A 144,179-nucleotide genomic window follows, 5' to 3' on the forward strand; every position below is an offset into this window, starting at 1 on the left:
TGATAAGATTTTAGGCTTAGTTGGAAGTGAGGATTAAGGTCAGGGTGAGGGTTATGTTTCTGGGTTATGAGGGTTATGTTTCTTTTATGTTTGACTTAGCGTGCAGATATTTCATGGGAACAATTGTCGCAGGAGCAAATGTCATGGAATCCTTCTTTTCTCAGCCTACCGGAGCTGGTACACCATCCAGCGCTCTACCACCATGCGCTGATACGATGACTCCAGCGACCCCGGCGTCGGACGCCTCACGAGCCGCCTCGCCTGCATCAGAAAAAAGCAATACAAGACGTTAGTATATAAGAAGCATGGTCCCTGTTTCAGAATGCACTGCATTAACAATTGTAACATGCTGGAAATTAGGCAAAATAAATCTTTAACATGAAGACTCTGATGAGGTATAGTAAATGAGATGTGCAGCAACATTACGAAGATTTCAAACCTCTTTTAGCACGAACAAACATGACAAAACGGATACTTTGCGATTGATACTAGGTATTATTGAGTCTATGTTACGTCTCTTTCAATACACTGTCATCATGGAAGACATCGGACACGTTTTCAGTCTGCCAAGAAAAAAAACACATGCACACACACCCACACAGAAATAACAGAGGCAAAGACCAATAAAAAGGAAACAACTTTAATGGCATAACTTTCCTTGTATGTCATCTTGACCTCATCGAAACAAAAAAGAGAACCCGAACTCAGAGACCAGGTTCATTCTACCGTAAATGAATTGCATAGCTTTTGTTGAGATGGGGATTCAGGTTTTAACTTTTTGAAAGATAATTAGAAACCACGTATATGAAATACTTAAGAGCATATACATAGAGGAAATCAAAGTTAATCTATTGAGTTTATCTATTTTGATGAAAACTGGTTTTGAAACGACTGACATCAAAAAAAAAAGAGTAAAACAAAGTGGTCCTAACAATAGGAGAGACCCCAGCCTTTTCTTGGGACATCTTTGTTTTTGGATATCACAGCTATTTCATAAACGATTTTAATCAAATAAACTTTGAATTCATCTTAGAATTGTATGCTCTTTTATGTTTCATTAAGTGGTTTCTAATTAGGCCTTTTTGCAGAATTTTAAATCTTGAATCCCCAGCTCAACCAAAGCTAGACCATCCCCTTGAAATATGTGCGCGCTCACTCATATGCCAAACATCTATCCATAATTTATATAACCCTCGCCCTAATTCTAATCCTCACATCAAACTAAACCCAAATCCTATCACAGTCCTATCCCCTATAACCCTGAGTCTTTCTCTTGGAGAAAATAAACCTAGCAAATGTCACAGAAGCAAAAGTCGTGCCATCTTCCAAAACACATTTCCAGCCCTGGAATTAATACAATGTCTTTGCGTCATTGTCATAGAAGCATGGTTTTCGGGGATAGAAGACTCACCGGTAAGAATACCTTTCAACACGATGGGAAGTGACGTAACTGATTTCAGCCACTTAATGTCATTCCAGGACATGGGTCGATGCCATTGGGTATCCAGATAAAGTCGAAGGTTTGTGTCGCCCGATCGAATAGCCTTGTTCACTTCCGGCAGGTCAATGGCAAGATTGACCGGTCTAAAGAACAAATAAAACAAAAAGCCGCCTTTATAGGGCCACTTAACGTCCTATAAAGAAAGTGATTGCTCAGAAGTTTGTAAAAAGCGGTAATTTGAATAGCACTTATTCTTACTCATCAGAATCAGTACTTTGAATAAACACACAGTACCCGCTGCTACAAGGGATCAGAAACATAATTGGCTACTGGCTATATGAGCAATGCCTATAATGTCACTGTGGAGTTACGGTGGAGTTTGGATACATGGAAAGTGAATATCTAATTACATAACCTTACTTACGTTGTCTTGATTGTCATAATCATCCTAACAGTCTTCATTTTTCCCCTGTCTTTGTTTAGCAGAGCCCCTAAGTGGTAATAGATCACCTATACTCTGTAATGGCATCGAAATAGAGAATGACAAAAGTCATGACAAAAGTCATGACAGATATCCTGCTGGAAAGAACACGTACAGTGTCCCACAGCCAGGTGACAGTGTGAGAAACATAGTGTGAACACAATATGAGTGATCGGTAAATATAGATAAAGAGCTCCTCGTTAGCAGAAGGATACCTCAACAATGGATCATTGTAATATCTGGATGTCACGCTATCGTCGGTAACGGGGAAGGAGTAGTCTGAGATCACAGGTAGATCCACGGTCAAGACAAGGGCTTGGAAACCAGCCTTCTCCGCCTCTCTCACTATGTGCATGGTGTGTTCCTGGTTCTTCATCAGGTAGAGCTGCATCCATTTCAACCCGGAACCGGAACTCCGACCGACTTCAGCGATGCTAACGTTGGCCAACGACGAGAGTGTGTAGAGCGTATCAGCATCTGTAGCTCCTGTGGAATCAGTCGAATGGAAAGGTTGTATACGAGAACTCGTTTCGATCAACAATGTTCAGCGTCAACCATGCAGAGGACAAGAACCATCAACATAAAAATATACTAGTAATCAGCATATTTCCTTTCCATTGTCATTGCTTCGAAGTGCACCTTTTTAGATCGCAGCTCCCCGCTAGATTAGATGTCCGATCGTGTTAAGTATTAATCTTGTGTCCTGTTTCGAATTGCATCTTTAAAGGACATGTCCACCTTCAAAGACATGTGGATTGAGTGAATGCAGCAATATTAGTAGAACACATCAGTAAAAGTTTGGGGAAAACCCGACAGCAAAATATTATCCTCGCCTCGTTATGATATTCAAAGTATTAGCAAACAAACGAACAAGCAAGGAAGTGAACAAGCCAACAGAATAAATAAACCCCCGTATTTTTTTTTAGAACTAGTACCTCTCGCTGTAGCTACCTCAGCCTCTGGATGCGCGTAGCGGTGGTTCGCTGAAGGCGCGATACAGATGGGCATGCTAATTGGCTGACCAAGGATCGTGGTGGAAAGAGAACGCTTTGTGACGTCACGAAGAATGCGAGGTCGGATCACATAGCTGATGCAAAAACAAACAGGTACAAAGACGTGGGCAGGAAGGTTAAGGGACTATAATTATCTTGTTGTCCATTCAAACACCAGTCATGAATAAAGTGATCATAATTATGATAGGTATTATGATAATGAACAATTTGAAATTTTTCTCCCGTAAGCAGATCATGAATTCTAGGATGTACTAGATCGCCCTTAATGCTAGTCCACCTCCTCAGCCTACTCATAGTACTATTAAACTGTCCTCTCCTCGTTCGTAGGAGTATGTATGCACATGTAGACCTACTGTACAAACATGGCTTCTATGCACTGCACGATATTTAAAGTGGTGACACTATTCATTTAGTTTTGTCCGATTCAAAGTGGCGGTGACACTATTCATTTAGTTTTGTCCGATCATGCGATCACAATGCAAACGTCTTTGGCAGCGCAGACGACAAGTTGTTCACAGATACTATAGTCTGTGAATTGGTTTGGCCAGCGCGATCGCAATTGATTTTCAAAACTTTGTTTGATTTTATTCAGATTTTTTACCGAGACATTGCCTTTTTCGTGGTGTATACTGACATCCCCGTGGAAGTTGTATTTTCATCAAGATATCATTATTTTCCCGAAGGGAGCAAGGCTGCGGGAAAATATTGTCTCAAGGGGAAAGCATATAACTCCCATGGGACTGTCAAGTCTTCAATTACACCAACAGACAAGCCCATTGTACGTGTGTTATGGTCTACATGACTGCCCTCCACGGCAATTCCATTCTCGCCCCGTCGGCAGCCGGTCAAATTCCTGAATTATATTTACCTGACGTGCCGTTACTGCTCGCAATAAATAACGATTTTAATCATCGATACATAATCGCGTGATTGCATTGTGACCAATCACCAGCATCTATGCAGACCACTTGATATGAGGAAGAAAAGGAGAGACTCGAGGTTTGCGGCAACACCATGCGTATGCAGTCCATGATTCAGGCAACAGAGCTGTCCCGAAATTGAGCAAAGATGGATACATGCACAAAAAAGGAAATGTTCACATTCGGCTCAGATTGTATAAACTGTAGGCACAGTAGGGCTCATTCGTAAAGGTATTTTATGCCATCGTGCATGATCGCCTGTTGAGTTTCTCAGGATCCGGCAGCAACTTCGTGAGCAACGGCATTATCTTCGGCAACCCCCCCCCGGAAAAAAAAAGAGAAAAAGAAAGAAAAATTAACAGCCTGAAAGATCTTGCGATGGTTCATTTTACGATATAGATTCAATATGTAACCCCTTTAGTGTAGTTCGGATGTCGGCTGACCTTCTGTAGGCATCGTATTTGCTTCGACTGTTGATTGGCTTGTATTAACCAAGTTCGAGGCGATGATGGTTCGTGAGAAACTGAAACTTCCATATTCTTGTGTCCATTTCGGGATAGTATGACCCTACCTTAGAAGAACTGTTGTTAAGAAAAAGAAGACTCTTAGGACGAGAAGGGGGGAGCCCGGGGAGAAGGGAAGGCGGTTAGCGACATAGACATGGTATAATTATGTGTGTGTAGTAAGGCAGCTGCGGTGAGCTAGAAGTTGAGGTTGCAATGAGGGGCACGAAGGATAGCATTATCATGGAGTAGCTCCATGTGGTATTATAGAGAATATTGTCATTTGTAGGTGTTATGCAACGTTTGTTACTCCTGTGGCGTTTGATTTCCCACAAACAGTGCAGCACTGAGGAAAAGCAATAGAAATACCAACTCCCAGTGACTCTGCAAGTGTTATAACATACTTACGAAAGATAAGGCTAAATGTTAGGTGGTAGAAGGCTTAACGGTGCACCACGTATTCTTTCTAGGGTATATGTTTGGCCCTGAAAAGGGCCTATACAGAGAAAGCATATACGTGGAGCACCGTTAAGCCTTCTACCACCCAACGTTCTACCGCCACGGAAGCCTTCAAAGATTTCATAAAGGCGAAATGTGTTTTACCTTAATAGTCTTGTCTACGCAAATGCATATCATTTCATTCTCGCCTCGTGTCAGCATCCACTCAAATTGCCTGACATGATATTGTCTTCGTTTTATTAGTCTCTCCTACGTATTTGCAAGGTTTTCCACAGCAATGGGTCTTAAAATGGCAGTGTTTCCCTCCTTCCTGCGCTTAAGTCGAAGACGCAGTGTTCCAACCAGTAGGTAGTGATCTGATCCCACATCACCACCTCTCCTTACTTTCACATCGGATAAAGATGACCTCCATCTACTGTTGATGCATATGTAATCAATTTCATTTAGAGTTTTTCCTCCTGGCGCCCGCCAAGTCTTCTTGTGGATGAGTTTGTGCTGGAAGTATGTGTTTCCAATGCTGAGGCCATTTGTAGTGCAGAATGATATGAAGCGTATACCATTGTCACTGTGGGTAGATGCTGTTCCATGTGGACCGATGGTTTGTTCCAAGCCCTTCCTCTCCTTGCTGATTTGAGCATTAAAATCTCCGATAAGGAGTTTTACATCATAACTGGGGGTGTTGTCTATAACATCTTGAAGTTTTCCATAAAATTCATCTTTTTCATCATCCTCAGAATTCTCTGTTGGTGCATATGCTTGTATGATGGTAGCTTTCCCATGTCTGCTACATAACCTTGCAGTAATGATTCTATGGTCTACTAGAGTCCATTCTATTAGGGCTCTACTAGCTTCTTTCCCCTAATATAATGCCTACTCCATGCGTATGGATATTCTCATTCCCAGAATAGAGGACTGTTTTGTTTCCCTTAGCCATCTTCCCCTTTCCTGTCCATCTCATTTCACTAATGCCTAGTATTTCAAGTCCATAATTGTCCATTTCATTTAAGACTTGATCTACTTTGCCACACTGGAAGAGTGTTCTTACGTTCCATGTGCCAATCTTAGTAGATGTTTTGGCAGAGAGAATCAAACTTCTCGAGGAGTTGACTTCCTTTCGGCTTTGGTCATGCAGCTTCCGTCATTGACACTCCTGAGAGTGAGTTATCATCTCTTCGCCGGGTTTTCAATGAAGTTCCTTTTGCTGTTACCGTTTCTGTAGCGTCTTGGTTTTTTTTTTACGAGGTTGGGTTGCTAGCCCAACGCTCAACCCTCCTCCTTTCTCATTGGGCTTGGGACCAGACAATGGCGGAGGTTGCTACAAAGTTCAAACTAGAACTCACCAACCGTTTTGCAGTACTTCAACACTCCGAAGATGTTGAGGAAGAGTGGCACCAGACAAAGACTTGCATTAACGAGGCTGCTGAAAAGATTATTGGTAAAAGAAGGGGGACAAGAAGACAACAATGGATCAGCCAGGACACCTGGAAACTCATAGATGAAAGAAAGCAAGTTAAAAGCCAAAGAGACCAGTCAAAGACAGAGCAAGAAAGGAACCAACAAGCACAAATATACTCAGATCTAGATGTTAAGGTGAAAAAACAGTGCAAGAGGGACAAAAAAAAAGCATGGTTACAGAGAAAAGCACAAGAGGCCCAAAGAGCAGCCAACAGAAATGACTCAAGATCTTTGTACAGAATTGTGAAAGAGCTGAGCGGCACTGGTAACGCCAACTCAATCCCAATCACGAACAAAGAGGGAAAAATCCTTGCTTCAGAAGAAGAGCAGAATGCCAGATGGGTGGAACATTTCCAAGAGGTCCTCAACCAACCAGACCCACCATCACTCATAGACTTCAGTGAGGAGGATGTCATGGAGCCATTAGACCTAGACACTGGTCAGATAACAGAAGCCGAAGTATTTAGAGCTATTAAAGCACTTAAGAATGGCAAAGCTGCAGGAATAGACAATATCTCCCCCGAGCTGCTGAAATATAGCCAGCAAGATACAACAAAACAGCTCACCCACCTATTCAGTAAAATTTGGACTACAGAACAAATGCCCGAGGACTGGAGTGAAGGGGTAATAGTCAGGCTACCAAAAAAGGTGACTTAAGCAATTGCAATAATTGGAGAGGTGTCACACTTTTATCAGTCCCAGGCAAAGTCTTCTGCTCAGTATTATTAAACAGGCTAAAAGACTCTGTAGACTCATGGCTGAGGGAGGAACAAGCAGGCTTTCGAAATGGGAGATCATGTTCTGAGCAGATTTTAACCCTGAGAAACATCATTGAGCAGAGCCTTGAATTTAACATGGAGTTATATATAAATTTTTGTGGATTTTAAGAAGGCTTTTGATAGCGTACACAGAGAGACAGTCTGGAATATTGCAAGAATATATGGAATCCCACAGAAATTCATCAACATCTTCAAAAGTTTGTATGCCAACTCTTGCTGTTGCATCAGAACAAACAACAGTTACACTGATCATTTCAACATCTTCTCAGGAGTTCGACAGGGCTGTATTCTATCGCCACTGCTTTTTCTTCTCACTGTCGACTTTGTGATGCGGAAAGTCATGAACAAAGCAACCTTTGGAGTCAAGTGGAATGACAATCGCCTAACAGACTTGGACTTTGCAGATGACTTGGCTCTTCTGGGAGATACAGCCCAATCCCTACAAGAGATGACAGATAGCCTCACAGAGACCGCAGCCAAGGTGGGTCTCAGAGTTAGCTCAGAAAAAACCAAGGTCATGTCAATCCATGATGAAGGTCCTATGAATCTGCAGGTGAACCATCAAACCGCAGAAGAGGTTTCCAGCTTCACCTACCTAGGCAGCATCATATCCAAGAATGGGGATACAGAACTGGACATCACATGTAGGCTGGGCAAAGCAAGATCTGTTTTCCAGAGGCTCAAGAAGGTGTGGGGATCAAAACATATCACATTGGACAGCAAAATCACACCTTATAGCTCCCTTGTTACTCCAGTGGCAGTCTATGCAAGTGAAACATGGAAAATAACAGCAAAGCAAGCCAAGAAATTAGATGTGTTCCACCAAAGATGTCTGAGAAAAATTCTGAACATCACAATGGAAGGACAAAATCACAAATGAAGAAGTATTGTGGAGATGTAATCAAAAAGACCTCAGCACTATTATAAGGGAAAAAAGACTGAAGATGCTAGGTCACACCCTGAGAATGAAGGATGAAAGACACGCCAAAACTTCATTAGAATGGACGCCTGCAAGCAGAAAAAGGAGAAGGGGAAGGCCCACAAACACCTGGAAAAGAACAGTACTTAAGGATCTACAAACAATGGGAGTAAGCTGGGATGAAGCAAAGGATATTGCAACAAACCGGGCAGAATGGAGGACCACTGTTACCGCCCAATGCTCCACAAGGAACAGGAGGAACTAAGTCTAAGTCTAAGTTTATTAGTCACGTGATTGCATTGTGACCAATCCCCGACCAGTTTTTATGTCCACTACTAATAGAACAGATAGGGACTACTGCTACTTAGTCTTAATTATGCCTGGGTTGGGATTAGAATTCTATGCTATGACACAGCTTGGAGATGAGATTCCTTGGGGCAATGATATCAACAACGCCCCCAAAAGCAGTCGTTTACTTCGTTCGTTCCTCACGTCCTCAATCAGCTCTACGTTATGCCAGGGAGGTGGGCTCTGCATTTGTATAACCAACAATTATGTCTGCACACTTCCGCCAGCTTATTGTCTCTGCATTTGTATAACCAACAATTATGTCTGCACATTACCGCCAGCTTATTGTCTCTCAACTTCATCCGCCCTTTCATATTATTTTCTATTCGTCGATCATGTTTGAATTTATCGTAAATGTTGCGTTCAAATCATGTCCACTCCAGTTATGCTACATTCATGTAGAAAGCTCCTTCAACAACAACGACAACCCAAAATAGAACCACAAAAGAAAAACATTAGGCTTGTGATATATATATATATATATATATATATATATATATATATGTTTGTTTGTTTTTTAAATCACAGATCACACCTATTCTATCAAGGATGACAACAGCCTACGGGAAAATACTATTATTTGACTGCAAGTCTATATGTTGTGTGTTTTAAAGGAAGACTTAAAGGGAACGCAAACCCAAAGAGTAATGTGGATTGAGTAAAAGCATTAACATTAGTAGAACACATCAGTGAAAGTTTGAGGAAAATCGGGCAATCGATGCAAAAGTTATGAATTTTTAAAGTTTTGGTGTTGGAAACGCTGGATGAGGAGACTACAAGAGGTTATGACGTATGAGTGGACAACAATTTACAGAAAAAGGAATTCCACAAAAATTTACTTTTCTAGCAAAATGAAAGAATATTTGACTAACCGCTTACAGAAAGCAGGGGAAATGAGTGTTACCCCTAACATATGTCGGTATCAACTTGATGGAATGTGTAATTTTCATGAAAAATGAATTTTTATTGAATTCCCTTTATATTTTCTTTATATTGTAGTCCACTCATACGTCATAACCTCTAGTAGTCTCCTTACCCAGCAGTTCCAACGCCAAAACTTTAAAAATTCATAACTTTTGCATCGATTGCCCGATTTTCCTCAAAACTTTCACTGATGTGTTCTACTAACGTTACTGCTTTCACTCAATCCACATTGCTCTTTGGGTTTGCGTTCCCTTTAAAAAAAACACACTTTATGTATCCAAGCTATGGCACGGTTCTTGAATAGGCGACGCTTACCTGTCGAAGGCTGCCGAGCTGGCCCGATAGGTAACTTTTCGTCCAGTCGCATCGTCATAGTATGCCCAAGCTTCTGGAGATAAAACTTCCTTGGCACGAAGCCTAAAGTCTTCGAGAGTTAGTAAGGACTTTTCGGCGCCATTGGCCATTTTACACTGTCGTTGGTGATTTACTACAGCCACGTCCAAACGGTAATACACTCGTAAACACATTTCAAGCTAGCACAATTTGTTGAGAGATTATAAAGGTCATGCACTAGGGGTTTTTTTTTCTTAAGCAAGACGACATACATGATGAACGTAGATAATAGATAATAACTTGCTTTTGAATGCCTGAAAGTTCAGTTTTCATTTGGCCCCAGGGTATAATCAACCACGACGGAGTCTAGTCTGGTTTCCAGACCCTTTGCCTTATAATTTTATAGTCATAAGTTATAAGAAAAACTGGTGTGTGTGTGTGTGGGGGGGGGGGGGGGGGAGGAAAGCAAAAATAATGTTAAAATTGTTCGTGCGCAGCTTCGCTGTATAGCACTCCCCTGTGCTGATGCTGGCCTGGGACTCTTGCGGGAATGGCTGCCGCGGAATTCATGCTACCATTAATTTCTAAAACAAATAATGCAAAATTTACAATGTCCAATTTCCAATTTCCAAAATGTTCCAAAGTTAATATAGGGAGGATAGTCAGTACTTAAACTTATCCCCTGCAACGTGTATCTACGTGTCTAATACTGGACTTAATGGCATAACTATAGATTATCCACCCTCGGTAACTTTTGAATAGTCCAAGGTTTCTGTCTGGTGATTAATTCTTATTATAAAATGGGTTCAAGAATGTAGCCAATAGGAAGCGCTGAAATGAGTCACGTGTTCTTTGGTTATTTTAGTCCCATTGCACTGCGTGTTAAATCCTATTGCCGATCGTCTGTGCGCGCGGCGGCTCGATCATTTGAATTGCATGCATACGCGCTGTCAATCCTGTAAACAACTTCTAGTTCGGGCTGCCGGCCGGCCGGCCTTTCTTCCCTTACGTGGTGCATAATTATGTGTGGCGTATGTACACTCTTATACGTACAGTAGACCAAGCGTTGTGGGACCGGACGCGTACATGGAGTCACATCGGACATCTTGACCCACAAAGGTACGTAAAAAATGATGTTACTCAGTTAGTTTTCGACCCATTTTATAAAACAAATGATGCACAGGATTATTTCGTGGCGTTAGTGGAGATGCAGCTCACTCTGGCATTTACAATGTAGTGCATGTTTCACAATTGTAAATACCCTCGAGTGCGCTACATCTCCACTAACGCACTCTATCCTGTGCATCATATAACGTCTTGTGTAATGTACTTATGTTAGAGTAGGAATAAAGCATGCGGTAGAACTGAATTCTACATTGTATATATGTATATATATATATATATATATATATATATATATATATATATATGTAATATTATACATAAACAGTTACTTTCAATGTATGCTGCATAACCCTATAGAGTATAGATATCGATCCTTTTCATTTGCACTCGTCAATCCACAGTAAATTATATCAGCAACAGGCAGATAGGCCTACAGATTTTTCTTCCGTATTTGAATTTCATTCTCACATGTCCTTGTTTTTGTCTTAAAGTAAAGGCCTTGTTGATATTTTTTCCATTTTTTTCCATTGTGTCTTAAAACAAGCTTACCAAGGTGTTCATATTTCATACTGTATGTATAATGCTGGCTTGATTTATAAACCTGTGTGGATCCCTTTGAAAAACCAGCCTTTGGCTGACGAGGGTGTTCAATCCCATGAGTGGAAAACAAAAACTGAATTGAGTTGTCAGGCGAAGTCTATAACGGATTCCGTATATGATACAGAATTCCGTAAAGGCAAACTTGTTTTGGTGTTGTTAAGTGTAATAGATGAAAGAAGTGTTTTGCGCGCTGGCTATCTCCCACAGCTTTACACATGGGTCATATGAAAATGTATTTGTGACTTCACGGTAACTGCTTTCACATGCTTGATGTGATATATTTTCGTCATGGGAGGGGTACGGAGTGGGTTGTCATTCCTCCCCGCGGCCACAAAGATTGAAAACATCTCAGTAAACTGCAGAATTAATTTTCATAAATACATGTATGATAAACTTACGAGGTGACTGAATCCGAGAGGGGGAAGACATCGCAATGTTTTCGTGTAATGAACTAACGAATCGCAATGCAGCTCCATGAGATGATGGAAAAAGTGGTAACGAAATCGTTGCAATTCGTTATTTCGAAGGTTCACCATGCCGAAGGATTGTTATTCCAATTAGGTACGTTCCGTTAGTACGAAATGAAATAAGTTCACTCGTTTTCCTGGAGGTTTGTTAATAATCCGGAAATAAAATGAGGTTCGTTGTTCCGAAGGTTCGTTAGTCCGAAGATTTTCTTGTTAAGTCGCATATTATTGGAAGAGTCTTTAATCCGATAACGAAATAAACTTCGTAACTCTGAAGGTTATTCCGAAGATCTTCGGAATACTGACGAACCCCACAAAATATTCGGATTAACAAACCGTATTTCATTTTCGGATCAACGAACATCTAAAGGTACACGAAATCAGTGAATTTCGAGATTAAGAATCTTCGGCAAAGCGATCAAACTTTATTTCATTTTCGGATTTTAAAAAAAAGTAAGAATAACGAACAACACCCGTCACAAACACATACATGCCTTGAAACTGCGTAAACAAACTATATATGGGCCTTTAGAAAGGATCGAGGCGTGATTATTTAGACAAAATTATATCACTGTCACCACGCAGGGTGTGTTTTAGACTGTGCTTAGAAAGCATTAGTATACAGTAACAATTGCATGAACTTTTCAACGACCACACACCAAACATAAATCTCGATTTTTTTTTTTTATAATTCAAGATCAATTTTCCGTGACCATGGTTACAGCGTCTCCGGTGCAACAAACAAAGATGCCTCAATGGACCATGGAGCTTTAGCGCTGTGTTTGCGCCATGCATAATAGTACTGTAAGACACCTACGATATACGATGAACGATATACACAAGTGATACACATACGCACACACACACACACACACACACACATACACACACACACACACACATACACACACACACACACTCTCTCTCTCTCTCTCTCTCACTCTCTCTCTCTCTCTCTCTCACCTCTCTCTCTCTCTCTCTCTCTCTCGCTCTCTCTCAGAGGGAGAAAGAAAAAACTTCTGTAGTATTCGTGTGTATTGCCCATCATTCGGGCATACAAGTTAATCACAGCGCCACCCGCGCCTCATACTGCTTCGAATCGAAGCGTGAGAATAATTCTTTTTCAGATTAAGGCCTATGGTGATAAGAATTTGAGCAAAGAATTATGTTGACTTTGAGAACTTACATATTATTTCAAGTCAGTTGGCACTGAGAAATCATGTCGACTTGTAAATGTAAAGTAGGCCTACATGGCCGGCGGAACCAGGGGTGGGGGTGGGTTGCCCACCCCCCCTCTCTTTTACAGGGTGTCACCACCTCGCTCCCCCCCCCCCCCCCCCCCACACACACAATTTTTGTTTACCCCGGAAGTGGCACTAGAGATAGAATGAAACCCGGAAGTGGGCCCCCACTTCTGCGCGGCGGTGGAGTAAGGAAAGGAGATTCTTAAGGAATAACTAAAAAGTGGGACTTTTCGGCCGTGTCGACTTGCGGCCACCGAACACTACACGACTTTGCCATGATTAATCGGTCGTATACCTTACAACCGGAAGTGTGACGTCATCAGCCTTGCCAGTTTCCAGTCGTGCGACTGGGTCACGGCCGTTCGTGGGTTTTCAGCCAATCAGGCTACATTATTAATATCGAAGCCACTAGAAAGATTTTATAAAGCCTAATAACCGGGGGGCCAAAAGCTAAAAACAGAGGTCGAGTTGCACTCTCTCTACAAACTAAGTAGACCATGCTTATTTTCAAGTTTTTATTGTAACACACAACATTCCACTGGTCTACCTCAAAAAAATTGTTGCGAAAGCCTCCAAATCCAAGATGGCGTCCAAGATGGCCGCCATATTTACTGAATTTGTTATTTAAATGATAGAATTAGATAGAAACATCAGATTTCAACAAATGTGATGTCATATGAAAGAGAATAAAATTTTCTACAAGTTGATACCATTTTTGTGGGTTATTGTGATAATTGGATTGAGATTTTAAGGGAAAAACACTCATTTTTTGATATTTTTCTGAAAAAAGGAAAATCATGAAAATGCCTGATTCAGCATAAATCAGAGAAAGACTGAAGGATTATCTTGAAACATTTCAAGAATTTTGTTCGACATATAATTAATATTTGGAGAAAATTAGGGGTCAGTACCGTTTTCGGTTGAGGAGTTATAATGTCTCAAACTTGAAAACTCACTACGTAAAAATGGCCACTTTAGTTGTGATCAAGACCTTGTTGGTCGTAAAAAAGTCTGCGCGCGCCAAGACTAATACACGCACCACTGCCACTGGCGCTGGTAGCAGTGCCAGTGGTGCGTGTAGTAGTCTTGACAAATGCAGACTTTTTCTTTGACAAACAAGGGTTTGTGCCTGCAAACTAACTTTTCATACCAAGTGGTAGCTCAGGTGATACTGATCGCTATTATTTCAAAGTAGATTGTTCTGAAGCAGATGAGATGAAGCAAAAAAAATTCAAATAGAGGTAGTAGCTTGAAACTTGGCACCAATCTTGTTATAGATAGTTTAAGACAGAATTTAGATCAACCGCTCAAAAAAAAAATCAAGATGACAGCCATCAAAGTTGACATAGTGTATTGCGCCAAATGAAATGCATTATTTCGTTTTTGATACAAATTTGTCTGTTGTGCTATCTTAAACCATTTTAAGTTTTTATGAACACATTTTTTAAACCAGTGATATTCTACTCTCCGAAAAAGAAAAAACAAATCGAGTGGAAGTTTTTACTTTTGATGTGAGGAGTGAATAACAGAAAATGGTGAATTTAGAGTGAAATTGGAGTGACTTTTGAGTGAAAATGTTCATTTTCACTCATTTTAGAGTGACCTTAGGCAGAGCTCCACACTAACTTTCATTTTTGGTGGCCCAAAGGCAAATATCCGACCTTTTTTGGTGGCCCGATCAGGCCACCAAATTCTTCATTTCTGACATTTTGGTGGCCCGAGGTGCGTTTTTTTTTTTTTTGTGGACCCGGGCCACCGGACCACCGTTAGTGTCGAGCCCTGCCTTAGGGATCAGTCGTCACTCTTCGAGTGATCCCCGAGGTCACTCTAAAATGAATGAAAATGAACATTTTCACTCTCGAGTGATCCTGATATCTAATATAGGAAAACGTCTACCAATGGCGTAAGTTCAGATCAATTGTGACACTATAACCCACATGAAATCAGCCTAAAAACAATGTAAGAAAAATATGATAACGGAAAATACAGTTTCAGCATGCTTATTTGTAAATGTGAATATACAGCACGAATAATCAATTTGGACAATTTTATTCGAACAATATACTGAAAAGTAATTTCGCACAACACATTTAAGAGCAAAGTTGAGAAATTGCCGCCATGTTGGATTTTTTTTTTTTTTTTGGGGGGGGGGGGGTTCGGATCAGAAGCTCTTTCAAGGACATCTACGGATCAGACATTATTACACATATACCATCATCATTCACGTTTCTACCACAGCAGAGTAACATACAAGTAAAAAAACACATCTTTGATACAGAAGCATTTCTTTTTTTATCAAAGATTGGGCCTTACCCAAACACTGGAATGAGCTCCACCCCCCCCCCCCCCCCAAAAAAAAGACCCTCAATATGGTTTACACTAGTACAATATCGTTCGGATGTATAGAAACATGTAATAGACAGCAATATAAGCAGATTAAAAAAAACATATCAAATTATAAGTTATAAGTTGAGATAACTTTGACGCAACACACTAAAGGTATTGTTTACCATTGGGAGAGATATCACATTCGATTTGTATGTGCAGGTTAGTTGTATTACAAAACATTCTACCATGTAAAAAAAAATTATAATAAAGCCTAAAACATACGGAGATATCACCATTTCTGTTCAAGAAACCATAACCATGATAACTGTTGACATAGAAAAAGCATTCTTATCAGATCTATTTAGTATATCTAACAATATTTAGCATTAATTATACTGATTTAAGTTTGTACATTAATCCCTAACTCACAGTTTAGAACTAGTTTGAGGAATTAAGTAAAGCTGGGTTTTTATTTTACATGCACTAATGGCAAATAATGCCTTGAACGACAACCTCGATTAATTACCGCCATCTTGAATTTTGTGTGGATACTATTTTTATCGCTAAATATTACACATTGGCAAAATTTGTGCCAAATTTTAAGCTCCTATCTCTTTTTGGAAAATACTTTCTGTTCAATCTTGTCTGCCTCAGAACAATCTACTATGATGAAATGCTACAGTATAGCGACCAGCGCCACCTACCACTTGGCATGAAAAGTTAGTTTGCAGGTACTTGCAAGTCACCAGACCATTACAGTATTACATGTGTGACCATGTAAACACATTGTAAGCAACATTTATAATGCATAGATATAATTTTTCAAGTTTTAGATGTTAACTTGTCAGCAGTGTATGATATTGCCTGTAATTCCAGAAATATGAATTATGTCTCAATCTCTGTAAATCTCAATCTCAATCGCAGGTTTCAAAATAATTCTTCAGTTCTTCTTTGATAAATAGTAAATCATGCATTTTTACATTTCTTCCTTTTTTCAAAACAATATAAAATATGGATCCCCCCCCCAAAAAAAAAGAGAAGCAAACAATCCCCCCCAATATATCACAATACACAATTAAAGTGGTATCAACTTTTAGAAAGTTTTACTCTCCTTCATATGACATCAAATTTGTTGCAATCCAATGTCTCTATCAAATTTTAGGTTTGAAATGTTAATTTCAATAAAATGGCGGCCCTGTTGGACTGTATCTGTACTTTGCAACAAATCTACTGAGGTGTACTTACGGAACATTGCTTAGTATGCTTAATATTATGTATGGTCTTGATTATAGAGAGAGTGGAACTCGAAAAGTAAGCACGATCTTGAATTTGACCCTCTGTTACGTCTTTGGGAACAGATGCGTGTAAATAACATATTATGTAAAATGGGATTTCAAGTTTGAGACATTATAACTCCTGAACCAAATACAATACTGACCTCTAATTTTCTCCAAATATTGATTATATGGGAAAGATGTTAATTTCTGCATGGTTTTAATAAACATTTTTAATTTTATTTTTGTAAACTTTTTAGAGAAATATTCATGGTGCATTCGGAAAAATGTCTCCATAAAAACCTAAGATGGTTTGAAATGGCATTAAAATGTTCAGAATATATAAAAACCATATAAATAGACAGCAATACAGACAAGATTGTATCAAAATTGAAATGATACATTTACTTTGGCGCAATACACTATGTCAGCTTTGATGGCCTGCAATCTTGAATTTTTTGAGTGATTGATCCAAATTTTGTTTTAAACTTTCTATAGCAAGGTTGTTTCAAGCTTCTACCTCTATTTGAAAGATATTTTTTGCTTCATCTCATCTGCTTCAGAACAATCTACTTTGAAATACATTGTAATAGCAATCAGCGTTACCTGAGCTACCACTTGGTATATGAAAAGTTAGTTTGCAGGCACAAACCCTTGTTTTTCAAAGAAAAGTCTGCGTTTGCCAAGACTACTACACGCACCACTGGCACTGCTACAAGCTCCAGTGGCAGTGGTGCTTGTAGTAGTCTTGGCGCGCACAGGCTTTTTTTTACAACCAACAAGGTCTTGTCACAACTAAAGTGGCCATTTTTACATAGTGAGTTTTCAAGTTTGAGACATTATAACTCCTCAACCGAAAACGGTACTGACCCCTAATTTTCTTCAAATATTAATTATATGTCAAACAAAATTCTTGAAACGTTTCAAGATAATCCTTCAGTCTTTCTTTGATTTATGCTGAATCAAACAATTTCATGATTTTCCTTTTTTCAGAAAAATATCAAAAAATGAGTGTTTTTTCCTTAAAATCTCAATCCAATTATCACAATAACCCACAAAAATGGTATCAACTTGTAGAAAATTTTATTCTCTTTCACATGACATCAAATTTGTTGAAATATGATTTTTCAATCAAATTCTATCTTTCAAATAACAAATTCAGTAAATATGGCGGCCATCTTGGACGCCATCTTGGATTTGGAGGCTTTCGCAACAAATTTTTTGAGGTAGACCAGTGGAATGTTGTTTGTTACAATAAAAACTTGAAAATAAGCATGGTCTACTTAGTTTGTAGAGAGAGTGCAACTCACTCGTTAAGTAAGCGACTTTTTGGGGTTTGGCCCTCCGGTTATAAGTGTGTAGCCTGATCGTAAAGTATGCGGTGTCGAGTCGTGCGACTGGTCGTATGACCCGCTCTGATCATGTAGTGTGTGGTGGACTTTAGACGAGTTGTCGACCTAGGTGATGTCGACTTATGGTTGAAATCTTATTATACAAAGAGTTTCTTGCAATTTCTGCAATTTGATGTGATTTGATAAAAGAAAAGCTAACGGAGCCAGCAAACTAACAAAATTATGTTATTATTACACCTTTGAGAGTAATATTTTTACGGTTTGAAACTTCTGAATCATGCATAAGCATGTAGGTCGATATTACTATTACAAGCAAGCAAAGTGAGCATGCGCTCGAGAATTCATGTATTCAAAGCCTCAAAATAGAATAAGCTCTATTCATAGCTTTCCCGAGGAGGGCGTGCGGACGTCAGGCATTACGCTGACATTAATAGAATCCCATTTCTTTTTGTCTCTTCTTCCATCTTTCAATCTTTTTTTAATATGGGGGGGGGGGGGTATTTGTACAGGTCACCCCCTCCCCCCTCCTTCAAGAGTGGGGGCAGGGGTGCATCCATAACCCACCCCCCCCCCCCCCCCCCCCCCCCTTTACCCGTAGAAAATAATCAATGTGGATGATAGGACAGAGATGTGAACATAAGTAATAAAAAAGCAGGGTACATAGTAACTTTGATAAAATATAAAGAAGTGAAAGATTTGAGTTTTAACTAATTTGGGGGATGGAGATATGGGACTCACTAAAGAGCAAAGCTTGTACATTGTGGGCCCTACCTGACCAGAATTACAATGCTCTTACAAAAAGCAAAGTAAATGTGTGGTCACCAAATGCAGTACTACATATATTAGTTACTTAATCATCGATCAAGATAAACATATATTCGTATTTATGCCTATATTAAACTGCTTAGGAGGTTGATTGAACTATTTTATGAAACATATCAGTAATGAAGGCCGATAAGATCTGTTGTTGTTGTTGTTGTTATTATTTTCTGCACACACAAACTGACCTATTTCAAAGTAATATTTAAAATCTATTTTTAGCAGTCTATCCTCAAAAGAATAGTGGGTCTGCATGATATGGTATACAAAAGTTAGATATGATGTGAAGTGCTCTTTCTTTTCTTTTCTTTTTTTTTTGGGGGGGGGGGGGGCAAGTAGGGCACTCTGTCTAGCAACATTTAATGAGTGTTGTGCCAACCAACAAGCCATAATATAAACAGGATTTTTGCAGAGAAGCTGTTTTGCCTTTGCGAACTTGGTCCTAATGTCTAATCCATGTTCAAACTTATTATAAAGAAATATTAGACACATAGAGTAGTACTGTTTTCATCACAAAAACAATGCAACAAAGGAAAAAGTGTCATATTAATGGTTCAGATCCTGGGAGGGGGGGGGGGGGGGGAGTGAAATGGGCCACTATCACTTATGATATGTAGTGATAATATGAGCTGATTATGTAAAGAGTATGATAATATCCTTCTCATCTCTACTACCAAACAACAAACACAGAAACAAACAAACCAGCAACATGCAGCTAAACATGACCCTACAGACTTGTTATGTAACATCTATTTCAATTTATTGAACTCTTCAGCAAGTTGAATTAGACACATTTGTATAGGCGCAATATGTACTTAACTACAAAATTTGGCTTCTGTGTAATGCTACAAGGATAACATAATACAAGGGTAAAGTTGTATCTGCTTGCTTCTTAAATACATATTTATATTTTTTACACTTATAAACATTATAATTTTGATTATAGACTCTTGCTCTTATACCTCTTATCATCCAAGTGTTTTGGTGTAATAAGCCGTAAACAATTCTTGTTAGCTATACACTGAGAAAATGCAAAACATGTTTCATTCATGTGTTAATCTCAAGTTTTCCTTGTATCTACCAGAAGCACACATCTTTAAAATCTGTAAAGAGAGAGAGAAAAAAAAAGAAAACTACACATTTACATCTGAATGAGGTGCTTAAAAGCTACATCTTGTGCAATTAAATCTGAACTTTTCATTTCAGCATAATCATCTTAATGTTGTGAGGAAAATTGGTGAAATAATGAAAATGAAGCCCTTCTATGGATTCTTGGGAAATATATATTTTGAAGCAAAATTATCAAGGTGCACTGCTTTTACTATGTGAGTTGCAAAACAAAACAAAACAAAACAAAAAAGATAAAGCACTCTATGAGAACTGTACATTATAACGTACACATGTTCAAATTATGTAAATTAAGAAGGGAAAAAAAAATGATCTGACCTTTCAATGCTCTTTTGGGAGGAATTAACTCCAACACATGTCTACCAGCACCTCTCTTAAGTACTCAAAATTTTCTCCCACTGCTATTAATTTACTCTTAACTCTTAGCATTTTCAGCAGACCTGGGCAAATATATTTAAGACACAACACCTCACCACCACCCCCCCCCCCCAAAAAAAAAAAAAAATGCAAAGCTAGACTAAAACAAATTCTATGCAAGTATAGAGAAAAGTTAAAATGCACTAACATCACTTTCGCAAAATACGGATAGCTAGAAGTTACAAGTACATGACATATGCAAAGAAAAAAAGAATAGACTTTGAACCTTATCAAAAATAAAGAAAATCTTACATCAATCAATTTGTGAAATCTTCCAGTCTACAAGTTTTTGACAGTTTATCATATGATACCTTGTTTGACGTGAATGCACACTTCAGAGTCTAGAAATGATGTGGTCACATGACGTCTACGGTCACATGACATTTTTTCTTCTTCTTTTGCCTCCGACTGAGCAATTCGAAGTCCTGGTTTTGAGAAGGTGATTTATTTGTTCACCTTTTTTTAATTTGGTGTTTGCTGCGGAATCAGTAGTCGGCAATCTTTGGATGACAATGCTACATATGCCACATGTCATGTCCCTAGCTCAATAAGATCATAGATGGTTTATTGAATTGCCACTTGGTCTACTATCAGATGATCTACTTCCCAGTTTGTCCAACACCACTACGGTAAAACTCACTTGGTCTACTATCAATTTCGTCTAATGCATGTTTGGTCTACTTCTCACTTGGTCTAATGCCCGGTTTGGCTTTGTATCGTTTCGTCTAATGGCCAAATGGTCTAATTGCATTTTTGTCTCCTTGGACTTTTTCCCATTTTGTCTAATAAACTGTGGGTATTAGACGAAGTGGGCATAGCCCATCTGGAAGTAGACCAACTGGTAATGAGGCTAAGTGACAATTGGACTAAATGGTGATTAGACAAACTGGTTGTAGATGAAATGGGATGAGACCATGTGGGTTGAGACTAAATGGTTATTAGACGAAGTGGGAGTAGACCAAGTAATAGATCACCAATAAGACTACATAACCTTGAGTAATAGATATTCAGCCACATGTAGTTATCAATAGTCATAGCTACGTATGACAGGACGGTGGAGCAGAGAATGCAGACACAATAACTTTGTTTTTCCTATGTGCAACACGCTAATGTAGTAATAATAATGTACTAAGCTCTTGAGCAACCCAACAGCCCTGGAGCAACCTAGCAGAAACATCGCAAGGAATATTGAAGGTGTGTTTAAAGTTTTAAAAAAAAAAAGTTTCCTATAGGGGGGTTACAAATTCTCATAAGCACCCAGCTGCTGGCCAGCAGCATGCAAAATGTCTTCTTGCTGATTGGTCCCGCTGTTTTTTTTTTTGTAGTTTCCCTCAAGATGCACTGTCCAAGACAGGTGACCTACCTTTCACAATGAAATTATCAAGAGATGAAGAGTTTGTTCGCAAAAACCAATGAGTCCATATTTGCCAAATGGAGATATTTGCGATTAAAGGTCAAGACAAATAAAGAGAATAATAAGAAAATTTTTGCTTCTTTTGACCATAACTTCAAAAATGTACCTTTATATGTAGTGACCAATAACGTATATCATTTCAAAGGTATTATTTTGTACTTTATGACAGAGACCGAACTTCAAAATCCTCAAAAATGGACTTACCGGTTTTTGCAAACAAACTCTTCAGATATCCCTGCTGCACGGGGTAAAACAGTTCTTCTCAACCTTTTCTAACCCGAGGCCCACTTTGGCTAATGCATTTTTTTTTTTTTTTTAAGGCCCAGTTACATTGAATACAGCTCTATTTCAATTCATTTTTGGCCGACATTGGTGCCCACCTGAGAGTGTGCCATGGCCTACTAGTTGAGAAGAACCTGGTGTTAACTGCTTTACGAGTCATGTAACAGCTACAAAGACCTCTATTCAGTAGGCCCTAAACGTTCGACCAATACTGTTTTGTTTTTATTTTTATCTTTTGTGAGAGCATGCCGCTCCAAGTCAAGGACTGTATGCACAAATATGCTCAGCTATACACGCAACGCAAAATTATCATTTCGGCCATGGTGGGTCAGTGTGGATCGGTCCCGCTCAATCAGAATCTTAGCTATCCACCATGATCGACATGAGCACCGACACCGTGACCATCGTCCGGGTGAAATACGTGCATGTGCTCGGCAAACCTTGAGGTTAACAGGAGAAAAGAGAGAAAGACAGAAAGTAGAATGACGGAGTTGGTACAGGAAAGCAAAATTTTGGTTCATCGTTTTTTAATCTTTGAAGGGAATTTATGGGCCAGTTTTTTGGCCATTGCGGACAGAGATGAGAGAGAAGAGTCTCAGTACTCTTCAGGCATGTGATAATAACAATTAGTTTCCTGGGGAACTGTCCACTAAGCTGTAAAATCAAACCTAAGTTCAATTCAACTGATCTCTAAGACAATTCTGGGATAGATCAGCCCAAAAAGTTAGGAACTTTTTCACTAACCAATTTGAATTTGAATGCTATCTGCTCCCATCTTGACACACTCTAGAATACATCCTGTATGTCAATGTACATGTATCCTTCCAAACTAGATTTGTTCTGAATCTGTCCCCTACTTTGGGTTCATTGTTTGGCTTGATAGAGTTCCCATGTTAGCGAAACGGGGTCTAGGTACACTGACTAAATTTTGCACAAAACAGCTGTTTCTATAATTCGCATACACATATCTTATTGTATAAACAGTAAAACAAGCATTAATGATGTACGTAAATAAGCAAATGATCACACATGCAAAGTATGAATATATACTGTATGCATGGGTATTTGAGATGTTATGCCTATTCTCTTTTTGAAATAACCAGCTTTACCAGTATAAAACATTTTTATAGCCTAAGCTAATCTTCTTGTCCAAGGTTTTGATATAAAGTATGGACACTGATGGGGTCTTCATATGTTCAGAAAAAAAAAATATGATACTCAGAAATGGTTGTGTCAAAATAACATTTTTTTTAGGCAGACGGGGAGGGACGGGGTTATGCTAAAGTATTATTCTAATGTCCACTTACTTCTGTACACATTCGGAGGCGACGTCTCTCTTGCAGGACTCGGTGTGTGCCATCTTGTAGAGCACGAGGAAGACAAGGAGGTGGAGGATGATGATGTACATGAGGAAGATGGTGCGGGCAATCTTGCTGGACAGGATCAGCCGACCCTAGAGACGAGATGAGAAGAGGAAGAAATGCAGCTCCACGACAGTAACCATCGCATCCTTATCACTGCTCACACCTTGCAGTCAGCATCTGATTTCATTCTTATTCATTGTCATCATCATTCCATTCATTTATTTTGGCAAAATATAAAACAATATACAACTTACAAGTCATTATGAAGAAACCAATACATGCCAGGACTCTCCTAAGAAGCCATTGTGTGCTCGTAGCTGGAGCCCTCAAACAAAAAAGGTAAAATACAATCAACCAACACTTGTTGCGACATGGACCAATGCATACGCAAGATTAGTCCAAATTGAAATAACACATAAATGTGTACATAATTCATCAATTAACAAAAACAAATACTTTTCTGTTATTACTTGCTAAATAGTCTTTGCCATTACCTCCGTAAGTATCATTATCATCATCATCCATCTTTTTTTTTTTATCCAGGTTTGTTCCCGATAATGGGGGTGGCTGGATTTACCTCACTCTTGCAGCAACCACTCTCACACCTTCTCTCCATCTTGCCCGATTTAGGGTGTCCTCCTTTCTAAAGCAAACTTTCCCAAGCTCCTCCTCAACTTGTCTTCTTCCACATCTTCTGTGGTCATCCTCCCTTTCATCTGCTTGGTTATCATCATCAAACACATGTTGTCATTGCTACCATCATCATCATCATCACCATTACTACCACCGTCATCACTGTTATCATCTGCTCCCCTACCACAATGATGGTCATCACTCCACCACTTCCCACATCATCACCAGCACTTGCATTTGGTATGATAATCCTCATTCTACCCAATGTTATCACTTCATTTTGTTACCGTTACTACAATTATCAGTATTACTACCTTTGTCATTATCCCAATCTTCATCATAACATTTTCTCCCATTTAAAAAGAAAGATAGCCATCACTTCAGCACCTAACCTCATCATCACCTGAACCTGCTCTATCATTCTCGCTGTACTTGATGTTTATAACCCAAGCATATTTCATTTCATTTCATATCATTTATTGTCTCTGCATCATTGTACCCATCACTGTTTTCATTAAGGTCTTTTTCTCCTCCTTTAACACAATGATTATTCATCATTTCAGCACATAGTCTCCTCGAAATCAGTGTTCATACCAGCACTGTCTCATTACCATTATAACCATTATCATCATCATCATCTTACTGTCATTACGTAACAGCCTGTCACAGCTTTCATCACAATTATCCTCATCATTATCATTATCATCATCTTCAACAGCATTACCCCATCCATTTGGCCATCAATCATCATCATTCTAGCATTAATGATGTAGCCATCATCAAAATTATATAATAGCCTTCCGCATGCTGTCCGTGACTGCACGTCACTGAAGGATTTTAAACGGTCCCTTCTTGAATTAGTTTAATCTCATCTGTGTAAATTCATCTATATTTTTTTTCTGATACACAAGAAATGTATTTACACATCTCAAGAAAGTGTATTTTGAATTGAGATTTTGAATAATATTGTAATATAAAAGCAATATTTCATGAGACTATTATAATTTTGTATTGATATAATATGTAATCTTCTACTCTTTTTTCTTTCTTACCTCTTTATAACTGGTCCCCATGGAAGACCAGCGGCACCAGAAAAGTGCAGGTGATTATGGGCTATCCAGCCGTTATCTTTCTCTAATCCTACATTCTATTCTTTTTCGTATATCGATGATGTGTCACACTATTCATTTGCTATGTATGTATGTTTCATTTCATGCATGATGTATTACTTTCCTTGTACCTTACGTTGTCTTTTACATCTGTGTGTATGTTTCTGACGGAAATAAAACCAAAAAATAAATAAAACATCATCACTGGTATTGTCTGCAACATCATATCATCATCGTCGTCGTCGTCATCATCATCATCATCATCACCATGATCATTGTCGTCATCGTTATCATCCTCATCATCATCATCATCTAACACACTGGTATCACATACTACCCAGGATCCAAAAAAATTTTGCCAGCAGCCGTACCGTGTTTAGCGTGGCCTTGTCAAAGGGGCTGAGCCCCATGTATTTCCTCATCCGCTCCTTCCGGCTGAATGAGTTGAAGGGGTCCAGCCTCTCCTCGTACTGACTCTGGTATCGGCTCTCCGTGTCGTCCAGCTTGTTGGTACCCTGCCAATGCCAGTACAACAATGTCAGAGATGTGCACAAAGCCAAAATCGTTTGGGACACGGACATGTGCAAGTGAATAACACCACCACATATAGGATGGGCTAGTAAGGAAAGTGTATTACAATGCGAAGTTGAAACCCTGATAATGGATGGAGCTAAGCTGACGATGATGAAAAGTTACAATTTAAACTGATATCCTGCCCTTCGCATTCAAGTTGCAAAGTACTCTGTGTCTGATAGTGTAAAATTTTCGCTATGAAATGATAATTTTATTTGAGCCTTGCCCATTTTTTTTTTTTTTTTTTACAGTGACATCATGCTGCATTGTTTGGGCAGACATACATTTGTACCTTACTTGTTTCAGGATATTAGTTTTGATAAAAGCCCATTGTCCTGCAATTTTCTGAGGGCATCTAATATCAGAAAGCGTCTACAGGGTGGCGCACATAAGTATGCATACCTCATGGCATTAACCTGACTAAAGTGTTCATAACTTCCATATTTTTTACAAAAACTTCATAGTTTTTTTTCTTACTGCAAAGATCAGACAATACAGAATTGTATTCATGCCTATAAGATTTACCAGTTATGAGCTGCTCTCCCCCTGATTAACAAAAGCAGTAATAAATTTTTTTGGTAGGACAGTCAATTTGCTCTTCTTAACCTTCCGCTTCCTGTCTGAGAGATATTATTCCTCCTTAGCCCAGGTGGCTGTAACAAATCTTTTACTTTTTGTCTTTTCTGTTTAGTATCTGTGCAACTTCTCTAATGATTTTAGCTGCTTGCCATAGTTCAATTACCCTCTTTCTTTCTGAAACAGATGCATTTTCCCCTTGTTTCTTGCCATTTTGTTGATCCAGCAGATTGACAATGAAAATTCCAATCCTTCAAGGACAACCTCAAAGATATAGTCCAAATAAAAACAGCTGTAAATCCGTGAAAAATTATCAAAAATTCAGCAAATTTTCACATCATGTAGGCTGACATCTTGGAAGAAATAGTCTGTAATTTTAGACTGATTGAACCTACAGCTACCGAGAGAGGGCAGCATTGCACAATGAGGAGGGTATGCATACTTACGTGCGTCACCCTATACTATATGGTGACTTTCAATATGGAAAGTGAGATCTATAGTGGGCCCATGGAGAGACTATGTACACACCTGAGGCCCATAATTACTCACCAATTATTCAAGAGATGGTTTGTATAATTCCAGAGGTTGTATAGATACTATACATAACTTCTGACAAATATATCAAGAGATTAATTTTTCGCGCTGAGCGGCTCAAAAACATATTCGCAGGGTTCTTCAGTTCGTGCTGTGCAATTGTCAACTCATTCAAAACGTGCAGAGAAAACTGTGAAGGGATTTTCGCGGGTTTTAGAATTTGCGCTAGCAAGAAGTAGTGCGAAATGCGTGAAAATTAATGTACCGCGAAAATTGCCACATTTACAGTAATATATTGACTAAGTAGAGCAGAGAATGTGGTTACCCGTGACGATGGGTAGCTCTGCAGGAAACGGATCTTCTCGTAGAGTTTGACGTTGTCCTGTCTCAGCTTGTCCAGTTCTGTCTGCAGGACCAGGTTGTGCTGCTGATGCTGACGGTTCTCCTGAATAGATTTGATCGAGAATTGACGATGGTCATACAGGCTCGCAATAGAACTCGTTGATATGAAATTCTGATTCCAAGCAGTGTGTCAAAAACAGAAGAACTTCCTTCACATGAATTTTATTAATTCTTCTTCTTTTTCTTGGGCTAGCTTGGAACTTTGAAAATAATGTTTCATCTCACAAACCTTGTAATGAATGCAACATTCAGCCTACGACATGAAAATGTCACATTAAAAAAGGCTTTCAACCCCTTGAAAAAAGAAAATCCAAGATTTAGAACTTGCTAATGGGCAGTAAAATATTCCTGAAGAGACTTTCTAATCATTATATAGACACAGGTTCTATTAGACATTACATAAATTATTTGGTTTAGGTGAATATGTTTTAACTGAGCAATCTCTTTGAAATTTGCTTTGTTGATGTTACAATAAATGGTGATGTATTCACTTCAGATGATAATCTTATATAGATCCATTTCATTTCACTTGCTGTTCTCTACAACTTTGTCATGGACAAAATTGTACAATGAAACTACATTTATAAAATATGATGAAACTATATTTACCTCCGCCAAGGGAGGGGGTTATGTTTTCATTACTGTTGGTTTGTTGGTTTGTTGGTTTATTTGTTTGTCCGTGTGCAAAATAACTCAAAAAGTTGTGCGCAGATTTGGATGAAACTTGCAGGAAAGGTTGACAATGACACAAGGAACAGGTTATCAAATTTTGGTAGTGATCCAGACATTTTTATGGATTTTATAAAGGACTTTCGATATTTTGGCAGGTAGGGTCAATGACCTTGGGAATCCAAGCTGCGCATATTTTAGGTTTTCATACGCGCACTAAAGTGCGTGCTCTAGTTTCTGCTAGAGCAAGGTGCGCTGCGCAGCTGAGTGTTTATGTCGTAACAAAGGCTTCGGGCGATTTTTCAGCATGCAAGTACATTTGTATGTACGGGTGGAAATCACTGATCTCTATGGAAAAGCAAGATCATCAGTGGAAAGTTGCTGCTTGGCGGAGGTCTGTGCTCTCAGAGTGCTTTTCTAGTTTGATTTTGTGACACAAATTAGTCCTCCTCCTTGATTTTAGTCCTATGGCAGGATGAGGGAGAGAACAAGGACACAGGTGGAAGAACAAACTCACAACTTCCAGCTCCTGGTTCCTCATGCGGAACCGCTCCCGCTGGCTCGACACGATTGGGAGCAGTGACTCCGCCGCTCCAGCATTGGCGGCTGTCTCTACGGGGGCTGTGAAGAGAAAACAAAAAAGGGGAAAAGAAAGAAAAAAAAAGAGAGGATGTGAATGGGTTAAGACAACTTGCGTGTGAGTTTGGTAGATATTCTCAATTAAGAAAAGATGCATACACAGTCACACCCCCCCCCATATATCAAAATCTAACCACGTAAAAGACAAGATGTCTTTGACATAATTATTGTGATAACTGGTAGAGTTAATATCTGATATTAGATTTTTCATGCCTTGTACCCTGATATTCATGATTATTTCTTTTTTAATTACTGATCTGTTGTGTACTTACCATTATCTCTCATGCTTCCTTAGTGTCGGGCATATCTTTTGCTCAAATTTAGACATTTTCATACTACTAACCCATTTAATTGTGTGTGTCTTATACTTGATATTTATGATAATGTCTTTATTGTTTTTAATTACTATCTGTTGTATACCTACTGTAATCATTCACATTCCTTTTTGAGTCAGGTATATCAATTTGGAAGAGTTTAGAAGCTTTCATGTTCACAACCGTTGAACATTTTTACTTTTAATGTACCATTCCAGTGTAAAGTCATCGATGCAAGAATTTAATGAAACTTGTGAAACTTCCTTTCACAGTGGCAGATCCAGAGGGGGGCGCAACCGGCGCACGCCCCCCCCTTTATTTTTCATTAAAAACAAAAGAAATAAAAAGAAAACAATGAAATGAAACCCGGACGTATCACCAGAAATATTAGTTGCGCCCCCCCCCCCCCTTACAGAATTCCTGGATCCGCCCCTGCTTTCATGACAAACTTTCAATTTCAAGATTACTGAAGTGTGGTATATAGATAGCAGAGAAAGAATAAAATACTGTAAAAGTGGTTTCTTTCGCGGTGGTTTTATTTTTGCGCTTTTTGCGCTTTGAGGTTGAACCGCGAATTTAGCATCACGCGAAAATGTTTTGAACTCGTCGCTTGTTACAACGCTATCATTACCGACCGCGAATTTAAACACACGCGAAAAAGTCGGCACTGATGGAAACCGCGAAAGTTTCTGTACGCGAAAGAAACCACTTTTACAGTACAGTGTAATCCTATAATCTCTGATGTTGCCAAAAACACTCAAGACTGCCGAAGAAAGAGAACTCATATCATCAGAGATGGTAAAGATTATTTTGGGTCACTCTCTCAGTATTACATTCTCATTAAAATACAAAAATTACTCATCTGGAATTCATGATCTTCTTTTTTAGTTTTCTGCCCACTTCTTTTTCATTTTTCTCCTTCAACAAACTGACCTGCACTTCTCGTCTCACCAACTGCCTTGGCAACCAGTTCAGCCTCTGTGTTTGACGGGGTGGCTTGGCCCTATGCAACAAAGAACGTGGCAAAATAGAGAATAGGAGCGAATTTCCACTTCAAACAACATGGCCGGCAGAACCGTGGGGGCCATGGGGGCTCGGGCCCCCACACTTTTTGTGCACCATACAAAGGAATACGTAAGGTGTCATTACTTTGGGCCCCCACACTTTTTTTAACCGGGAGGTACGTAAGTGGCACTAAATAGAAATAGAATGTTTTTCCACTGAAGACCTTTTTTTTTTTCGCTTGTCAGCTGAAAAAACCCGGAAATGGAAGGAGAGATGAGCCGAGGACTTTTTTTTTTGCTTGTTAGCTGAAGAAACCCGGAAATGGAAGGGGAGAGATGAGCTGCATGAGGACATTTTTTTTTTTTTTTTGGCTTGTTAGCTCATGAAACCCGGAAGTGGGCCCCCGCCTCCCCCCCCCCCCCCCCCTTCACCCCCACCACTTTTGAAAACGCTCCACCGGCCCTGAACAATGACAACATCTCATTTTGAATGGATACATACAGCAGCAGGCAAAGCCACGCCCATTGGACAATATCATATTCTTGCTCGATCTCTTCATTAAACCCTTAAAGGTAGGGAATCCCATTTGCATGCCTTAAATGAAGAGTTGTATAAATACAGTGGTATGTTGAAGAAAGTATCATTTTAGAAACTCCCATAAAGTATTGAAAGTGGAAGGTAACATTTAGTACATTTTTTGACCGTTAGATTTTGAATTGAATCTTTTTCGGGGCTCACCGTAAATTCCAGTACATTACTAGGCTACCTTTGCAGACCCATGCACTGCATGTGTGTCCATCATGTATATTTTGTGAAGAAAGTTCATCAACACTTACAAACATTTCTATATACATTCTTGCCACACACTCTATATGTTATTACATCAGCTCTTGTACTTTTAAATTTGTGTTTATAGATAACAAATACAGAAGACTGCAACAAAAAGGCTTAAGTGTGGCTGACACACAGAACTACTGAGTAGTTGAGTTTTGTGCATTATTCAAATTTTAGATAACTGTTAACTTCCAAATTTCTAAGCAGTGGCCTAAGCAAGTCCCCTGAGGTTCATATTTAATGTTTTGCTGCATTTTGGGAGGTCTGTAAAAGGTATCCCCTACCTTTAAAGAAGGTATTGGGGCAACCATTTTCAGCAGTAAAAACAACATTCTTGCCATTACATTAAATCTATGCTGCATCATCTACACTTAGGAAACAGTTGGATGACATGTTCACATTTATGCATACATTCATGAAACAGTTTAGTTATGGCGACTGCAACTCTTACCCATGCCTCGCCAGACCTAGCAAAAATGTAGATATAAGCAAAATAAATTCCTTAAAGAAATACAGAATGGAAGGATGATACCCTAACATTGCTTTTAATATTCACGTCCTGAAACACTGATCAATTTGAAGTCGCCAATGAACTGGTCAACTGCACAGTGACAACTGAATGCTTAGCATTCCACTGGCTTTGATGTTCCATGCTCCATGCTGCTCTTACATTGAGTTTTGATATGGAGACCAAAGAAGATGTTTAAGTTATATTTTAGAGGAACTTTGTGGTATTTATAGGTTATGAAAAAAAATCCTTACAGTTTTTCTTTAAATCTTCATTTTATCAATACCCCAGGACTAAAAAAACAAGAGACCCGCGGGTCTAGCGCTCACCTGAGTATCGCAAGTTCACCTTTCACGCAGTCACTAATCTAAATTATTCACAGCTCTACCAAAATTTGATGAGGCATTCTCAAGTGGAAGATGAAAATGTACAATAAGGGCCCAATTTTTTCAAGATTCCTTAATTTGGGGGAATTGGGGCCCCCTGGGGCCCTCTGGGTGGGGCATGGTGCCCAGTTTGATAAATTGAGATCCTGACCACCTAGGGATGCTACCTGCCAAGTTTGACAAAAATCCATCATGAGGTTTTCAGGAAGAAGATGAAAATGTACAATTCAGGCCCCCATTTGGACCCTTCCAACCACCCCCCCCCCCCCCCCCCACCCCCAAGAGGGGCACCCCTGGATCTCCTATGAACAAACTTGAAACTACAGTCATTAATGTACTCACTCATAGTATTATCTCAGCTCTATAACTTCTGATTCTAGAGAAGATTTTTAAAGATTCCTTCATTTGGGGGGTTTGGGCCCCCTGGGGGCCCCCTGGGCGGGGCATGGTGCCCATTTTAACAAATTGAGATCCTAACCCCCTAGGGATGCTACCTGCCAAGTTTGGTGAAAATGGGTCATGGGGTTCTCAAGAAGAAGATAAAAATGTACAATTTAGGCCCCATTAGGACCCCTCCTCACCCCCCCCCCCCCCCCCCTGGGTCCCAAGGGGGGCACCCCTGATTCTGCCATGAACAAACTTGAAACTACAGTCATCAATGTGCTAACTCATAGTATTAACCTAGCTCTATCACTTCTGGTTCTAGAGAAGAAGATTTTTGCGGATTCCTTAATTTTGGGGGGTTTGGGCCCCCTGGGGGCCCCCTGGGTGGGTCATGGTGCCCATTTTAACAAATGGAGTTCCTAACCCCCTAGGGATGCTACCTGCCAAGTTTGGTGAAAATGGGTCATGGAGTTCTCAAGAAGAAGATGAAAATGTACAATTTAGGCCCCATTAGAACCCTTCCCCACCCCCCTCCCCTGGATCCCAAGGGGGGCACCCCTGATTCTGCCATGAACAAACTTGAAACTACAGTCATCAATGTACTAACTCATAGTATTAACTTAGCTCTATCACTTCTGGTTCTAGAGAAGAAGATTTTTACAGATTCCTTAATTTTGGGGGGTTTGGGCCCCCCTGGGGGCCCCCTGGGTGGGGCATGGTGCCCATTTTAACAAATTGAGTTCCTAACCCCCTAGGGATGCTACCTGCCAAGTTTGATGAAAATCGGTCATGGGGTTTTCAAGAAGAAGATGAAAATGTAAAAAGTTTACGCACGACGCACGACGGACGACGGACGACGGACGACGGACGACGGACGACGGACGACGGACGACGGACGACGCACGACGCACGACGCACGACGCACGACGGACGCCGGACGAAGGGCGATCGCAATAGCTCACTTGAGCCTTTGGCTCAGGTGAGCTAAAAAAAGGTTAACAATTTAACATCTCGTGCACATTTGTGTATAATCTTACTCACTGGGATTAGTACCTGAATGTGAAATCATTAAGGATCGCCCCCGACACTGTACAGGCATGCTAACCTGAAAACATTCAACTGCACATTACTTGAATATGAGACCATTCTGGCAGTTTTCTTTCATTATATCGAAATTTTGTTGTAACCGAACAAATAAACAATAAAAATACGTAGACCGGATAATGTTGCAGCCTGAATTTTTACTTCATTGTAACCGGAATTTTGTTACAACCGTGTGAACAGGAGTTCACTGTATCTGCCTGCACTTGCCTCTCCTTCTCCCCTGTACTTGGACGAGAGTGCGTTCACACTCAGCAGATCCTTCTCCAGCTGGCTGATGAGTTCCTTCTGCTCGGCGACCGTTAAGCTCTGCTGTGTGAACTGCCCCTGGAGCTCCACATATCGGCCTGTTGTGCATGAAAGGAGAAAATTGTGTGTTCACTACCTGGAAAAGAAAAGCTTTAACATCTCCAGCACATACAGCAGCTGTAACTGTGATGAAAAGCTTATCATAAAGGCATTATTCAGAGTGCTTCCCAATTGAAAAGCTGAGCTGCATGGCACTATAGGCCTATGCTGTCAAAGTCTATGATACTATGTAAATTTAAAGGTATGAAAACACACACACACACACTGAATGCATTAAAAGAATGGGACTTTGTGAGTGACGACAGATTGGTTATAGTCAGTATTTTCTGTCAACAGTAGTGTCCACATATTCAACATTCAGTAAATAGTCTACAAGCATGGTGATAATTGTTCATAGATCCCTTGATATCGACAGCATAACTCTAAAAAGAAAAAATTATCAGGCTGGAGTGTTGTTTCATGCATCTGAACATCATCATACATATCATTCAGCTCAGTCAGGAAAGTTTAATAATTTTTCTTTTTCAAATGGAGCCGCCACATCGATAGTGTCTTCAAAAGCCTGCCAACAATAACTACATGTAATGACCCTTGTCTTTGATTTACTCCAACACCTCCGCTCGGCCGTCAGATGGTAAAACGGTCTATCTCGAAAATTGCTGTTCTGAGAAAAATGACTTTAAAGTTTAGAGGTTTGAGCTTTTTTAGGAGATGGGTATAATGCATTTTTAGCAATGGGACAAGAAGAAGCACATTAAACACTGATAACTGAAGAATTTTGTGCTTATTTGGGGTTTTAATTATAAAACAAATGAGATTTTTGTGCAGATAGACTGTTAAACCACAGCACATGTATACACTCCCGCTACACATCATAAGATGGTAAAATGGTCTATCTTCTAGATAGACCACAAACACCATGTAAACTGGTCTAACTCGAAGATAGACCATTTTACAATCTGACAGTGATGATTTAAAAAATCTCAGTTAAGAAGGTTATATGGTTTATGTAAAAGATAGCTCGTTTTACCTCCAAACGATATTACCGACAATGGGCTAACTCAAAGATAGACTGTTTTACCATCAAATCTGAAGGAAAAATACAAAAAAGTACCAAGATAGCGGAAATTATCTCTAAAACAAGACATGATGGGATTTTCTCGATAGCACCATTGGAAAGAGCACCCTCACATGTCCCGGAAAGTGAATTTACCTCAAAAAGTCAAATTTTCGAGTTAGACCGTTTTACCATCTGACGGCCGCACTGAAACATCGCACCTATCTATGACACTAGACCTGACAAACAATCGTCCTCATCATCATTTCCTTTCATGTCTCTGCACATTTTCCTCGCCTCATCACCATCACTCTGGCCCCAACCAGAAACAGATAGCACTCTCTTCCCACACGTACATATTCACCTCCAGTAACAGACGTCCAACACGCTTTTCAACCTACTGCTTCCCAACTCTGGAATCAACTGCCCTCAAACATCCATATTGCCACCTCATTAGATACAAGCTGATAATGCCCCTGCTTCACAACTCACTCATTTCTATATGTACAAAAAAAATAAAACAGAAATCACTTTTTGATCACACACACTTGACCACTGCAATCCTGTTCATGTTCAAAATTCATCATTAAAAACTCCAGCCAGCCTACAATACTATAATTGCTAGGATGCTATTGACAAAAGTTATTTGTTTAATGCAAATGGCACGCATTATTTGTTTTGTTCATAAGAAGGAAAATCTAGCTAAGATTTGTGTGCAAGTCACATAGAGACTAAATATCTGAAATTATAAAATTCCAAACTTCTCCCCTCGAAGGTTGTACTTGTATCATCCAAATTATATGAGTTTGCTCTATTTAAGTAAGCTTGAAGATTTTTTTGAGTCCTCATGTAAAATCAAGGGGTGCGACTTTTTGTTTGTTTTGTGATGCACGGTCACAATTCATCTTCTGACCTCTTTTTCAGGGATGTAATGCCTCTCTCCTTTCTCTCCCTCCCTCTCTCTCTCTCTTTCTCCCTCTCTACAGTATGCAATGTCCAGGAATGCATCACTTACAGGTATCCATGGTAACACGCCATAATGCTGACAAGATGACGAGGCAAAGTGTAAAACTGTCTGAGACAATGTCCTTTATTTGCATGTTTAATTAAATGACTGAGCTTCAACCAACCTTGAATTGTAGAGGGCAAGCTTTCGTCCTCTCCTGAGGACTTTCTCAAGCCTAATTAGGCTTGAGAAAGTCCTCAGGAGAGGACGAAAGCTTGCCCTCTACAATTCAAGGTTGGTTGAAGCTCAGTCATTTAATTATTCATCATCCCCAGCCGATGAAAGTTTTTAGTATTATTTGCATGTTCTAGGGGAAAAAAAACATGGCATCCTGTCATCTCCTCCCATTTCTTTCTTCCTCCCGACGAACATATTCGTAGAAAACAAAAGGAAAAACATGCGAGACATGATTCGCTTTCAACTTGTTGCGGCATTGCTTGGAAGTCAATTTGTAGGTTTACATCATTCTGTTTGCCTGTTAACTTTCTTGGAGACAAAATTCTTGAACAATGCTTACGATAAATGGCAAGATAAATATGAACACATATATATATATATATACGACGCAACGCAACAACACATACTATGACCTAGGATAACTTTAGAGTCATGTAAGAACCTGATGAGCTGTACTGTGTTCACTAAAGTCTGGATGAAGGCTAGTAAATTCGTCCCTCTCTTCTGTATTATCTCCAAACAATGCAAAACAAAGTGGATCTTAGCATACATTTGTACACTACCATCATATTGACTGACCAACATAATAATCTTAGAGAATGATTCTCGGTATCAGTTTTCAGTTATTAAAAACAACTTAATAAGTACTTTAATGTGCTTTAAAGTATTGCAGCAAGCAGTGTGATAAGCACTGAGAACTTTAAAAAGACAACAAAAGACAACAATACTACAAACTTCTCCCCCCCCCCCCTCCCATTAGCATAGTTCAGAAGACTTTATCTAGACAGCATCATTGCATTCATGAATGAGACACTTTTTAAGAGTTGAAGATGCCTCGACTAAGAAAACCTTTCCATTATAATCATCAAAGTTTTAAAAGAAGAAAGTCAACTGTAAGGATGTGCTTTAAAAGCGGATGAGCCTACAGACATTGGCTCTAAGGTGTCCAGCATTTGTGGAAACCAATTTTCCTTTCATTCACTATCTTCTTACAGGAGACAGAAAAAAAAATATACATATACATGTACATGTACATATGACGGAAGGATACAATGGTTTTAAAGCAATGCCGCTTTGAGCAAAATTGAAGTGCTCACAACAACAAAAGTGACATCTCTGATAAAGAACAAAAATTATTAAAATATGCTCTGTTGGCCAGCACTCAGAAATATATCCGCATTACTAGTTTGGGGAATACACAATGAGTAGTCTAGTCTCCTGCAATGTTTTCTTTCAGTTGGTCCATCTTACATTTTGGGCCGATATCCAGTTTGTGCATTAACGAACATTTAAAGAATTAATGTTGTTCTTCTCCAAATATGGGTATGCACTTGGGATTGTGCACATAGTTCTGCCCACAAAATAAAACTGCGTCTTCAACATAGATGTTTTTGTCAACACAGTACAGCTCCTTGGTTGAAAACTCATACAACTACATATTAACATAGTGAATACATTCAGCCTGTTGTTTTGTTTAATAAATATATTTGCCTCTAAGCCCAGAATGTTGTTTTCTTTCTTTTTTTTCCTCATTAAATATGCTAAAAAATATAAGTAGCTTAATGCACCAACAACTTGTGTTCCTTTGGCTCTGTTAATTGGTCATGATACATTACATTATGATACAAGAATATGAAGAACACTTACATGAAACAATATATACCGGAAAAACTTTGAAGCACCCAAGCACTGGAATTTCTCAATAAGCAGTGGAGCAAAAAAAAATCTGCTGCAGATTTTATTCAATTCATTGAATTCAACAATTTGCTCCCTATATTTCTGTTTTCCATTCACTACTGCCCTCTGTAGTTGAGGTTTTGCATGGTTTGATACTGATATTGTACAATCATGCATGAAGTTCGGTAGCATCCACTTTTCTTCTCCTCTGCATTCACTATTCATCGATCAATACAAGTCGATGAAAGTTGAAATCAGAATCCTGTAGTTCATTTGGCAAAAAAAAATTGTTCAATTGAATACGACATTTAAACATTTCATTGTACTGTTGCTTCATTTGGTTTCATACGATAAATATGGCACAGAAATATAATGAATGGTATGAAATTATGAAATTATCATACACAAAATATCAACAACCTGTGAGCTACTCTCACAGGAAGGAATCACTACTTGTAATAGTGAAAATATAAATGTCAGTCCCAAGTGTATAATTTCTCCCATTTCCCATAAACTGCGAACAATTTTGGAAAAAAAATGAACAAATAATACTTTGTGATTCAATACACTCGCAAATGCATTCTCCCAAAGTAAAACTCTGCTTAATAGTTAATGGTTGGAAGCCTCTTTCTCACTGTTCATGACCTGTTAATCATCAGCTAAGAACCAGTAAGGACGTTATCTCAATCTTGCGGAGTATTAAATTATTGGTATCACACTGTAAAGCTCAATCTCCTCTATATCATGGCGTCAATTTTAAATCATTTTTATTTTCATTTAAATGTTAAATATCAAAACCACATGGGACCTATCTCACCCGATATTCGGAAAAATGCTTATAAATATCGCCACTTTTGATTAAATAAACTTATTCTTTTATGAAAATTGATTGTCTATTTTCATTTACGCTCAAATCTTAGCATGCGGTAGTGCCCTTCTGGTTCTTGGCCGATGATGCGTTCGATGTTCCTCAGACCAATGATCGCGGATGCACATCCACACCAATGGTAAGTCCATAGAGAAGCAGCAAAAAATCTTGTCCCCAGCAGGTGAGGAGGGGGGCAGAGGGTAAACGGTTCGAACAAATTACCCACACCAAGGCTCTATCCTATTCATGGATCAATTTTCCACGGCCAACTTGTGCAGACAACTGCAGTGACTACCATGGCAACAACTCGGTCAATCAATCAATCGATGCAAGCAATGTAACCTGCTGCTACTTCCTATAAATGATTTAGATCCATTGCTCTATAAAAGAAATAAAATGACAGGCCTTCCTGCTTCATTCTGGTACAAAATTCAATGACCACACCTGTGGTTTTTAGGAGGGAGGTATAAAGGGGGGGGGGGGGGGACGGTGGGGGGTTGAGATTACCTTTAAAGATTTTTCTTTGTTTTGTTTTTTTGCTCCAGCAGGCCTATCGGTATTGAAATTGCAGTCGCACAGCAAATTCAAAACTGATTATTCTTCTTTTTCCAAAATTTCTCCCACCTTATGATCGTTTATTAGACACTGTCTTGAGTACTGACATCCATTGTAAAGACACACAAGTCACCAAACATGATAATCCATTTTAGTCCATCTTAGCACCATGATCCGGCAGAGGCACAAACAGTTGTCATTCCCCGACAACACAATACATATATTCGCACAAGATACTGAACAGTACCAACCACTCCCTCCCTTCCCCTCCCAACCCCCATATATCCGACATAGTCGACAGTATTCGATCGCAAATTCTATGTGAGAGCTCAAGAGCACTTAGCAATGTGATTAAAAGGAGCTTGTTCCTTAACTCTTATGAGATGGCACAAAGAAACGACAACTTTCAGACAAAAGCTTGTGAGTCATCTGTTCGCAAAGCAATCCTCTGGGGAGCGTTACAAACAAGAAAGAAGGTTAATTAGAACCTTACTCCTCATTTAAACTCACAATCCTGACCTACCATGAAAAATCTACATCTCATTTTCCACATAAGCAAGAATTTATTTGAAAAAAAAATAACACTAACAAAAACTTGTGCAATAAACTGACGATAAACTTTACATGGATCCTTTGGTGATGAGATGTGACCATAACAAAAGAAATATGATACAACAGGATACAACGGACATGATTCCATTCCGAACATTTCAAATATTCAAGAGTAATGTATATATCGCCAGCCTGGAATAACGATGACTATTTGAAGACATTGAAGACACAATCTGAGGTGAACTCTGCGTAATGTCCCACGCAATCTGTGCTGCATTGCTATTGAATACCTAAGTACTATGAATGACACAAAGAATACACATAATAACACAAATTAAAGATAATACAAAAGAAGAAAATAAATAGAGTGCAAATGATAACACAGTCTTGCAGCCTACAGAAATATATTGAAGTAGTGCTAGATGAATTGAATAGCTCGCTGCAGCGCACCAATCAATGGTGTGCCACTGACGTATGATACAGTATGTATGTACAAGTTTTCAAATGAAGCAAGAAAGGTGTCGTACAAGTAGTAGCCCTGATTTGCATTGGAAGGGTATATCTGGTCCGAAAAATTAACTGTATGTTATATTGATTAAATCTTCAAAACTCGGGTGGTTAATGTACACCACAGCAATAGGTTGGCTAGACGAAACTGTTAGTTCTGGCTCTAGTTATATTATTATGGTAAAGGAATACACCATGTATGTCATATTGACTTGCAAAATATCATGTTCCTTTAAATGTTGAGGACAAGTCCCGAGTATACTCAGGCAAGTGTCTATGGGAAATGTATGTTGTAGCAAATACAGCCCATCCTCAACGGATTAAATACGTGCCTGATTCAAAAACTTCATACATCCCCAATGCTGAAACCTTGTGGAATTTGCAATTTCATCTTGAATCTAATACTGTAAAGTATTTGATTCAAATGTTAAATTCACAGCAGAAATTGGACAGGTTTACAAACAGGGCCACTGCCTTAGAGCAGGAAGAAAGACAGAGACAAGAAAAAATCTTTGCACTTTCTTTGTGTAACTTTCTTCATTTCTACACGAGATGGAAATGTTTGGTGAACACTTTACATTTTATCTGCATATACAAAGGTAAGCCTCTCCCTTTAATAACTATTAACTTTTAAGTCAGCATAACAAATGCACCTTGTCCCTCTATAGCAAAGAAAATGAAAAAAAGAAGAAGTATTAAGTAGATGAGTGAGCATAGTACAGATTAACATGAGACAGTCAGCACATGTGAGATGACTGTACATACATAATGATATTGGTAAGAAGCCTACACGCATAAGCACCAGTAAAAATACAAACAGCATTTCACCCCTTCCCCAGGGTATCTTTTATCTCCCCCCCCCCCTTTCTCTGTCTCTCATATTACATCTATCACATCCACATCAAAGTAAACGTCCACTGGTGACTTGTCAAGCCTTACAAAGGCTAAGTCACTCCTATCGAAAAATGCCACACTAGACAGAAACTCTCCATGCAGCACTTTCCCATTTGTTGCATCTCATGTGCAAACGTTGGCATCCCTTGCAAATTACATCCCAAATGAAAAATAATAATAGCAACTCATACTCCACAAACACAAAGTGAAGAAAAAAAAAACCCGAACATTTTGTACAGTTCTCCCCCATCTCCCACTCCTGTTTCAGATCTGTGTTGCAGTGTGTCGCAAGTCGTGTGTCTGATTGACAAGCTGTGGTATTTTTGATGCAGCTGTTGAACGGACCTTTGTTCAAAGTTGGTGGTCAGCCACAAGACACATTCCTGTGTGTGAACACTCACTAACTCTGAGACATGTCTATAAACGAGTGCCAGAAACACGATTATGTGCAACCTGCGAGTGCAAAAGTCCTCAATAATTAATACACTTGACGTTAAACTGAAGTGCTATTGTTAAACACATAAACATATGTGTAACAACACGCCACCCATGCTGCTAGAGAAGCTGCTACCTCGACAAACTAAGAGCAATACATCAATAATGTGAGTCAATCACATTCACCCTCCATCATCACTCAAGTCTCTTGCGTAGTAACCATGGCAATGTCCTGCACTGCCATCTCTACATCGTAGCAGTGAAGATTACCTGCCTTCGGCAGCAGGGGAAAAAAAAAATTGGATTCTTGGATTGGATTCACTGTAAAAAATACATGGATAAAAATATAAAACTTGGAAATGCTGTTACTCCCATACCGCAAATGTACGGACAATACGCTGCAGTGCAATATTCCTCTGGGATTTCCAACACAGGCCAGGCTCAGTACAACATAATAGTATTTACCAATGTGCCTACACAAAGTAAAATATATTCAAACAGTGTCTGTTTGAATGCAATATTGTCCTAGATTCAACTCAGCACTATCATATTCCATCCACAAAACCCATTTGAATAATGTTTGGCTTCTTATTCATTGTATGAAAATTGATTACATTTTGTAGTTCATTTTTTAATGTGCACGTAACATAAGCAAAATTCCAAAATTGCCGTTGACCCCCTGAATACCATGAGATCAATCCCCGAAGGAGTTTCCATTCAATGCATTCTGGCAGCTTGCTAACTCTTTAATTCTGTAAATTGCCCTCTCTACAAAGAAAACAACCCAAACTAAAAAAACAACAACAACAGAACACTGAAATTTAAACAACATACCATTTGACACAAATAAAACTGCCTGCATTTTGTCACATACCATAATGATGCAATCATGTTTGTTTTTCTGTCATTTTGGTTAAGACATCCCCCCTCCCCTGAATCCTCTGCCCTGACGATCACAGCAGTAAAAGAAATAACAAGAAATACTGGATTTTGACGACATGCTAGCACACAAATACAATCAGGTTTCTTGAATGATCGCTGTCTGACTGGGAAGAATTACACCAAAAAGGCTTGCAGGATGACACTTCTGCCGAATACTGGAACTCGTTTGTTTGACCTGTTTTTTCTTTTGGCATTTTCATTCTCTCTTTCAGCATGCACATGAATTGTATCGGAACCCCTCTTTAAAAGGTCAATAGTGCAACAATGACGTACTACACACATTTTGGAAACATGTTTTTCTTTTTTTATGTGGCATTGTAAGAAATGGAAATCACTCTAGGCAGACTGGAAAAGCGAGGTCCGAATTTGGAAACATTTGAATGCATAGCATCAACAAAGTAAACACTTTGTTTCTCGTCAGGAGTTAAGTATGAAAATAATCTTATTTGAAAACATCTGAATTTCTTTCTTCTTTGTTCTAATCTCGTCAGAAAGCTCATTTGTTCAATAAATACGACAAAAATAAAACCGGTTCTCATTAGTCCGACATGAATTAAACGTCCACACAGGCACAACAGCCGTAATCTCTTGCACTTGTTAAATGTGTTTCCATCACTGTGTCAGGCAGTGTCCAAGAAAACTAGTGTTGGTAATGAGGCCCCGTATTAGTTCCTGACATGAAAGTTACATTATTGCATACGTATCCGTGAAGACAACCAGAGGATTCGGTACTATGAAAATATCTATGCCTTGCAGCTACTGGATTTGCTAAAACTCCCAGTCGTCTCGCTCCTCTTTGACTCCGTTCTGCAATCTGTGCACGGCGTCGTCGATGCCAAGTTTGGCCCGCTTTTCCCTTTTCTTCAGCTTCTTTCTCTCGTCGCCGGCAGAATCGTCACTCTCCAGCTCCCCGACCTTCGGCTCCTGTTCATCAGGCGTGTGCATTCGTCTATCCCTTCTTGGGGGAACTTCTCGCTCCTCACAACCATCCGTCTCTTCTTCTGTATCCTCTGAAAGGCCTACCTCCCCCTGGTCGTTAAGCCAGTTTCCGCTCTGGAGGGCCGGATATCGCCCCCTCGGCTTCCGCTTGCCCTCCTCCTCCTCCTCCCTGCTGGCATTCTCCAAGGCAACTATTGCCTGCTTCAGGTCGTTTACCTGCGACCCTTTGAGTTCGCTGGCAGGTGCCTCCACAGTGGCGGCAGCTGGTGAAGGCATGCTGGCGCTCCCCTCCTCCGCGTTCTTGCTCTCCCGCCGTAACCTCTCGTCCAGGGCGGCTTGCCGGGCCAACTCCTCCTGCATCAAGGCATGCCGCGCCGACAGGGCGCCCTCGGCTGACGGGTAGGGCGGCATCTCCTGGGCCGGGGGGTACAGCATTGGGTTGTCCGGGTCCATGTTGACCGCGCCTCGCTTGAGGCGGGAGCGGTGGTTGTGGAACCAGTTGATGACCGTTGACGTCGGCAGCTTGAGCTGGGCAGCTAAGGCATCGATGGTGGCCTGTGTCGGGTAGGGCTCGCTGTCGTAGGAGGCTTTGAGGGCATCCTTCTCCTCTGGTGTCAGGAGGACGCGGGCCTTCTTGGCAGGGGGGCTGTTCACACCCTGGGAGTTGGCAGACTGAGGGTACACCATGACATACCTCCGCGCTATAGAATCATATAAAAAGAAATGTGACACAGTCAAAAACTTGTCTGAGGGTTTGTGAAACCTGTCATTCTCAATGGCAGAATACTTTCAGAGGCTTCAAAAATATACATCTGCAAAACAATAAGCCGAGTTTCATTGAGATGAAAACATAGACTTCTGTTAGAACAAGAAACAGAGTACTTCTGACTATACCTCATACACATTATTTCTCTCACACATAATCCTCCTAAAGCATCTTTCATAATCATCTGGTTGGTAGAATCTAGTAAACATTTTGTTGTGTTTCTTACTCTCCAAGATCATCTCGAAAATGATCGCCTCACCTTTTCTCCTCGGCCTGTAGTTCTTGACCTTGGCAATGCCATCGTGGTCTTGCAGCCAGAGGTACATTCTGACGTAGGGTTCTCGTCCCTTCATGCTGAGCTTCAGCCACATCTTTGGCTTGGAGAGCAGGTCACTGACGGAGCCCTGGGTGAGCCCCAGGACCGCCTCCCCAAAGGCCTTCTGGCCCAAGCCATGCTGCTGCAGGAGATTCTTGACCTGCTGCGTGACGGCAAACGTGTCCAAGTACTCTATCATGGCGGCCTGCTCGTGGACAGGCGGAAGATCTGGCAGGGGGTTGGGGGAAGAGGGGGACTGGAGGTAAGGCCGTGGGGAAGGGGTGGGCCGGGGGGACGCAGGGGGCTGGGATGGAGGGGGCGCGGGCGAGACAGTTTTTGGAGTTGGGGTGGAGTTGGAGGAGTGGGGGGAGGAGGTGGAGCGTGGAAGGGATGGGGTCTTGGCAGTGGTTTGGGACGCGGGAAGCAGTGGCAGGGGTTGGTCCTCGATGCTAGGACACGGACTTGGAGAGTTTGAGTTTGGCGTGGTGGTGTCAGCTTGGAAAAGATTTGCTGCAATGGAAACAAACATACACAACATGATAAGAAGTCTACCTTCACATGCAAAAAATCATCCTACATGTTTGTTCTTTCTTTCTCATAACTAGGTAATAGAATCACATCGAGCAAAAGATAGCATGGACAGTAAAAACTGAAATTGATGTTGAAATAGTCTTAGAATGCAAATCAGTGGTTTACAGAAGATTTATTTCTACTGTCTTTGCCTTGCTTTGCAAACATTATCATATTCCCCAATATTCTACAAATTAAAACTTGTTCCTTGATTGTCACAATGACTCTTTAGAAATATGACTCGATTAAAGCTGCATTCATAACATTAAAGGAAAGAGAGCAGAATTACCTCTTCTAACAAGTTCTTTGAGCTTGTCCATTCCTCCTCCTTCGTCCAGCCAGATTTTCATCCTGATGAAAGGTTCCCTCCCCTTGACCGTCAGCTTGTCCCAGGTCTTGGGTTTGGAGAGGATGTCGCTCACGCTCCCCTGGGACATTCCGATGACGTGTTCTCCGAACACCCGCTGGGGGATGTTGCCCCTCACCAGCAGCTCACGCACCTGCCGCGCGATCTCCACCGTGTCAAGCTCCCTGTTGGTCTCGTACTGGTCGGTGGTCAGCGGCGGAAGGATCCTCTTGGGCAGTCTCCCGGGGCCGTAGCCGTGGGAAGGGCAGCCGTCCTGCATCATGGCATGAGTCTTGCTGATGTTCTCCAAGGTCTCCTCCACTTTCTTGGCGAGGTCACCATTCGCGAGCATCTGCTTGCTCTCCCCGTTGTGCGAGTCCACAGAGTGGCGCCGCTCCGCTCCTGCGAGCCTGAGGTCGCGCAAGTGCCTCGCATCCGCCCCCATCGACATGTCGAGGGCCTCGTTCTCGTTCCTGATGGGCGGCGTCTTGGGCGAGAAGGAGTGGGTGCTGTCGGGGCTGGAGCGGAGTGACTGCCTGTCGTACTCCTCGCGAGCCATAGCTATGCGGCGAGCGTGCTCCTGGGCCATAGCCCGCTGTGCTTCCATTTCCTGTTTGGCAAGAGCTAGGATGTTATTGATGGCCTCATCGGAAGAGGCTTTGACAGGTGATGATACAGAAGCCGGGCCTGGCGGGGATTCTTTGCCTGAGGAGGAAAGAGACGGTTGCTTGGTCAAAAACTAAACGTACACTCCCATCACTGATTCACTTGTCCTCAGCCTACATCCAAATAATGTTTGTGCATACTGCATATTCTTAGCAATAATCTTACTCTTCATGAAAATAATCTAGTTTAGCTACATGTACATGGATTTTAAAATGAATTTAGAATTGTTTAATTGGACTTACAGCATCAACAGACCTACAATTAAACAGACTTTTCTGTACTGCATCTTAATTCTAAAGTTTTTCACTAGTTGTAGTGGAAGTTCTTCTCACATATGTATCTCCAAATTTAGTTACGATTAATCTCAACATTATTCCCTCCTAGGATTGACTTTAGTCAAATAAAAACAAGAATCACAGCATCATCCAGAAACTAAAAACCTACCTTTCTTCTGCATGTTGATGACTTTGAGCCTTTCTAAATGCTGATGACTGGATAGGAACTGAAGCATTTTGATGAAGGGCTCCCTCCCCTTTGCCGTCATTTTGTCCCACGGCTTTGGCCTTGACAGGAGGTCACTGACCGACCCTTGGCTCATGTTCAACACCACCTCCCCGAACAGGCGCTGACCAATGTTGTTGTCCGCAAGAATGTCCTTGATTTGTCTGGCCACCTGGACAGTGTCCACCCACTGGTGCGAGATGGCCAGCTCTCTGAGCGCAGCCTGCTGCAGCGCTGCCTCGCGGGCGGCAACCTCCCTGGCCGCCGCCTCCCGCACCGAGGCAATGCTGCCAGGCGCCTTGTGCGGCTCCGGCGTCGGGGCATGGCTGGTGCTGGGGACAGGGGACTGCGGGTGGGAAGGGGGTTGGAGGTGAGCCGGTGGCATGGGCGGGACGAAGCCCATGGGGGTGACATGGGGGTTCAGGGTCGGGGGGATAACAATGATGGGCTGGATGATCTGCGAGCCCGGCACCTGGGGACTAATGCTGGTGCGCTGGTGATAAGCAGCCGCCACCTCCTGGCCGATGAGGGAGGCAAAGGCCTGGGCCTGGGCCAGCCCCGCAGGACCCATCCCACTCCCGCGACCCGTGTCTCCTGCAAAAGAGAAGAGGCAAAATGCACTTTGAGGGAAAGGGTCTAGAGCTAGGGAAGTTGGGAAGTTGGAATGGCAGCATTCACAGCATCAAGGGTGGCTAATTTTCTGATCATCGGAAGCTAGAAATGCTTCCGAAAGTTTGCTTTGCAGTTTATTTCTCAGAAGAAAAAAAGAGAGAGAATAAAGAGTTATGCGTGTATGAAATTATGCTCCAAATAAACTTAATGATAATCATTTGTTTGCAAAAGAGAGAGAGAAAAGGACCGACAGAAAGAATGCATTTTGCCTCTTTGTTATTTGCGAGGAGATTGTTGTTAGAGTTGGAGTGGTGGTCCCTGCCCAGCCCCCTAGTGCGAATGGCGCCATTCCGAACCCACACATCTTTCAGCTATACAACCAGCCACCAAACGAACAGCAATGCGCTGACTGCTAGACACGGTGTACAGGACAACTGCGACAGACTAGTAGTACTTGGAGGAGCTACTCTCCTGCACACTACAGCAATGCCCTGGGCATCACATGTTGGCAACCAACACAGCAACAAGGACGCAAGCTACAAAGGCACATCCACACCAACAATTTAAGACCCTCTCTCTCTCTCTCTCAAATCCTGGACCCATGCCTCTCATTATTCACAAGATTAGCGACCAATCATTCTCTCCTCTCCCATCACAACCTCACCCCTACAGTCACTTGAGCTATGACAGGTATCTTCACCTATAATATCCTCGGCCTCTAACCCTGGCATCCTGCTCAGCTGCTCTACGGTGCAACACGGCTGAGTCACCATGCCAAGACTCCACTAAACAACTACCATACCCACATGCTTGCAATAAACACCACATGACATTATACTCTTTGCCCACTTTCACATTATGAACACTTCCTACACCTACCATGATTTTAGGCTGTTCACTCCAAACACTAAACAAGATACCATAGACACACAATATAGGCAGAGTCATACAACAGACGTATAACATAGATGTAAGAATATACAAACATCCATGGCAAAAGGTACAACTTCTGTTCCTTTACCGTATATTGTTGTATAGTTTCAATAAGCACTGTCTTGGGTTGCACCCCACCTTTTCACTGTCATTATAATCTCTTTTACTCCTCGTCACTGCACATATTATTCCTGGGGTGACAAGACCATGTATTGCAAAATCATGAAATTTCAGGAGAGTGAAAAAAACTTTTTCACTTTCACAACATTTTGGCAAACAAACATCAATGTTGACATCAAATAGTGTAGAGGAATTGTTTTGGTTTACATTAACAATTGTTCTGTTCTAAAAGTCGAATCGGTATTTTTTTGATATTCAAAATTGAGTTTAGCTTTTTAACACTTATATACCTGATTATAAGAGAGACCCATGTTCATTTCAGAGAATTCTGAGAAAACAAACAAACAAACAAACAAAATCCTAAAATTTCTCATTTTTCAGTTATGGTTACATTATGTATACAACCTGTAATGTTAAGCAGTAACTTGGAACAATTATCTGTATTTACATTACTTTGTAAGGGTCTCCAAAGATGACAACTTACTGTAAAACGAGGAATGTTCGCGTGCATTTTAATTTTGCAAATTTCGCGAGTGCCAAAATTTGCGAAATTAAAATGCACACAAAAGTTCTTGCCTACATAATATGCATTGGATGCCATTGGCAATTCGCGAAAATTTTATGCTGCAAGAAAGCCCGTCAGCTCCGATTCGCGAAATTTTCATGCAGCAAATATATCGTGTTTTACAGTAATTTGGCAGTTCTTATATTCTGGTATTCATATGGTGATAGAGATATAAGGTCTTGTCGACCCAGGGACAATGTGCACCAGCTCTCTCAGCCACAGTAAAAAACATGATAGAGTCAGCAAACGTCCGACCAACTCAAGTGGTGCGCCACTCACCGTTGAGCTCCGAGTTGCCGACTTTGAGGGTGGTGTTCTCCGTCTGCAGCGTGCGGTTCTTCTCCAGCAGCAGCATCTCCAGGGACTTGGGCGGGGCCGTGCTCCCGCCCTCCCCGTCCTCCCGCTCCCCACAGGACCCCGCCTCCGAGCTGCTGAACTCGATGGACTTCAGCACGCTGAGCTCCCGCTTGATCTCCTCGTAGTCACTCTGTCCCTTCAGTCGCTCCTCCTAACGGGGTTTCGAAAGTTCAAATTTCTTGGTCAGAGACGACGAGGCAGATTTTTTTCTTTGATTCCCATAGTTTGCAATTTGTTAACATCAAAATACACAAAATGAAATTCTCCATAGTAAAGTAGATTGAGCACTGACAGCACTTCACACTGTGAACTACGAGTACGGTGTGCGGTCTGAAGTCAGAGGACTCCTGTATTGAGTCTTTTAATTCTTCATGACTTTAAAACTTGTGACAAACTTCTCGTGTACATGCATCATTATAGCTCAACTCCCTCATTTTCTTTGCAACATTGCTACAAAATGTTCCGGATTGTTTTTTTCTTTGCTTTCAAAAGTGTTGAAAAAAATCAACATCCTTTAATCATTCCCTCATATCTCACTAGAGCCAAAATAGTGATTGAACAGAAAGTGAAAGGGGAAGAATACTGGAGGCAATAAAATGTCTCCTATCAGATTGCACATGATCAAAGTGCCTCTCCCCTTACCCTTTGACCCCCATTCAACACACACACACACACACACACACACACACACACACACACACACACACATACATGGTTCCATGACATTTGCTCCTGTGACAATTGCTCCCATGAAATATCTGCATGCCACATTAAAAGCCAAACATAAATTCTACCTTCAAACGTAACCCAAACCCGAATCCTCACATCAAACTAAACCTAAAACCCTATCACAACCCTAAACCTAAGTTGTTGGAGAAAATAAGACTGGAGCAATTGTCGCAGGAGCAAATGCTGTGTCACAAACACACACACACACACACACACAAACAAAAACAAATGACAGCAGGATGCCCATACCATTTTCTTGAGGGCATTGTTCTTGGCCGCTAGCTCCTCCTCCAGTTTGTGGAGGCGGGACGCCGTGCTCTCCCGCAGCTTGTTGTTGGACGCCTGCAGCTTCTGCACCTCATCCACCAGCTGCGAGATCTGGGGGCAGGGGGGCAGGGGGGGGCATGGGGCAGGAAGGGATGGATTAATAATAACAGTCATTTAACCCTATCTGTGCCAGGGACCTTTGGACAGTGCATACAACACTATGGTGTTTTCTGTACCAATCTGCCCTCAAGACACTCAAAGGGTTAAGAGGCAACACTCACTCACTTTTGACAGTTAGACTTCAAAAACTCAAACACATGTATCAAAGACATCGTTCAATTCAGGAGTAAGTAATCCCCTGTATGCGCCATTTTCCATATAATGTAAACAGCATTCTTTCAATCACACTTTGAGTAATGTAGTGTGGTTTCCCTTGTGCGCTCCATTTTCCAGATAATGTAAACAGCATTCTTTCAATCACACTTTGAGTAATGTAGTGTGGTTTCAATACCTCCTTCTCTTTGGCAGTTAGTTCCACTTCCAGGCTCGATCTCGTCAGAATGTCAATGGCCTGTTCCTGTTGGATAAAGGGAAACGCAAATATACATAACAAACGTATTGCCAAAACAATTGAAATGAATGTGACACATGTGAAAGCTCATTAGCTCATTGGAAATGATTATCATCAGATGTTACGAATACTGAGAAAGGCTACAAGAGGCATATTCCTGAAGCCAAGTTGGTGAATAGCATCAAAGTTTTAATTCATTCATTATACTTTACTGTGAAAAAAACAAACAAAACAGGTACCTCACTCAAATAAAAAGAAAGTTGGGCTGTTCATCATCGATTTGGCAAAGGGATTTCTCTTCAATGCTGTCAGGCTACTCATTTTGTAGCTTTGATATAGATACCAGGTACACGAGATGAAATATGCTAGGGTCTCATCGGAAAAAAAAAAATACTGGTACATATATCAAGACAGATGACAAAGAATTTACATATACCAAGAATGCATTTCATACCCCTTGCGAGTGGTATTGTAACCCCATTTGAAACGCGAAAAAGATGTCTGTGTGATACACATGAGGAATGAGTGTCTGTGGATGTTGGCAATTTTTGTAGCAACAAATACCACTTGTCTTCCAGTGGTAAAAGCAGCAATGGAGAATAGCAAGGGGCTTTATTAAAAGCAAACATTTTTGTTTTTGTTTTTGTTTGTTTGGTTTTGGGTTTTTTGTTTTTATTTTCGGGGGGGGGGGGGGGTTTGCAGGAAGAGAGAGTCTGTAGAGAAATTCCCGATTCTTTCCACTCACCACGTTGGGCGCGCTCTGCATCTGTTCGGCCTGGTGCAGACTCTGGGTGGCCGAGTGCAGCTGACCCTTCATGGCCTCCAGCTGCTTCTCACTGGCCGCCACTCTCTGATTGGCCCGCTCCAGGTCTGTCATCAACAGCTCCATCTCGTCCGATCTGGGCATTTACAAATGTGCAGCAGGAAAAAAAAAGAATAAGGGGAAATACTGTAAAAGATGATATATTCGCGGCATGAAATTTTCGCGAATTGGAGCCGACGGCCTTTTCCGTGGCATGAAATTTTCGCGAATTGCCACTGGCGTTCAATGCATATAGCGTAGACAGGAACTTTCACATGCATTTTAATTTTGCGAATCTTGGCGCTCGCGAAATTTGCGAAATCAAAATGCACGCGAACATTCCTTGTTTTACAGTATATATTTATACATATATATATATATATATATATCCTGTAAAAAACAGAAATCTTCATCTAATATAAGAAACAGAAATTTTTCGCATGCATGAAACTTTCGCCAATTTTGCAAGGAACTGAGATTTGCAAAGGTTTCTGTCTACACAACGCATTGAATGTCAGTGACAATTCACGAAAAGTTTTATGTCGCGAAAAAGGTCACTGGCTCCAATTATCGAAAGTTTTATGGTGCAAAAAAGGCCGTCGGCTCCAAGTTCGCAAAAGTTTCATGCTGCGTATGTTCCTGGTCTTACAGTATCCGTCTCTCTCCATCCATCGAACTGTCCATTTACTGTATCTATCAACCTTCCTATCTATCCATCTATAATATGCATATATACATACATAAAATTATTCTTTCTCATCCCCTCCCCAGGCTTATTGTGGCAGCTTGCTGCATTCTTTCCCTATTTTTGCATGATAAATTGGAACAATGTCTTTAAATGGACTAATTCCACATGATTCATAAATTCCCCAATTTTTTTTTTTAATGAAATTTTCACTTGTTTGCTTAGTGTATCCTGAGAAAAATGCAAATATCTAGGATCAAAATGTAGATTCATGGAAGAGGTAGTCAGTTTCCACTTTTGCTTGCACGCACAACTCGCTCACCTCACTACTTATAACATATGCATATGGGCAATTCCGCGGTTAGTAACGTTACATTTGAACAAATTTAGATATTTGTTTTTACTACAAAATTACCATTTATTCATTTCAAGTCAAAATTATGTCAAAAACATATTCATCCTCCCCATGTTTATGATACAGAAAAGAATGAATACAATCCAAGAAATATTAGAATTGCTATGGCAACTTAAAGGGCTGGTTAGTAACGTTACGAAAAAAGGACATGACAAAAAAATCAATGTCTTGTAACAAAAAGTGTGCAAAAATTCAAGTTACTTCAAACAAAGTGTTGCATTAATTTCAATTATTGCATCATGACAAATGTTCATGCAAATTTTTTTAGCAGTTCGACCGACGATTTTTTAGCTAGACCCCCAAAAGCATGGTTAGTAACGTTACGGTTAGTAACGTTACATTTGTCCGGAGTAATTCCGCAAGTCATTTCACCCTTTTGTAATTGACAGAATGTCACATGACTTCTGGAGTATTTAAATGTATTCATCCTTTACCCTTTAGCAAAGCTTGGAGGAAAAAATTTCAAAGGAACCCACTGTAATTTGCATTTAAGTAAATTTCAGCATCCCCAGTCCCACATGTACATTTTAGATGATGGTTTTAGATCTCGCAAAATCAATAAATACGAAAAATAAAATCTACTGAATTTGAAAGACCTTAATGATTGATGAACATCCATGGCATTAGTTGATACCTAAATCAAGGAGTAAGATAAAGAGGCACATTTCTTTTATCCATGTCATGTCCACCTAACTGCGGAATTGCCCATATGGAGAAAAAGTTAATTCACATGAAATGATGCAACTCTGCATGATGTCTCATACACTTTGAACCACATGCACCGCTTGGGAACAAAGATCACACATCGTACAGATGGATATGGTAAAGAGATGAATATTTACTAGTCAAGAAAACACGCCCATGATTTTTTATCATAGCTACTACTAAAACACTGATCAATTCAGTGCTTATTTACGTAGATGCAGGGCAATTTGTCAATCAGTTGCAAAAAACACAGCTGTGCTCGCAAAATCAAAACTCCTATACTTTTGCGAAATATTAATGAAGATCCCAGATATCTGTGTTACTTGGCAACCTCCCAGAAATTTGTGTTGCCAGGCAACTTAAGTGTACTCACTTGGCAGCACTTTGTTCATCATACTTGGCCTTGATGTCGAAAAGTTCAGACTGTGTGTTGTCCAGGGCTGATGAAAGAAAATGATATAGAGAAGCATTAATATTGTAAATCATTTGACAAAAAAAAGCATAAAATGTTCTCAAATGATCATGTGGGCATATTTGTCATTTGGCGTGATTATCTTTTAACCCTAATCAGGCTGGGGGGGGGGGGGGGGCGGAATCCGCCCCCCCTCCCCCTCGACGTTTCGGGCAATATCTTCGCAACGCGATAAGCTCCCGCCGCGATGTTTCATGACTTTTTTCTTTCAAGTATCGCGCAACTTTTGAGACCCAAATTGTTGCGCCCGCGCGTACCGTTTTCACGCGACGCCCGTTCGAAAAAAATTTGTCAACCCCAAAATTGCTCCAAAACGTGATTTTGTGTACAAATCCAATGCAAATTGTGTTTTTTCAATTAATTCACATAAAAATTCATATCTTCACTTAGAATGGCCGAAATTAATTTATTTTAGCATAATAATGCTTCGAAAAATGTCTGTGACAAATTTTGGCCAAAAAACAAACAAAAACAAAAGGTCAAAAAACAAAGAAATACATAAGAAATTCAAAAAACAATAAAATACATAAGAAATTAATTTCGATACAGATTTTTTTTAATCCTATGTCTCAGAAGAATAATACAAGAAACATTTTTAAAAAGAAATTAGCTTAATTGGAGCATTAATAAGTGATTTAGAGCCCAAAACTGATTTTATACATAAATTACAATAATTAATCAATATAAAATATAAGAAAAAATTTTCGGAGAAAGCAACCATACATTTTGATAGAATACGTCGCGGGCGTCGCATGTGCCGATTTATCGCACGTTCCATAGGCGAGATCTGAAGGGGGGGCGGAATCCGCCCCCCCCCAGATATAGCATAGCCAAAAAAGCCCAGCCTGATTAGGGTTAACCCACTGAGGACGAGTCCCAAGTATACTCGGGCAAGTGTCTATGGGAAATGCGTGTTATAGCAAAATCAGCCCGTCCTCAACGGGTTAAAGTTAAGTACCATTTGTAGACTGTCAGAGGATAGACGTGAGCCTAACTATCAAACTCATTCAAGGTGTTGAAGTCTACAAAAACAATGGGCTAGTCTTTCATTTCAGCACCATTATCAGCACATGAACTATAATCAGGTGTTCATCGCTTCATTGCATTTGCATTGTGACATTTATCATTCTGAAAGCCCGACCCTTGCTCCAAAGAGAATACTGAGAATTTGAACCGATACTGGATTTGACCTGGTTCCCTGAGAAAAGTTATTACTCTCTAGATGAATGATTTGTTCAGCAAATAGGACAACTCATCACTACTAGACACATCAAAAACACCACGAATGTAATTACTCGTCTGATTCATGCCTCAACCATCGAGGTAATTACGGATGAAGAGTCTTCCAATGTTACATTTCAGAACGGCACTAAAAACATAAGCACCACTCTCCATGGAAACTGTGTGAAGTTGCCATCACGAGAGACAACCCTCTTCATACTGTGGGAAGCTCCTCCCTAAAACTAATCGGGCCAATTTATAGACGGGATTTTCTCCTCGTAATGAGAGTTATAATGACCTGATCAATCACTGTTTGCCCTCTGGTTATTTATAGGTTCCTGTTTACCATTGGGAGCAGTGATTTAAAAAAATGTTCTGAGTTATCACATCTGAAACATATATGTAGGTCAGTTGTATCACAAAACATCCCACCATATAAAAATTTTGCAATAAAGCCAAAAATATGAAGGAGATATCACTTTTTTCCTCAATAAACCATACTGTAGATGGTTTATTCTAGAAACAATTTTATTATAACTATTGTTCACATTTTGTATATCTAACAATGCTTAACATTGACTATAATGATTAACATTTTTACATTGGTTGACTCGATCCCTAATTCATATTTTAGAATTAGTTCGAAGCACTAAAGCTGAAATTTTTGTTTCATCTGCAAATGGTAAAGAACATCCCTTTCATGCATCTATGAGTATCGGATGCATACCATTTTGCAGCGTTGATATCTTCAGCTCCGCCTCCCCGAGTTTCTTGGCAACCGACATCTGCTTCTCTTGGAGTTGTCTGGAAGGGGAACAACATAAAACAATACTAGCATGATCATCTACACATGCACATATTCTATTTTACTTTGCTTGCATCTCCTGCAGTAAACTTCAAACTAATTTTGGATGATATTCTGTTTTGGGCAGGGTGCTATTAAAGCAGATACTGCCTACCTGTGTGGTTACCTTGGACAACTAGACTAAATGTTGGACAGATAAAATCAATGAATTTGCCTATTCAGCAATTACGAGAATCACTTAGTCTTGTCCTTACAGGTGAAAAAGAACAACTGTTTTTTGCCTATTTTCTTGGAAATACACTGCAGGGTTTATAAGCCATTGTTGCCTTCAATAGCATTCTCCTGACTTGGCCTGTACACACAATCAGGGACAATGATCAAGTGCAACGATGCTAAAAGTCCTTTCTAAAAGAGTTTCTATTTCCTTGTGTAAGAAAAATTTACCCTCAATATGGCCCCAACTGTTACAAATATTATCAAACTATACAATGCAAATCAAGTGGCTGCTGGTTGCAGACTGGCATAACACATATATTACACTGACGGATGTAAAATAACCTTCAGATCACTCACTCACGGATATTCAAAGAGAAGTTCATGCACAGCTGCACCTGCTAAACTAAGACTGCTCATGTGATATGGTACTCATCCTGGTGTGACTGATCACCTTTGTTTCATTGCAGAAAGAAGGAGCGCAGGGTTGATTAGACAATAATCTACCAGCCACCCTTCAAAATTGGTCGCAACTCTGCATGCGAGACGGCCGACGATTTCCACAAAACTGTTTTTTGCAAATTTCGCGAATCACTGGTGGGCTACGAGTTTAAACAACATGTGAAAATACTGACGTCTGATCGTGATTGCATTAAGTGGTGGAGCAAACAAACAGGCATTGGTGCACGTCGTACTATAGCCTCCCGCAAATCGCGAAAACAACATCTTACGAAAATGCCTACTAGTTTCCCTGTACCATGCACACCGTAGTTAGGCATGGTGCACCACTGCTGAATATTTTTCTAGGCACACGTCCCCCTTCTCACCTCTCCTTCTCAGCGAAGTCCTTCTGCAGCTCACGCTCCTTCTCGTTGGCCCTGGCCTGGGCCACGGACTCCGATCGCTCCTCATACTCCTTCAGCTTGCTCTGCAGGTTCTTGATGGTCACCTCTGCCAAAAGCAAAAGAAGAGAACGAAAAATTATACGCATACGCACATCTACGGAGAAGTTGGCGCCACAGGAGAACATTCCTTTAGAATGGAACCCACGGAGGCATGGCAGTAAAATGAGTTTAACGTTGACAGAAACTGGAAAAGTTACAATCATTTTAGTATCAGTCAGTTATCTAGCAAAGAGTTATTCAGAGACTAGTCGTGCAAGGCTTTGCTTGAAAAAAAAAAGTTGATAAATAGAAAATTCTTATTCAGCATTCTACGTGAAACAATGTCTTCTTTTTTTAAATCTAATCAACCCTTGAGAAAATAACATGGCAAGCGTGTTTGTGTGAAATGATTATACTCTTTCAAAACATACTGATTGACATATTCGTCATGGAATGGTAGCCTTCACAATGCAAGTCACACTTGGAAAAGACACATATTTCCTATTCAAACTTTGCATTCATCCTGTCCCTGTTTTGGCTTATTAACATGATTTACCCTTTAGATACAGTGCCTTACATGCATTCACAGCATGTCATCTTGTTGTTATATACTTTTTTTTTCTTTACATTTTAACAAAATTAAACAATTGGTACACCAATCCAGTTACAACCTATTGAGACCACATGGGGGCTGCCAATTTACAAGCTTTGGTTTGTTGACACCTATTTACCATTCTACCAAACTTACACATCGTCGGCCTCATGCCAAAAGGGCCCTATAGTGTACAAAGTCTATGGTGTTAAGGCCCTTTTGGCATGAGGCCGACGACATATTATACAAATTGTATGTATGACTTTCATAGACTGTCTGTTTTCAAGATTTTGCACAGATGTTGCCTTGAGGATACCCCTGCGCTCAACATCCTAACGCATCCCATGACTAAACACGTCTGAATGTGAACTGCAGAGCATACACTGAGCAATCTTTTCTGTGCCCCACAACTTAATAACATTTGTGCCCTGCTCTACGCAAGAGAATGCCAGCATGCTTTGCAAAAACCTAAAAGTCCTTTAAATTACCAAAATAATACCCTTGGAATGATATCAGATTAACAATATCATGAAAATAGCCCATGCTACCTGCTAATGATCTCAATTCTATTCATCCCTTCCAGCTAACCACTCATTGAATGACAACAGGCTCTTATGATAATGAGCTCTGTTACTGGCCAGATTCCGCCAGAACATAAATCATATTCAACACCATATGGGTAGTCATATCATGAATGCACAGTTGCCATACTACAGAACCACTATATGGGTAGTCATATCATGAATGCACAGTTGCCATACTACAGAACCACTTCAATGCAAGACCCTAATTAACTCTCCAAGAACTAGTTGCTTAAGATATCCATTGACAATCCCTACACAAAGAATAACAAGAGTGATAGCACAGTTAATGAATTTGGTCAAATGTATTGCATGTGCATGAGAAATGAACCATGAATATTCATTCTCTTTTGGACCCTGACTTACAGTAAAACCAGGAATGTTTGCATGCATGTTAATTTCACAGACTTCGCAAGAGCCAAGATTCGCTAAATTAAAATGCAAGCAAAAGTTCTTGTCTGCACAATATGCATTGAATGCCAGTGGCCATTTGCGAAAATATCATGCAGCGAAAAAGGCTATCAGCTCCAATCGCGAAAATTTCATGTCATGAAAATACCTTGCTTTACAGTATGCTATCAAAGACTGTTTTACATAACATTCTTTTGAAAGATCAGACCATATTCCCTCGCCTACAATAGATTTATAAAGCAAAAATTCTCTCATTAATAATGATGTATTGTACCAGACGTCAGCCCTATCATGCACATTAAACTTAAAATTTGTGTGGCTTCTGTTCTTTTTTTTTTTCACATACAGTCACTAACACAATGAAATTTTAACTATGATAACGGTGTGCTGGGCACACCCCTCCCAGTGGCATGCAACCATTCACCGCCACAGAATATGCCTGCCTGAAACGGGGTATCGATGCCTGAAATTTAGGCAGTGAGCGATCGAGATACAGCTGGGCCCTGGAGGGCTTTCGTTCCTCTTGAATTGCATCAGCAAGCACAGCCAACAGAGAAATGAGAGCCTACATGCATCTCGGTATAGTACCAAAACATCTGATACAGCCATTTGATATCTACAGAGATGGCATACAAGAAGAATTAAGCAAGTTAAAAAAAAAAATTATAACAAAGAGCCTGTTGGGACTAATCAATATGAAAATCAATAGAACTAATCAATGGCCAGTCAATATGGAAATCAATCGACCAATCAATCCCGTTCTTCAGATGGGAGATCAATAAAAAAGGAGAGCGCAAAATCAATATTTCATGATTATTGCATACTCCACTGTAAGTTTAATGCATCTAGGCTGTCACGCAATATACAATATAATGTAAAGAGTAGGCACTACTGTACGTGTAGCTTCATGCATGCAAACTGGCCGCACAAACTTTTGCCGAGAAAAACAGACAGACAGGAAAATGGCTAGACATTGTAATTGGCTTTTTAAAGCAGACCAGTGATGCAATGTCACTTGAGCTGGTTAGCCCTAAAATACACCACAAGACTAGAAGACTTCTAGTACCATTAAAAAGTAATTTTCTTCACACTCATATTAAAGTTAGAAAATGGTCTTTTTTGTTATGTTTCTGTGCTATATCCTCCTCAGAAGATGCAATAGATTTTATCTTTAGTTCTTCCTCATTTTCTTTCTATTCACAAAGCAAACACAAACAAACACATACACACACACACACACACACACACACACACATACATGTGTACATACAATAGAATCTAATTTTCCATACACAGGAACTTGTAGGTAACCTTTACTCAGAAAAAAGCAGTACTAAGTGTACGCATTTTTTTCCCTTCTATATGTCTGATAATGCAAAATCTTTCTCATATCTAACACATACAATATTGTGTAAGAAACAACGTACTACACGTGTATGACAACTTGGATTGCAATACTTGGTCTCATTCATTTACAAAGGGAACAAAGAAATTCAAAACAAAACAAAGAAAAACACATACACTTCACACACACATCAGAAATACTTGATTGATATAAGAGATACATGCACAAACACATACACATACACATACACACACACACACACACACACACACACACACACATCTCTATTGATATAAACCCCATCCATCCATCCCTCCCCCCCCCCCCCCCACACACACACACAAGAACCTTGAGGAATAGACAAGCAATTATTGATTTCAAGTACTCATGCAATCGAGGGATGGCATGTGGGCAAAATCAATGAAATGGATCAGAGGGAAATACGTCTGATCAATAGCCAGCCACACTGTACAGGGAGACCAGCTGAAGACACCCCCAAAGTTTCCCAGGCTCTCCGATTATTTCAGCACTTTTTGCCACCCGCCACAAGAAATTGATACTCACTATTCTTTTCTCTATTTTTTTTTTATTGCAGGTGGAGGAGAGTTGTGATTCCCCCATTATCATATGTTTGGTTTGTTTTGTTTTGTTGTTTGTACGAAAACTGCTGTTGTTTTAATGCCTGATGTGGAAATAAACTCAATTCAAAGACAGTCTGTATGAGAAAAGAGGACATTGCATAACAAGTGAGCAGGTATGGTTTTTGGACTAAAAACTAGGCCTTCAAGATTATGATTCGATTAACATTTTTTCACATTTAACACAAATGTTAAAGCACTGGGAAAATAAAAACAATCTTCCTCTCAACACCCATCCCCAAATAATCCATTCAACAAGTGTATGTCAGCTTTTGTCCTAATACATGTATGCATATATCATCAAAATGAGGTCTGAGATTTTATTTGTCTTTTTATCATCCTGTTCATCCCAGATTATATCACAGCGCTCAAAATGTACACATACAAATGTGATATCACAAATCATACGATTTTGTTAGCAAGATGATGATGTTTGAATATCACTTTTATCGTTTTAGAAATCTAAGTCTGCACAATCGGCATTAATAAAATTTTAAACAGGAATGTTATACAAGATGAAAAATTGATTTCTCAATTCTAAAGATAAATATCTTCCCACAGAACAAAGTTAGTTCCATACATGTACATTGTACTGCCAATCAGCCTCCATCTACAAAACCAAGACCAACAACAAAACAAAAGATTCCCCAAGAGTCAAAGTTGTGGATCTATGCTTACGCTATACCTCTCCATACTGAAGTGCAGTTGTCCAAAACTTCTCAGAATTTCACAATTAATGTCAATAGTAACCCAATGCACCTGTCTAGCTGATAGCATTACTTTTGCACTTCACTCCAACAAAGACTTGAAGCCCTGCTCCCCCCTCCCCCCCCCCCCTTCCCTTTAGCTACCTGTCACGGGGCTCGCATTACGCCAGGAGCAGTTTATCACCGAGGACTAGAGAACACTGTAATTCTTTTACACCTGCAAAAGTATGCTTCATCTAATAACTGCGCTTCACACCTGCATGTATTGCGAGATCTAATGCGGATTAGGGGAGACCGATCGGCAGATAGATGCCGGGGCAGCCATCCCGAAAAGAGCAGCCACCCCTGGAGGAACTAGTTTCTCATCTGTCTGGATGGCTGGCTGACTGTGGCTAGCCGGGGAACCAAACAGGCTTGAATGCACACTGCAATGCAATCCTGCCTCAGCTTATCCCTTCAGGTGGTTTTTTATGAGGGGGGTGGGGGGTAAACCTGCCACACACAAGATGCGGTGTTGCCTAGCAACCGGGGTTTTGCTGTGCCCCTCTCAAATGTCATAGATAGTACAGGGCAAGTTTGAAGACACCATAGAGGAGTGCAACGACCTCTTGGTGCTTTTTCTTTTTCCCTCTCTCTCTCTCCTCATGCTTAATGTCTTTCACGTTCTACCAAGCAGCAATTGAACCACATGCTGTCATCTCCCTCACTGATTGTGGCAGAAAATGATGAGGAATAGAGAAAGCTAAAAAGGGTTTCTACTGGCATCAAACTTTCACTGTCTACAATTATTGCACATAAAATATACAATTCTTGTAGTCCTAGAAATTTTGCTACCAGTAATTGTAACCTGTAGCTCCGACAAACCTCGTAGGTGTCGAATAGTTACTTAAGTATTACAAAAAGAATGAAATGAGACCAGTAGATAATATATTGAAGTTACAAGACAGGAGATATGTTTGTTGGCATGACTCGAATTGCTCCAAGCTTCTATGGAAAGAAAATTTGCTCAGCAAATTTAAAGTGATGGACCAATTTGTGTGGAGTATGGCCATATGGAAAGGCCATACAGTATAAACACAAGGTTCAAATGAAATAAAGTTTATCCTGCCTCAAGACACACAAGTAAAGAATAGTGGAAATTGTTTAAAAAGAAATGAAAATACAGCACCAAATCACTGGAAAAGTGGTGTCTGGAACTTGGCAGGGTATTTTCACATTGGGGAGGGGGGAGAAACGGACGGATTTCTGCTTCTAGCTACATTGTAATGATCCTGCAGAAGTCCCGACAATCTCACTTTTGTGTGTTTCACACTATTAGCATTCAGCCCCACTCTCCACTTCACAGCAAGAGCATCCCATTACCTTGATTTTTCACTTCGGCAAACTCCTTGTTGTACTCTTCCAGCGTCTCTCGCAGCTTCTGGTTCTCGATCTCGAGGTCCAGGGCCTTCTGAGCCTTCTTCTGGACGTTGACGCAGTACTCCAGGACCGACGTCGGATCTGCGTCGAGGGGAGGAAGCGGTTAAGGGGTACATGTATATGACATATACAGATTCAACATTGACTGCTAGCCTCTGGATTTTATGCTTTGGGCATTAACCTATTCAGTAACATTATGCCAGAAACTTTGCATATATTATAATGATGTGCTCTCTTCTAAGAGTGTCTCGTACATAACAAGCTTTCTTGCCAGTGAAAGTGTGTGTTTGTATTCACAGCAGTCCATATTTTCTAAGGGTATAACTTATTCAATAAAATTATGCAAAAACCTTGCACATCAATGTATTTATATGATTATCTTCTAACAGTGCCTCATACTTTCAACATGTTTACGTAAATTTCTTGTCCCTGAAACTGGTCACAGGTGTTTGTATTCAGAGCAGTACATTATCATTATATCACAATGGAATTCCCTGAAAATGTACACGTACCTGTAGGTAAAAAGTATATTCCCCCCCCCCCCCCCCCCCCCCCACAGATTGACAATTTTGGGGCATTGCACATTCATGTTAGTGATGCATCTAACAAATTGTTGCATTCTACTGAAAGAAAAAATCAGCTGAATAAAGGCAAAAAAAAAAAAATGATTCTCATTAACAATATGCTGAATGCAGGTGCCTAAACTTCCTTTAATACTCTTTATGTGTGTTACACTTGTGTACACCCAACTAGCAAAGCCATTGTTGAATACTTATAATGGCATAATCTAGGGAATAGTGTAGAGAACATCAATGAATGAAATATGTAGAGTCCATGCCTCTCATCTAATCTGAGGCAGCTGGTGCTATGTACATTGTACAAATACACATACTGCACAATCTGCAAACTTTATCACAGACACACACAAACACATTTATGATAAACAGTATAGATTTCTATTTCTTCTTCTCCTTCTTCTGATTCTCCATCTTCTTCTCCTTCTTCCTCATAAATGTATCTCCTTCTTCTTTTGAAATTAATGTATTCAGTATGCCCAGCATACAGTCAACTGCACACAAGATCTCACACCTTTCAGTACACAAATGACCATCCATGATTAAAAACGCTGTTTTTTTAAGGGCATGGTTATATACAAAGACCCCATTTCACAATACATATCACTTTATAAAGATTATTCTTTCTTTTTTTAAAGAGAAGAAACATACAATTTCTATATACCTGGGAGATCAATTAGCTTTTTGTAGATGGAGAGAAAGGCGCCCTCGGCTGCCTTGCTCCTCTTCGACAGTGAGTCCACTTCAGCCTGGAAGCTCTTCAGCAACGGAGCCACTTGTTTGCGTACATCCTGAAAACGTTACCAACAAGAAGAACGCCATCATCGAACAGGGCTTTTAAAGCCAAAGCCATGGTTTACTACTGTAGTTGTGAAACTTTCCGCAGCAAATCTTTTAGATGGATGGAATTCTTGAACAGGAACAACATGAGGTTGGGGACAGAGAGGATACAGGTCATTCCTGTTTAATAGCAAACACAGTTGTGATGACATTTTCATTACGTGGAAGTAAAAAATCAGGGCCCACAGTTATTATCCATAGGTACATGGTACGTATCTTTATTTTGATTTGTTTGGCTATGACAAAATTTCGACATTTTTAACGTGAGAAAACTGCTGGTCTCAAGGACTTCTTCATCATGAGAGTCACAGGTTCTGTAAATGTGCTGTAGGTGAGAGGAAAGTTGAGAAAAGTTTGGTATTCTTTGGCTGAAAATTAGTCTTGGGTCAAGCCATTTAATGGTACACGATAGCAAAGGAGGTAGGGAGAGGGACAGTATTGTACACACATCATAAGCCTAAAAAGAAGAATGAAGAAGTGAGTGGTGAAAGAGGAGAGGTAGTGTATGTGAGTGGAAAGTTGTGAAAAAAGGGGCAAATTCTAAAATAGAGCAGGTCCACGCGGAACTGAAAAGTGAAGGGGATGGTGACGTGTTGTGAGGAGATGTTGTAACTGTCGCTCCCCCTCCTCGACGCAATATAGAAAACATACAACACATGTAAATTTGTACTGTACTGTTCATAGAAAATTTCCTGTAAATTCTTTGTTAATTATACAGTGTACATTCTAAATTGTAAAATTTACCATGAATTGGAAACAAGACAAACTATTTGCAACTGATTGACAAATTGCCCTAGATCAACAAAAATTTAAAGAATTTGGAGACAAATTGACATTTTGCAGGCTACAGTATATAAACATGATGTGCAATGATTAAACATCCAGCTTGCACGCGGCACACAAGTTGTAGAGTAATGACGTAATTCTTAAAGTTCTGTTACACTGTTGTACAACTCCAAAAGCTTGTATTGCTATGCTACAGTGATGTACATACAGTAAAGACCTCTCAATGTCTACAGTGTACGTACATATTGTACATGTACATGTATGTGCCCCTAGATCATACAAAACATCAACATAAACTTGTATTCTGTAGGAAAGGCATTGTATTTTGTCTTCTGTACATGCACACCTCACTGGGCAATCGACGATGGAATGTTAAAACGATTGTATGCTACACAGATTCAGTCAGGTGCAAAATACACAATAAAGGTAAATTCATCATGTTTGATAATGATTTGTAAATAATGAGAGAGAAAAAAAAAACTCTGAAAATTTAAGGAGAACCATTGAAGTTGTCCCAAGGCATGCTTAACCACATCAACCACAGTACTATCTCAAATATGTTCAACCATGACCTCTCAAATTCTTGAACAAGCCTGCAAAGTAAATTTTCAATGTTTCGATCAATCAGTTATAGATGTCAGGCCCTGTCACACAAGAGTTCAGTTTGTACACGTGTACATGAAGAGCATTTGATGTAACATGAATTTGTATTCCCCGATCTGTCATGCCCTATGTAAACGTAAACCTTCAAAAATATGACTTCACTGAAGATCCTCATCTATTCTAAAACTCCATCCATTAATCATACACATCACGACAATACTTTGAACTTGTCCTCAAAATGGTATCACAGGGGGCAATTCAAACCCCCTTTGATAGCATGTACACACTGCATGTGTACACACATACAAGTGTACACCATAAAATGGCTCTTCATGGGAATATTTGTAGCTTGTCTCAAATGTCAATCAACATGCACTTTTTCGAGGCAACACAAACCAAACAACAAAACCTCTAAACTTATCCAAATCTACTGCAAACTCTACTGCGATGCGAACATTTGACGACTTTCCCACTCGTGCGCTAATCATGTGTCAATACACTTTCGACAGACGCATCGACAATAATATGATGAAACAGTATCTTTTATCTATTCATCTTAAATAAATCATGCGATATATATTGCATGCCTCAAGCAACAAGTGAATGATTAACAGCCTGCAAAGTGCATGGTACACAGCTAAAGCTGTATTGTTAACCCCTAAGTTCAGATTTTACAGCATGCAAACATTTCACAGTGACATCTAGATGAACTACATGTACACATACGTATATCACGGCTGTATGTCTCTTTCTGCTTTTGTTGTTTTGTCTTTTTCTAGTTGGTTTCTTATAAACCAAAGAAAACAATATCTGTGAATGTATTACATATTGTACAAATGAAGATGGTCATTATAGGAATGAAAGTGACAAAAATGATGACAATAAATGATGGCAACTAAAACATGGTTTATTATAATGGAAAGGAGATGGTTATCAATTTAAACCATGTAGCAGTACAAACATGCAACAAAAATGAAATAAAATTGTAAAATGAACTTCATTGAAATTAACATCTTCCGATATGATAAGAAAGTTCAGCGACCTTTGACCCTTTGAGGCTTTTGTTCAAAAACTCTCATTAACTTTAGTAACTAATATCTCATTTAGCATACCTGGGCCATGTACTGGAAAAATATCCTCTTCATAGTTTAATATTTTTAAATCACATTTAATGAGATGAAAGGGGAACGGACAGACAGACAACCCAAAAACATAACAGCACTGGCACCCTTTCATGGTGGAGGCATGGAAAAAGACTGACGTTTCAGCTGCCAACTCAACATCTTTATAAAAACATAATACAATAACACAACGACAAACCTCTGGCGTGTTCTTCTTGAATTCTCTGCTCTGTTCCACCAGCCTCTTCCGAGATGAGTCACTTTCGTCTTGTCTGTTGGCCAAGTCGGTGGCTGTGTTATCCAACTCTCGCTAAGAATCCGGGGGGGGGGGGGGGGGGGGGAGATACATAAGATAAATTTAGATTTGATTATCAAATGCCTTGAATTTGCTGGTCAGGAGAGAGCATTTACAATGTAAAGTTCCTTTAAATTGAAGATTAACTTCAACACTGAGTCTGCTTTACAGTTCTCATTTCCCCTTTTATATTAAGTTAGAAGGACCATTCACTGAGTTATGATCTCTGGATCATTGGATACAATCATTATCATCTGTAAACTGCAGAAAATTCTTCCAATAGTTTGACACTTTTCACACTCCCCATCTCACAATGTACATAAAATGAAAGAGCAGAAGTGCTCAGTGTTTCGACTGGCATTAAATGCATCAACTCGACACGCGCATCTTGGTCAATGGATTAGCAGACAGCGTCGTTTATCTGTTCTTCGCTCAAGACCGGGTCTCGCTTTCGCTGCCGACTTGACCGCAAATACGCGCGGAAGCACTCCGGGATGATCAGTATTCCGCACATACACAGTCTCGTGCCTGACGGAAGCATTTACACTTTTTTTTTTCTCGCTCTCACTCGCTGCACCGTTAGGTCAACATTTTTAAGAAGCAGAGTATCAGTGAACAGTGTTTACACTGCATGTCATTCATCCAAGTCAGACTGCACACTTCTTTCACACATTTCCATCACATTTTGTCAGCTTGCCACACATTCGCAAAAAACAGAGACAGTGAGATGGAGAAGGAAAAGAAAGAGAGAGAGATACATTTTGAGAGAGGGAGAGAGAGAATGTAATTGAAGCTAGATTGATGGTGTGAAAATGGCTGGGGGGGGGGGGAAGGGGGGCTCAGCTGTGCCATTTGAAAAGGGGCTGAGTACTTCTCCGCACGTCTTTTAGTTTTTACCGTGCACTCAGCCACTACGTTCAAGGCAATACCACAGCAAGAAGTGATGCCCAGTGACTGGCTACATTGAAGAAACAAGATACCATACAGCCCCGTTGCCAGAAACTTATTGTAATTAAACACAACTCCTCAAGTAAAATGCAATACAAGTCTCGGCAAATCCGATAAGCTCAGTTATAGGAGGCCTTGCATTGGTTTTCAGTGTGCAAGAGCAATTTAAAAAAAAAACTGTTTCTCTGGCGCATTGGGCCCAAAGATGAGAACTGAAGTTAAACTAGAAAAAGTACACGTGTAAACAGTCTTAAAATGGTATCGTTATCATGGTATTCAACCAAAAAAGGGTCAAATTTCTAAGTCAAATGCAGGAAAACAAACAAACAAATGAATGCAATCATTTTTATGATGGGGCGAGGGCATGCCACCACCATACCCAAAACACAGCAAATCATGAAAACTTGACACACCTTGAGGACCATGAATGTTTTCCAACTTTCAACTTCATTTGACATTTGATCTTTTCTTCCACATATTAATGTAATAAAACTACAATGCATGGACACCGCCCCCTTCCCCACCCCCAACCTACATCAGTATACTGTATGATGCGCAGTGCACTTGCCACAAGGAATGTACATGTACCGGTACCAAAAGATTAAAATCATCTTGACGCTTGATTAGAATCCATTTGAATTCACTTATGACATGTAGCCCCCTCGCGTGACACAATGACTTTACCCTCACTTGCATCCCCAGAGATGCCTGAGTCATGCAGAGGTGCTTTCTAAATATCCTCCAGTGCCAGATTAGGAAGGCCAGGACATAAAATAACTTGATCCCGGCATTCAAGATTAATCCCATTATTAATAGGCAAAAATGCAACATTGCATTCTGTGTGTGCCCCACAAGAAAAGGATGATGTACAGTTGTATATGTGACCCGCGTCAACGGTTTCAAGCAAAAGTCGCAAGAGCAAATTCCCTCCTAGGCGGGGTACAAAGATTTCGACCATTAGTTTTGAAGATTTTGGGTTTTTGCAGAAATTGAATCTTTGATGTTTTCTACATCTACACTAAATTTCATACCATAAGACTAAGTTTTTCCTGTCGAAAATGGAATTTTAAACACCCTTTGTTGGATCGCACTCGTCCGTTTTAATCTTCTTTCGAACGCCGCGCCAATATGCCCAGTGTTGCTACGGCACGGCATCTCGCATGCGATTGGCCAGTGTGTCGCACATATCTACATAGTTCGGCTTTCGGAGATGGGTCTCACAGCGTGTCGGAAATGTTTTGTCCACACGTGCATGCTCCATTGTTGTTACGACAATAGATACCAGTATGCTCGCTTTGTGGTATGCTCTTCGTTTGCCTTTCTATCCAACCCGAGCCGTTGTTCGACAACGGAAGTGAAACAAAAAGTGAACAGCAACACTAGGCAGCACTAACTTCCAATGTGAAAACAGATACGATAGGGAACATGGTTTGAACGTATCAGAGTCGTAAATCGCCACACAAATCGTGCAACATGCGATCGGAAACTTAACTTGTCAATTGTGCTTGTAGTAAATATGACAGAAGGTTGACTCAAAAGACAGCACAGGAGAGAAAAGGAGCGGTCATACAATATTGTAAATGACCAATATTCAAATATACTGTACTAAATGCCAAAATTGCACCAAACTAAGTAAAGTCTTGTTTGTTTACTGCACACTGCAACACATGCACGGCTTTAAAAAAACCCACCAACAACAGGAAGCGTGACCCTTGCCATCATTCTGCCTTCGAAAGGGTCCCAAATGATTAACATTGACAAATCAACCGCAATGAAAACGTAATTTGTAAAGATGTGGATACAAATGCGTCACAATGGGAGCACTTTTTTATTCTAAAGAGAAATATAGACAATTACAGCAATGATTTCAGACAACTCCACCCATAATGGCAGTTGATAATGCAACACTGTCAATCTGCAGTGCCTCATTCTTAATGACTTAAAGCTATAGAAATGCACAACAGAACAATGATCCCTTCGTAGTTTTATCTCATAATTCACCACAAAATATGCTCGGTGTCAATTTCTTGCTGTTGTGACTATGGACAGATTTCAATGCATCAAATTCAGAGACGATTGAGATCCATAGTACGTAATTGCAGAGACAGTAATCAGTGCTACGGTGTGACAGCTTGTTTCACGCAGATGTGTATCAAATTCCTCTCCAAAGCAGCCGAGCGTCACATCGGTCAGACGCTCAGAAGCGGGTCTGATGAGGGGGAAGATGGACTACACGTGGGAGCTGCCAGTGTTTTTCCCCAGCCATCTCGAACAAGCCAAGCCAAGCCACGTCAAGACAAGCCGAGCCGAGCATCGTGAGCAAAGGGTTGATTGATTACAGACCAGCAGGGCATCGGTCCCCTGATCTGGTCACATCATCTTCCTTCCCCCTCCATCTTCATTCAAGCCTTGTCTTCTCTTTAGCCTACTTCAAGGCCCTCATGCTGTTTCATATCTACTGTAAGCCACAATAGTGACTACAGTGTACATCGAGCTAAAGCCCAGTGCACCAGTGTGAGAGCCTTTTGAGCTCTGTGAATGTGATTATTATTCATAAAATAGAAAAAAAAAAGATTGACCTGTGCACCACCATAACTGAATAATTCAGTAACATGGGGTCACTTTGACGAAAGAATTACTGGACTCATCCATACATGTAGGTCATCAGTGTGAAATGCATTGAAACTATGCAGCATTCACAAGCTCCTTTGAACAGTACTTTGATGATTGGTTGGTAGTGATTTATGCTCCCAAATCTTGGTACTGGGAGCAAACTTCAGCTATTCCAAGGAGCAGGCTAGATTTGGATGGGCCTCCAAAGGCTTTTTCATCCAGGGCTTCCCTCTTTTATGGTGGCTTGACTCTCACACACAACAACCCAAAGCTCATTCCTCTCGCAACTTCCACAGCCAGAGGGGCCTGTGACAAAGACTATGCCTGCCTGAGGAACGCCAATGATTAGTGGGCGTGGCAACAATGAGGGGTGGGCACGGCACTTTTCACGGACCCAATACCATAATGCATCCCCTCCTTCAACAATAACAATATCGGAGGCAAGTCTGGTCTTCTGCAGATGACCCTCATTTCTCTCTAGCCTTTAATGTTTCTCTTCCAGAAAAGGCCAGTCTGTCTTTGTTCTTCATACCAATGAATCATCTACAATTCATCTTGAGCACTTTATTGGCCTCATTACCCTCTCACTGGCATGAAACGTACAGTGTACATTTCTTGTTTTTTTTTTTCCCACATCTTGTTGCGCGTTTGTGAATTCATATCAACAAGCACAGGGATGAATTCTTAATTGCTTGATTCCAAACAATAGTGCACCCTAATGACATCTACTGGTTGGGTTTCAGAATATACTTGCACATGTATATGCTTGCTCTTTCTCAAAATAAAGAAGTCTAAAAACAGTTGATTCTCTCCTCATTGTTATTAAATGTTTTGTTAAAGTTTTACTTCTTATATTTTCAATTTCTCCAGTTATTTTTGTTGTTGATATTAATGATGCAACAAACCAACAGAAACAAATGTGCAAACTAATTACTGCAATAAGTCTCCAAGAACCACTGTATGCCTATCATTTACATCGATGTAACATGCAGATCTTTACTCCAAAACACATGCACTGTTCAAAAAAAAAAAAAAGCTTCATTTTTTAAGTACATATTGATGAGGCCACTGTCCAGATGGCATATTATGAATGGACAATTTTTTTACATAGATTTTTAAACTGATTCACCAACAATGTATAAAGGCACACATTATTATATCTCAAAGAGAGAGAAAGACAGAGACAAAAAAAAAAAAAACCTAAACTGGAAAATTACCCAGTATTGCCATCTCTTTTTAAAAGCTGACACAAACACATTACAGGTACACTATCTGCATTAGCAAACGAAAATTTTGTGCAATCAAGAAAGCTTGATCAAATCCAGATATCCACTCAGAGTATTGTTCCTCTTTAATGGTGTTCAACGGCAACTTTGGTTCCTCTTTAATAAAAGCCAATCTGCTCATCAATTCATGCTGTCTTTTTATGTGACGCTGTCGGAGGAAAGATTCTCCATATCAAATCTCGTCTGCCATGGTTTTGTCCGCCTCATTGACTTCCAACCCCCCCCCCCCCATACACACACAGACAGACAGACACACACTCACTACCCCAAGGCATATTTTATCTTCAGCTCTAGCCTCCCTCAAAAAAACGCTTTAATTGCACCATCCCAGTATCAGCACACGCACCCAACCGTTTCCCTAGAGAAGTCGTAAATTACAGGGTAGAGAGAGAGATAGTGACTGAGTACTAGTACTTGAGAGATAGAGGGAGAGAGGGAGAGAGAGAAAGGAGAGAAGGGAAAAAAAGACAGCTAGCAAAGAGGGAAGAAATTAGCGAAGGATAATAATTTGGCGAATCACTCCGCTGGCCAGCTCTGATCAATAATGTAGCGATACAGCTTAGTGAGCTGATAATAGGCTTCCTCGCCTCGAAGGCCCCATCTGTGCACGATATTGCGCGCCTTTCGCCGTTTCTTGGACCCATTATTCCGTGAATGTGTGCACTCCTCCGCTGCGCCTTCCACCGTGCTCCCACATGGACAAGCGTGCACCACGCAGTTAATTTTTATGGCTAATTCCCTTCCAATGTGTATGACATTGAAACAATCGCAGGACATTGTACATAAGGCCTGTGTGCGCATCGAATCTGACATTAGCATCGCCCAATCTGTGAAGTGCAAGTGTACTATTAAAGCAGTACGTATTAAAAAGATGGACAACATGTGGTGCAGAGAAAATTGATTGGCAACTGTACTTTCACATTTAATGTAATGAACGAAATTGGATTTCTTAAATACCATAGTTAAGATTTGACACCTCTTCTCATGTGGGTACATGCTGCTTGTCATAACATCTTGCCCTACTTCAAGTTCATGAGAATCATATTGCACCCAGCCTCTATACACATATTTTTACTCCCGAAGTATGTGATCATTATGCTATACTCTTGTGTTGCTGCTGTGTGTGCAATTTCACATTAATACATGCAATATTCAAGTTCAGTTCAGTAAAGAGTATGTTTACAAAACTACTGCAGAGTAAGATATTTTCATGACATGAAATTTATTGTGAATTGGAGCTGACGGCCTTTTCCCCGCAGTAAATTTTCATGAATGATCACTCGCATTTAAGGTATAGTGTGGACAAGAACTTTCGTGTGCAATTTGATTTCACAATTCTTGGCTCTTGAAAAATTTGTGAAATGTAAATGCACACAAACATTTCTGGTTTTACAGTAACCAGTCCAGTTGCAGTAAAAGTTACATAAAAATCAGGCTTCAAGAAGAAAGAGCTATGGAATCTCAAAGTTTCACATGTTTTCACAGGCCCTAACAGGAAGAGTCGATGATGTCTTCACTTCACAATTCTCCAACTGATTTGCACACAAAAATAAAATTAAAGTCAATGTTAAGTCACTTTAGCATTAGTTTTGCAACACCTTCCTCTATAAAAGTTGATGTTGTGAGGTTATCAGCAGACTATGAAGTGATGCGAAAGATGCAAACAATCTATTCTGTTTGTTTTCTGCAAGGATATCTACTGAAGATGTGGTATGTACAGGTCAACAAGACCCATGGGGTGTTGACATTACAATCTCCCTCCGATATGCCTTTAATGTGGTTAAGACTGCTTTTTAATAGCACCATTTATATGCTGAAATATACATATTCTAATTCCAGTACTTTCTTGATTCACATTGTACGTCAATTTGTCTGAAATCCCCGTCATTCTCTGCATCTGATTTGAATTTGTTGTTAAGAGCCTATTGAACTTGACTGTGGTAAGAACTGCACATGAATAAATGCAGACTATGACGAGATACATTTGAAGCTTGTTTACTACGTGTGAAGATCACAGGAACTCGAGATGGTCAATGCATAACAATTGACAAGGGCTAGCAGACACTATCCACAACCTTGGTTTTAGAAAACTTCATCTGTGAGAGGGCAGGTTTAAAGATTTTTTTTTATTGCTTTTATATGAAAGAACTTTCTTTATAGGGTATATTCTCTTTTGATAAGATGGGTATTTGGGGGTAATTGAAAACAGTGTGCTCAATATACGCGAACCAGAGCATGGACAATATGATAACCTGATCCAATTTGATACTTCAGATTGGACAATGCCCACAGACAAGAACCCATTTTCCATTTCTGAAGAGAGAAAAAAAAAATGCACTTGTAAACAAGAATATGCTGAAAATTGATTCCGTGTCCAATGAGACATTTTTCTATCTCAGAGCTTCAAATTGGATTTTTTTTTTTTCTGAAGGCCGCTCCCAAGAGGTTGCGTAGAGTCGTAATAAGGCAATGCAAGAAGAGCACTGGTGTAGGCTGCAAATCTACCGATTCTTATCGGCGTTTAGACCCTGAATTGCTACTGTGCTGCTGACGGCAGCTGCGGGGCACCGTTTCATCTACCTACACCCGTCTCTCGCTCTCCCCAGCACCCAAACCAAGGCGAATGAGCCCGCGAGCATCTTCATTTTTATAATCGAAGCTGGAGGGGGCTATAGATTTATGACTAGACTACGGCATGTGCGTGACTTTGGGGTGCCAGCAAAGGGATGGAGGTGTGCTACAAAATGGCAGGTCCTCCTGCCGCTGGGTGCAAGGGGTACATAATGGGAGGCAGCAGAGTTTGCACATGCCAACCTCCACATCGCCACAAGCTCACCACTGAGGGCGGGCTTTGGATTATAACTAATCTCCCTCCGAGAGATGGAAGATAACAAATTGCACAATTGCAAATAACAAACAACCCTGAAGGAATGGCTTCAGGGAAGAATTTCCTACAAACTACATGTAGGATTCGCACCCCAGTTTCCATTCACGCTCAAATGTGGAGATTATGAGGTAATTTTGCATGCCTTCAGCGCACTTTGGAACTGGATATTGAATTATCCACAATGGTATTTGGGTCAAAGACTCCACCCTACCCCATTTTTAGAGAGACATATCTCTTTACAAGAACCTCATACAACTACTGCAGTTTTGACATTCATTGAACAAGTTCTTCAGTTTAACGGTTTCTATAATGAACATAATATACATGTACAATGTACACAGCTGAAGTGAAAAAGATGAGATTAAACTTTGGTAGTCTTAAGTCTGCCATTTCCTGCTAGCAAGTTACTTCCTTTCTAACAAACTAAAGTACTGTAAAAACAAATATCAAAATGCCAGCAAAGTTCTTGTCTAGACTATAATGCACTGGATGCTAATGACAAGTCCGAAAATTTCATGCCGTGAAAAAGGCCATAGGCTTTAACATGCAAAATTTCCTGCCACAAATATTTCTTGCTTTTAATAAAGTTCACATAGGCCTATATATTGTACTTCGTTTTCTAGTGAAAACATCCAATCTCTTCCTTGCCCTCACCCCTCTTTCAAATGGCAGTCAAAGGTTTGCGATAGAAAGTATTTACTCTAATTACTGTAGGAAAGTTTTCTGTTCTCTTTTTCCTCTCAACTTTTTGAAGGGGGGGGGGGCATGGGGTGAGGGGGGCTTCCTCGAGCATTAGAAATCAGCAGCGCAATCACAACACTTGTATGCAGTGTATTGTACAATTGTGTACACAGCATGCATGAACACTTTGTAGAAGGGGGACAAGAAGAAAAATACAGAGCAGCAATTCCCTCAGTTATTTCTGGAAGTTCAGCCCTTGCCTGCAAACAATAAAAAAAGGCAGCCAACCTCTCTGGGCCAGGCACATGAGGCGATAGATTGATTGGGCAGGAACAGGGACTGTATTACTGGAAGGAACTGGGTGTCAATTGACAAGTTTGGTGCACAAAGGGAACAGAGAAAGGGGGGGGGGAGGGGAGAGGGGAAAAGACGGGGATCCAGAGAGAGAGGGCTGAGAGCGTTGGCTCAACTCAATCGACAACAGGATGATGAATCACGCTGAAAATCAATCAATCATCAAAATTAGATTGTCTGACGAAAAAACAACAAAGTAAAGGAACAGGGTCCATGGAATTTAATCCCTGCTCTGAGCACAATTTGAAGTGATGTGGTCCTCCTAATACTCAAGGGGGGGAAACTAGAAGAATGAAGGAGGGTTTTACAAGAGAAAGGATAGGGTTAAAACCTTGTCGCAGGTTTTAGGGCAAGTCTATTTGGGAACGGGAATTCACAGAGGAAAGACTTTTGAGCCCTTCCTTGTGAGAATTGAGATAAAACCGAGCGTTATGAGGTGATGAATTTGATCGAGGTGGCACCCCTCCATGCCAGAGTGGTGCAGTCTAATGATCTAATCCATACAAGATACGCAATCGGCCATCCATTAGCAATCTACCTCCGATGCAAACGACCAGGGGAGTACACGCGCGCGATCTATAATATCCATCCCGTCCCCGATCATTATTAGATTCCCCGCGCCGAAGACCGGCCGTGTTTTCCCTGGGCCGAGGCAATCAATAGCGTTCCCATCTATCAGGCAGCGTTCAATAAACCAGCTGTGGTGGCGGCTGCCGGGGAATCAATGCCCTGGTCCGGCAGCGCGGGGGCACCGCAGGGACCCGGGGGCTGGTGTGGCGGCGGGCATTGATCTATCCAATCAATGGAATCAATGCCAAAGCGGGCCTGCCGTTCGCTGATAATTGGGTAGAATCAATTGAAAGGGGTATGCAGACGGAGGAAGGAAGAGAGAGGGGGAAAGAGATGGAGAGAGACAGAGAGACAGACCTACAGACAGTCAAACAGAAAGAGAGAGAGAGTGGCATAAACTCCACACACAAAGAAGACTGGTAATAGTAACGAGCCTTAGGTACTGCATTCTCTTTCATATATTGCTACTTGTAAGACATGTTCTTCTTCCAGGTTTGCAGCTGTTACTTAGTTGGATTCATTTCCTGTTCAATCTCATCCAGGAACTTCATGTTCCCTTTGAAAAAAAAAAAGAAAAAAGAAGAGTGAAATACATGTACATTACACAAAGAACAAGTTCAGCACAGTAGAGACATTCTCATGAACAATTTCCGAAAAATACATCCTTCCATTTTGTAGAATACAAATTGGAAAATTCTCCTTGATGTCACCTTGGAGTTCAATGAGCCATTTAGTCATTGTGGGCAAATCCATTCGTACTGGTTAAACAAATCCAGCACACAATGTAGAAAGAGTCGAACTGTACTTTATAATCATTGTTAATATTTGCCTTGGCATGAACACACGACATGCCCGTACACATGCATGCACACATCCTGTACAGTGCTGCTTGTACACCTGTACCTTGTTTTCTGAGACACCATCAAATGGTACGGTATTAGGCGAAGCTCTTTGGGACAGATAACTCTTTCCTGTGTCTGCATTACTGTACACAATACCGGTACAATGAATGTACTGTAAGGTTGGCTTTACATTGCTTTTGTATTCTACTGCATATAATAATACAGAAGTACAGGTACTGTACCTACAAGTATGAGGCCTATAGTGTCTGTGTAAATACACGACATACAGCACATGCATGAAAGTAAGGATCATATTTCCAACACTCCCAAGTTATTCCAGGACCAGTGCATAAAAAAGGCAATTTATACTGAAAAAAAAAGAAAAAAAAGAAAGAAAATTCCTGTATCCTGAAGCCTTCATATACACCCTTTGTAACAATAAAATGGTGGCCAGTTGTACAATGCACAGGTTCACCTCTTGATGCTCAGGTTTGGATGAATATTGTATCCCCAGAAATATTGCTGGAGATTTCTGTTATTTTCTACAATGAACAATAGTGATGTTACATCTCGAGAGAAAACAAAAGAAAAAATAATGCATTCATTGAGATAATTGCTGTAGGGTCAACTTCAGAGCTATTTTTTTTGTGTGTGTCACTTTTTGGTATTAAAACAAAATTTGTTTTCTGTGTACATGCCATTATGTGACACACCCGTGTCTGTTTGGCTTGTCTTCAGACCACTGAACATGATACAATCATGTTGTTTTCTATTTTTTATACTTTGACATCTTGCAAATCCCACATACAAATGATTGAAGAACATGTATACTTCTTCATCAATGCATGATCAATCATTCAGAACAATTCATAATTGCAATTTTTCCCCTCAAAAATACCCAAGAAATAGTTCATTATCACATATTTTTTATCTGGCTTTAATCCAAAGATCCTCGTGACGATGTGTATCTGGTAGACATGTCTCGGGCCAGAGCATTCACAGACCACTTTTGTGGCAGAAAAGTCGGCGGAGATGCTCTCGCATTACGCTGCTATTCGTGAGTCAATAGAATTGATCATCAGGAGCACAATATCCTCCTAATGGAAGAGGAAAACCTCCGGCCCGCGGTACAACAACACAGCTTGCACGATTGATTACGGAAGATAGCCATGACTTCCCAAGCATGAAACCTGCGCCACAATCCCAGAAATTTATGTATCCATCAGTTCTATTGGGAGCACGCCATGCGTAGAAGAGTGCGCGTCAACAACAGGCCCATTACAAAGGTCACACCAGTTGAAGTCATTCTCATTAAATCACTTCCAATTTCTCTCTTATAGGTCTTATAAGAAAAAAAAAAGGAGAAGAAAGGGAAAAAAACAACAACAAAGTAAACACAAATGACAAAGTTACAGATTAGCACGGCAGGACTGCACCTACAAATTAAATGCCGGGATCTCTATTGTTAGCAATCGACAAATGGATTGTTTACAATCACCCCTGCACGTCGGGGCGAGATACTTCAGATAAACTGTGCTCAAATTCTTGAGTCTTCCGGTATCTATTCAATTCTCTCCATTTCCTGTCAGTATTACTGGTGATTTTCTTGTTATTTGACGACAGGAAATTCAGGAAACTGATTATTATCATGACTAGTTGGGTTTTTTTTTTCCCCTACCCTCTTCATATTCATTGCCATTACAGCCATTAAAAACCTCACAAAGCAGGCAGTAGATATAACATAACCCAGGTTCAATACTTTGGGGAGTTCTTGGGTTACAGACGACGGATGAGAGTTGTAATTTCGTGGATTAGTAATATTTCATCATTCCCTGACACAATGCACTGACATTGATCACAGATAGACAGCACACACAGCGCTGCCTGTGTTGTACACAGGAGGCATACAATCGTACAGTGTACACTTTGGCTACTGCATGTGGTTACAAAGAGCGATTTAAATCAACATTGTGTTCAGTTTTACAATGTAAATGTACATTTAATCACTTTAAAACTCACTTTTAGAGTTCATTTTCAGATAGAGAGACAATTGTCATTTGTATACATTGTACCTTTTACTGACAAAACAACCTCCATGTACAATGTACATTCTTAAGGGGAAACTTCAAATTGATACATGTACTTGATCAGTCTGGTTAAGATGTCTGTGCCGATACTATTCATATGTGCACATCAGGGATATCTGGTACCTAACCAACCAACAAAGACAAGTATGATTTAAGGACATCAAATATTCAACTAATATCTACCTTTACAGAATACTCACAATTATCACCATTATCATGCTTTTTTGGGGGGGGGGGGGGTTTGAATCATTTGTGACTATTAACTCAAAAAATGGACTCATCATTTGCAGATTTTCCCCCAACAAAATTTACTTTCATACTGCTGGCAAAATGCTCTCTCCATATTTGATGCTGTGAAGCATGTAATGAAGAATATCAATGCTTTCTGAGAAGGGCAAAATATAGACAATTAAACCAAATAGATTGAAACTCCCTGCAGCGGGGTTCAATCACGAGAGAAATCAGACGGCGAGGGACGCATGAAATTCTCTCGTACTCTACATTTTCCAAAGCTGAACAAGCACACGGCCAAAACAACTTTTACCCCTTCACTCTGTGTCAATATCTTTTCTTCTCACAACATTTTTCACTCCATCTCTCTCCCTCTCTTTCTCTCGGCATATCAATCTCTCCCTCCTTATTGCCACCTTCTGCCTTTTTTATATTCCTCTCTCTCTCTCCCCTTCCTCTTTTTTTAACAGCAACAATATTTACAGCATTGATTTCTCTGGCCATGATTAGAGAGCTCGGGGAAAGGAATTCCCGCTTTTCAATGCAGCAGTGCCACAAGCGCTGCACGGTCGCCTGACAAAACAAGTAATTCAATAGTATCGAAAGCTTTTACCAATAAGACAAATCATACCATGGAATTCGCCTGTGTCTCCCCGCCCCCCTCTCTCACCCAGCACGGAAGTTTGGAAGGCCGTGCCCACTCACACGTCCGATTTTTAATGGTGCCAAAAAACAGGCCGTGCCGTGCTGTAATCCTGTAAATAAAGTCAGCCCCTGCACTACATTTGTACGTATCAGCTGCTAGATGAATAATGATGAACAATTAAGAGCTAAGCAATCCTTGCAATTTCACAATATTGTTCTTCGGGGCATTTGAAATCATACGCAGAGATTTGGCAAATATTTGTCTGTTGTGATTTTATGTACACACAAGGAGTCAAGTTCCTTCATAACTGTGTTACTCAGTCGTTTCCATGCTTCTAATTACCACAGCAATCCAGTTTGACCTACATTGCATAACTAAGTTGAAGAAATGCTAAAATATCAACTGCTAACATGTATTCTCATACAAACCATGCGAGCGCTTTACAAAATGCTACCTCAAAAACCAGGAAAACAAGAGCTTTGCATTTGATCACTGTGCATTAGGCTGGTTTTACAAACAAGCTGGCCTGAGCATTGCCTAACTTTGCAATCAACAAACTGCGACTGCAAGTGCAATAATGTCCCTGGCACCCTCAAAGGTACTAAGGAGGCATGAAAATTTATCAAGTTAGGCCTAGGGAGTTGATTAGCTCATTAATGAGGGTGGGAAGGCAGGTACATGTGATATATTTCTGAATTGAATAAACAAAGCCTTTTTACACCACCACAGTTCATCTTTTTTTTTCTTCTTTTCTGGGGAATTAAGGTTTACAAATTCCTGAGCTCAACAAATCATCTGTCTGGCACAGCTAATATATTTCTGACTGATACCAAACAGTCAAATATTGCATAAATGATAAGAAATACATCCATGGGCATGAATGACACAAGAACTGAAACACCAATGAAACTGGGAAATAGTGAATCATTTCCAGTACAGCAGGCCTGTCTGTCAACAATTTACTATCAAGGGTATAAACAAGAAATGTAAAAACAGTTTAAAAAAATGAAAAAAAAAACTTTTCAAATGTGGTGAGATGGAGTATTTCATATCTATGGTGTACCACATCGTGTAAAGCGAAACGGAAGATCTCTGCAGGCTAGGGCAGGCAGACAACGCCACTGCGCAAGCCACACGATTCCTAGATGCTCTGGGACCCTGAAGGCAAATTGACAAAACACTTAGGAAGCATCCTGCTTGTAGAGCGAAAATTGGAATTTTCCTCTGCGCAGCACGTCATGCCAAGTCCGAGAAGTCGAGGTCGAACCCCCGAACGGTCTCCATCACTCACTACGGATACGATAAGGGCATGAAATATTGCACAAGTCTGAAAGGCTATCACACATGCACCTCCATAGCCATCTCTTCTTGCTTTCCTTATTTTCTTGTTTATAGTCTTTATTTCTATCAGTCATACTGACTGTAATGTTGTGTTTTTGCTTAACTGTCTTATTCTTCTTTAAAGAATCTGGGTCAATACACGTGCACAGCTTGGCGATCGATTGCTGCCCAACAGCCATCAGAATCGTTGTTCCAACTTGACCAATCTGGATGGATTATCCGAGCATTGCAATTGATTGCTATAAATAGGCAACTGATTTCAGAGTTTAATGTTACTGCTGGTCACAGAAATACCGGGGTTCCTGTCCTTCTTTTCATGATCTCTCTCTTTCTCTGTCTGTCTGTCTGTCTGTCTGTCTGTCTTTCTCTCTGCCTTATTTACCCATCTCCTTGAACCCTTCTCTACTATGACACACAGAATATATAATCTGCATCCTTACTATTAAAAGCTATATAAAGAAATTAAAGGTCCTGTTTACCTTTGGGAGCCGTGATTTAAAAAATTTTCAAGATATCACATTTGATGCATAGATGTGTAGGTCTGTTGTATGACAAAACATCCTACCATATAAAATTTTTGCAATAAAGTCTAAAATGTCCTGAGATATTGGTATTTTTCTCAATAAACCATAATTGTAGACGGTTTAGTCTGGAAACATTGTTATTATATTATTGTTCACATTTTGTGTATTTAGTAATTCACTTAACATTGATACAATTTCAAATTTTTACAGTGGTTGTTTCTATCCCTAACTCACATTTTAGAACTATTTTATTGAAAAGCACTAATGCTGGGTTTTTGTTTCTTCTGCAAATGGTGAATTATGCCTTTAAGCAGGTAAACATTGATGCACACAGCGTGCAACGCTACATCTCCTGATACATGTAGTATCCGTCCAATGGTCAACTGTTCCAACTCCAATACCATGTGGTGGTTCTGCAAGCTATAACCAACTCTCCTGGCCCATTTTGAGGTGAGGTGTATATCATAAACCAACACATTCACCACATTTAGCCTACAACTTGTCAACTACAATCGTATATTGCAGCAATATGGTACCACATGACCCGGTATAACACCAAAAATGATGAAGTAGAGATGTACACTGTGTACATGAGTCTGTATCAGCACACTGCTTTTCTACTTTCAAAGAAATGCTTCACAGTATATGTTTTCATGTCAGCAGATACAACACGTAACATATCATACTTTCCACACAAAAAAAGTACCCTCTACCCAATGACAATATCTTCCAATGCTGCTGCAGCATCGTAAAGAGCCATACACAGGCTGCATTTGATGGTTTTCATATTCAAAAGAAAATACACTTATAATTGATTGCACTCTCAAGTGTGAGAGGCACTGTCCTGCTCACATTAAATAGCAAACTACATTGTACAAACTTAATAAAACTATGCCCTCATTACCATTTAAGCATACCAATGTCTCACGTTGTCATAACATATGTCAAGGAATACTAATTAACTCATGGGAAAATTTCACAAATGTAAAATTGACCATTAGCCCACAACTTGCCCAGAAATTACCGCCGATATAACAAGTTAATTACCTGTCAGACTAGATTCATGCATGTGGGTTTGATGACATTTTGTCAACACTTTTGTAATGATAGGAGAAATAATCCCCGAAAGAGAGTCGTGAGTGGAATGCTGGCAGTGAAACAAATGCTGGGGCTTGGGGGGGGGGGGGGGGGGGGGGAGGATAGTTGAGGTAGTAAGGGGAGTCATAGCCATTTACATGTCAAAGAGTTAGTCAACATTGTATACAGGTGCATGTAAAGGTGCAACATACAAACTTGCAACTTGGTTGTCTTGGTTCTTTCACCCAGCTGGGCATCTGTTCACTACCGGGTATTTTACCTGATATGATACCAACTTCACATTTTCTGGGCATGTGTACATCTTCCTCATCTCATCATGATGACGTACCTGTTCCTTCACTTTTAACAACAAAATATTGTAAAAAAGAAAAACCTTCATTGAATATTTTCCTTCTTCATGTGACCAATGCTGAAGTCTTGAAGAGTCCATTCATGTAGGATGTCTTCTAGATGATGAGTGGCAGAGGGGAGAACATACAGAAAGATCCTTACTGGAGGTATCAACATGCTTGTGAGAGTTCACTGAAGTTCCAAGATGAGGTTAAGGAACTTCTGACCTCTCCACCCCCCCCCCCCAAAAAAAATGACATTATCTGTCCACTGCTCCGTCATATTTGACCTCTGTACCGATTCAATCTGACGGATTTGTTTCTCATGCAATCATATCAATCTGGGCGAAAAGTCTAGAAGGATATGTACAACATGCTGGGGGACAGTTGGATGATATGATGGTTCTTTAATACCTCGCCCTCTTTTTTTGGCAACATTATAAACAGTTCTAAGTTTTTGAAAGTATAATGCAATTCTAGGAGTGGTAGAAATAGTGTGTGTGGTGCTATACAATTAATAAGTCCTCTCCTCATTCATGCCATATCATAGAACAGGATTTCTCACATGATGCCATTATAAGGGTACCATGACTGAAATGTTTAATACATTTTATAAAAATGATTTCTGGTCTGAAATTTTGGCTTGGATGAGTACATGTACTGTACATACTGTTACCAAAAGGCATGGTACAGGCAGTATGACAAGCTTTAAACTTTTCCTCTTTGCTATCTCAAAGATCTTACAATCGGTACACCATATATCATTGGCTATACATATGTAACAAGGCAGAGCAATTTTATGTTTAAATGTTGGACCTTAAACTAAATGAGGCAGTTAGTTTGTGAGTATTCAAAAGCAATGAAGCATCTATTTCTACTAGAGACATCTACAAGGTTGTGGGAAGAAAGATTTTTGCCTAATACCGGATAACCAATTACACTCTTCAGATTTGTGCATTCAGCAGCAAACACACAATATCTTTTTTCCCCCTCTTTTCTGCTTTGCTCGGTTCCCACTCACCCCCCCCCCCTTCATCACAGCCACACCCACAGAAGGTTTAATAATTCATCTTGCAAGCGGCTCAATGTAATGATCCAGCCAGAGCGGTTTCCAGTTGATCGGCATCGGGTCAATCTTCACGCTGCATTGGTGCTGTGAAAATGATAATAGGCCGGCACTGCCCGATGCTCGCAAAGGGTCATTCCGAACACAAGGCAGATCCCTCTCTCGTCCATCTCACCATCAAATCGCATCGCCACACACGGCAGACATTTGAAAGAGAACTATCGGTCAAGATCTCTTTATGATTTTGCACTCGCTCAATCTTTAGATGGTTTATTCATGCATGAACAATACATGGTGTAAGAGCCATTTGCAGGCAATTAGTCGTCATTTTTTCCTGTACAGCTAGAGTGAAGGAGACTGCTGGCAGTATCTCCTACTGCTTGGTTCCTTCATGATATTTGATATCACTTTACCTCCTTAAATGCATTTAATACCATTAGCTTCTTTGACAGAATGAGATGAAGCGTGAAAAATGAACGTAAAAATGGCTGTGTACAACAGTTAAAAATTTGTGCTGATTTTTGTCATTAAAAAAAAGGGGGAAAGTACAGTATATGTTGCAATCCCCCCCCCCTCCACTTTTGGTTAAAAAAAAAGGAGTAATTAATGCAATTGATCTAGAACAGAGCAAAGTACCCTGATCAAACATCAATACATTCACTGATTCAGCACATGGGGCCAACATGAGTTATCTCAACATCTGTCATATTTACCCACTAAATTACAAATACTTAACTAATCCAGCACTGCAGAGAAAATTAGAAATGGTAACCTGAGTGACCTCATGCTAGATTTTTCCTTTAAACATGTGATGTTGTTGTTGTTTGAGACATATAATCCATATTTTTTCACAAATTGCTACATATATACAGTCGTAATATCAGATTCTCTTTTTTTTTATGAACGAACAAGTGTTCAGCAATACTCTATGCTCGTAGTTGGACAGTACAGTGTGTGTGACCCAAAGATCTTTGATTTAAATAGACATTCAGGAACAAGCCACCCAGCAAAAGAATGTGTGACGGCCACCATTCAACCCATCATGTTCGTACTTTGTTGACAAATCTCTGTGCACCCATAACTTGAGAGTGACGACAAGGCATCACATTGTAGGCCTACAATGTACCTATTCATTTGATCACAATCACACAGAGAACGAAGTATTAAAAAAAAGGGTAAGGTTACACTTTGAAGAATGCTTGATGATCATTTGTGAGAGAGAATATTCCTTTTTCTACAAACATGACATGTTTGTACATGTACTTAATAATGCATGTTTTTCAATGACAAAAAAAAACTAGTTTAGCTCCATAATTTAATAGTTTTATGTCAACTTGGAGATTAGATGGGGCTTGTATTTTTAACATAATGGGGGAAAAGGGAAATCATATTAATAGTGAGAACTAATAATTCATACAGCATGTTATAATGCAGCATTTCAGTTTCATATTGTAAGCAAATTTTTAGAAAGAAAGCTTTGCTCATACATGTAATTCAATATTCTATACTAATAAGAACTGTAAAATGATTTCACAAACATTATTACCTTAGCATGAGTGTCAGACATGAATGAAGTGAATACAATTTTGCTAACAAATTGAATGCACTCTACACTATTTGCTTTAAAAAATGCATTCTACTTTTCTGATCAGCATACAAAAGTTTCAGGGTACATGCTTGTTAGCAGAACTTTGGACTTTTTCTTGGAGGGTTTCTGCTGGTTCCCATGATCCAGAATAGTAAATGGGAATCAATATGGGCATGGGTGCATGTATGGACATCTCTATTATGAGAATACAACAGTGCAATGTGACATTGCACATTTCTACCAAACATGATACAGTTTCTCTCCCTGTAGAGTGCTGATAGAAACATCATACAATGTGCAACTGCGGCTTTGAGTATCATGTGAAATTGATTTTGACTTCGAAGGTTTACGATAAAGGGTAGAGACTGTATACTTACAGTAATGTGGTCAGGAACTATTTGGCCTTACTATAGTGTTCAGTACAGTTCTTGTCGTGTGTGAGATATACTTCTCACAATATTCATTTTGTATATTATGATAGATACAAATTGCACTGTTAACAACATCAGGAGCTATGCACAAGTACAACATGTTAACATTTGGGAACATCATATCTAACAATCAAATTAATCATCCACAAACAAAGAAGGCATGCAAGCATGTCTATTTCCACTCAAGAAGTACACATTCAATATCTCCCTGTTTAAAGATTAGGATCTCACATTCATGAGAGTCATTCCACGTCTAATGCATGTTATGATGTGCAATATCTGATGACTGCACGTAATACCCAGGCTGTAAAAAAAAAAAGAATGCGTTGATGTCACGCCGAGATATCAATCAGGGCACACATACAAGAACCAGATATCATCAGTCGCGGAGCTGTTCCCTTCAGTGATCATCACTGATGGAAACCAATCACTGCTTATAAATGCTCTGTGATATCAACATGAAACTATTCCAGACAAACACTTTGACATGGAGGACTAAACCTGAATTTCCATTGCCGGAGCAAACATTCATGAGCCACATTTTCAGACAATGACTCAAGACGACATCGAGAGCAAAGAGACTTAAAATGATCATCTCATCTGCCATTAGATCAGACAAAATGACTGCGTCACCTGCTATAAAAGGCAAAACAGGTCAAGCAAAGAAATACCCTCACGATCATTTTTTTTTCTTCAAGGAAAATTGTTTATTATGCATTTTTGCTGATTTAAACGGATGTTCCAACAATCTAATCAGTGTGGTAAAAGCCCTGCAAAAAAAAAAAAGTGATATAATCATAATTGTTCATGAAAGTATCTTCATTCAGTGCTGAATATTAAAGACCTGTCAAAGGCTTCAATTGTAAACTGCTGGATCTTTGGTAGCAAATTATCTGCACGTTGTCACAGCTCAAAATATTTTTTTTCAAACGATGTTTTTTATGTATAGTATGACAGGTCAACAGTTATATTTTTACAAACTGTATTTTGATATTCCAATGTCCCATCAAAATCAATAGTGAGCATGCACAATACTATCAGTGAGAAATATTATAAATTCTAGTTAGACCAAGTGGTATTGCATTATCTAGTATTATCATGTAGTGTATGACTTCTAGAGCTACACTTCTAGTGGTAGAAAACTATTTGATGCAAAACATTTGATCTCTGTTTTTGAGATTCTACTCTGAGAAAGTTACAGAAATATTAAATTTTCAAATGTCACAAAAAATCAGTTTTAGTTGATGATTTACTAGTAATTTTCAAACTCCTTCTAGAAATCCCACAATATGGAAGGCGGCACTGCTGGATTGTTGGAACACAACAAAAGTTTGATGCAAAAGCCACAAGTCTTTCTTCTTGATTTCATGTTCAGACAGGAAATCATGTAGAGATCTTTTTGCAAAGATAATACATTGTATGTGGGACAAAAGAGTCTTATGAAGCCCCAACATCATCTCATCCAATATGTATTGTGTTTGCTACTGATATCGCTACATTGTGAAAACATAAAACCTTACAACAATCCATTCATGACTTTATTTTAGGCTCGAGTTGGATAAAACACCCGCCATTTTTTCATGTTCTTTTGATCCACAGATCATAGGAAACTTTAATGCCATATGGAATTGCACTTTAAAGGTCCTGTTTACCTTTTAGTAGTGATTTTAAAAATGTTAAAGATATCCCAATTAATGCATATGTGTAGGTCAGTTGTATCACAAAATATCCTATCATACAACATTTTCGCAATAAAGCCTAAAATATCACTATTTTTCTCAATAAACCGTAACTGTAGACAGTTTAGTCTGGAAACATTTTATTATATTAAACTATTGTTCATATTTTGTTTATATTTAACAATATCTAACATCGATTAATATTATAGTTCAAATTTTTACATGGTTGTTTCTATCCCTAACTCACATTTTAGAACTATTTTGAAGCACTAATGCTGGATTTTTGTTTTATCTGCAAATGAAAAATCATGACTTTAATACATTGAAACCTAGAGCAGGGAATCATTCTCTGCGGACTGACCACTGATGATCCTGTGCTAACTACTATGATTTGCACTTGCTTCAGCATACACTCAAATTATAAATTAGTAATTCCTACCATTGGCTAATGCTCTCAATACCAAAAGAACAATGCTCCATTAAATTACCCCCCCCCCCCAAAAAAAAAACAAAAAAAAAAACAAAACAAAACAAAACAAAACAAAAATAAAAAACAAAACAAAACAAAACAAAAACAAAACAAAACAAACAAACAAACAAACAAACAAAGCAAAACAAAACAAAATGTACATTTTGTACGTCTCTCCCATAGCACAGGATTGCAAGTTGCATATAAATATTATGTGATGTGTAAGTAGCCTCAAGGATCATTCATGCTCTTTCAATCTATAATTCAACTTGCTTTTCCGGGAAAAACAAAGTAGAAGCCTGGCATCAGTGGTGTTGTACTTGTGAGAGATAAGGAAGGTAGAAATAAACAATACCCCATCATATAAGTTTAATTTGTTATCATGCAAGCTGCAAACTGATCAGTGGGTCCTTAAGACTTCAAAACATAAACAACCACAACATGACTTGCTGTTAGTGTTACCACAACAGTATCAAACATAGTACAATGGATCACACAGATCAAAAGCATGAATCAAAAAGAATGAGGGCCGACATGTACATCACTCTATTAATTCTGAATATTCTTAGTTAAACAATGGTGCACTCACCATAAGGCAGGGCATATTAGTACTCACAGTTACAGATAAACATCATTTGATAATTTTCATTTCAGTTTTTCACAATTGTAGCAGATATTGAGCTTAGTGAAACCCTACCATATAGGCCAATTTGAATTATTTAGGTTTCTTTGCTGTGATCAGTCTAAAATGTATTTTTTTTTTTTTTTTTTTTTTTAGCTTTTTTTTTTTTTTTGGGGGGGGGGGGGGGGCTTTTGGTAATTGCCATTTATGCAATTGCACTGCTCTGGTTGTCTTGGAGTTTATTGCAATATTGTACCTTATACATGGTGTATAAATACATATAAAACAAATTCGACCCCATCAAAGTGGCATCACAAAACAGTGCCTGGCCTACTGTATTATATGATGACTGGTGGGGGAAGGAACATACCAAATGTTCCGCCCGAAGGGTTTGAAATGCTATTGAGGGAGGTTATAAGTCCCGAGACGAAGTCAAGGGACTTATAGCCTCCCGAAATAGCATTTCAAAACCTGAGGGTGGAACGTTTGGTACATGTTCCCGACAACAAAAGTCATCATTTGTTATATTATATGGGTTAGTCAAATCTGCTCTTTCACATTGTATGAAATAGGCAAATTTATCCTGTCGATTGTGTGAAAAATATGATCGTTCAATCGTTTGGTATCGTTTGTTATTTGTTACGTGAAAAATTTTTCCCATGGGAGAACATTACAAAAATGTTCTGCCCATGGGCAAACATAACCAATGTGCCTCCATCACATGACTGTGTTTAGCCAATCACTAACAGGTATTTGACTAACCCATTAAACTAGGTACCTCAAAATACCAGGCAAGCAAAGTTCCATTGACACCCAAGCTATGCTGCCATCACATCACATCACATCACATCTGATACGGAAGTAGAGGACTGGTCCTGTAGTATTCCGGTCTCAACATAATATAATCATCTTCAACTTTGTTGCTTTATGTGCGTTGAGGAGCAGAGGTTTTAATTTTTTCCCCCCTCCAATGTCTGTCTAATAAATCTTTGAAATTATTAATCGAGGAAGCTTCAACAACATTAGCAGGCAATCTGTTCCAGTCGGCAACTACTCTCTGGCTGAAAAATGTACTTCTCAGTTCTAATCTTGAACGTTTGGTGGAGAGCTTGTATCTGTGACCTCTTGTTGATGAGTGGATGGCTGGATCGAAAAACATGTCACCAGAAATCCCCAACTTTCCATTGAGCAATTTATAAACAGTAATCATGTCGCCTCTTCGTCTCCTGTAGTATAATGAGTGTAGGTTGAGTTTTTCCAGGCGTTGTTCATATGACAAACATTTGAGTTCAGGAATCATACGAGTGGCTCTTCTCTGCACTCTTTCAACTTTGTCAGAGTCCATTTTATATCTCAAGTGCCATAAAATGTTGCCATACTCCAAATGAGAACCAAAGATACGAACAAAATAGGAAGTATTTCCGTCGTCATTTGTGAGAATGTCCTGTGTATAATCCAAAGTGTTTGATTTGCCTTTTGGACAGCTGCTGAGACATGTTGATGGAAATTTAATTCTTCATCCATTATAACGCCAAGGTCCTTTTCCATTGCACTGGACACTATTTGACACAAAAACCTATGTGGGCCATGACGATCTAACATAGCTATTTGTATTGAAAACATGACTATCAACCTAACGTTGACAGTGTGTACATCGTATGCAGAGTTGCCAACTTTTGTAAACACCTTTCCGTACTTTGATGGCTGAAAATCAGTAATTTGCACCATTTTTTTAATTGAAAAATCAGTAATCCTTAAAAGTGTAATAGAATATATCACAGACAATGATTTCTAAAATCAGTAATTTGCTTGGGTAACCATCAGTATTCTTCTCCCATTTCAGTAGAAATTACTGAAAATCAGTACTACTAAATTGGCAGCTGTGCATATATGCCAATGGCGGAATAGATAGAGATTCTACAGTGTAGTTTGTATTCATTATTGCCCATTATTTCACTGGGTTGCATCAAGTCAACATGCAGAACATACTGCATATAGAAACTTGCCTTGAGTGAAAATAATACAGCACCATCTATCAATAGCATTAGCGAACCCCCTGAGGTAAATATAAACTACTTAGACAACAAAACAAAGATTTGACCATGTTCACAAATCCTACTAAACATAGGAAAATCAGTAGAATAGCTAGACCTAGAAACACCAAGGAACCTTGTCCTTGTACAAACGCAAGTCAAGAAATTAGAAACCAGCCTCTCAAAGTTGTGTGCTCTGAGTACGTCTCTCTGTACGAGAAATAACTAGTGGATAGTTCCATTTTACAGTGAGTTTTTTTGGCACATCTAAAGCCTGTTTCCAGCGCGGTTGCGTTCGAAGAACACAACGTCGCCAAAACATTGTTGTGAACTCACACTATCAAGAGAAGGCAAACAACAGACCCATTCATTCAGCGACATTCCACGAGAACACCAAAACACACTTCGTACACACAGCACGGCGCGCGCTGCTCGCCTATCTAGGCCAGCCGCTGCATGCATCCGTTGAGTGTGGCGCAAGCATATTGAACAGATAGCGATTCGGATCAATTTCTGATAAATTTGTCGATTTTCCACGCGCGAAATCAAAGCTTATAAACTTCGCAAAAGACGTACAAACTAGTCTAAACTGACCGCAATGCTGTATAATTATGTACTATACAATGAGAATAACAGGTAATTACCTGAAGCTGCGATAAGTTGAAATCTTTCCAATATTGGAACATTGACGCGACATTTGTCGCGGCCATGTTGATCGATCTCGGACAAAGGAACGAACTCTCTCCGGCCGTGTGTGGTTCAATGCATTATGCGCAGGCTGAAGCCATTTGGCGCATGCACTGTCATCTACCACGTACTTACATTCGACAAAACACGAGAGGTGTGGTGTGTCGAAGACTCGTCCATTATGCTTGAGGGGTTCATGGTGATAAACTTTAGTATCCAAAATGTGATGCAAGCTATCAAAATCAAATGTTGGCTTTTCACTTACAAATTGAGAATGTATCAAGACGGAAAGTAAAGATCAATGAGGATATTATCCCCATGATATCTAGTAATTTTCAAAATGAATGTACCTACCCCCGGGAACTATTGGAAATACCCGATGAAAATATTATCATCAGCGATGTCATCAATCAACAAAACGTGGTTTTGTCATTGTCAAAATCGGTGGAGATCGCGACGTTTGTAACGCCAGAGCCAGAGAGAGTATTCTTTATCTCCAAAGTATCACTGGAATACGACCTCGTACACGCAACATCTGCATGTCGTATTTCAAGCGTTGTCACATGAAACTGTCGTTGTCTATGTTACTAGTTATTTGAAAGCAGTATCGTATTTAGTTTGTGTGCTTTGTAGGTATTTTACATCGATAAGAAACATGGAAATATATGTGCAAAATATAATGTACATGCACATAAATATATTTACCCGAGCGTCAGACCTAAAGATAGAATATGATTTAATAAGGAGCAGTAGAGCCTAGTATACGTGCAATGATTTACAGGGAGTGGGAACAAATATTAATTTTGTGCATTGATCGAGTGAACACAACAATAGTACCAGTAGTCGAACACCCTCCGTGAAGTTTGAGAAAAGTGAGACAATCCGTTTGAAAGTTATGAATTTTTAAAGTATTGTTGCCGCCATCGCTGGATGAGACTACAATTAAGGCCATGGAATCACGGTAGGACGTACAACGATGTAAATGTAAAGAATTCCACAAAATTTTGTGTTTTTTAACGAAATATACACAGTTCTTCGACAAGACGTGCCTACAGTTCTTTCATTCTGCTAGAAAAATGAAAACATACTTTATGTTGAATTCTCCTTGATACACTATAATCATAAAACCCTTGACTTAACTCTTTCAGAAATCAGGAGGGATATCATAAGTAACGAGTTTGGGGAATGTGTAGGGCCTACTTAACTTATCGTGCATAATCTAAACAGGTTTTGGTTTTTTTTTAATCTTTGTTTTCTTCATCGTCCTGCAATGACTAAACGGACGTCACGTACTGCTGTAGTCTTTTCACTATAATATTAGTGATGGCAACACAGAAAGCATTTGAACTTTTAAATGGATTGTCTAATTTTCCTCAAACTTCACTGATGTGCAGACATACTAGGCTGATATTGCTGCATTCACCCAACTGCCCAATCTACAAACAATATGGGCCTACTTTGTATTGCGGGGGGATATTTGATTCAATTATATTTCTGCATTTTATTTCTCAAATTTAAACAAGCAACAAACTATCTAAATGAAATGCGTAATACAATGTCTTCCAATTAAACAATATCATGGAGACGGACCTGAGGGTCACCCGTGAAAAAAAAAAAAATTACAAGAAAGAACTATAGAGCTTACATATCGAAGGAGGGATGAAGGAAAGAACAGTGCAACATAACAGAAGCTTGAAATATTGACGGCCTCTAAAGAAAATACATGAAGAGTTTGTTCGCAAAAACCGATAAGTCCATTTTCGAAGATTTTGAAGTACGGTCTCTGTCATAAAGTACAAAAAAATACCTTTTAAATGATATATTGGTCACTACATATAAAGGTACATTTTTGAAGTTATGGTCAAAAGAAGCAAACATTTTCTTATTATTCTCTACATTTTTCTTGACCTTTAATCGCAAATATCTCAATTTGGCAAATATGGACTTATCGGTTTTTGCGAACAAACTCTTCACATGTAAAATAGAAATTAGCTCAAATTATATCACATTTGCTTGTGTAAGTGGGTTAATAACTAAGCTCTTATATAAATGATCAAATAAACTCTTCATTTTTTAAATGAATGTGGATAGACTATTTTGGCTATGCATAATCAATACTTATACCGTTTTACTTAGAGAGAATTATTTTCTTATTATCATTCTAGTATCATTTTTTATCATCCCCATTATGATAATGAAGAATATAAATGTATGTATATCCCCTGTATCCCCCCTCTCTCTTTCTTTCTTTTCTCTCTCCTAGTTTCTTCCTCATTATAACTTTGCCTTTGTCTCACTGATAAACGGCATGACAAATCTACTTCTTTAAAACATGTTTGGGGGACTCTTCGTTCATTACATATTGATGCTGCAGGGGCGGATCCAGGAATACCGTAAAGAGGGGGCGCGTTTACAAAATTAAAGGAGTGCGCACGCACCCCTCCCCCCATTTTTTCTTTTTATTTCTTTTGTTTCAACAAAAAATAAAGGGGGGGGGGGACGTGCGCCGGTTGCGGTCCTCCCTGCATTGATCCGCCCCTGTGCTGGAAATAAAATGAATGTCATTCCTCTAATAGCCATTATTATCGAAACAGCGAGGTGCGGTTATAAGTCAGACCAGCGAACACTAGTCCTACACTATTGCAGAAAAAGAAAGAGAAAGGTGTCCTCTTATATTTACAGATCATTCTCAAACAAAATAGAGAAACAATGTATCAGAAAATGAAGCGAAACTGAAATACTAACCAAAATGTTATACCTCTAATAGTGACTTTAGAGGAAAATAACGGCAGGAGGGAATCAGCAAGTGTCAATATGCTCTGTAAACCCATAACAAATTTGCTTCTCACTTTTCTTGTTTAATGAAACGTCTCTGGTGGTTTTTCAATTTCGTCACGTTGCACAACGACTTCTGGAACACTGTGCTGCACTATTCACACTTCACTTTCGCTTTGCAATTATCTTAGTCATTTAGCTCCAGGTCCAGTTATCAATGATAGAGCCTATATGCATTCTCTCCATATAATGCATTAAAAAAAAAACGACGAACAAACGCCTGCACTGACCCTCCTTCAGTTCCAGATAAAAAAATCAATTTGCTCAGGGGGTTCCTGTTTAGAATGAATAATTTTGATACAACTCCTGTCAACCCGATTGTCTTTGAGAAAGTGTAGACGGTCAAAAAAAAACAACAACAAACAAACAAATTCACGAACCACGTCGGACTTGTAGAAGCTGGGATTAAAAATCACCGCCACCATCCACTATATCAAAAACAACAACGATGATGATGAAAAAAACATTTAAGAGTAAATAGATGCGACAAAATAACATGATTATAATCTCAAGAAATAAGATCAAAAATAGGCCAAACGTAGACAATTCTCAATTATTTCATGTCCTCCTTCACGCGTCGTGTATAATATGTAATAATTATGATTACATATCTATGATTATACAATAACGATATCTATCATGTAGATATCAATTATGTTCATATATACGTAGATAGATACGGATAGACATATAATGTATTAATTTACACAAAAGAAAAAATAAAGTTTACAGTAGTGCACTTAGCTGTTGAAAAAAAATGCAGGGAAATTTTGAGAAAGGAATTCCTCTATCTTTTTTATCATTTCCTCCTTACGCTCATAAAGAGCAGGCAGAATAAAATGTCACCACGGATATAGGCCCTACAATGCAATCTTAAAATTGAATACCCTTGGAATTCAGTAAATCGGGAAAATGCGTTGTAAACACGCGTACGTATATATACATTTTCATAAAAGCTCTTAAAGAAAGTTGTTCTTAAAAGTGATCATATGTATAGTACAAATGTGTCAGACATTCAACTTCGTAAACTCTGCTATATTCTAGCTTTTGTTAACATGTCATCCAATATGTATAATATTAAAACAAGGCTAAAATCAAATGACCATGACGGCATTCCTCTAATTGAATTATGGTAATCAAGTAAGATTATTATAAAGGTAAACATACAGTACTTCATTTGGCTTGAAGTTCCCATAATCGCTAGACAAAAGTGAAACAAAATCGAGAGTGAAAAGCAGAACAAACCATGTACTGTTTGTAAGATTTATTGATTTGTGGTTTGAATGATCATAATGAAATCAGGAAAACAATAAGATTCTAAAGTTTACAGCACTATGATTCATACTTATTAACAGAACACAGACTGGGCTGCAGCTGCAGATCTAACACCTTTGCTCCTCTACATGATAAGCTTTGGTGACTGGATTAGCGCCACCACATGTTTCAATTGTGCATCCCATATATCATGATCAGTGTAGGTTTGAAAGAAAAAACCAAAAACAAAAACAGACACGGCTGACGAATTCGGGAGCTGACCTCGGGTACAATGTTTCGTATTTTCCTGTCGAGAGGGAGGGATTGTTGTAAGGTTTATGTGCTTTTCTCAAAGCAATTCAGGAGCAAGTCTGATGGACTTCACAATACGGTATGAATTACTCCCATTGTTGATTAAAGTTCCTGCAAATCATATCTTGGCACTGCAGCGGCACATTCATAGTCCCATACTCTAATAATCATGTAGTGTTATGAGGAGCGATCTTTTTGCAATGATCAGTGCAGTGTTGACCGCCCGCCTGCAGTGCTGCACCGTCGCCCCGCCGGCCGCGCCCGTTGGTAGCTGTTGCGTGTGGTCCCTAGGCTCCGTGTGCGCCACAACACCACCGCCACGCGCGCCAACACTTGACGCCCGAATAGACAGAATAATAGCTAGATTTCTAGTTATCAGAGGAAATGACTCCAGGTCCAACTCTTCCTTCTTTTAATAACTGCTGAAATGTATTACAGTGTATATTTGTTGAATCAAACTGAAAAATGATGTTGATGATGAGAGCAAGCAACAGAGCAGGGTCAGACTTAGCCCCGGAGACCGCGCCGCTATGCCAACGCTGCACGTTGGGGCTGGTCGCAGTTAGGTCAGACTTAGACAGAAAGATCCGTCTGTCCGGAGGAGTCTTTTATTTTTTGCCATTAACGCTCTCCACCGTAGATACGGAGGGGATCCGTGAAGCCAGACGCAGTCTCCGCGGAACATTCCCCGGCGGACAGATACAGACCGATCTTTCGGTCAAGGTCAGACTAGAGTAGGCCCTAGAGCTTACAGAGAATCACTATGTCCAGTGACCCGATCCATTCAACACTGGAATTTACAAATTTATGACACGTTTTCATGTGTTTTGGTGGCAGAGACTTGGCACACACTTTGACAAACTTGGCTTGGCTTGGGCGTACGCCTTGGGCCTGTAAAATCTGTAACACTGTATAATGTGGCTGCCACCCATCGAAAGTGATTAGCTAGATCTATGGCTCAGAATTCAGGTTGATCACAGGATTGCCTCTCAAGGTACAGCCACAGGAAGAGCTGAAGAATGCACATGAGTTATAAAATATTGATGCATGCGATACAACAACTGTCTAAATATTATAATTTCAAGTAATGACTGAACTTGATAGTAAGGATGTGTTTGCATTCCTTGTAATTATGTAATCATTGGAACAAAGGCAAGCTTTTTTTGTTCAATGATAAATACTTGTATACTAACTGGAGTGGAGTGATCGACCAAGCTCTATGACCTGTGCTTGGTAATCTCTAACTCAATTTAAAATTTCCAAGATTTCTTTTGAGGCAGCCTCTGAGTGGAACCACATTCCTCCTCGAAGCAAGCATACAGGTTGAGCAAGGCCATTTTCATGATAGGCTTCGCAGCCCTTTGAAGATTTAGAAAGAAGATGAAGATAATACAGCAAAAGTTTTTGTTTTGTTTTGTTATCTTTTTTTTAATTGTGCCCAAAAAGGATACAGTAGTTAATAAGCATTTGATTTGTTTATTGCTTGTCCATTTTCTGTATGAAAAAGAATTTCTCTTTGCTTTGGGTATGGGTAAATATCTCAAACAGGAACACATTATTTATGTGAATTAACAATTACAGTTTTAACTTTTCTCACTTGCAGATACCGCAAACATCACAATGGATAAAAAACAACAAGAAAGAGTATGGTGCACAGGTACAGATTCATGTTCAGTTTCATCGTTTATAGCATGCTTTGCACTGCTTAGCTGTTTAAACATGTCACTTATTTGATCCATTTGTAGAGTGTCAAACCTGTTCAATGTAATTTTGTGACAGCATTGTGCAAACATTTGTGCCCCCATTTTTCCATCACTTGAAAAAATCAAAACAACTTGTTTGCAAGGACACCTTTTCAATGAAAATTTTATGAAACATAAATTTTACTACATAAATGCCAATGCATTGCTTTGTGTATCTTCTATATAATCCACAGTGAATGATAACAGCACTGACTTATGTCTTTTATCAATTGACCCTCCTCTAGTGCTTTTGTTGATAAATATGCAAACTTGGCAGTCCACTGTCTCTATCTGTCTCTATGACTGTTAATGCTTTGTGTGTCCAGGATTGTAACTTACTGAGGTTTTTCATCAGCATTCACTCATTCATCTGACCTACAATGTAGTTGTGAATGTAGCAAGGCCACTCAGGTGTGGCAATGTGCTTCCAGACCAACAGAAAGGCCATGGTGACCCAGTAGGGATTAACCCTAACCAGGCCAGGCTTTTTTGGGTGTTCTGTGGCCGGGGAGGGGTTGATTCATCCCCCCCTGAGATCTCGGCCGTCGATTGCGCAATCGCCATGAAATTTGGCACGTGCATTACCTGCGGCGTAATCTACCAAGCTATACAAAAAGAAATGGAAATTTTCGTCCTAATAATTAATTATGCTAATATATGCATAAAATCATACATTTTGCTCTAAATCAGAAATTAAAGCTCCTAGAATCCTAATTTTTGTTGAAAACATTCTGTGTAGCATTCCTAACAATGTACTTGAAAAAAAATTTGGTATCAAAATCAATTTCTTATGTATTCTATTGTTTTATGAATTTCTTATGTATTTCTTTGTTTTTTCAACCTTTTGTTTATTTTTTTTTCGCAAAATTTATGACAGAACCTATATCAAGCGTAATCATGCTAAAATTAATTAGTTTCAGCCTATAAAAGTGAAAATAATCATATCTTTATGAATAAGAAGAGAAAACTCCATTTGCATAGACTTTATACACAAAATTACGTTTTTGAGCCATTTTCGGTCTGACAGGCATGTATAAAATGTTATGCAGCGTCGTAACGGTATGCACGATTTTCGCAAAAATGGTGTCAAAAGATGCGCGAGACTTGAAAGTAAAAAGTCAGCGAACGGCGCGGTCAAAAAATTTCGCGTGGCGGAGTAGTCACGAAAAACGTCGAGGGGGGGGGTTGATTCAAACCCCCCCCCAGCCTTTTTAGGGTTAAGGGGATTAGGTTTGACAATCTCTCTTCATTGACAATTAGTTCTCAGACATCTGTGCCAAGCAACAAAGGAAGCACTCTAGCATGTGTCCCAATGGTGCACAAAGCACAGTGATGGTTAAGGTAGTCTTCCAGTATGACTCAGTAGGCCTACGTTATACGTGTATCATCTGGCACTTCAGTTCACTTTGTAGGTCATTGGTTGACCAACTGTGGTACTGAATTGTTATGTTTTTTTTTTTTTTTTTTGGGGGGGGGGGGTTTCAGTTAAGCCCAAACAAATTTCTTTGATATATTTAACATCATTTTTAAGCTCCCATGAACAATGCCTTTCACTGGTCTTTTTTAGATTTATGATAAGGTGTCCATCAGGAGCAATATCTTGGATCAGTGTTATTTCACTTTGTTTGTTCACTGTTTTTTCCATGCATTGCTCACTTGCAGAGCAAAGTCAACCTGGAAACTGTTGAGCATCTGGAACGTCTAGCTCTTGTGAACTTCAACAATGCCGCTGGGGTGGAGAGGCTGGAACATGCCATAGCTCTGGCTGAGCAGCTGGATGCAGTGGACACCACTGGGGTGGAACCCATGGCAACTGTGCTGGAAGATCAGTAAGAATTGTCTCATTGCTTTTAAAAAAGGAACATATTTTTGTTATTGCTGTTGTTGTTTTTCTTTTTTTCCCCTAAGTATTGGCATTGGTTTTGCTAGAGAAAGATCGTGACCTTACTTTTACATTATGGCCTGAGTGAATGGGATTTGAAGGGTGTCAGAGGTTGTTAACAGGCTTGGTTGTGTAACGAAATTTTGGTATGGAGAGGGCGATTGGTAAGCTGAGGATACTTGGCTTCCGTTCCTCGCTTACTCTCCTCAAAATCCGTTATGTGGTTAGTAAGCGTGCCTACGGTTTAGCCAGTGTACTGGAAATTATGTAATTAATTGTAAGGTATTGCGAAACAAGAAGTATTAGAGTCACAAGTCACAAAGACCACAGGAGGCATCATATGGAGTTTGTCCAATTTATTTGTGAAGAAAGTTATTTCCACCACGAACATTACAACGAACAAAACTTATTGATCTACATGCTGAAACTCCTAAACGAAAAGACTCCTCAACTAGGCATAAACAAGTCTATTTATACTGAGGTCACCTGTTAGCGGCCGCGAGAGTGGCCTTGCTGGGAGAAAGCAATCTGACCTTACGGCCAGCTGTCGCCGTCCATCACTGTGAGGACGAGGGCGTGGCCTTACGTGTCCCTGTCCTCACGCGACCCTGTCCTTAGCTGGGGTCGCATGCGGACGCGTCCTTTCGTTACGTAAGAGCGAGGTCGCATGCGGACGCGTCCTTTCGTTACGTAAGAGCGAGGTCGCATGCGGCGTCCTTGCTTTTTACGACACGAGGCCACTGCTCGCGGACGCGGAAGCTGCAGGGTCAGAGAAATCTCGAGGGAAGGTGAGACGAAAGTGCAAGCGAGCAGAAATGAAAAGATAGCGTGGGGGAGAAATAATAGTCAGCAGAAAACGAGAAGCAGGGCTACAGGCAGTGACAAGTACAATTTACGAGAGGACATTTCGAGGAGAAAGTAAAGTAGCAAGGATCGCACGATGACAGAGGCCGATCGTCGAGCAAGGACGAAAAGAACAGGGATAGAGCGAGGACGAGAAGCAGACATGATAGAGAACCTCAGTTTACTTTCAACATTAATTTAAATGTAAATCGATACAATACATAAAGATGAATGAATATATAAAAATGGAATATACAGAACATATGATGTAAATGCTGTATCGTGAATTATGTCTCAACAGGATTCGTAACACCATCCCCCTCCTTCGAAAATATTGCTGCCCTCAGCAATGACGTTGTAAGAAAATTCAAACGAAAGGAACTGCTATATACACTATATACATCGCAGTGATAGAGATGGAATAAATACATTTAGCAGGATGACAGAGAACTTGGAGAAGTCGAAAAAGGAGAAAATAATGAGGAAACGGGGAGCTAAATAAAGCCCGGATAGTCAAAATGAAATCTCGAGAGCGAACCAAGATAGGTGCCGACAGTGAGGATGTAAAGACGAGTAGATAAGGGAAGGCAAGGGAAACAAAGTAGGAGAACCAGATGGGCACAAAAGTAATATGGGAAAATCAATTCTAATTAATAACTTAAAGCAACTTCGACAACAGGCTTACTGTATGTACTAACAACGCATAAAAAAAAATAGCATGAAAATCACCACGAATTTGGAAGGGTATGATCATCGTTGCGGCAAATCAAACAGTCGTCATGACAAGAGCACGTGACTGGACTGAACAAGACATTCATTGTGCACAAATCTCGAGAAAAAAAAAACGAACCTACGAAACAAATCCAGCTATTTACAAAGTGGTATTTACATCGGAAGAGTTACGAAGGCGAAGGAATGAATTACTACAGGTGCTCACCGACAAGATTTGAGAAATACTACACTCAAGGATACATTCTTCCTTACGTAACACGCACTAAAATAACGAGATAAATGCGCTCCAGTTGGCCGATAGACCCCCGGCCAGGAGAGGATTAGTATCCAAAATGAGCATGGCCGAGTTGTTCGTAACATTCTCTTTTTTTTTTTTTTTTTTTTTTTTTTTTAGGAGGAAGATTTTCTTGTTTTTTAAGGTTAAAAAAAAAAAAACGTATCCCAAACAACGAAAATTAACACTTTCAAAAGAATGACGCGAAAAAAAATGAGTGTTTCCCAAATGCAGAAACATAATATACACAAACAATATCATGACCTTGTTCGTGATTCAAAATGCGCGAATAAAATCAAATCAAATCAAAACAAATTAAATCAAAATGTATGCACAGAAAGCACCAGTGGAAAAGACAACAACAAAACAAAGAAATGAAAGAAATCGAGAAGCCCGAGGTACTCCTCAGAAAAGATCGACGATGAATTACAAGAAAAAGACGGAGAAGTGAAGAAGTGAAACGACGGAGAGTGTAAATAGGAGAAAAGCCAGACGAAGGAACCAGTGAGTAAAAGACCAGGGGTGTGACAGGCCAGAGAGAAAGAAAACAAAAGAAAGAAGTAGATGGATATAAGAAATTCAAGAGCGAGCAATGGCGCTACCATAATTAAAGGAACGAATGCACGAAAGGAGAAAAAAAAATCTGTACAAGTAATGATCATGAAAATGTGTAAACGATAAAACTTCACAGCAAATACTTAATGGCATATTTTGTCTAAAACAAAAACAACTGCATGATAAATTGTAACTTCATGACTGAGAAACAAAAAGTATAATGCGCATAATTCAAACAAATTATGCAACGAAATAAAGGAAGTAAGAAGAGAGACAGAAGGAAAAACAGAGAGAAGAGGAAGAAGACGAGAGAAAAATACAGTAGAAAGTTCTAGTATGTCATAATTGAATATAAATCCATACATCGTGAGTTTTCGAAGGCATCACACATGTCATCATATTGGACACAAAGGTAATTTAAAACTCCAAGGAAAGTAGTGCCTGTCGATTTACAAGCGACAGAAAAGTATATACTTCATCAAAGCATGATTCCAAATAAATGAATTGAACACCATACACGTACATTTTCTTTTCAGTGTCCCTTTTGGTCACACTCAGTTCATTGTCCAAAAGGAGGTAATAATTGCGTCACGCCATGACAATTTGGTAATTTCGAATTAACAGAGAGGGAGAAGAAAAATGAGATGGTTGTACACAATGTTCGCGATATTAGGGTCCCGTTTCAAATGATGAAACATCAGGGAGGCAACATGAATTCAGTGAAGGAAGTTTATTGCCCCCATCCAGCCGAGAAAACGCAGTCTTCAGCAAATCTGGGGGGGGGGGGGGTTACAATTTGAGACGATTTGGCATCCTTGAGGCGCGAGCTGATCGGTGAGGGGGAAGAGCGTCCTTGATGCTAGTTTGTGTCCCAGCCTGTCGTTTATTGTTTAGGGAAAGGCCGACAACAACTTTTCGGGACAGTTCCCGCGCCCAAGAGGGAATGGTTGTGCTTACGAATGGCTTTAACCGGTCATGGTGTAACACTTTCCGCTTTCCTTTTGGTTGGGACTGAATTTCGAAGATGATATCGCTGAATTTCCGCGTTACCACACAAGGCCCAATCCAGTTCGCGGCTTTTAACTTCGGGGAAAACCCTTTTTGTCTCGTAGTGTCTAGATAATAGACTAAGTCTCCAACACTGTATGTATTAACTGAAAGCCTGGCATCGTAATCTCGCTTCTGCCTGGCCGAAGTCGCCGATAGGTGTTCTCGGGCCAGGCGGCTTGCCTCCCCCATGGTCGTTACGAGGTCGACCGCGAAGTCGTCATAGTTGCCTTGTTCGGCATCCGGCCGATCAATGCCTAGTGCAGTCTCAATTGGCGTTCGCACCTCACGTCCCAACATGAGAAAATTGGGGGAAAACCCCGTACTTTCATGGATGCTGCTACGATAAGCCGCAGTAAGAAGTGTTAAGTTTTCGTCCCAATTTAACTGTCGTTTGTCCACAAATGATGCAATCATATTCGCGAGAGTTTGATTGAAACGCTCTATCATTCCGTTGGCAGACGGGTGATAAGGGGTAGTTCTTGTTTTATTTATTTCAAGCAATTTGCATACGTCCTGAAATAAATGTGACTCAAATGTCTTGCCCTGGTCGGAGTGGATCTCGAAAGGCGTTCCAAACCGTGAGACGAACTCGCGTACGACCACGTCGGCTACAGTTCGGGCTGATTGGTCTGGAATGCCATATGCCTCGATCCACTTTGTGAATGTATCTCCGATGACAAGGACATACCTATTCCCTTTAATGCTAGTCGGGAACGGCCCCATAATGTCAATCGCCACTCTGTCCATTGGCGCTCCCGAAATGTACTCAGTGAGAGGTGCCCTCGGTTTCGTTGTTGGACGCTTTCGCGCCCCACATTTAGCACAGTTAGCAATAAACAAACGCACATGTTGTTTCATATTATACCAATAAAAACTTCTTTGGATGCGGCTATAGGTTTTCTTAACCCCGAGATGACCTGACATCACCGCAGCATGATTAGACCTAACAACGTCGTCTCGAAGTTCGGCGGGAACCACAAGCTGTAATGTCGACGTCAATTTGCTATTCGTATCGTGACGCTTATATAGTAATCCATCAATGATGGTCAGCTGCGTCCATGATAGCCACAAATTCCGAACTGCTGGACTCTTATTATGTACAAGTCCACGGTTGGGTCTTTCCTGTGAGTTCAACAGCCAGTCGACGACGATCCCTATGTCGGGGTCGTCCCGTTGCATAGCGATCAACACCTCACGGCTTACATTGTTGAATACGACTCCCTGCTGCCCGGAAACAGTACCGGCTAGGGCACCTGCGTCAGAGGTGCAGGGCAGGTTATCAGCTTCAGCAACGTCGGCTGCGTGGTGACGACGAATCCTTCCGACTCGAGATACGAACTGCGAGAACCTTATGGGTGGGGGCCATCGGATCTTTTTCACAAACTCTCTCACATCACAGATTGAATACACAAAACATGATCCCATAGCGCTAACTACAAGTAATCCAAAGAGATAGCACATTATAGTAAACAAATCACAATGCAAAATACAACATCTGGTCACGACAACGAGACACGATATAATCCACATAAATGTCCCGACATCAAACAGCAACCCCGTTTGGTGGTCATCACAGTTATCGGCATTTACATTATCCAAACACGATAGGTCAATAATAGTAGAAGGCGGCTCCACAGCATTAATACCATCAGAAATTTTAGACGACGATCGAACATTATTCGCAGAAAGAGGGACGACGTCGTCTTCTTCGAAGAAATCCGACCACGCGATATGCCGTTTCCGACACACGGAACATCCACCGCAAGGGAGCTCCTCCAATATGCTGTCCCTGTCGTAACAGTCGCAGCTATCGAGGACACATGGTAGTCGTGACATTGCGTCCGCATTATTATGCCTCTTTCCTTCTCGATGTTCGATATCGAAATTGAATTGCGATAAAATCTCTAGCCAGCGGGCCATCTGGTCGGTAGGTTCACGAAAAGACATTATCCATCGAAGGGATGAATGATCCGTGCGAATGAGAAATTTCCTCCCTAAAAGATAATGGCGGAAATGGCGCACAAATGAGACGACTGCTAGAAGTTCGCGACGCGTCGTGCAGTATCTCCGTTGCGTCCTCGTTAACGACCGGCTAGCGAAGGTGATTGGGCGTTCTACCTCACACTGGGCGATGTCGTCCCATTGTATTTGCGACAACACGGCGCCTATTCCTGATGCTGAGGCGTCCGTATCAAGAATGTATGTCCCGTGATCATTCGGATAAGCCATGACGCTGTCACTCGTGAGCGCAATTTTCAATTGATTAAATGCATCTTCGCATCTATCATTCCATTCAAATTCGCTTGATTTTTCCAACAGCTTGTTCAGGGGAGCGGCGATTGTCGTGAATCCACGAATGAATCGGCGGTAATAAGAACACAGTCCTAGGAAAGATCTTACTTCACTCACTGATGCTGGTGTAGGCCAGATTCGTAGCCGATCAACCTTTTCGGGGTCAGGCTTGATGCCGACCTCGCTCACGATGTGGCCCAGGTACGCGACTTCAAAACGAAACATGTGACACTTGCTTGGTTTTAATTTAAGGCCGGCATTTCCAAGGCGACAAAGTACTTCATCCAAACGCTGAATGTGTTCCTCAAATGTTGAGCTCATCACAATTATGTCGTCCAAATAGAGAATTAGGGTACGCCACTGGAGTCCCTTCATAACGAGCTCCATGGCCCGCTCAAAGGTGCTGGGGGCATTACACAGACCAAAAGGCATAGTTACATATTCATAATGGCCACTCCGGGTACTGAATGCAGTTTTCGGCCTGTCTTCCTCCTTTATCTCGACCTGCCAGTACCCGGATTGAAGATCGAGGGTTGAAAATATTTTGGCGCCTCCCAAGCAATCGAGACAATCCTCAATCCGAAGGAGGGGTAGGCATCCTTCCGGGTAACTTCATTTAGCTTTCGGTAGTTGACACAAGGCCGTGTTGTCCCATCGCGCTTTTTGACGTATACCAAAGGGCTCGACCAGGCACTGGTTGACTCCCTAATGATAGCAGCCTTTAGTTGAGTTTCAATTATTTTGTCTTCTTCGTCCACGAAGGCACGAGGTGGACGTCGGGGACGCTGCTTGATGGGCTTGGCGTCCCCTGTGTCAATGGAATGTTGAACGATAGAAGTACGTCCGAGATCCGTAGGTGAATTTGCAAATATTGATTTGTGCTTCTCAAACAATTTGAAAAGTTTGTCTTTGTCATGCAAATCAACATGTTCACACGAACGGTCATATAAACTCAATAAATCATCCGACCATTCGCTTGTCGGGCTTTCACTATTTAGAGCTGTACTCATTTTCACATTACTAATACCAACATTAACGCGTCCCTGGGTATTGTCCTCACGATCATAAAATTCATGAAATTCATCAATACTATCAGCGGTGGCTATCCGTGTGCCCTCGTGCAAATTAATTTCGTTGTCCGTCAAATTAACGACGCGTATGGGAATATCGATGTCATCCCGGGTAACATCCACGAGGCATGTCGCAACATTGAGGTTGTGTCTATCACTTGCCTTCGGAATGGGCTCAATTATCGTGAGCGACATTTGAAAACCATGTAATTCATCGATAACCCCCGGGACAATGAACTCTGATTTGGGGGGAATTGTTACGTCATGTTTAACATATACAGCATGATTATTACTGTCATTTGTGAGTTCTATTGGGTACAAACGGTCATTAATTCGAAGTCCATGACGAGCTTCCAACACACAGTCAAAATGATGCAAAAAGTCGAAGCCCAACAGGCCATCATCATACACATCAACTACATATGCATCCCAGGTAAACTGGTCCTTTTTGATATTTACACTTACTTTTATTATACCGTGTACTGTCAGCAGCCCTTCATCCGCGGCCTGGAGCTGGATATGTTCGGATGGGGGATGCAAATCTGGGCGGGAATCTTCCGGCATTTGTTCATAAATTTTCCTTGAAATAATCGTCACTGCCGCCCCGGAATCGACCAATAATTTACACACAACACCATTAACATCTGCATTAATGTAGGCAGTTATTCCTATACTTTCATTAACACGTATAATCCTAGGTGCGTTTTCACTAGTTCGGGCGGGGCCCTGGTCGACGAAGCCGCCCGACATCAGTTTCCCGATGAGCGATCCATGCTGGCTGGTTGACCATTTGACGACTGCTGCTGGCGCTCCTGCTGGGGAACTTGGGGTGAGCCATGCGACTGCTGATGCAGGAACTGTTGGTGATGCGGAGGTATTGACGATGACGGTAGCGGCTGCGACATCCACTGCGGCATTCCTTGCCCCTGAGTGGTGATATTCGACGGAGAAGGAGCGGGGTTGAATTGTTGGGGCATATTGCCTCGTGGAGAGTACCGTCGATAGGGGCAATTTCTAGCGAAATGCCCTAGCTCTTGACATTCATAGCAGCGGAGAGGAGTCGATCGAGGCCGAGGTCGATCACGGGGCTGTCCCTGGTATTGGCGGGAGTCATTATTTCCTTGTCGAAATTGGGTTCGTATTTCCTCAGATAGCTGCGTGATTCGGGTCTCGAGGGTCGACATTAGGTTAACTAATTTCTCCTCCGAGACCGATGTCGACCCCGATGACGACACTGAACGTATTCCACCCCGAGATGTATTTCTGACGGCCTCCTCGCGCAGGTGGTGGTATCTTTCGGCTATATACCTAGCCTCCTGCAGAGTCGTTGGCTCCTGCATACCAATTGTCATCGACATCGAGTTGTCCCCTAGCCCTCGCAAAAAGTGCCGTGTGGCAATCATCTCCATGGTCGCAGCATCCGCGGTTGGATAGCCAAAGGTTGTCAGCCGTCGGATGTCCGCCGCGTAATCGGAAATTGTCTCCTTTGGCCCAAGCCGACGTGATTCGAGTTGCGAAACAAAAGCCGTTGGGGTCTTTCGTGCAGCGAACCGGCTCTCCAGTGCTGCGATGAGCTTGTCGAGGTCGTTGACTACCTCCGCGCTCAGCTGTTGAAATGCAAAGTCCGCAGCGTCCCCACGAAGACACGCTAACAGGCGAAAGCGCTGTTCCCTCTCGTCCCACTGACATGCTTGAGCTAGGCTGCGAAACGAGAAGATGAAACCCTCCCACGGTCTGCCTTGTCCATCGTAATGTTCTTGCGGGGGGAGGCTAACAGTCACACGCGTGGAAGCCGCCCGGGTCCCTTGCTTGTCAGTCTCTCTGGCGTGATGCCGGTCGTGTTCGAACTCGTGTTCGTAGTCGTGCGGTAGGTGTTTGTTGGCTTCTTTCAACTCGCTCTCGAGACGTTTGATTTCCTGCTCCATTTCCGCTTTCCTAAGTTTCCTCCGAGCCATAGTTCGAGTCTCAGAAATTTGATTTAAAATTGAAAATTAATAGAAGCACGTGTTGAAGTTCAAGGAATCCCACCGCTGCCACCAGTGTAACGAAATTTTGGTATGGAGAGGGCGATTGGTAAGCTGAGGATACTTGGCTTCCGTTCCTCGCTTACTCTCCTCAAAATCCGTTATGTGGTTAGTAAGCGTGCCTACGGTTTAGCCAGTGTACTGGAAATTATGTAATTAATTGTAAGGTATTGCGAAACAAGAAGTATTAGAGTCACAAGTCACAAAGACCACAGGAGGCATCATATGGAGTTTGTCCAATTTATTTGTGAAGAAAGTTATTTCCACCACGAACATTACAACGAACAAAACTTATTGATCTACATGCTGAAACTCCTAAACGAAAAGACTCCTCAACTAGGCATAAACAAGTCTATTTATACTGAGGTCACCTGTTAGCGGCCGCGAGAGTGGCCTTGCTGGGAGAAAGCAATCTGACCTTACGGCCAGCTGTCGCCGTCCATCACTGTGAGGACGAGGGCGTGGCCTTACGTGTCCCTGTCCTTACGCGACCCTGTCCTTAGCTGGGGTCGCATGCGGACGCGTCCTTTCGTTACGTAAGAGCGAGGTCGCATGCGGCGTCCTTGCTTTTTACGACACGAGGCCACTGCTCGCGGACGGGGAAGCTGCAGGGTCAGAGAAATCTCGAGGGAAGGTGAGACGAAAGTGCAAGCGAGCAGAAATGAAAAGATAGCGTGGGGGAGAAATAATAGTCAGCAGAAAACGAGAAGCAGGGCTACAGGCAGTGACAAGTACAATTTACGAGAGGACATTTCGAGGAGAAAGTAAAGTAGCAAGGATCGCACGATGACAGAGGCCGATCGTCGAGCAAGGACGAAAAGAACAGGGATAGAGCGAGGACGAGAAGCAGACATGATAGAGAACCTCAGTTTACTTTCAACATTAAATTGAATGTAAATCGATACAAGAATACGTAAAGATGAATGAATATATAAAAATTTAATATACAGAACATATGATGTAAATGCTATATCGTGAATTATGTCTCAACAGGATTCGTAACAGTTGCTTAGATACTGCTCAGCAACAAAGCCAGTTGCAGAATTTGTGTCGTGTGTGTGCAACAGTATTATGAATATGAATATATCACAGGCGGGAAAAAAAGAGAAATCTGTAGAAATTTTGGTTGAAAAAAAAATGAATATCTCTTTGTTTGTTCAAAGACACTCACTTGCTTTACACAGCAATCCGAGCTGGCAGATACAGTGGAAATTCGATATAACGAGATGGTCGGGACCGAGTCATTTTCCTCGTTATAGCCGATATCTCGTTATATCAGTAGGCATAAAAGAAGGCATAAAATAAAGACATTAATTTGCACATGTGGAACTACCCATCATATTTCAATCAATACTGATAACTTGATATTGTGTGTGAGGGAATTACTCACCTTTATGGGTAAGAAGATGTTTTTCGCCAAGGAAATCCAATATCAAGAATGTGTTTCTTTTTAATTGTAGATGTTTGAATTTGTAAATTTATATAGCTTGCAATTGTAAAGATCGTCTGTGGATTGGTATGTGGTTACCGTATGGGTGTGTGTTGTGTGGAAAGCTTGAATAATCTGGTCTGCACAATGCTGTGTGTGTATGTGACACATTCATGTACATTATGACTGCGTGTCTGTGAAGACGGGGAATTCCCTAAGTAGAAGGCCAATCACAGCATCAGATTGCCTCACACCTGCTAAACGTCATGATGATGTCATGTATACATATGGCCGTCCCACCACATTTTCTGCATGTATCAGTGTGCGTGCACACACACACTTCACACGTACAACATGCAGTGCTAGCTGGAGTGCACTGAAGAAAATGATTATGTGTGTACAAGACAGTTTTTGGCGCATCAAGCTTTACAATCTCGGAAGATGATAGCACAGGCGGAGTAAGCTTTACCGAAGGCATTTTGCTTTACCTCGCTATAGCAGGTTTGATTTACTATGTTTTTCTTTGTTTGGAAGTCACAAAATTTATCTCGTTATAGCAGTTATTTCGTTATAGCCGATCTCGCTATAAGAGTAGCATTTTACATAGACTTGTGTGGAAGGAAATTTGGGACCGAGATAATTTCCTTGTTATAACCGATATCTCGTTATAGCAGTGTTCGTTATACCGAGTTTCCCCTGTACTACATTTGTCTGGGGTTTTTTTGACATGAAATTTCTGCAGTTATGCATACTACTACAGATGCATGGAAATGAAAACAACTGATTGTCCTGATAAGATTCCGATGGTTACATTCATGACATTCTTTGTAGCCCGCTCTTACCATTTCTAATAATACAGATAATACAATTTGTGTTGTTTCTGTCTGCCAGGGAGCTGTATCTGAGGGATGATGTTATTACTGAGGGTTACTGCGCTGAGGAAGTCCTCCGCAATGCTGTCAAGACATGTGAAGACTACTTTGTGGCACCTCCTGGTAAGTTTTCATGAAAAATGTGTGTTTTCATAAAAATGCTGCATTAAAGACACTCAGTCGTGGCGAGTGGTTTGTGCGGCACGGAGACGAACGCAACACGCTGCCTCCCCCATTCTGTATCAAATGTAGTGACCCCCGAATGAGAATAGCGATGGCTCAATGGGTCAGCGAAAGTACGATAGGCTACAAGAGGGCTCCCTGTGCTTATCTCCCAACCCAAAATGGCGGTCAAAGCGAGCCACGAGAGCTTCCGAATGGACGCACACTCTCAGTGCGCATGCACATGAAGAGAGGCCGAAAGAGCCACGCGTCTTCTGGCCTCTCTCCTCCAATCACCGCAGCTCGCGGTGACAATATTTGTGTATGATGCGTACACGCACACACACACACACACACACACACACACGCCGCAGCGTCTTCTGGCCTCTCTCCTCCAATCACCGTAGCTCGCGGTGACAATGTTTGTGTATGATGCTTACACACACACGCACACACACACACACATGTCTCAGTGGTAGCATTGCGCAATTGCATGCACAAACTTCGGTCGTTCGGAGTTTACGTACCATTAGGGATGGCGATCGGCTGCCTTTAAGATAAGTTAGTTACAACTGTACAGGGACTGTTTGAGTGAATCTTTTCAATACAGTGGAACCCAGTTAAAAAAACCAAAACAACACCCCCAAAACACCAAAAACTTAATGTTGGATATAACAATACCCATTAATAAAAATGTGGTTTTGCAGGTTTTTACTCTTTATATTTCTTTGTTTTTGTACCCTTTATAGTAATGTAACAAAGCAATTTTCATGGCTTTTATGTCCTTGTTGTAACAAGGTTCCCCTGTACATAATGAAAAGATCCAAGCAGAGCTTCAGGCCACTGCATGTGTGGTGAAATACAAGAACTAACACCAACAAAGGGCAACTTTGACAACATATAATATGGTTTGTTAATTATACCATAAGGTGTACCTTTCATGAGATGATAGTTTTCACATCAGAAAACTTGATATTATATTCATTTATCCTCTCATGAAGTACATACAGTCCAACCTCAGTTACCTGGCCATGTCAGGACCGGTGGCTGTCCATCTAAGTGATGCCAGAATGGCAAAATATGCTCAAGCAGTACACCTTCTGAGAAGTTGCGTTGGGATGAATATAATCCAGGTCAATTCAGTATTGTTATTTTCATATTTACCTCTGGCAAGGAAGGAGGAGGTTTGTCTGTTTGCAAAATAACTCAAAAAGTTGTGTACAGATTAACATGAAACTTGCACAAAAAGTCGATAATGACACAAGAAACACCTCATTCAAGTTTGGTTGCAACCCGGGAAGTTTTATGGATTTTTGAAGGATTTTTTCCTCTTTTGGCACATAAGGTCAACAAACTTGGGGGTTGAAGCTGCGCATACTGGAGGTTTACATACGCGCACTAAAGCGCTTGCTCAGCGCAGGTAAGGGGCCGTGCAATGACGTAAACAAAAGGCTTCCATTTTGGGAAATGAGTTGCTGACTTGGCAGAGGTCTGTGCTCTCCGAGTGCTTGTCTATTTCATTATTTTCATTATGTGAAATAAAATCAAATGCATGTATAAGTTGATGTACCACTTCTTATGCATCCTTGTTTCTTCAAGTTTGCTTACCAGCAAAGATAAATCTGGGTGGTCCCCCCCCCCATCTCCCTGATTAGACCATCAGTTAAGCAGCATACATTTCCTTCTTGTTACAGCATCATAGGTGGTATGAATATATACATCATATCATAGTGATCTGCATTTATGCCCAAACTTTTTCTTGTCTAGGATTTACAGGAAAATTATGTTTGCATTTGGTTTCAGTATTATTTTACAAAGAAAATGCACATAAACACATTCAATGATGGTAAACATAAATGCTCCAGATGTTGAAACTCACTGTGAACCTGTGCACGTGGAGTTGAATAAAGTTTCTCATGTTAAAGTTGAGTGCAAAAACAGAGGGTTGATTAGCAAGATACGTTGGCTTTATTTATCTAATGCCTGCTCTCCCAATTGACAACTGGTCAAACACTCCTTTTCATTCATTCTGTGTTTAATTTTATTTTGTTTTAATTCTTTATTTTGATCTGCAGGTAATATACCACTCTCACCCAAATCTGGTGCACAACTCAGGGAAACAGATGCAGTGAGTGATAAAGACAGGTGACAACAAGCAAGCTGGATTTTTTTTTTAAAACCCATTGTTTACTTTATCCCTCACCATGACAACCTGGTTCCACCTGAATGTTCTTCTGTGGCATAGTGGATAAGACTCTTGGCTTGCAGTCGGATGGCCCGAGTTTGAACCCTGTCAAGTGCCTATGTCATTGGACGAGATGTTTAACGCACCATGTCCCTCTTTGTATCCAGGTGTATAAATGGGTACCTGGCAACGCGAGGGTAATAACACTGGCAGGGCCCTCTGGTAGAGCAGTGGCAACACTGAAGAGGCTACCGTGGATAACGAAGACCATATCATATGTATATTGTAGCGAAGCCGGGAGCAGTCTAAGAGCCTTTAATTCTTGTCCCAACGTGTATACTTATGTGTACGACATGTACTTCCAGGGAATAATGCATCAGCAGTACCTCAGCACCTTAGTCAGATAGCTCTCACGCAGCCTATCTCATAGTCCACTTCTATATACTAGGAATCACAAGGCGCATTAGAACCAGGCATATCACTCTACCATTCAACCATACATCAACCCATTCAGCAGGGTCTAGTGCCCGAGACTAGCAGTTGCAAGAAGGAGGCTGGTGTGGAAACGACAAGCCGAATTACGGTTCAGTGCAGCATGGGCTATATTCTGGTTTCTGCTGTTACAACCGTCGCTTTTCTTTCTGCAGAGCTCTGTTACACAGACCTAATGTGAACTAGTGGTTCCTCCCATTTATCGTTTAGTTATTTCTAGAGAGAGAGTGCGGTGGACCGCACTTACCCCCTAACCAAACTGAAAAGTTGTGCAGTGAGCTCTCGGTATTCATACCTTTCCGAGCCAGGGTCACGTGACTACTGTAAAAGTGGATATTTTCGCGTGACTAATTTTTCGCGCTTGGCCGGGTCGGAAGAGTTTCGCGTGTTTTTAATTCCGCGGAATCAAGACATCACGCACAGGCACATATGGCAAGCAAAAATATTCGCGTGCTTTTTTGAACACCGCGAAAATTTCCACTTTTACAGTAATCCTGCCTTCTTAACCCATCATCTCACAAAATGCTTGGGAGTATTATACAACACCACTTCTATGGCTTAACCGTTTCTGGACCCTTTTCCCTAGGGCTTCTGGCCTTTTTCCCTACTCTGAGCGTTTCTGTACAGGGTGTATCATGAAAGCATAGGGTGTTCCAAGATCTTTTATACAATGTCTCCATAGGAAAAGCACAGGGGCAAACTCTAAGGATTTTTTTACACATGTTCAGAAGTTAAAGGGACTGTACAGTACTGGTTGAGGTGGGGATTCAGGTTTATAACATTAATAAGTGAGATAAGGAGAAACCTCTTTTGAAATATGAAAGAACATGTAATTTTAAGAAGGATTCAACGTTTAATTGATGAAAATTGGTTTTCCAATGGCTGAGATATCCCAAAAAGTGAAAAGAATAAAAGGTCACAGGCAATGCCTTTTATTAGGATCTCTTTGTTTCACCTTGTTTTTGGATATCTCAGCCATTTCAAAACCGATTTTCATCAAATAAACTTTTGATACCCCTTAGAATTGTATGCTCTTTGACATCTCATAGAGCGGTTTCTGAATATCTCGCAAAACGTTGAAGCTAAATTCTCACCTCAACCAGAACTGTAAGCACCCTTTAAGGGTATGAGCCGCATATTTTGAAGGTGCTGTATTGCATTTTTGCCACACTATATACATTTTTATTATACAGGTGTATTATCATTTGAAGCAATCAGCTGTTCACTCTTCTCAAATGGACCTCTCTAAGATACCACCACAGAGAGTCAAATGTGACAGTTGTATGAAAATAACTGTTAATTTCAAAGCCATTTACAAACCTGTTGCATACTTTGTTAAAAGTGTCATCCACTTGCAAGGTATTTTCTTATTAGTCATATCAAGTCAAAAGCACCTATAAATTGAGCAGAACTTATCAATGCTAATGATCATTGGAAACACTGTACCAGCAGGATTTAGCTTGGCAAAAAAGAGATAGCCATTTGTCATCTGAAATTGGAATGCAGCTCTTTGCGCATTTATCACTCTTGTACACTACAGTCAAACCTGTCTGTAAAGACGAGGTAGAGGAAATACATGATGCAGACTTTGTAGACGGGTGGTCTTTATTGGACAGGTTTGACACAGCAGCCATTTTGGCAGGCTGCAGGTGGCATTTCTTGTGGAAGCAAAACAAGTTGCTGCTGGTTGTGTGTGGACGGTGGTTGATATGTACTGGTTCATTGAAGCATGATTTGTGTATGGGGACATTTATAGTGGACACTAGGGACGGATGGTCGCTAAGACAATGTTACAGGCTGTTTCTCTTGCCATTAAACTGATTGTCAGCATTTTCACTTGTTGAAGACTGGTCCCAAGTATACTCAGGCAGGTGTCTATGGAAAATGTGTGTTAGAGCAAAATAAATTCTTCCTCAACGGGATAATAAATCAATCTTTCAACTGCAAAGTTTGACTTTTTATTATCTTCTGTTCTTGAAGTCACGAATTTGTACATGTATGTTTAAGCCTATGAAAATAGTCATGGCTACTCTCTGAACTATTCACGGCAAGAACATGACAGAACTACACGAACAAGATCAATTAAGACATAAATGATCAATGAGTGCACAGTTGAAACATGGTTACTTTCAACAGATCTTGAAGTCTACTACAATTCAAACAAAGTACCTTGAAAATCCATAAAGGTTATAGCCTGCTCTATGTTTTGAAATAATTATGAATTTAAAAGGAGGGTGAGGATAAACCGTAGATGACAAATGATGATAATTTTTTATTTTGGTACGGCAGCATCTTTATAAAACAATTTATTGGAGTTTTGAAGAAAACTGTTTAGTATGAAGATGAGAAAAACAGAAACATTTATAACAACAGTGACGTTTGTGACCATTGTGGCAATCCTGATAATATTTACAAAAGTATGAGCCAGCATATAATACAGTACATGTATGACTAAAATCCAATTCATGTACCTTAATGGTATAGTATCGGCATTGGGATGAGGATTCAGCTTTTATCTTTTTTGTGAGATACTTGGAAACCACTTATGAAATGTTGAGGAGCATATAATTCTTGGAGAATGTCAAAGTTTATTTGATGAAGATCGGTTTTTAAATGGCTGAGATTTTTTTTATCCAAAAATAAAATACATGTAAAGCAAAGCGATCCCAATAAAAGGGGGGTCACACCTTTCATTGGGATGGTCTAACCGTTTATTAGGATTGCTTTGTTTTGGATATTTCATCAGCCATTTCAAAACCGATTTTCATCAAATGAACTTTGAATTCTACCTGTTAGAATTATGTTGTTTGTATATGTTCTTTCACAATTTGTAAAATATGTATGTTTCTCATTATCTCTCTAAAAAAAGTTGGAAACCTGAAGGCTCATCTCAACCAAAACCAAAATTAAGAGGAATTCAATTAGGACTACACTGAAACTGATAATTGAAATGGTATCTGAACAATTTATGAACAATCACCATCATCATCACCACCACCTTTATATCATCATCATCATCATTATTACCATCATCATCATCATCATCATCATCCTCATCATCATCATCATCATCATCATTCATCATCATCATCATCTTAACCACCACCACCATCATCATCATCATCATCATCATCATCATCATCATCATCATCATCATCATCATCATCATCATCATCATCATCATCATCATCATCATCATCATCATCATCATCATCATCATCATCATTTGTTAATTGGCCGTGCGAAATGCACAATACTGTTGATGCATATGAGCGATGAGATGACCGCGATCGCGAACAGCTAGCGAGCGGCGTCGCCTCGCGGGGAGCGGGCCGCCCACCCCATCACCAGCCGGCCAGCGCGAGCACGGCCCAGGCCCGACGGTTGGTAAAGGGCTGGACGACCGCGAGGAGTAACACCAGCAGAGTACCGGGTCATGTCAATGAGCTTCTAGCAGGTGTGGACACTAAATCGGAGGTGCAAAATTGTATTTAGGTATGTGACGTGACAACTGTTGCGTGCTTTTCACAGACGTGTGTGTATTGATAAGAATTAGATCATGTTGTCGATCTCTTTTTGCATAGCTGTTGATGAATTGCTACTTTTTTGGCACTTGTCTCGCCCAACGAGGGAGGTCTCAGTAGTCCCATACATTTAATTTTATTGAGGGTCATGAGAAAGTTCCGTCTGCTGTATGTAGTGCAGCAGTGTCTGTGTTTGATTTGATGGCGCAAGTGAGTGCGTCAAAATAATACCCCACACATTCAAAGCAGTTTATATCTTGGAACATGTACTGCAAATCACATTTTAAATGCACGCTCGTGAATTCAGAGTATTTTCTTTACATGTGAGTAAAATTTCAGGCAAATAGAAAAACATTGTCATTATAGCTAGGGTGCCCAACCATACTCGCTAGCTGTAGATCTATGCACCACCATTACTTCTTTGGGAGTGTGTGTGTGTTTGTGTGTGTGTGTGTGGTTTTTTTTTTTTTGGGGGGGGGGGGGAATGGGGATGGGAGGGATTGTAAATATTTCAATTTTTTATTAAAATATCGATGGTACCACCTGGTAATGATAATTATTGTTATTATGATCGGCGATTATAATCATAATATAGACTCTAGCATACTGTTATTATTTACTTAATCTTAACTCCTTGAGTACCCGGTATCATTATTTGTAGAGTGCTTTTAGTGTGAAAACTTTTTTTTTTTTCATCTGTATAGGCCTATTTCTCAGGTGCAGTATAAAAACTGAATGAAAAATGTGGTCAAGTAAATAACTGCAATTATATTCCACATACTAAGAATCTTGCTATAGGATTGGTCAAGAGCTGATTACGTGATAAAGCGTAGTTTTGCCCATCACATCACCTGCGAAGAAAAGTTCATTACACTCTATGATGATAGTCATTTTGTTTCGCTGATCTCTTAGTCCACACAGTCCTAATGCGTGATATAACTTACAATTTTCAGTACGCGCGAAGTAAAAGTGCGTTGCACTGTGGTCTATCATTTGACCTGGGTCAAGTGATAGACCACAGTGCAACGCACTTTTATTTCGGTAACACACGCAGGGCGCGGAGCAAATTCGTTGTTTTGTCATCTAGGCACATAAGTTTAAAGTAAACTATGTAGCCTAAGCCCTGAGGATACCTAAAGACAGCTAAAACAGTTTCAGATGTGGAATAAAATGGGAATATCTAGGACCCTAGATGTGGAATATATAAAAAAAGCAAATAATCAACTTTTGGTTTCAGGCGATCTGAATGTGTACGCTATCTTTCCTCAGCTGCGCTTCGGAAAGATAGCTACATCCAGATCGCCTCGGAAGTGATAGTTTGTCCCATCACCTTCACCTACGTTGATTATTTGCTTATTATAAAATGGGTTCAAGAATGTAGCCAATAGGAAGTGCTGAAATGAGTCACGTGTGCTTTGGTTATTTTAGTCCCATTGCACTGCGTGTTAAATCCTATTGCCGATCGTCTGTGCGCGCGGCGGCTCCTTTGAATTGCATGCATACGCGCTGTCAATCCTGTAAACAACTTCTAGTTCGGGCTGCCGGCCGGCCGGCCTTTCTTCCCTTGTGCATAACATGTGTGGCGTACGTATACTCTTATACGTACAGTAGACCAAGCGTTATGGGACCGGATGCGTACATGGAGTCACTTTGAAGGGCAAATCCAACGATTTAGCAGGTTAATTCTCACGCCGTTTTCAGAGTATGTTGTCTAGTAGGCCTATATGAGGAGTCTATATCAAGTCTTTAAGGTAAAGGGTGCATATTCTATGTAAAATAAGCAAGTTTTCATGCGGGAACTTAAGTGTCCGGAAACCCAACCCCCCCATCATACTTATATGTGCGGGATTTCCGAGTGCAACGTGCGTAAATGTTTGGGACGAACATCTTCGGACATCTTGACCCACAAAGGTATGTGAAAAATGCTGTTAGTTTTCGAATTTTCGACCCATTTTATAAAACAAATGATGCTCGGGATTATTTCGTGGCATTAGTGGAGATCTCCACTAACGCACTCTATCCTGTGCATCATTTGTATACTAGTGATGCATGGTTGTTTTTATTCAAATCTCCTAATTTCTTTTCTTAGCATCTTTGAAGTGGAAACCATCTGTGGAATGACCCGACTTTCTCTTCTTCATGCTTTCGTAATCAGTTTGGCCGGTATTGTCTGCATGTCTCTCATCTTGTCAACCTCAAGAGGCTTACTCAGGACACTTGTTCCCACCAGACTACTGTCAGCAGTTACCATGGCAACAACTGCAAAGCCTGATGCACTGACTGCAGTCTTTGTTACTGTTCCAGATGTCACAGTTGGCAAGTCACTAGCCTCGTAAGTATGTAGAAAAAAAAAGATCGGCTGATTTCATATGAACTCAACAGATTATAACAGTGATTGTGTAAAAACTTAAGTTGTTGTTGTTGTTGTTGTTTTTCCAGTGAATCCTCAAACTATTGGTATAAGTAAAGATTTACCATTTCAGTTGTAAACATTTGAAATGCAATACATGCATCTGGCAGATATTTTGAATCATCAAATGGAAGAAAATTCACCAAATCATTCATGAGTGTGAATGGTCTTCATCCACCAGTCTCCTTTACATTTTGTACATTCTTTATATATGTCATGTATGGCCCATATCGTTTGTGTCTCGCTCTCCTATCCAATGTCAACAATCCCCATATAAGTTGGTCAAAACACATCGGAACTAGTAAGAAATCAAACAGAAGGGTTACGGCTACCAACTTATAGCAGGTTGATTGACTATTTTACATGTCGCATTTCCTCTTTGTACTTCGTGCAGGAAAATGGTCGAGCAGAAGCTTGTGGCTTGTGTGAACATCATTCCCGGACTCACCTCGGTCTACGAGTGGGAGGGCAAAGTTGAGACCGACAGCGAGGCGCTCCTCATGATCAAGACCAGGGCTTCCAAGGTGGACGACCTCTCGTCCTTCGTCCGGGAGAACCACCCCTACGATGTGGCCGAGGTCATCAGCCTGCCGATCGAGAATGGGAACCCGCCCTATTTGGATTGGGTGCTGTCGTCAGTCCCCAAGTGAATGGGAGTGATGGCAATGGAAAAGGCAGGGATAGCATACCGATCTACTTGATGGATCTTTTGATCAGAGGGAATGGTTATATTGATACTAACATCCTCATTAATATCGTCTAGGTGACATGAAGCTAAACCTTTGATGCGCCCATTGAGTTGTCAGCCAATGCCAAGGTGCTGATTCTACAGTGCCAGAATGATTCAGAGATCTGTAATAAATGAATCGTGGTGGTGACTCTCGCAAAACATTTGCTCATGGGCAAACTTTCTGAAACTCGGGTGCGAGGGGATTACCTTAACAATGTAATCATCTGTAAACACTTTGCTATCTGGCAAGATTAATAGGTGTAGCCGACAGCTGCATGCCAAATCAATGTGCTTGTGAACATGAACCTGGTAGAGTAGACTCCCGTCATAACGAGGTCCTCGGGACTGGCAGTTTTCTGGCAGTTTTCTTTTGTTATATCAAATTTTCGTTATAACCGAACAAATAAACAATGAAAATACATAGAGCCGATTATGTTATGGCCTAGATTTTTATTTCGTTGTAAGCGGAATTTTGTTATAACCGTGTTCTTTATAACAGGAGTGCACTGTACTGTTTTGGAGATGAGGACACATAAATGATGTGGCAAGTTGGGATATAATGCTCTTTAACAGGTGGATGAGAGGGATTATCATAATTGTCGAATATTCAGGGTGTGGAATTTTCACACATTTTGCATGATGTAATAGCAAATGTCCACTTAACGCTGTCCATGTTGTCCCGAGGACAAGGAGCCTGTCCATCCACACTATGTGTGGGGACAGATCATAATTCAACGGCACTCGTGCTATTGTTAGTGCCGATAATAGACAGGCAGTTTCTTTCATTATATCAAAATTTCGTTATAACCGAACAAATAAACAATAAAAAACATACGAGTGGATAATTTTCCGGCCTGAATTTTTACTTCGTTATAACCATGTTCGTTATTCGGGAGTGTACTGTACATAGCGCAAGGGCCCGTTGAGATACGCTGATATGATTATTGTTGATGAGCTGTGAGAAGGTTCTATAGGCATACCACCCATACTGAATAATTCACTTGATATCTTAGACTCGAGGAATTACTAGATTTGCACAATTTTTTTTTTTTTGCGAAATGGTGCCAAATTCTCTCACAAATATCAAGAAATTAAAACGCACTTGAAAATTTGTGGCTTTACTGTAAGTATGAGCACTGTTTACATTTTAAAACTACAGTGCACTCCCGTTATAACGAACACGGTTATAACGAAATTTCGTGATAACGAAGTAAATCTTCTGGTCCCAAAATTATCACCATTGTAAAAAATTCGCTTATAACGAACACGGTTATAGCAAAATTTCTGATGTAACGAAGTCTTTTCCGAGCGCCACAGACAAAGAAAAACAAAAGAAATGTGCTCCGTTATAACGAAATGCAAATTGCTTTCGAAAATTCGTAGTGGAACAAGCATTTATAGCTTCTCTGCATGGGTGAACGCTTCACACCACTGTGTGTTCGCTCTTTGTGTCACGCACAGTTTCTAAGGGGAACTTGCGTTTATTATTGTGATACAGTCATCCCATCACATTTCACATAGCTTTCCAGTGGATGATGAGTATTCAGCAAACAGAATATGATATATATATGTGGTTTTCTTGTTTTCGTTATATATTGTATTTGTTCGGTTATAACGAAATTTCGTTATAACGAAAGAAAACTGTCGGTCCCAAGCATTTCGTTGTAACGGGAATGCACTGTATAATATGATTTTTGCTTTGAGATATGTTGTTTAGTGTGAACCATTGATAGAGAATTAAATTAATGGTACAAAGAGGTTAGGAAGTTCTGGTTATGTTGATCATGTCATTGTTTATATCCCATGTACACAATGTGGCAGTGTTTAAATTGAGAAATTCTGCAAATTGGTACAATGTAAATTGTGTAAAATTTGTATAAAATTTTCACACCAGGCCTGAGTAAAAGAAAACACATATCAATGGAACAAACCTTTTACTTACTGTAAAAGATGATATTTTCGCGCTAGGCCAGGTCAGAAGAGTTTCGCGTGTTTTTAATTCCGCGGAATCAAGACATCACACACAGGAACGTATGGCAAGCAAAAATATTCGCGTGCTTTTATTTTCGCGCTAGCTTCTGGTTGCGCGAAATGCGCGAAAATTTCAACACCGTGAAAATTTCCACTTTTACAGTAGTTTGGCTAGGTCAATATTTTGGATGTGATAGCGGTGTTCATCATGCATTACATTGGTACAGTTGAACCACATGATCAAACGTAAATCTCACATGTATACCTTTTAGTATTGGAGTATCCTATGATCATGTGTTACAAGGGAAAAACTCCCTTCATTTACATGCTATGTTCTATGATATTTCACTTTTTATTGACTGAAATAAAAGAAACAAATACCAATACATGTACAATGATGCATTGACTTACCATGTTATTCATTTTGAAAGAAAGCTTTCCGAAATATAAATGCACATAGTCCTGCATGTACAGTGAGCATGGTAGCTTCTACATATTTACAAACATGCACACATGTATCACTCTCTTATACATTGTATATATATAAAATATATATACACATGTATATAATATATATATATGCACACACACATACATACTTAAGTCATAGGCAGCACAATGAGCCGTTAAATCAAATGAAATGATAAATTTTATTATTTGTATTTAAGAATGCTTTCTACAGAAATGATACAAATATCAGGTTTCTAGGTTGTTTAAGAAGACCAACACTTTCATATATACAGGGACCTATACATTACAAGCTTTGCTTTTTAGTAGGTCCCCACATTTCATGTTTGTTAAATTGTCTTCTCTTGTATTTTTTGTAATTCACGACGCTATGTTCAATCTTATGTTCAATCGATCGTATCATGTTTGATGTTTTGAAATGTGGAACAATAAAATCAAATCAAATCAAATATACACAGGCCTGAAGTCTACACAAATGCATGCAAGTATTTACACTGTTACTATCACACTGGCAATTTCTACAGACAAGGGTGATAGTGATAGAAAACAGAAGATTTGAAATACATGTACTTGTACTTTGCCCCATGATCAAAGTATACAGGTATGTAATTTGATTCATCACCAATGTTTTACGAATGTAACGAGACTTATACTTGCTCTAATCACCAAAGGAAAAAAAAAAGACCAAATACATCGCTCAACTCCATTCTGAAAAAAAAAATGAGAACTAGAAAATTGGTGTGCTTGTTTCATATGTGAAATCTCATGGCTTTCTCTTGTGGAGATTTTGAAGATTCATGCATAAAGACTAGCATACACATACATGTCATTGGGTCAGATGTCTACGGAAGTTGGAATTGATGAACTTTGTATACAACATTCAATTCTCAACAGTGTCAGAAGACAAAAACATGAAAATTAAAGTTCACTACGAAACCATCCTCTACAATCTAATACTGAGCAAAATAAATGATATTAGAATTCTGCTTGATCTGATGTCACGACACGTACCTTGAACACTGAAATGGGATGACGCAATACTAGTAACTCAACTCGGTCATTCACTGTGATTTATTGACTCAGAACATACAATCATTGAAAACAGTTTACCAGACATGGCAGCTAGAGTTGCAAATAATAAAGAAATGAGACATCTTCCTTTTGCATATTTTCCAGGGCTAAATTATAGAGTTAAACTACTGTTGGTTAGTCATTAAATTGGCTATTACAGTATAGCATGATGACATGAAAACCCCACACATTTCTCCTGACCACACAAGCATTGAGAATCAACGGTTTCAGGGACAAACACTGTACTAGGTCTTTTTACAGCTCAGTAGAGCATCAGGCTAGCATCCAAAGGTCTCGTGTTCATATTCCGATGGAATCCCAATTTCTTAGCTCAATTTGTCACATAGAAATAATAATTGAAAAAAAAAAGGATATAAAATCCCAGATTACCTGTCAATTCATCATTATGGTACAGGGCACTCCTGTTCAAACAAACATGGTCATAATGAAATTCTCATTACAACAAGGTGAAAATTTAGGTCCTACGATTATCACCTACGTATCTTTATTAACAGCTGTAATTTCATGTTTGGCTATAACAAAATCTAGATACGTGTATAAGGAAAGGAAACTCTGGGTCACAAGGAGTTTGTTATAATGGGAGTCACATGTAGTACTAATGTCTCAATGTGATCACACCAGTCTTGGTCAAGATGCAACTACATTCGGCAGTAATTCTACTGGGCAGGTGCACTCAATAGTAATACATACATGTACCGGTAATTGTATACCTGCAGGGCAGCCAACATGTATATCAAGATTGGGGAAGCTTCCAAAGGGCAATCGGGAAGATACCAGTGTGTTCCATAATTTGTATCTAAATAGGCCAACAAATAATTCCATAATCAGGAAGGCTTCCTTAGTATCTTACACGGACACTCCTCCACCATACGGGAGAGGTGGCAGCTCTGTGTAAAATGAATGCAGGCAGATCATTTGCTATTTGTTCTTCAACTGCACAAAATTGGGGGAGTTTCCAAAGAGCAATTAGGGAGATATTTGTGTGTTACATGTATCTCAATAGGCAACAAATATTTCCACAATCAGGAAGGCTTCCATGTTGGCTTCCATTACACAGACAATCCTCCACAATCATGGAGACTTGGTGGCTCTGTGAAATGTGCACATAGGCAGATCGTTTGATATTTGCCCTTCAGCCCCACCATACACTGTCTCTCTTCCTTTTGTCCATTCCTTGGTGTTGTCCTTGATGACCAACCCCACCCTTCATGATCTTCTCGTCATCAACTGAGCCACTGTAAGCATGAAAGGAAGGAGGAGAGAAGGAAATGACGAGAAGGGGTAAACAAATCAGCAGACTTTATGGCTATTAACCTCATTACGTTTCATTTCATCGCCCTCTTCAAACTCATTACAGTTTTTACCGGAATGATTATATTTTTGGGGGGTCAAAACTATGTGTACATCATTCCTGCACACATGTGCATTGCAGAAATGATGCAAAGGTGAGAGTAGATACATATGTATGCACATTGTGCACTGCAAAAAGGGTGACCGTGAGTGTTATGTGCGTGTGTATGTGTGTTTGTGTTTGTCTGTACCTCTGATCTTTCTGTGCAGTATCTGGATATCTCACTGGCCAATCGCCTTGAAGCCACTGTGCTGCCATCTTACCATGCATACCACCCACACACTTGTGTAAATGAACACTTGTGTACACAGCTCACAACATCACATGATCTTGGTGACAGTGTGTTCTGAAAACTGCGTTCCGTCCCCCATGTAGTATAGAGTGTGTGGTAACATGGCAGCACGGCGGCTTCAGTTGTTTGTACAGTGAGAATAGGCAAATCAGATATCTACATACTTTCTATAGAGCTCAGTGGTGAGTAAACACGTGTCTGAGTGGAGCATGTACCCCTGAAATCTGAAAAGCAAGGGGACCTCTGTTCATATGGCACCCTTCCAAGGTGTGAGAGTGGTGGTACCTTTATCGACAGAGGCAGGTATAAGACCATCAAGATAATGCATAGCAGAGATGGTTATAATTATTTTGCTTTCCCTTCATTTTGCTAAGGTAGCAGAATGTTGGATTCAACAGCGATGAACTCGCCTTGCTGATGCTGTTAGTCAACTCTCACATGTAATCATATACAAATGATTTTCCTCTTGTTTGACAGTAACAAATGACTCCACTACACCATTATACAAATGACTCACAGGTTTGAGCGGGGTGGCAGGAATTGTGGACACAAAATAGCTCTGAATTGTTTGAACCCTCTTGTGGGTCCAGGTAATTCAAAAATATGTGTACTTGTACACAATTCCTACTGACCCATCAAAAAATTAAAAAAACCTGTGAGTCATCTGTTTTATGAAACGGGTCTAAAATTCTTGAAAACATGGTTAAACTGTGTGCTGAGCATAGTTTACTGGATGCATGGTTATGGAAAAGGGCATGACTGAAAAGAAAATATGCATGTAGTCAGTAAGGATTACACGGCAACTGACCAATCATATTGCAAGGATTCCCTAACCCTTTTTGTGTTTATTATTTATAATAACCCAGGAACTCCACAGGTCACTATTCTCATGCATACACTTGTACTCCAAAGGAAACATTATGTATTTATCTATTTTTTATTGTATTGAATAGCCAGAACGAGTGATGGTTTGATAGTTAAAGACTCACCTCATTGTCGACCCACGACCCCTCCGGGTCGCTGTTTTCGTATTCGCCGACGTCCTCTCCGCTCTCCTCGATGGCGTCCATGTCGTCCTCCACCGTGGCCTCGAGACTGTCGCTGGCCTTCTCCACCTTCTGCATGCCTTGTAGTGCCTTGTCATTCTCTGGGTCCATGCTAGACAACCAAACGCCAGAGGGGAAATGTACGGAAATTGGCTAACTTGGGCCTTATTCATCTTAAAGAGGAGCTCTATCGATGTTGGTGATGGGGTGTAGCAAACTAGGAGCATTATCATGCGGGGGCACAGCATAGAGTTAATTACTCACTGTATATGCCATATATATTTCGAAAGAGCAATATTTGGCAATCAGGATTTGTGAGATGATTTCAGAGGTGGTGAAATATGCAGTCAAAAACCACAGGGACAAAGCAAGAATTAAGTTTTATCTCTTTCAGGAGAACTGTCGGCAATTTCCCACCATAGAGACGATAAACATGACATTTCCTTTATTTTTTTTTTTGGGGGGGGGGGGGGTAGGGGCAATATTTTCAACAGTTTTTGCTTTTGCAGATACTACTTGGCTGATAAAATGTTTCTGGTTTTACAGTAGTCCTCTTCTTCTGTAATCCCTAGCATGTTCACCTACCACTTAAAGCCAGCTATCAGCAAATTATGGGAATTCAGTTTTGATCGTCCACATTATGCACTTGATATCCATACTACCCGAGGAGCTCAACTGGTGTAAACTACATGTATAACTATAAGTAGATTCAAATCTTTACCCCTTCTAAATCCGCCACCCCCCCCCCCCCCCCAAAAAAAAAAGAAACATATGTGGCCATGCATCCAAAAAACAAACAAAAAACAAAAAACACCAACTAAATGTTGCAAAATAGGTGGAATAGTTTAAAGGGATGGTACAGTATTGGTGGAGATGAGAATTGGGCTTTTAACTTTTTGCAAGATACCAAGAAAACATTTATGATATAGTACAGAGCATACCATTTTCAGAGGAATTCAAAGTTTATTTGATGAAAATCGGGTTTAGAATGACTGAAACATCCAAAAACAAAGTAAAACAAAGCGTTCGTAATAAAGTGTGGGTCCCACACTTTATTAGAATCGCCCTTTTTTTTTGATATCTCAGTCATTTAGAAACCAATTTTCATCAAATAAATGTGGAATTCCTCATAGAATTACATGCTCTTTCATATTTCATAAGAGGTTTCTCATTATCTCCCCGAAAAAATGTTAGAAACCTGAAATTAGGTCTCAACCAAAACTATACCATTCCTTTAATCTAGTCAGTCTTTAGTTTTGTATATTTTCTGAAAGAGCAATTCTTCCACAGATTTCCACAGTTTTGGATTATAAAACAAATGGAAAATTGTGGGGTTTTTTTTTGCATTTTTTTTAAAAGAACACTTTTTTTGAAGAAAAGTGTGATTGTGTATGGTTTAGAGGACCCTTTTCATTTCTTAAAAACCCTTCACCAACACTTCAGCTTCAACTCTAATTATCTCGTAACTTTTGAAAAGATGAGGCTACTGCTTTAAACTGCTTTACTCATGAATAGAATGTGCTGATAGAGTGCACAAAATTTCAGGTTAATCTGATAATCCCTTCAGTGTGGTTGCTAAAGAGTTTTACATCCTGGTTTTTGTTTTTTTTGTCTCATTCATCGTGCAGAACACAGCTTTGGTGAGATTAAGTGCTTGAATAGACATTAAACTTCAAAGCCACTCACTTTCTTTCCAGCATTTAGACAGGTTAGGAAAGTCCATTCGTATTGAGTTATGCATCATTTTAAAGCCTAGAGTCTGCTCTTTCAAAATCTGCCTTGAACTAAAAATCCAACTTTTTGGGGGGTTTTGTGATGCAGGGTCACATATTAAAAGTATGACCACAACTATCATCAAGAGCAACAACTGGTAAACTGTCTTCACAGAGATGAGTGGATGGAGAGTTGAGTGACTGCTAGACCAGAGTGACCGACTGACCTGAGTGAGATGCTGTACTGGTCAAGGGCCTCCTGGGGCTCGTTGTTGAGTGAGAGACAGTCTCCCAACATCTGATGCAGCTGACTGGTGCTCTGCTGTTCCAGCTGCTTCCTCAGGCTGTATCAAAATATAATTGTAAAATTACCTGGTGATAGTAAGGGGTATTAACTCTATTTTAACTGGGCTATTTGAGACCAAGATTTTACTAGGGGGGGGGGTCAATTTGACCCCCCCCCCTTCAGATCTTGGCCGCTGATCGCGCGATCGCCGCGAAATTTTGCCTGAACATACATCCGGATGTCAACTACAAGATTACATGGTCATACAATAGAAAAATATTGATCTTATATTTTTTAATAAATTAATTATGCAAATTTACGCATGAAATCATATTTTCACCTATAACTCCATCAAAAAGAATGAAGGATTGCTAAATTTTTGCATCAGAGTTCCTAAAGACACATCAAACAATTTTCTTGTAAAAAAATAGCGCAATCAAAATCGGTTTCTTTTGTTTTTTATTGTTTTGTTAATTTCTTATGTATTTTATTGTTTTTTCGACCTTTTGTTTTCTATTGTTTATTTGCCAAAATTTGTTGCAGGCACTTTTTCAAGCTTATCTACATTAGAATTGGTTAATTTCAACGTTCAGAAGTTGAAATAATCTAATTTATATCAATTAAACAAAAAACACAATTTGCATTGGATTTGCACACGAAATCATGAATTTGGGCTGTTTTCGGGTTGATATGCATATGCAAAACATTGCGTAACTTCAGAACGGTGTACCCGGACGTCGCAAATTTGGTCTCAAAATATGCGGGAGACTTCAATGAAAAAAGTCATGAAACGACACGGCAAAATCTTTGAGCGTTGTGGAATCGTGGCGCGAAATGTCGAGGGGGGTCAAATTGACTCCCCCCCCCCCCCCCCCCCCCCCAGTTAAAATAGGGTTAAAGGCAAGCATCATTGATAAGATGGTATGTGCACAATCTTTTTGTATGCCATAATATTTTAATACTATTTCAATTTCAATAGTATTTCAATACTATGCAGGAGACCTGCATCTCCAGCCTTTACTCACTCCTGAGGACGGACAGTCAACTGTCCGAAATGTTGAGTCCTTCTCCTTGCTCCATACTCCTCTCTGGTTCACAGTCCTTTTCAGGACTACACACACTCTTGCTCAATTTTTTGCTTCTTCTCCTACCTTCCCATTCCTCCTTTCATTCCAACAGCCCTCTTCAGGACTCACACGTGGTGAACAGCAAACCGAGCATACGTTAAGATTTTATTTGCTCAAAAACAATGCAACCATCTTGTGAAATTTGCAACAGAGCCGCACATTCGGCATTTGATGTTGCAAGCTACTATGTCACGGTTACAAAATAGCATTCACATCAGTATAGAGAATTGCAAAAGATTTTAACTTCCTTCAGTGATACATGATTAAGCAATGGAGTTACAATTGTACAGATATAGATTTAAATTACAATTAAAATCAATAAAGGTCCAGGTCAAGATACATTCAAATCTACATACGTAGATGGGGATTTGGATATCTTACAGCTGAATGGCCCCTGGATACTTCTGTTCTTCATTCAAGATCTCCACAGTGAGGTAAATGGCTGGCAAATAGTTGGGATCTTGTTGTAGCACCTTCTCCAGCATGGTTCTTGCCTGGCGGGGCATAAAACAAATAATGAACGATCCAAACGAATTAATACACATGCATTACCACTGATATTAATTAATGGACAGTTGTCCTTTCATTTCTTTAGTTAGGCCTTTTTTAAGGCATAAAACAAATAATGAACAATCCAAAAGGAATCGAGACACTTGTGTTATAAACTGATGTTAATTAATGGACAGTTGTCCTTTCATTTCTTTAGTTAGGTCTTTCCTATACTTTGTTCTACACAATAAGAAAAATGTTCTTCAGTAATGTAAATGGAATGAATGCAAGTACCATTACAATGCCTACCAAGTACAAAATAGTACCCTGCAAAGAACCCTTTAAAAACATGAAACATTCACAAACATGGACAATAGTGTGGACAAATACAGGTTATGCTATCTATAAATACAATGCATGTGACTTGCAGTAAGGACTGAAAGCTGCACAAATTCTATGGTTGATAATCAAAGTGAGAATTGAATATCAAAATCAATCAAATTAAAAATTTGAAATGAAAATACATTCTCAGAACAATACATGTGATCAACTTGACTAGAAAATCTTCAAGGGAAACTGTTTTTCTATTTCATGTTGTCAGAAGTACAAGGTGTTGTTGCTTGTTCTTCACTACCTTTTCCATGGACAGTCTGTCCCTGGCGAGTAGTGAGGCCAGGAAGGTGATAGTTCTGGGGTTGTTCCCGAGGACCTTGACCGAGTTAGTGAAAGTTGTGATGGCGTCTCTTATCCTGTTGGCTTTCACGTAGCATTCTACCAGGCCTGAAACAGAATGGCAAGGTTTAGTACAAAGCAGCACAGATTTATTCTCAAGTTATCTTGAAGTATCAAGGAATGATTATTTGCTAACACATCAGACACATGGAAAACTCTGAACATGATTCAGTCAAACCCTGTTACAGTGAACACTGATACAAGATTTGGTTTTTGCAAGATGATTTTTCCTGCATACATATTTTTAACATGCATGTCTACGGCATGTTCCTTGCTACAGTAAGCTAGTTCCGAAAACACATAATGAGATTTCATTAGTACAAGAGGATTTTACTAGTACAGATGTCACTGTTACCTTTACTTGCTTTGTCTGTTACAATGAGATTAAAAGAGTGAGGGGAAACGCTTGATGTTGTAAACAAGCTTCGAGGATTCACGACCAGGAGCACATCTGATGTACTCAAGATTCTTGTTCACACAGCATGCGCACAAGCAATGTGGTGCACATCACACCTCTGATCGCATAAAAAGGGTAGAGGTAACACTGGCTGTGCAATGCAGGTATAAAAAGTTTCATGTATGTAGCATGTACGTAGTTTACTACATACTATCTACCAATTTATCCACATGGTTGCAAGAGAGGTTGTGACAGATGCTTTGGTTATGATTGGGAGTGCGTGCTTCCACTCCTGTATGGAAGATAGGAATTCATGGAAAGCTCGTCATTGGAAACAAGTAAAGCATTCTCCCCCCGCCCCCCCCCCCACACACACACACACACATACACAATGTTTTTCTCTCTATACACAGTGCCAACAGATAAACTGAATGTTGATACAAGCTACAAGTAGTTGGTTAGTTTGACAGTCAGTTTCCAAACACGTTTACAAATTTACTTTAAAAATATGGTCAATATATAACCATGACTGTATGTTTCTTGACAATGCAATACTGTAGATGCAATACAAAAATCTTCCGCTGACAGAGCTGTGGGTTATCATATTGAACACTATACATCCTTGCCTTTAAGTATGAAGAATGCAATTTTCTACTACGTGACTGTAAAACCAGAAATTTTTGCATGCATTTTAATTTTGTGAAATTTAGCAAGAGCCAAGATTCGGAAAATTGATATACATATGGTGGTTCTTGTTTACATTGTATGCACTGACTGCAAGTGGCAATTTGCGAAAATTCTATGCTGCGAAAAAAGACGTCAGCTCCAATTTGTGAAAATTTCATGTGATGAATACAGCTTGCTTGACAGTAATAGGCATTATCAGGAATGGTGTGTTCACCAGCACTAGCTGGCAGGGGAAATGTTCCTGTGGATGCTCACCCTCGTGCGCCTCAAACCGACTCGGTGCGCACCTAACCGCCTCCCTGAAGTGAAGGGTGGCCTCGGGCACCTTGTTCATCTCCAGCAGACCCTTGCCCTTCAGGAGCAGTGCTTGAACCTTGCCCCCCTTCAGAGGGTATGCCTGTAAACACACAGACGGACACACAGACAGATGCATAATGGAGAATGAAAAAACAATGAACAAAAAGCAAACCAAAAACAAACAAGCACTCAAACAAACAAACAAACAAACAAACAACCTTCAGACTGGCTGTACACTGGAGAAAGCAATAACCATACCTACAAAAAACAAAACAAAACCATCAAACAAAGGAATTCCCCCCCCCCCAAAAAAAAAAAACAAACAAAAAAAACAAGCAAACAGATAAACAAACAAACAACACAAACCTTCAGTGTATGCATGAATCTATGAGAGACTATTTTTAATATATGCTCTGGCTGATGATGTACAAGTGATAGTCTTTTCAAAGTAATATACTCTTCAGTCTGCTCGCAAATGAACAAAAGCTTGCCACTATTTGTCACTGCTATAAAAAGAAAAGCTTGGCTCGCATGTGATTCATGTTATGAAAACTGAGTCTTCCTGAACACTAGAACAAGAATGGTAAGGTGCAGCAGCTGATATCACTTCATATTCAAGACTTAATATGCACACAAAAATACTGAAAAGACAATACCTTAAACTTTTTATCATTCCCTATGATGTTGGAAAAGGTCCAAGAAGTAATGTAAAATACAAATCAATATTAACCCTGCTAAAGTAGATAACAGTACCATCTACAAAGGGACAAGAAAACAGTAAGAGTCCTAAGATATGAATCAATAGTCTTTGCCTCAGCCTCCATGGTTGACTGACAGTCTGAGGTATAATATTACCTTCTGTGCAAAGTACACTGCCCTGGCAAATCTCGACTGGATTGTAGGAGGACAGAGACAGTAGTAACCCATAGCAACCCATGGCTCTCCTCGCTTGTCCGTCACTTCCATCAGTTCCGACGAGAGACTGTTAGGAGGGATGGGGTGGAGTTCATTCAGTGATTGCTGCCATATGAAGATTCATACACTAAACTGATACTCGTCAGACACTAGCACCAGTGTTTGGGTAATGTTTATCAAAAAGTTATTACTGTGTTATGATACATAGTGCCATCTGTGGCAAGTGTTCAGAAAGCCCCAGGTGTACATTACTTCAGCGACGTTATACCTCATCATGGTCAGCTGGAACTGTTGTGAATATAATGGTTGAGCTTCTAAAATGAAACTCAACAAGTGTCTTTCTTCGCTCGTGTAGTACATATGAAACATACTGTGTTACATAAATATTTCAATGTCAAGGGCATCTCTCAGCATAGACTGAAGATGAAATGGTTTTACACAGTTTCAAGAAAATGTTTCTTGCTAGAAATGAATAAATGTGGTGACACTTATTATACAGAAATGAGCATATTTTGCATGAGGCAGTTGTGATGTTTTCTAACAAGGGATACAACCATTCAAAAAGAAATATATACATATATATTTTTTTAATTGCATATTTCCTATCGGCAACATATGCAATGGCAATATGAGATAGGTAAACGAATCAAACTTGGTAATATATAGTGATAGAAAGTCAAAACCCAAATCACCAACCAAACAGTAGAAAATGGGTGCAAATGTCATTGACAGTGGTACAGAAAAAGAGAAGTGCATCTACTCTATCAAAAGACAGAACTGATATTGATAATGAAGCTGATATAACTCACCTCTGGAGTTCTTTGGATTTCTTCTCTTTGTAGAGAATGTACGAGTAGATGTCCATTCCTCGGAGGTACTGGGGATCTAACGAGTGAACCTGGTGGATTTAGACAAGAACAAATATGATATGAATAACATGATTATTCATTTTTTGTGGATTTGGTATCGACTTGTTGAAAGCCAATAGTATTTACAAATGTGTCGCACAAACAAATACCACAATTGATGATTCGAAAGCTTTTTGGCCTGTTTACTTTTAATGCAAGACTGAAAATAGAAAAATAAATTAAGAATTGAGATGACATTTACGCCTTGTTTTGTTTATAGTTTTTTCATGTTGCCAGTGAAGTATGTAGATATATTGAGATACATATTATAAGTTGCGCTTCCTTGACTCTACTTTCAGCATTGCACACATTAACAGTCATTAAAAAAAAAACACACACAGAAAATATGAATTTTCATTCTCTTTCATTTTGAGGCTACCCTGCAGAAATCAAGATTTAAAGATGAATTTGAAATATTCTTTAAAAAGGGAAATTTCCCAATCAATTCCTTCACTTAGAAGCACACAAATGAACAAATGAACAAATAACAAACAAACAAACAAAATATGGAAAACACAGGCTGCAACATTGACATATGTGCTACTAGTTTTTACACAGCATTCATGAGACATATGGATCTTCTTTAGATTTAGAAGTTTTTTCTTATCCGTGTAGAGATATGTCAAATCTCACTTTAAAAAAAAAATAAATAAATGAAAAATCTGCTTTTAAAAAAAGAAAGCTAACCTTGATCCCCCTCAACACTTTACAACAGTTTTAAAACTGTGATACAGTGGAGGGCTCAAATGACCTCCTGTGGGTACAAAGGTCAAAGGTTGACTCTCACCCTTCTGTAGATGGTTGATGCTGTGGACAGATCCCCAGACATGAAATGGTTCTCGGCGAGGCAGCACAGTACATCTGTGTTCTCCCTCAGCACACTCTGTGGATTAAAACCATGTCGCGCAGGCAAACAGTGAGCGGTAGTACAGGGGAGCATGGTATGAGAAAGTAAATAATCTAGACTTCCTTTAATTCTTTTTTATTTCAATTTTAATGGATCCTGTAATGTCACCTGCAAAATAAAATAGAAGTAAACCACCATTATTGACTTGGTAAACAACCCACGACATCAGTAAAAGGGATGGCATAGTTTTTGTTTAGAAGGGGCTTTGCATTTTCAATTATTTGTGAGATAATGAGAAACGAAATATCTTATATGAAAGAGCATACAATTCAAAGAGGTTATTCAAAGCTTATTTGATGAAATCTGTTTTTGAAAAAATGGCTGAGATATCCAAAAAATAAAGTGGTAGAAATAATAAAAGTTGGGACCTAACTGTTGGCAGGACTACTTTGTTTTGGGATTTCTCAGCCATTTCAAAACCAATTTTAAACAAATATATTTTGAATTCTCCTTAGAATTGTATGCTCTTCCATATTTCATAAGTGTTTTCTAATTATTTCACAAGTAGTTAAAAAGTAGTTAAAAAGCCCCATCTCAACCAAAACCATACAGTATTAACCATCCCTTGAATTAATGATGTAAGATGAACTTCATCAAATTCAAAAAAGTGGGCGAACAATATGTAAAGTGCTATAAGAAAGCATGCAGGGTTTTCACCAATAAGATCACAAATACCATCTAAGTTCTAAAGTTGCGAGGGGTCATCAATCGGCTGTGGACATAAGAATAGACTCTGGCAGCTTTGCAGCAAACATATTGTAATCACAACTAAATCACTAACTTGTCTAATTACAAATTGTGTCCATGGCATGCACTTCCATGCTCCTTCACTCTTAAAAAAGGGAGTAGTAACATAGATGTATACTTTACATTTACCCCTGTCTCCAGCACTTTGAAGGTGCTGACTGCTTTGCTGTATTCCTTGCTGGTGTTGTAGGCATGACCCTTCAGCCAGAAAGTAAGCCTGCAAGGGAGAATAAAGGACAAATAAGACTAAAACAAGAAGTAGCTGGTACTGCTTGTTCACTTTCTCACAAACATATCGTCGCTGGGGTGACAAGACCTTGTACCTGAAATTTTAGTGAAAATGACTGATTATGTCCTGGCCAAATCTCAACTGTTTTACTCCAAAAATGAAGCCACCACAGCATGTCAAAGGAAAGGCTATCCCATTCCCTACAGTGCTTTGGCCGCCGTGTTTTTTTGCTCTCCTGAACATATGACATTTTGTAGATACGAGGTCTTGTCGCCCCAGCAACGAGGGTGACGATATATACAGAGGGGATGACCATATCATACACTTGTACATCAATACAGACAGACATCTAGTTGTGTATGGTTCTGCAGTAGTTTCCCTAGTGGCACAGGTTCTGCCATTTCTGAACTGATCTCCGGCTACATGATATGTATGTAACAAACTGCATGATGTGTATGTGTTACTATGTCAGTGTGTGTGTGTGTGTGTGTGTGTGTGTGTGTGTGTGTGTGTGTGTGTGTGTGTGTGTGTGTGTGTCTGTATGCTGTGGCAAAATCTTTTTGTATATCTACGATGGGCTTCTATCATCACACTTACAGACAAATTAATCTCAGTGGTGCAGCGCACACACGAGGGAATCAAGTCTTGTGGGCAGCATTTAAAAACGTTTCAACCTTTCCATTCAGGATGATTCCTCTTCTGTATTGATTTTTTCCCTTATAATTTATTTATTGAAAAAAAAAGCCAAAAGATTCTACATGTATTAGGTACTCGGTGTGGCTATAAAGTGCAAGCTCACATGAGGAAAAAAAAGATTGTCCACAAACCTTTTCTGATTAATTCATGCATCATACTGACATTGTACTATTGGGCATTGGAGCTTACCATTCCACATTTGCAGAGCTGGGCATACTATTGACAGTGAGGAAAGCAACTTCAGTCCCTCTTACGCCGAGAGATAACAGGCCCAGCACAGCTTGCAGCGCCAGGGGACATTGCCTATTATGTAGACAGAGATTTCAATAAGAATAGACGTGTGAAACAATCATGTCATAAAAACTGAAATACTTTGTGGGAAAAGGTAGAGAAGGAGGACTACAACAAATAATATCTTACATATGTGGTTATTGGCTAAAAGAAAAAGTGGCCTTTTGAAGGACAGATTAATGATTTGCTTGCAATATACACTGTAAGACGAGTGTCTAAGTACTATTGATTCTCACGGTGACTGCATTCTTTGATAAAAGTCAAATACTCATTGTGGTCAGAGAGAATTAATGGATACACAACAACAACGAAGCATCACGATGGTTGGCTGACTGTACTAAAGTGTGAGTGCCATAATCCTGAATTTGAAACACTGAAATACCCGGCCACTTCAAGGATGATAAATGAATAGCAAAATAACCACATAGAGCAGGGAATGTCAGTCCACAGAAAGACTACATTACAGGGTCCTACAAGAGACTAGCGGCCTTGTGTCTCTTGCCTAAAAAGTGCACTATCCAGCAGAGCTCTGCAAACAATGTGATCCAAACTTCAAACTTCTTTTTTTTTAATGTTACGGTGTATATGTTTTTACAAAAGAACAGATATGATAATGCCCATACCTCAGGACCTCTTTGTACCCATAGATGGCAGAACGTTCCATGCCGATTTTCTGGTAGAGTTTGGCCAGAGCCATGTTCACTTTGGGTTCTCTCAGCTTGGCAGGGATACTCTCCAACTGTGAATTCCAGATACGATGACATGTGGATAAAATGGTGAGAAATAATTGCCATCATAATATCACTTCATGGAAAGTGTAACATAGTTGACTCTTTTTTCTTCTTCTTTTTTTTCTAAACAACAGGGGAAAACCAGCACTACTCACTTGCAAATGCAAACATATCTTTCATCAAGGCATTCTGATGACAAAACCTTATGATGAGCACTATCCCTCACGATAAAGGCCAGACAAAGTTAAATGGATTGCATCAATTAAACTGCTTTACTACTGTAACTACTCTGGAAGCTATAGGAAAGTTCTATGAGTAATGTCTGTTTGCTCAATCACTCACAACCTACCACATACACACCTATGTATAATGGAGCTTAGAATCTGGAGTGAAAAAAAAACCAACAACAACAACAACAAACAAAAATGAACTCAGGCAACACATAAACAAAAATCTTCTACAAAAGAACAAAGTAAAACATCGTTATCGATTTCTCAGCTGAGTGGAGCCATGAATACATTAAGGAATTAAGTGATACCAAACTGTCCATTCTACACCAAGCATCATCTACTGCTATCAGCAGGAATAATGAACAGAACAAATAATGATTACCATACATGCACTACTCATTTCAGACACATCTTACATACTTACATTACAATTGGCTGCATTACATTATTCTCAACGGCAAAAAGCCAGACACATTTGAAATACATTAGGGAGATGAACATTTTCTCCATCTTTATCTCTATGCTATGGGGACCCCCCTCAAAACACAACCAAACAAACAAACAAACACTAAAAGAAGAAATCCATCCCAAGAATAAATAAACTTTAAAAAAATAAAAATAAAATAAAATATTCCCTACAGAATGATACAAAAATTACAAAAATCAGATATGGAACATCTGCCTCTGCCTGTCACAAAATGTCACATCTGCCTGAATATTTCTTATTCGATTTTTGTCATTTTTGTATCGTTCTGTAGAGAAAATTTTTCTCTTTCTTGTGAAGTTTATTCAATTTTTTGGTGGATTTCCTCGTTAATAAGAGTCGGCATGGGTGGGGTAAAGGACTAAGCATATGGGATACATCTTTGATCTTACAAACCCACCACTGCAATGGCCTCCCTGTGGTTCTTGAGTTGGTTGTGGCACTGGTAGATGCGGAATCGAACATCCAGCTCTGAAGGTAAGCTGTCGTCTGGCTGGCTTGTCTGGGTTGACCCCTTGGCCTTTGTCTTGTTGAGCATCTTTTTAAGCTGCAGAGCCTTGCGGTACATGCCCTAATGATATGCGTCAAGAAATACATAGTAAGTATGTTCATAATGTAACTTCATAAACTTACTGCCTTTGGAACATGTTCTGTTCATAACTGCTGACTATAGATGTTTAAATGAGGAGTTAGTGCCATTGCAACTGGTAATTTATTATTTTGTTTTTCTTTACTCTGTGCTACTTGTGCTAATGACTAGGGAGGCACAATCATTATCTCAGTTTTGTCTAGTTCTGATGTTTTTGACAATTAACCTGTCTCCCATGCATTCTCTAATCTCTGAAACTAACATTCCTCTGTTTCAAAGGTTAATGTCTTGTTTGGATTTCCTACACTATTGACTGAGCATGTTTACAATCTGTGTCCACTGCTACTTACAGTTTTAATAAGCCCTCTGAGCTTTTACTCATTTTCCTTTCTTTCAAAATTAATATCAGTTTGTGCAAAGCCTTATTCAAATTTTCCAAAACTTTATCATCATAAATATTAAATCATTGAAAATTGATTCAAATAAACATAATTAAAAAAAACACATTAAGCAAAGTCAGGTAAACATATCTAGAATAAATCTTTCAAATTTGTCATCAGATTCATTAAATCATTCAACAAAATGTACATGTAAAAACACACACACACATTTATCATCCTTGCACTGTCTATATCCGCCTTTTCAAAGTACCAACAATCAAGAACTGTTATTTCAGTGTTCATTTCTCAATTTTACCTCAGCTCGCTTGTATTCCTGTTCCTCATAGAGGGCGTCAGCATAAAAAGCAAGAAGCTGATACCTTTCTGCAACAGTCAGCAACTCGGAGTTCTGTTCACTGGCTGTCTTCACCAAGTTTGCCTGAAATGAAATCACCATGGCAGTAAAGTAAGTCACAGAAAATGCAAAACACTGCAAACACTAAGCAGGGATCCAGGACTGAACATTTTAATGGCAACTCCATGAAAGATAAGATCCACTATGTTAGATTGATAATACTGATTTGTTTTCAAGCAACCTTTCTTTTCTTTTAGGTTATACTTATATACTTATAAAAATATGATGAAGGATTCCTTATGCAAGATGAAAATGCATAATGAAAAGGATACAAAATTCTTCTATTCTTATTAGGTCCAGAGTTTCTATAGTTTCTACTTACAATAAAAATGCCAACTCTTACTCAGTCATCATGCATACATACCACTCTGATGTGCTTATAATGTACTTTCATATCTATATATTGGGCCATGTAGATATCTCAAATTCCACAAAACCAAATTGCACCAATTCACCGGAAATATTAAATAGCCTATTTCATATCACTCCTCTAAATGTTGACTTTCATGTCGCCGCTCAAAGCAACTCACTCTTTGCAAGCTTTGCATGATCTGTGTACACTGCCTACCCAATCCGACACTGGAAACTAGCCATCTTATTGCTAGGTGAACATGAGGGTATTAGAGTAATCATCTTTGTTTGTGGCAATGTGCCTATTTGTGGCAGGGGCATTCATTCATTGTTGTATTATGAAACTGCCCAATCAGGTTTGAGAGTACCATCACTTCCCATAACCCATGCGAGTAACTCCCGCTTTTGTTCTGTAAGTAGGACTAAGCACACTAAACGCTCTTGAGCTGAAAAACAAATGGACATCCCAAAGCTTCTCAAGCCGTTATGTTAGCATTTACTATTATAAACCAGTAAATTATTAAAGGTTGATGGACATACTAACAACATTGTAGATATGCCTAGATACCAATGTATTGTGTTGTGGGGGTCATTTTGAGATGATGGTAGAGAGTAACAGAGTTGGCCTCTACTCGCCATTGCTGCAAATATGTAAAATGAATGATTTCACATGGTTTCAGGAATGGCAGCAAACAGGGCTACAATAGAGGGCACATGTTCTGGTTTATGTCAGATGGCATTACATTGGACATGCATTCAATGTACGCATGCAATCTGCAGGGTGCTGTAATAATCGAGCCTCTTATTGTGCATACAGCCTACTGCCTCGGGCTGCAATCCGGGAGCATTCCCTGCCGCAAAATCAGACACGCTGCTGCTAACCAGCACATACCCTGCCACATAGACGGACATGCTGACCGCACATTGCCATGCTGGTCACTCTTGCTCGACCATGCAAATCACCATTGAGCTTATTACTTGTGCCCCATGCTGCATGTTGAGTGATTTGCATTTGTTAAAGTCATACTGCTAGTGATCAGATTATTTCTCCCGACTCTTAACGAGTTGGTGGAAGATTTTCCGAGGTTGCTAAAGTGTTTAAATGCCGCAAACAGAGATGAATACTCTGTTGTCTATGGGAGCTAAACATCAATGAATAACCAACAAAAATGTCAAATGGGTTACGTTAAGACAAGATGAATGAAGTCGTAGAGAAATGCAGTTCTGTGAGACTGCACAAGAACATGGTCATACAAGACACACAGAGTCACAGACTTGTTTCTAGACACAAACAGTACACTGAAGTGACACAGCTCAGACTCAGACAGAGATGTACACAGTAGACAGACAGACAGACAGACAGACACACACACACCCACACACACACACAAGTACACAGACCACTAGCACACGTCTGTGTGTGCATGCACCCTAGAAACTACACTTTTGAGTTTTTAGTCACTCGACCACTCCAGATTATACTGTTTTTACTTGAAACATAAGTTGCATGTTGAAATGGCTCATTTCATGTGCTGACTGCTGCCAGTGCTGTGCTTTCGTGCAGGCATCGGGCAGCGTATTTACACCGACCATGTCTGTGATCATGCATGGTGATGACAGATTGCAAATTAAGGCTCACGAGGAATCTCAGTCGTGTTGACTGTTGCCGAGTAGATCTAATGTTATATGACTGAGACTGAGTGAGAGTGAGAGTGACGACATAAAATGAAAGTCGACGATATCATTATCAATGCCGAATGGCAATGCTTTCTGATAACCACAATTTACCGCAAGGATGGAAATCAAAACATTAAGTATTTTCTCTTATATTGGTGCAATTTGGTTTTGTGGAATCCAAGGTATCTAACGCGTTAAACTTTCATGGATGCGAAAGTACATTTAATAGCGCCACCAGCGCGTGCCATCGCCACAAGGCCGCGGCCAAAGAGATTTTTCTCCTCCCCACCACTAGAGGGCGGACTCTACAGTGAAGTCAGTGATTTCATGGGGGCCACCATTGTACCACTTAGTAATGGCAGACTTTGCGTACTCAGTATACATTTCTACAGCGCGTATTACGCGAACCTCTGAACTTTTACGCGAGTACGCACTTGATTTTGGCTGCTCCTCGATTGCTCGTTTGCTAGCGTGCTGTTACTAGTGTTAGCCCGAGGGGTGAGCCTACCGCCTCGTTGTCATCCAACCGGTAACCTTTAATAGTTCGGTGCATCCAACGCTCCCCTTGCGCTCACAAAACAATGGTACAGGGCGTATGAAGACCCCGCACTCTAGCAGTCACTGGGGAAAATCTCTTTGGCCGCGGCACGGACGCGGCACGGCGTTCTCTGGCTAGTCTTGTTATTTGCTAACATATTCTTTCATACGTGGGACTACAGTAATTCATTCATTGCACATATTCTTAGAACTTACCAATATCGCTAAATTTCCGAACAGTCCTTCCTTCCGGAGAAGTCGCACGTGATCCATTAGCCACGCACCCATATTACCTAGCTTATGCGACTTTATTTAGGCAAATATAGAGTTAAAGCACTACAAATCTGATGCACAATACGCAACCCCTGTTTGAATATTTTGCTGCTTGCTTGGGATAAGTTTTTCAAAGTTTAACATTGATGGTCGATGATGGCAGCAAACACAATCACGACAATAGTGTTTGCTGTCCTCAACGCTCATGCGGTACAGAGTACAGTAACCATCTCGGAACTTTTTAAGTTTTAATTATGATTACCATTCCCGTTTCAACAAAATGACAAAATTATGTCGATTTCCCGGTAGGTCCTATGTCATTTCTGCGACTTCGCTTCGTTAGTCTTCAATTCACTTGAACTTGATGTTACATTGGCTAGCTAAAATGAAGCGATCATTTCATTATCTCTGTTCCTTGCCTTCCCTAAAAAGTAACGTAATGAACAGATCAACCAGCAAGTTTGTTTGTTTATTCTTTTTTTTAATTTTTGTTCTTTTTTGTTCTTTTGTTTTTGTTTTTTGTTCTTTTTTTGTTCTTTTTTCTTTTCTTTTTTTTTTTTTTTTTTGGGGGGGGGTCTTCTTTTTTACCTTGTTTTATATATCATAGAAACGAGTGTCGCGTAACATAGTCCTAGATTGGGCTTACGACTTGGGGTGTTGCTTCTTACTGCGATGCGTGAAACACAGTTTTAATGCCAATGAAATCCAATTAATTCTTAATCGGCTTCGACAAAAGCTTGTGTCGATGTTGAAATGCGTTAACATTTACCATCCGTTTTGAATTATGATATTGAGTCATTGAGAAACTACGTAAACGATGCATTGTATGTTGCATTTTATTTTTTATTTATTTATTTATTCAGTCTTCTTTAAAAACAGGGTAGTCTTTTCAGAGCCAAAAGGCCTGCTTTTAAAAAGAGCCCTGTTAACATAAATATAAGAATTACACATCGAAACATATTTGCATAAGTGTAATGAAAAAGTAATTACATCAAAACCAAAACATACCAAGTCAAAACACAGTAACAACTATACAGAAACAAAACAAACAAAACAAACAAACGAAACAGAAACCATCAAACTGAGCTCATAACAGAACAATATGCTACATAACAAGACAGGGTCAATAACCAACGTGCCACATAACAGTTGTGGCTACAGTTGGTGCGCAAAACTGTACACACAGAGAAATTAGGGTTCTTTTAGGGTTCTTATTTTCACCCTACGAGCAAATCTAACTACGTGGCACCTTATAGGGTTCGGGATGGATGTAGGGGTGCAAATCCGAACCCTAAAGGGAGCCAAGTCTTAAGGGTTCGAATTTGGAACCATTCCATAGTCTTTCCCGAAAGCTGACATGTGGGTGTTGAATGGTGTTTGCTTAAAATGCCACACTATTTTTGGATATTATCGTATATTTTTATTTGAAAATATAACTACACGTTGTTAAAGAGTAACAGTGTCATCAGTAATACTGTACTCAAAAAATTACTACTTGAATTAAACATTTGTTTTTTTCTTCTCGCACCGGGATCAAGAATATCATTTCAATGACGTTATCATAGAGAGAAAGCAAACGAGTACAAGTACACGTATTATGCGTGCACGCGTGGACCGTTGAGCACTTGGTCAATGGCAAAGCTAAGATTGCATGCGCACGCCACGCCGTAGGTCGCGCGGTATACGTACGTGCATACTACTGAAGTTCCTCGTTTGGAATGGACAGACGACCGTGAGGTTTGGGTGATGAATTAATCTTTTTGATGAGCCAAACGTTGTGAGT

The 144,179-nt window shown here is 40.0% G+C and overlaps 6 protein-coding genes across 6 annotated transcripts in view; 2 read left to right on the top strand and 4 right to left on the bottom strand.

Moving 5' to 3' along the window:
• LOC139729869 (2-Hydroxyacid oxidase 1-like) overlaps nucleotides 1-9,706 on the bottom strand; it is a 16,583-nt gene extending 6,877 nt beyond the window's left edge. The window contains exons 1-5 of the mRNA XM_071640792.1: nucleotides 9,558-9,706; nucleotides 2,858-3,009; nucleotides 2,138-2,408; nucleotides 1,412-1,584; nucleotides 170-261 (exon numbers count right to left, since the gene is read on the bottom strand). Coding sequence (XP_071496893.1) covers nucleotides 170-261; nucleotides 1,412-1,584; nucleotides 2,138-2,408; nucleotides 2,858-3,009; nucleotides 9,558-9,706 — 837 coding nt within the window. The remainder of the gene's footprint in view (nucleotides 1-169; nucleotides 262-1,411; nucleotides 1,585-2,137; nucleotides 2,409-2,857; nucleotides 3,010-9,557) is intronic.
• Nucleotides 9,707-22,389: 12,683 nt separating this feature from the next.
• On the bottom strand, nucleotides 22,390-35,447 carry LOC139729870 (protein CASP-like). Its single transcript, XM_071640794.1, has 8 exons — nucleotides 35,438-35,447; nucleotides 33,267-33,403; nucleotides 29,772-29,841; nucleotides 28,403-28,506; nucleotides 27,140-27,259; nucleotides 25,503-25,646; nucleotides 23,333-23,478; nucleotides 22,390-22,465 (listed from the first exon to the last, which is right to left on the bottom strand). Exons 1-8 carry the CDS (start codon nucleotides 35,445-35,447, stop codon nucleotides 22,390-22,392), a joined length of 807 nt encoding a protein of 268 aa, XP_071496895.1.
• A 6,878-nt stretch (nucleotides 35,448-42,325) lies between these two features.
• LOC139729851 (homeobox protein cut-like 1) lies at nucleotides 42,326-91,517 on the bottom strand. The gene is made up of 15 exons (XM_071640775.1): nucleotides 91,378-91,517; nucleotides 66,313-66,423; nucleotides 63,428-63,554; nucleotides 62,132-62,269; nucleotides 56,439-56,562; nucleotides 55,321-55,397; nucleotides 53,274-53,340; nucleotides 51,039-51,192; nucleotides 50,234-50,299; nucleotides 49,705-49,833; nucleotides 48,649-48,877; nucleotides 46,083-46,733; nucleotides 44,916-45,677; nucleotides 44,000-44,566; nucleotides 42,326-43,675 (listed from the first exon to the last, which is right to left on the bottom strand). The coding sequence occupies exons 1-15, from the start codon at nucleotides 91,441-91,443 to the stop codon at nucleotides 42,804-42,806; spliced, it is 4,140 nt and encodes a 1,379-aa protein (XP_071496876.1). The 5' UTR covers nucleotides 91,444-91,517; the 3' UTR covers nucleotides 42,326-42,803.
• Nucleotides 91,518-96,021: 4,504 nt separating this feature from the next.
• On the top strand, nucleotides 96,022-112,922 carry LOC139729871 (glutamyl-tRNA(Gln) amidotransferase subunit C, mitochondrial-like). The gene is made up of 5 exons (XM_071640795.1): nucleotides 96,022-96,084; nucleotides 97,425-97,465; nucleotides 99,228-99,392; nucleotides 110,606-110,709; nucleotides 112,824-112,922. The coding sequence occupies exons 1-5, from the start codon at nucleotides 96,022-96,024 to the stop codon at nucleotides 112,895-112,897; spliced, it is 447 nt and encodes a 148-aa protein (XP_071496896.1). The 3' UTR covers nucleotides 112,898-112,922.
• Nucleotides 112,923-119,152: 6,230 nt separating this feature from the next.
• LOC139729837 (protein CutA homolog) lies at nucleotides 119,153-120,009 on the top strand. The gene is made up of 2 exons (XM_071640762.1): nucleotides 119,153-119,281; nucleotides 119,754-120,009. The coding sequence occupies exons 1-2, from the start codon at nucleotides 119,199-119,201 to the stop codon at nucleotides 120,007-120,009; spliced, it is 339 nt and encodes a 112-aa protein (XP_071496863.1). The 5' UTR covers nucleotides 119,153-119,198.
• Nucleotides 120,010-124,024: 4,015 nt separating this feature from the next.
• LOC139729838 (anaphase-promoting complex subunit 7-like) lies at nucleotides 124,025-142,467 on the bottom strand. The gene is made up of 15 exons (XM_071640763.1): nucleotides 142,340-142,467; nucleotides 139,460-139,582; nucleotides 138,575-138,745; nucleotides 137,353-137,468; nucleotides 136,628-136,741; nucleotides 135,643-135,730; nucleotides 134,647-134,742; nucleotides 133,761-133,849; nucleotides 132,892-133,018; nucleotides 131,995-132,136; nucleotides 130,558-130,703; nucleotides 129,816-129,928; nucleotides 128,249-128,365; nucleotides 126,253-126,421; nucleotides 124,025-124,855 (listed from the first exon to the last, which is right to left on the bottom strand). The coding sequence occupies exons 1-15, from the start codon at nucleotides 142,409-142,411 to the stop codon at nucleotides 124,844-124,846; spliced, it is 1,695 nt and encodes a 564-aa protein (XP_071496864.1). The 5' UTR covers nucleotides 142,412-142,467; the 3' UTR covers nucleotides 124,025-124,843.
• Nucleotides 142,468-144,179: the final 1,712 nt, after the last annotated feature.

This window comes from Diadema antillarum, unplaced genomic scaffold (assembly GCF_040938485.1).
Source record: "Diadema antillarum isolate AM-2024a unplaced genomic scaffold, OU_Dant_1.0 seq00000266_RagTag, whole genome shotgun sequence".
NCBI lineage: Eukaryota > Metazoa > Echinodermata > Echinoidea > Diadematoida > Diadematidae > Diadema > Diadema antillarum.

Excerpts from the sequence above, each read along its gene's own strand:
- LOC139729871 (XM_071640795.1), top strand. The coding sequence starts at position 96,022 with ATGATCAGTGCAGTGTTGACCGCCCGCCTGCAGTGCTGCACCGTCGCC. Across the intron at positions 97,466-99,227 it reads ATAAAAAACAACAAGAAAGA|CAAAGTCAACCTGGAAACTG; the intron begins GTATGGTGCACA and ends TCACTTGCAGAG. Across the intron at positions 99,393-110,605 it reads GCAACTGTGCTGGAAGATCA|GGAGCTGTATCTGAGGGATG; the intron begins GTAAGAATTGTC and ends TCTGTCTGCCAG.
- LOC139729837 (XM_071640762.1), top strand. The coding sequence starts at position 119,199 with ATGGCAACAACTGCAAAGCCTGATGCACTGACTGCAGTCTTTGTTACT. Across the intron at positions 119,282-119,753 it reads GTTGGCAAGTCACTAGCCTC|GAAAATGGTCGAGCAGAAGC; the intron begins GTAAGTATGTAG and ends TACTTCGTGCAG.
- LOC139729838 (XM_071640763.1), bottom strand. The coding sequence starts at position 142,411 with ATGGGTGCGTGGCTAATGGATCACGTGCGACTTCTCCGGAAGGAAGGA. Across the intron at positions 138,746-139,459 it reads AGGAATACAAGCGAGCTGAG|GGCATGTACCGCAAGGCTCT; the intron begins GTAAAATTGAGA and ends GCATATCATTAG. Across the intron at positions 136,742-137,352 it reads GGGTACAAAGAGGTCCTGAG|GCAATGTCCCCTGGCGCTGC; the intron begins GTATGGGCATTA and ends TCTACATAATAG.
- LOC139729870 (XM_071640794.1), bottom strand. Across the intron at positions 27,260-28,402 it reads GGAACCAGGAGCTGGAAGTT|GAGAACCGTCAGCATCAGCA; the intron begins GTGAGTTTGTTC and ends AAATCTATTCAG. Across the intron at positions 23,479-25,502 it reads ACAAGGCCACGCTAAACACG|GGTCGGCTGATCCTGTCCAG; the intron begins GTACGGCTGCTG and ends TCTCGTCTCTAG.
- LOC139729851 (XM_071640775.1), bottom strand. The coding sequence starts at position 91,443 with ATGGCCGCGACAAATGTCGCGTCAATGTTCCAATATTGGAAAGATTTC. Across the intron at positions 63,555-66,312 it reads TCAAGAAGAACACGCCAGAG|GATGTACGCAAACAAGTGGC; the intron begins GTTTGTCGTTGT and ends TAACGTTTTCAG. Across the intron at positions 48,878-49,704 it reads ACAATGCCCTCAAGAAAATG|GAGGAGCGACTGAAGGGACA; the intron begins GTATGGGCATCC and ends AAACCCCGTTAG.